Below are 144,179 nucleotides of genomic sequence, written 5' to 3'. Positions count from 1 at the left end.
TGGTCTCTCGCTGCCTACCTCTGTAATCTCCTCCAGCCTCACAACACTCCGAGATATCTACACTTCTCTAATTCCGACCTGCTCAGCATTCCTGATTTTAACTGCTCCACTTTTCGTGTCTCCCCCAACAGCTGCCAAGGCCACAACCTCTGGGACTTCCTCCCTAAACCTCTCCACCTCACTTTCCTCCTTTAAGATAATCCATAAAACCTTCCTCTTTCAGTAAACTTTTGTCCATCTGCCCTGATATCTCTTCATGTGGCTCAGTGTCAAATGTTGCTTTCTAACACTCCTGTGAAACACCTTGGTACATTCTATTACACAATAGAATTAATGATTTATCATTTCAGGGTGGGAAGAATTTGATGGTCAACACAGGCACTAAAGTGGAAGAGAAATGGACTGTAGCGCAGGAAAAACAATTCCTGAAAGATACTGTGGGAAGATAAAGCTGGTGAGCCAGCAGCACATAGTCAGGGGATGGGCAGCAGTGGAAACCTCATTAAGTCACAGTTGGCAGAAGGAACAGTAAATTCCGAAACATAGTTAAAATACACTCGTAATTAGTGACAGAGAAAGTTAGAAAATGGCAGAGAGGTGATCAGGGAGGGCAGACGATGAAAAAAAGCAATAAATGGACATGGATTCAGATCCACAGTAAAGGAACCACACCAGCCCTAGAGTCATGAAGCCACGAAACAGATAACAGAGCACAGCACTAAAAGCTCTCAACTGCAGATGAATAGTCAAAAATACTCAACTCTGAAACAATACAGTTTTTAAATTTAAAATTTCCTGCTGGATCCTGCAGCTGGAAAGATATCAGAAGCACTGGAATCAGAGAAAAATCTTCCAGCTGAGGAAATACCCAGGGAGCGGGATGACTTCACCGTGTAATTGTCAATGTGTGATGGTGTCACACACATGGGCACAGAACATCTGGGTCTGTGCAAACCAGTGATCACCTCACTTTATGAAGGATGTGAAGGTCCTTGAGAGGGTACAGAGGAGATTTACCAGAATGGTTCGAGGGATGAGGGATTTTAGTTGTAAGGTTAGTTTGGAGAAACTGGTGTTATTCTCCTTGGAGCAAAATAGGTTGAGGGGAGATTTTATGGAGGTGTGTAAGTTTATGATAGGTTGAGATAAGGTAGATAAAGATGTTCACATTAGTGGATCATAAAAGGATTACAGACACAGATTTAAGATTTGAGGCAAGATCTGCAGGGGGGTGGCGGGGGGGGGGTGGGGGGAGGTGGGGGGGTGGGGGTGAGGTGTGAGGGAAAAAAAAATTACACAGTGAGTGATTGAGTGAGCTGGAACTCAATGCTCACAGTCAGAGGCCGATAATATTCAGGTCCTGATGAATCGAGTGACTGTTAGATCTTGATGTGATGTTTGGTTTGAGTTTCCCATCTGTAAATCCTTCCCATTTTACATCCTCTAAAAAGATTATTAAAAAAATCCATCACTGTCAGTGCAGGATAGAAATTGCAAGAGACAAAAATTCCTCTTGGTTTGAGTTTGCTGTGTGCAAATTCTCCCCTTCTAACCCCCTGTAAAAGGAGTTTCCAAAATCCATCCCTGTGAGTTCAGGACAGAAATTCACAACATTCGCTCCTCCTGCTACCTGGACCAGGATAACCGCGCATGCGCCCTGTTGCACAGCCGCACCCACCACCCCCCCCACCCCGCCCCCCCCGGGCCGAGCAGAGGGAGAGACCCAGCCATCTCCAGACTGTTCACTACAAACATGGGGCCGGTAGTTTCTGATTAAGGCTCTGCGGCCTGCACCAAATTATTATGAGACCTCCCTGCCCACTCCACTGGCTCCATTCCTCCTGCCCACCCACTAACTCTGTTGCTCTGCTGCCGTCGCCATTTGCTTAACCGCTCTCTGCAGCTCTGGTCACAAGACAGAACCACGCATGCGCAGGTAGGAGACATCAATGCGCATGTGACAATCACACTACGTAATGCGCATGCGCCGCACGCCGAACTCTATATCAGGCATATTCTTTCCCGCTGTGAATGCTGGGTGACAGGTCCGCCATGAGAAGCCGATACTGTTTCATGATCCGATAATGACTGGAGATTTAGGGTCAAAATATAAAATTATTATATCAATTGAGGTAACAAAGTGCACATGCCTCTACCACACTTCTGTCCTGGGTGTAATTAACAACAGAACAAACCCTTACAGCTAGATGTCAATTCACTGGATTCTTAGCAGGTGAGGTGAAGAAGTTATTTTTCTTTCCACACACTGAACATTTAAACTCCGTCTTGCCAGTAAGAATGTGCCTATTGCGGCTTAAATCTTTTGAACTTTTAAAGTCTCTGGTGACTGGTGACCAAACTTTGCACACAAGAACTACCAGAATTTTCTCCATCAGATGTGACTGCTGCTGTGTCAACTCATCAGATGATCAAGTGAATCATTTCCACATTCAGCTGGTGAATAATGTTTTCAACGTGTGACTTTACCCAGGAGTGTGCAGCTCAGACTTGGATCTCAAATCCTTCTGGAAATATGTTCTACATTTTCATCCAAGGAAAAGAGAAAAGCGATGCTGTAAATCTGAAATAAACACAGGACATTTTGGAATTCGAAACAGGACTGGTAACGTCAGTGGAGAGAGACATATTTTTCCTCTCAGGTGTGTGAATTTTCAGCAGGGTTGTACTGAGTCAGTGCACAGACCTTAAAACATAACTCTGACTCTCAATCCACAGAAATTCCCAGATATTCCGAGTATTTTTATCATTTTCAGCCTTTATCTCTGGTCAACGACTTTGCTTCTGAAATGAACGTTGGATTTATTGGTGACTAAGTTATATTGATTCTTGTCTATCCGCAAGTGGAAACATCTTCCAAACACTTTTCTAATATTAACAGCTTCGATCAAGTCATCCCTCACCCTGCTTTCCAGAGAAAACCTGTTTAACCTGTTCAATCGTTCTTGAATGTTATAACTTTTCAGTTCTGGCATCACTCCAGTAAATCTTTCTTGCACCTTTTACAGGGCTTCTGGATAAACATGATGATATGGAGATGGAGCATCCCTTTCAAAATAGGCACTTTTATCATGAGCCTGTTGTGTACCTTCTTGCAGTACATCGACTGAACAACATAAACTCACCCCAGCTCCGCTTTCTTCACATTGAAATCCAGTGTGAAAATATTAACAGTTTCAAAGGTGCACAAGATTCGAAGGAGAGTCTGGCTGTGGAGAATTGACACTGTGCATATTCCTGTAATCAGTATCTCAGACAATCAGGAAAATGAGCTCCTGTCAACCCATCCCGACTCAAAGCCTCGTGTCTTACATTCCCTGTCCCTGCTTTCCAGGGAAAAATTGGGTTCGTGAACTGACTTTGCCTGCATCAAGCAATTAATTGACCTGGGAGTTTAACGGGCACAGGGAGCCGGAGGCGAGGCAGGGATAGAAGCAGAAACAGCTGCAGCATGGAAGCGTTTAGAATTTGACGTGTGTAAGTTACTTTCAGTGATGAATTTCTGCCGTGTGTTCCGTTGTCAGTTTCACAGGAGCCGCAGTGATGAGATTGGTGGGTTTTGGAAATTGCAAATTGTACATGAGCCGTTTGAACAGCAGGTCGAACATGTGCCAGCTCAAATTTTATTTAGGGGTATGTATGCGGTGTTTCATTTTTACAGGAAGGACGAGGAGGGACAGGATCGATATAAATTGCTGTGGGAAAAAGGTGGGATTATGACATTAGTTAAATTGCTCTTCCAGAGACCCGACACGGACACGATGGGCCGAATTTACTCCTTTTCTGCTGTAGGCATTTATGATTTTATACCAACAACATTAAACTGTGCAGAGGACCAGTCATCGTGGCCGAGTGGTTAAGGCGTTGGAGTCAAAATCCATTGGGGTTTTCCGCTTCCCATTTTCCCTGCTTTTAACTCGCTGTCTACAGAGTTAATTATCAGTTAAATTGAATCTAATCCAACCAAACATTCGAGAGTTTTCATATTTCCGTTCATTCACGAAAACAGTCATGAAACTAGCACTGGGAAATAGAACAAAAACAGAACCAGGTTGGTGTCATTCTTGCTTCCCTAAAGGACATTAGTGAACCAGATGGGTTCTTATGACAATTGTTCCATGGTCACCATTAGACTTTCAATTCCAGGTGGGATTCCAACCCTGGCCCCCAAAGAATTACCCTGTGTCTCTGGATTACTAGCCCAGTGACAATACAACTAAGCCACCACCTCCCTGATTCTTCACTCTTTCTCATAATAAAATTCAGCAAAATAATAACAGTTTTTAAAAAATGTTTCTTCTGGCAGCGGCTGATTGGGGAGTGTTGGGCTGGATAATTGCTGCATTTCCCTGTCTCACTCACTGTGGAGCTGAGGAAGAGAGAAAAATTGATGCGTTTGTTTGATCCAATAACTTCATAGATTTCTATTGGGCTAGATGGAGGTACATGATCGTTTATTTTCTGTAAAATGAATATTCAGAATATTCTTTGAAATGAAAGTTCAGAAATGAAGATTGATGTGGGAACTCAGAGGGTAAAAGTCGAGCTTGGAGCGTTGGGCGATATTTTCCTGTGGTTTCAGAGCCACAGAGCCAGCCAGACCTGTGTGGTAATGAATGTTGATGGGGAGAAAACGACAACGGATTCACCCCTGGGTGGCCTCAAATCACCGATTTTTTTCAGTTCTCAGCTGAATGCACTGATCAATTGTGCAACAGAGACTGATGAAAGTTGACTCTTCGAGATACCCTAAAGTGAGTTAAAGCTTCAGATTGCTGCTACCAGAATGACAATTGTTCTCTATCAGTTTCATTCTCCCAAAATTAAATTTGGGACACTCATCGTGGATACATGGAAACAATCCCACCCACTGCAGACACATCCATGTCACCGGGAACCAGCTCTCCTACAACAGTTGCCGTCTCCCTTTGAAACTTTCAGTGTTTTGTCTGTTACCAAATATTCTGATTGTCCCGAAGCCAATAATTCTAAAGGGGTTTCTCTGTGACACAGCGAGTGGTTAGGATCTGGAATGCACTACCTGAGAGTATGGGGGAGGCAGATTCAATCGTGGATTTCAAAAGAGGATTGGACAGAAAATCCAGGTCTCTGGGCAAAAGGCGAGGTAGTGGGACCAGGCGAGTTAGTTTCCAGAAGAGTAAGAGGTCTCCCTTTTCAGACGGAGATGAGAAGTTTTTTTTCTCTCTCGGGGGGTCGTTAGTCTGTGGAATTATTTTCCTCAGAAAGCATTGGAGGCTGAGTCGTTGAATTTATTCAAGGCAGACTTAGACAGATTTTTGATAGATAAGGGAGTCAAGGGTTATGGCGGGCTGACAGGAAATTGGAGTTGAGCCCACAACCAGATCAGCCATGACCTTATTGAACAGGGCTGAATGGCCTATTCCTGATCCTGTTCCTGAGCCCTTTGTTGCTATGACACGGGCTGAATGGCCTCTATCTGTGGGGTAACTTTGGACCTGATATTATGATACTATGAGGGGCTCGGGAGGTAAAATGGACTATCTTGGTTATGTTGGTTATGTTGTAATTCAGTGCAAACACCACTCAAGGCAATGGTTAGTGTGCATTGAGTGGAGATAGCATGGTCGAGCGGTCTCAGGGGGTTGGGCTTAGACTCCATTCTACTGTGTGTGTTGCCCTTTCAGTCACATCATCTCAGAATCGGCTCGAAGTCGGTGTCCTTTTAAGATCTTCATTTTGGTAGGAAGAACAAGGAGAGTCAGTGTAAATTGCAGGGTGACGGGAAGATGTGGAGCCGAATGCTCTCTGTCGCTGCTAGAACCGTTCTGGGATGTTATATGAACAACATTAAAATCACCATAAGGCCTGTAGTCGGGGCCAAGTGTTTCAAGTGATGGGCTTGAAATCCATTGGGGTCTCCTGAAGCAGGTTTGAGTCTGGCTGACTGCACATCTTCCTTTAGATGCCTCCAGGGTTAGTTATTGGTTAAATTGAATAAAAACCTTCCAAACACTCCCGTGTGCTTTACGTGCTTCCCTTCCGCGTTTCTTCATTTCCGTTCAGCTGCAAACATTTACTCAATTTGGAGTCTGGAAAGGAACAATAATTGGCCAAGTTGGTGTCGCCCTTGCTTTCTTGGTGTTTGCCTCTCCTTCGGCCTCTGTCACTCTCAGTGTAAATGTCTATTTGTGATCCTCTGTTTGTGTCAATGTGCTTCAGTTCCCTAAGGGGATGAACACATTTTTATCATCACAAGCTTTATTCACATGAGTTAAACTCAGAAGAAGCTGAGACACCAACTGGAAATCAGGATTTCTAATGATGTATTTTGGAATATGAACGGCTTTAAATGCTGGTCCGGTTAGCTCAATCGATAGAGCATGAAACTCTAAACTCCGGGGCCATCTATTTGAGCCCCACGCTAGGCGCCATTATTCCTGAAAACTTTGCAGCTTCCATGGGTGATCCCCAGCTCTCCATTGCTCCAGCAGTATCACCGCTCAAACTGAGTCTTTCTCCTTCCCACTTTGTGAAAAATCGATTTGGTTGTTTCTGCATTAAAATTGCCCTCTGCTTCACTGGAAGTTGTGACTGTTCAGTGCTGAGGATATGGTGCTTTCACTGGCAATTCCCGGTCAAGGAAAACCTTTTCCTTACCACTGTGTGAACTGTCACAATGAACAGAAATTCCTGATTAAATGAAACCAGGTTTGGCAGCGTCTGTGGAGTGAGAAAGAGAGTTAATCTTCCAGCTGGATGATCTTTCACCAGAGTTGGAAAAGTCACAGATGTAACAGATGGAAAACAAGTCCAGAGGCGAAGGGGAGTGAAAGGACAAAACGGAAGGACTGTGATAGGTTACAAGGCCTGAGACAGAAACTGACGAAAGGGATGATGGTGCAAAATGTGGGTGGGAATGGGACAGATTTATCTTCCTGCTGTTCAAACTGGCAAAAATATCACTCTTGATCAACCAATCACAACTACCCTTTCAAAGTAACTTTCTATAATTGTTTCATTTCCATCCCCACTCCTGCTGCCTTCACAGTCATTCTATCATCTTCAACCCATTCCAGCAAAATCCACCTTCTTCCCTTGTGTTCAGCTCTTCTGACGTCATGGGACTGAGTAAATTCAGTGAGATTTTTTTGTCATTTGGCACAAGATTCGGAACCAGACCTGGGAGAGGTTTGTGTCGGTGTAAACAGTGAAATCTCCCCTATTACCACTATATTTTGCCGTGAACCACCGTCTCTATAGTCAGTGATTTGCAGCCTGCCATGCCCTTCTCTCATTCCTTATCTTCACCTCTGAATTTGTTCGCGACCTGTTGAACGGGTGACATTTCAGGCGCTGATGCAATACTCCAGCTCTCAATCCACTGATTCAGGTGGAACTGGTATGCGTTTTCAGTTTTCAATCAAGAAGTAATGCATATTTATATTAATCATTCTCATGACATTTATAAGCGCCGAACCCTAACCACTAGACCCCCAGATTTGCAGCTTTACAGCCCGGCTTATCCATGCTTTCTGTGCCTTTTATTTTCATTTCAAACTTCTTTCAACAGAGACACTTTTCTCTGACAAAATGACACGTTTCTCTAGAACACAACCGACTTCTTCAGCCAATGACAACAGCGATTGCTGTTAGCTGGAGCAGTATTCATTGTCTCACAGTCCCAGATTGTCATTGGATCATTAAACAACAAAAAAAGACAGAAATCGCCAACTCTCCTGTTACCCGGCGAGTTCCAACAGATAAGGCGAAGAGCAAGTGCAATACGGCTGTGAGACACTGCATTCAGCTAATATTTAACAACAAGAAGGAGCAACGCAGCTTTTCCTGTTACTTAAATGTGTAAGTTGCGGTAAAGTTTCTGCCCGGTTTCGAACCGGGGACCTTTCGCGTGTAAAGCGAACGTGATAACCACTACACTACAGAAACTCCATTGGTAAGTGCATCTGACTACAATGCAGTTCCGCAACAGCATTTTTGAGTCTTTGTTTTGAAGAAATGGAATTCGGCTGTTCTCATTAGGAATGCTGGAGACAGACTGATCAACAATGTCAACATCAAATGGTACAGCAGGTTGGATGGTCATTAGATCATCTCTTCTGTGCCAGCTTCCTTTTTAAAGAGGAACCATTTCGTCTCAATATATTTCTCTCTCTCCATAAGCCTAATTTTTCTCTATTTCAAGTAACTGTCTAATTCACTTTTGAAGAAGGAGTTTCTGCAGAATCCATGCACTGTTTCCCTTAATTAACAAAGTTTTCCCGACCCAGTAACGTGAAGATTTGGACTTGGGTTTCTTCAAGTCCCTGGAGGAGTGGATCCGAATCCCAGCACTGCCACAGTTTAAGTCACATTCCCACTTTGGGGAACTTTAGGAATTCCCTTTCGGAGAACAAGAGGAGATTCTAGTTTAATATAGGGCGGGTTTTGGTCCTTTATTTTGTTTGGAAAAACACGGAGAGGCCATACAAATATAAATTGTTGTGGGGGAAAGGAGGGTGTGTGGTATTGGTTGAGTTGTTCTTCCAGAGAGCCAGCACAGACACGACGGGCCGAGTGACTTATTTTGCAGCCATCTCTGATTTGACAAGAACACATTTGAGCTCGGAAGCTGCTGTTAGTCGTGGCTGAATGTTTAAGGTGATGGATTTCAAATCCATTGGTCTCTCCCCCTGTAGGTTTGAATCCTGCTGACTACAGTTCTCATTATTCCTAATTTTAACCAGATGCCACCAGCCTCATCCCTGCGGCTCCTGTGAAACTGACAAGGCGGCACACGGCAGAAATTCACCACTGAAAGTAACTGACACACATCAAATTCTGCCGCTTTCATGTCGCATCTTTTAACTTCCTGTTCTCCCTCTCAGACATTTCCAGGTCTATCAAATGTCATCCACCTGGAACTTCAGCATCTGCCTCGTTTTACTGAACATGGTCGATTTTCCGTTAGCTTAGGTTATTAGGTGGCTCCATAGCTCAGTGGTTATAGCACTCATCTTGTACGTCAGGGGGTGCGAGTTCCATCCTTTCCTGAACCTATGCGTAACCTTCAGCAGAGATGGCAAAATTATGTGGAAAGCTGAGAGACTGCAGAACAATATAGAAGAAGCAATTTAATAAGTTAAAACATTGCGGATGTTGGAAATCTGTATTAAAAACAGAAAATGCTGTAAAAACTCACCATCTGACAGCATCTGTGAAGAGAGAAACAGAGTCAATGTCTCGAGTCCTTGTGACTCTTCAGATCGAAAGAGAAGCAGAAATGTGATGGAGTTTATATTGTTATACGAGGGGTTGGGTGGAGCAGGTGGGAAGGTCAGCGATAGGTGGGGGCTCAGGAAGGGTTGACAAAGGAGTCAGGGACACAAGACAAAGGCAGTGTTAATGATAGTGGTAAGGGCGAATAAAGATACTGATTGTGGCATAAAGGCAAGAAAGCAGAATGTGTGAATAGCAGAACAAGGTTCAGCACTCTGTGAAAGAACAACTGACAGTTGGCCCTTTAGGGGAATTCCTCCTCACTTTCCAAGGGCCAAAACACTCCTTTCAGGTGAAGCAGCGCTTCACTTACACCCCCTTCAATTTGGTCCACTGCATTCGCTGTTCCCAATGTGGTCTCCTCTCCATTGGAGAAACCAAATGCAGACTGGGTGACCACTTTGTGGAACACCTTCGGTCTGTCCGCAAGTATGACCCAGACCTTCCTGTCATTTACCATTTCAACACCCCACCCTGCTCTCAAGCTCACATGTCCTTCCTTGGGCTGCTGCAATGTTCCAGTGAAGCTCAACACAAACTGGAGGAACAACACTACATCTTCCGATTAGGCACTTTACAGCCTTCTGGACTGAATATTGAGTTCAATAGCTTCAGACCGTGAATTCTCTCCTCTAATTTCACCCTTTTTAAAATCTCGCCATAAAAATGTATTTTTTTTGTTTACTTATTTTCATTAATTTATTCATTATTTCATCCCCCCTTATATCCCCTTTTCTATCCTTTTTTCCCCCAACCACCGCACTTCCCCCCACCCCAGCCCAAAATAGAGCCATCTGTTACTTGTTCCATGTTGCTCTTTCACAAAGTGCTGACCCTTGTTCTGCTATTAACACATTCTGCTTTCTTACTTTTATGCCACTATCCGCACCTTCTTCAGCCCTGACCACTACCATTAACACTTCCCTTTGTCTTGTGTCCATGACACCTTTGTCAATCTCTCCTCCGCCCCCACCTATCACTGACCAATCTCGCCTGCTCTACCCTCCCTACACCGCCCCCCTCCGCGCCCCCTCCCCGCCCAGCTTGAATAGCATAAATTCCATCACTTTCTATTTATTTTCAGGTCTGAAGGAGAGTCATACGGACTCGAAACGTTAACTCGGTTTCCCTCTCCACAGATGATGTCAGACCTGCTGAGTTTTGCCAGCATTTTCTGTTTTTATACTATGTAAGAGGTGATTGGCTAACAAGATGACAGATGGAGAAAAATGTAGCAAAGTCTGAAGTTACTCACTTGGTCGTAAAAATAGTTTAAAAAAAACAACAAAGCAGAACATGTTTGAAGAGGTGAGAAACTTGTGCTGATGTTCAAAGAGACTTGGCTGTGCCTGTACAAAGAACACAGAAAGTTGCATCAGTCTCTGCAGAACAATTGGTCAGCGCGTTCGGCTGTTAACTGTAAAGTTTGGTGGTTCAGAGGCGAAGCCGTTAACATTTTTCCCCCATCAACATACAGTGTCTCACAGATCCAGATTGTCAATGGCGGTAAGAACATTTTCCACAAATGTTGCCAGTTCCACTGTTCTTCAATGAGTTTCGATTCAGGAAACTTTCGGCGTGTAAAGCAAATGTGATAACCACTCGACTACAAAAACAACACGCAGCTACTTGCAGAACGACCTAGAATGTCAAACTGTGCTGTCTTATAGCACTTCAGAACCTTGTTTTGTGGAAGTACAATTTGGCTGAAAACCTTAGCCATGCGGCAGAGAAATTGATGTAACATTAGAATCATGAGATGACACAGCACATCAGCAGCTCATTCAACATCTCACACAGGTGCGAACGGCCTGACAACAAATCCGTCCCAATCTTTCTCTCTTTCTTCCAAGCCATGCATTTTTCAGAATATCATTTGAAACCTGGAGAAGTATAAATGTCACATGGTTTTGAGATGATGCATCCAGTTACTATTTAACAACAAACGGGAATGATGCAACCTTTCCTCACACTTAATTCTGTTAATGCTTCTACCCCTTTTCGAGCGGGGAAACTTTCCGTGTGTGAGAGACCGTGATCCCTATTACCCTACACAAACCCTGCAATGTAGCGGGGAAACTTTCCGTGTGTGAGAGACTGTGATCCCTATTACCCTACACAAACCCTGCAATGTAGCGGGGAAACTTTCCGTGTGTGAGAGACCGTGATCCCTATTACCCTACACAAACCCTGCAATGTAGCGGGGAAACTTTCCGTGTGTGAGAGACCGTGATCCCTATTACCCTACACAAACCCTGCAATGTAGCGGGGAAACTTTCCGTGTGTGAGAGACCGTGATCCCTATTACCCTACACAAACCCTGCAATGTAGCGGGGAAACTTTCCGTGTGTGAGAGACCGTGATCCCTATTACCCTACACAAACCCCGCAATGTAAAGAGCCCAATTTAACACATAGAAGGCAGAGAGCCGGGAATTTTCAGATTAGAAAGCCGTAACTAGTGGAGTGCCACAAGGATCAGTCCCAGGGACTCAATTATTTACTATCTATATTAATGACATGGAGGAGGGGACAGAGTGTAATGTATCCAAATTTTCTGACGATACAAAATAGGTGGGGGTCAAGTTGTGATGAGGACTTGAGGAATCTTCAAAGGGTTATAGATAGGTTCAGTGAGTGGGCGAAAGTTGGCAGATGGAGTTTAATGTAGGGAAGTTTGAGATCATACACATTGATAGGAAGAATCAAAAGGCAGAATATTATTTTAATGGAGGAAGACTCCAAAAAAGTGCACCACAGAGGGATTTGGTTCTTCCTATGCATGAAACACAAAAATGGCAAGCAGGTGCAGCAAGTAATGAAGAAGGCAAATGGAATTTTGGCCTGTTTTGCTCGTGGTTGGAGTTTAAAAATCGGGAAGTCTTGTTACAGCTGTACAGGGTGTTGGTGAGGCCGCACCTGGAGTCCTGTGTACAGTTTTGGTCCCCAGGTTTAAGGAAGCATATATTGGCATTGCAGGCAGTTCAAAAGAGATTCACTAGGCTGATTCCTGGGATGAAGGGGTTGACTTATCAAGAACTGTGAAGCAGGTGAAGACTTTATTCATTAGAGTTTAGAACACTGAGGGGTGATCTTATTGAAACGTGCAAGATTCTGAGGAGGTTGACAGGGTAGATGTTGAGACGATGTTTCCACTAATGGGGGAACCTACAACTAGGGGACATAGTCACAGAATCAGGGGGCACTCATTTAAAACTGAGATGCGAAGGAATTTCTTCTCCCAGAGGGTAGTGAATGTTTGGAATTCTCTACCCAAGAGAGTTGTGGAGGGTAGCTCACTGAGAGTATTTAAAGAGGAGGTAAATAGATTTTTGAAATATCGGGGATTGAGGGCTATGAGGAGCTGGCACGAAAGAGGAGTTGAGGCCAAGGGCAGATTAGCCATGATCTTATTGAATAGCGGGGCAGGCTTGAGGGGCCGAATGACCGACTCCTGCTCCTATTTCTAATGTTCTTATGTTCTTATGAAACGTGTCTCTGCTGAAAGAAGTCTGAAGCAAAAATAAAGGCACAAGTAGCATAGATAAGCCAAGTGGTGAGGCTTATGAGCAGCTTTCTTGGTGGTCTAGTGGTCAGGATTCAGCGCGTTCACTGCTGTGGTTCGGGTTTGATTCCTGGTCAGGGAATGGAGATTTACTGACCTCGTGCAAACTGTTAAAATGTGTCTGAGTTGTTTCTTGATGAAAAACAGAAGACGCTCATCATTGCCAGAATCAGTGGAGTGAGAGCTGTAGTTCTACCTCAGAGCTGGAAATGTCACCCGTGCAACAGGTCGAGAACAAATATAGAGGTGAAGATAGGGAATGAGAGAAGGGCTGTGATAGGTGGCAAAGCCTTAACCAGAGAGATGTTTGTGCAAGGCAAAATATAGCGCAAATAAAGGAGGCTTTACTGTTTACACTGACACAAATACCTCCCAGATCTGGTTCCATATCTCGTGTTAAGTGAGAAGGAAGATTCTCCCTGAATCCTCCACTTTTTAGCTGCACCTCCTTCCAAACATTGCAAACTCCTCCCGCATCTTCCATCCTGATATTTTTCTCTGTGAAATTTGAAACGAATGTGAATAAAGTTTGTGATGGTAAAAATATGTTCATGCCCTTGGGGAACTGAACCACATTGACACGCACAGAGGAACACACACAGACATATACACCAAGAGTGACAGAGGGCATGGGATTGTCTTGAAGGAGAGACAAACACCCAGAAATCAAGCCTGACACCAACCTGGTTCCGTTTTTGTTTCATTTCTCGCTGCAACTTTTGTGAATGCTTACAGACGAATAGAAATTAGAGAACGCTGGAGGTTTTAGATGGTTTTTATGCAACTTATTCGGACAATTAATTGTGCAGGTACACTGTAAAATTCAGGAATGATAAGAAGCGTAATTAGTAGGATTCCAGCCTACCTGTGGAGATCCCAATGCATTCAAAACCCGTCAGTTTAACCACTCAGTCACAAATCCAAGCCCCAGATTTGCATTAATGATGTTTGTATAAAATCATAGACGGCTACATCAGACGGTCATTCAGCATGTCATTTACATGCCGACTCTCTGGAAGAGCAACTCAACTACTGTAATTCCACACCCCGCCTTTTCCCCACAGCAACTGATATTTATATTGTCTCTCCTCGTTCTTCCTATCAAAATAAAATACCGCACACTCCGCTAGTGTGAGCTGGTATCTGTCGATCTGTTGGTTTGAAAGGGGCTGCTGCAGATCCCAAAAGGGACATCACTGGAACGATTGGCAGTGAGTGGGATTCGAACCCACGCCTCTATAGAGACTGGAGCTTTAATCCAGCGGCTTAGACCGCTCAGCCACACTACCACCTTACCATTGGCTGCTCCTAATTCCCTTCACTGGTATTATCATCGAAATAGAACAGAAGCAAAGGAGCAGGAATAGGTCGCTGGGAAACTCGAACCAGCTCCGCCAGTTAATCAGATCATCCTGCACTTTGTAACATACAGAAATCATCTCCACTATTAGCTTCATTATTTCAATGTTTCACTATTTCAATGTTTCAAATGATTTGTTTTTTTCCTGTGGTGACTGTGCGTGTTTGCTCAAGGAAATGATGTAAAAGGTATCGACTGAGGAAAATGAGGAGATGATTGGTCAGATAGACATTTGTTTTCTGAAAATTCGATTTGAAATCAACTATTTTTAAAATTTGAATAATTGTAAAAGAATTCAGAGTCCAACCCTTCATCTCAATGAGTCAGGGAATCCTTGTTAATTGTCACACACTGAGCATGGACAAGGCAGAAGCTCCTGCGCCTCTTTCAATATTGCTTCTTTTAACTCAGAGTTTTCAAAAGGGAAATGGACAATGACTTGAAAGGGAGAAAAAAATCAGAGTTATGGAAAGACACGAAGAAATTGAGATTAAGTCGAAAGCTCTTTGTGGAAATCTGACATCGATACTATGGGCCTTTTGTAGAGCTGTGCCTTTTGATGATGACATTATTGGATCAGTCTGTCTCCAGCATCCCCAAACAGAGCAGCTGAATTCAATTTGTTCAAAATAAAGACTCAGTGCTGCTGCATGACGTCACCGCATAACATTTTAATGAGGCCCATTGAGCTTCTTTCCTGTCCCCTGTTTCTGCAGGGCAGTGGTTATCATGTTTACCTCATATATGAGGAGTTACTTCGTTCGAAACTGGCCAGAACCATCATCAAAACTTGCAGATTGAAGTTTGTAGAAGACAGCAGAATGTGGTCATGTGTCCTGGTCACTGTTTATCCTTCAACCAAGATGACAAGATCTGTGCATTGTCAAGTCCCTGGCTTTGTGTGTTTGTTGAGCAGTGATTGGCTGCCTTGCTCCCTGCATGAAAACAATGACTCTCCTTCAGAAAGTACTTCAATAAAAGCAAAATACTGGAAATCTGGAATAAAAACATTAAATGCAGGTAGAATTCAGCAGGTCTGAGAGTGTCTGTGGAAAGCAAAACCTGCTGAGTTTCTCCAGTATTTCCTGTTTTAATTTCAAAAAGTGCTTAATTGGCTTGAAAGTGGTTTCAGACATCCGCTGGTCAGGAAAAGCGCTGGATAAATGCAAATCTGTCTTTCCTTAACTTTCTTTAAATCCCAATCCTGTGGTTACTGACCCCCGTCAGTGGAAACAGTTTCTCCCTATCTGCACCATCAAGCCGCCCGTCCCCACTGCCCCCACCCGCATTATTTCGAACAGCTCCATGAAATCTCCACTTAAACTTCTTTGCTCTAAACAGAACAAACCCAGTCTCTATAATCTCTCCACAAAACTGAATTTCCTCATCCCTGGACATGATGCAAGATGGGGGATTGAGATGAGATTTTGGAAAATATTGTCAGTTGGCAGGAGGGAAAATGGAGAAGGAACCAAAACAGAAAACCCAGACTCCAGCTTTGTGAATCTTTAAAAACTCTTTGGGAACCGGAATCAGAGGAGAATGAAAGGTGAAATGATTGACCAGAGACAGTCAAGGCACCTTTCCCTTCTTTACGACGCTGGAACATTGTCTCTGATGTTATCAATGAAATTAACTGATCTGAGACATTGAAAGGATTCTCGTTACTGCACATCAGGAATTCAAACCTAATATCGGCTTCGGGACAATCAGAATACTTGGTAACAGACAAGACACGCAAAGGCTCGAAGGGAGACGGCACCGGTTGTAGGAGAGCTGGTTCCCGGTGACATGGATGTGTCAGCAGTGGATGGGATCAGACTGTTTCCATGTATCCACAATGAATGACCCACCCTTTATTTTGGAAGGGTAGAACTGATAGAGACAATTGTCATTCCGGTAGCAGCAATCTGAAGCTTTAACTCACTGATACCCTGGTTAGAGGCTGCCACAGTCTCTGTGGCGCAACTGGTCAGCGCGTTCGGCTGTTAACCGAAAGGTTGGTGGGTCGAGAACACTCAGGGTCGAAGCTTTCACTGTTTTCTCCCCATCAGCATTGATTATCACACAGTTCCGGGCTGTCATTGGGTACTAGCGCTGAAACGGAAGACCCCCAAAATGTTGTCAGTTCCACTGTTATCCAGTGAGCTCCCAGGTAAGTGGCTATTGTCGAATATTAATTTCAAATATAATGAGAAAGCAATTAGACCTACCATGTACCGATATCTAACCCATTGGAAATTTATCAAGTTATTGGATTGAAACAAACCCATCAATTATTCTCTCTTCCTCAGTTCCACCGTGAGTGAGACAGGGAAAAGCAGAAAAGCAGCAATATTCCGGCCCTGCACTCTCCAATCACCCGCTGCCAGCAGAAAGCGGCGACTGCAGCTTCAATCAGCGGGTTACTGCCCATCCCTGGGACACAAGATACTCCAACCCGGGCCAAACCTCCCAATACACCGAGCACAGGCTCAGGAAAACACAGGTAGATTATATCCCGGTCACTAAACCTCCGAGCAGCATTTACACAATACCCGAGTTAGTGAGTCACAAATAAAAGTCACATCAACTTTCTAAATCGTTTCATTGGAAAATTCCTTCATTTTATTGAAAAGTTAACTGTTGTGAATCTGAAAATGAAGACCATGGGATTTGTGTTACTGAGTGACATTTTTCCATTGTTTATCCGCCGGGTTTGCAATTCAAATTGTTTTGGATATTGAAGCGAATCTGATTTCAAAATGAGGTCACAAAGCAGCTAAACATTAAATCCAGAAACAAATCCTGAGGAAAATGGATCCCAATGTTTGGAAGGAGGTGCAGCTGAGAAGCGGAAGCTGTGAATGGTGTTATTGATGAATGAGTGAAAAGCATTGGATCCTTGGTCAATCATCGTAGCCGAGTGGTTAAATCGATGGTTCTAAAATCCAATGGAGTCTCCGCAGGTAAATTCAAACCTTACCGAATGTTCTTCTTATTATTGCTGATTTCAACCAGGTGTCCACATAACTGCCGGATCAATGGAAGTAACAACAACCAAAAATTCTCCTTATTTTTGGACTCTTAGGGAATGAAGGGCTTTCGGGATCGGGTGGGAAATTGGTGTTGAGGTTGGGGATCTGCCATGATCTTATTAAGTGACGGAGGAGGCTTGTGGGGCCTTATGACGTATTGTTGCTGCTTTGATTCTGTTCTGTTTCAGGAGCAATATCAGACAAAGCAATGGGCAGTAGCATCCTGAGCTCGGTAATTCAGCTGAGTTGTTGTAGGTGTTGGTTTAAGGTTTCACTATTTATTGAGGCGTGGTTCCTAATCCCACTGCTGCTAAATTGTCCTATTGGTCGAAAAGGTGCCAGCTCACAGTTAGAGCAGGTGTTTGCGGTGTATCACTTTAACAGGAAGAACGAGGAGACACAATAAAAATATAAATGGCTGTGGAGAAAATGTGGGGTTGTCGAATTAGCTAAATTCCTCTTCCATAAGCTGGCATGGACAGACTGGGCCGAATTTCCTCCTCCTCTGCTGTAGACATCTATAATTTTATACGAACAACACTAACCTATCCATAGGACCAGTCATCGTGGCCGAGTGGTTCAGGCAATGGAGTCCAGATCCAGTCAAAGTGAAGTGGAAGAGTATCGTGAGCTTGGTAGCGCAGCTGTAGTGATTGTCAATGGTTTAATATCTCATTCTTTATTGAGGCGTGGTTTCAAATCCCACTGCTGTTAAAATTGCCCTATCAGTCGAAAAAGTACCAGCTCACAGTTAAAGCAGGTGTGTGCGGTCTTTCACTTTAACAGTAACACTGAGGAGAGACAATAAAAATATAAATGGCTGCAGAGAAAAGGCGGGATTGTTGAATGAGCTGAATTCCTCTTCCATGAGCTGGCACGGACACGATGAGCCGAATGTACTCCTTCCCTGCTGTGGCCGCCTATAATTTTATACCAACAAAATTACCCTGTGGATAGGGGCAGCCATCGTAGCCGATTGGTTTAGGCGATGGAGTCCAAATCCATTTGGGTTTCCTGCTTCTCATTATTCCTGTTTTTAACTCTGTGTCTACAGAGTTAATTAACGGTTACATTGAATAAAATCCTACAAAACAAGTGGGCGTTTTCCTCTTTCTGTTCGTTAACGAAACCTGCAGAGGAAATGGAGCAAAACTTGGTGTCATGCTTGCTTTCTGGGCGTTTGTCTCTCCTGAGAGACAAACCCTTGCCCTTTGTAACTCTCGGTGTATATCCCTGTGTGTGTCCCTTTGTGTGTGTCAAAGTGAATCAGTTTCCCGAGGAGGTGAACACATTTCTACCATCACAAACTTTATTCACATTAGTTGTGCAACTTCAGATGAAAATGTTACAGGGAAAAATATCAGGATGAAAGATGCAAGAGGAGTTTGCAATGTTTGGAAGGAGGTACAGCTAAGAAGTGGAAGATGTGAATGATGTTATTGATGATTGAGAGGAATGTATTGCAACCTTGGGGCTTGTGTAGTTTGATTACCTTCTACACTTTGAAATTCAGAACAAGCTGAGGCTCCAGGTGGAAAGCAACAGTTGTCTCCATGTATGTGGGGATACATATGTTGTGTGTGCCCGGCTAGTTCAACAGGTAGATCAAAGGCTCTAAATCTCAGGGTCGTGGGCTCGCCGCACGTTGAGTGCAGTTTCTTTCAAACAAATAACCACCAACCTCTGTTCCTTTGAAACTGGCACACGACGGATATTCACCACTGATTCAAAGCACTTCCATGTCACATCTCTTTCTGTCTCACCTCCAGCTCTCTCCGCCCTTCCAGGAGCTGTTTGACCACACACAGTCAGTTAGTGCGAACGTAATACACAACGTGATCAGTTTCCAGATAACAGGCTAAAGAGACACCAGGATCTTCCTGATTCCCCCAGGTACTGATTACAGGAATGTGCACAGTGCCGATTATCCACAGTCACACACTCCTTCCAGTCTTGTCTACATTGTTCAGCTTTGAAATTTCTCGTATTTTCGCACTGGATTTCAATGTAAAGAAAACAGAGCTGTGATAAGCTTATACTGTTCAGCAGATATACTGCAAGAAGTTACATAACAGGCTGATGATAACAGTGCTCTTTGGTCGCGGTGAGCTCCAGTGAAGGATTGGCACCATTAATGTGTCGTTCAATTAGTCTTGTGATTGGTTGATCCATCAGGAGTGATATTTTTGTCAATGCAAACAGTAGGCACCAGAATTTGCCCTTCTCCCACCCATATTTTGCCTGGCACCACCATCCCTATGGCCAGTGCTTTGCAAACAGCCCTTCTCTTGTCCTTCTTTTACTCCGCTTCTGTCTTTGTTCCCGGCCTGTTCTAAGTGTGATATTTCCAACTCTGAGGCGAAACTTAAACTGATTCTGGTGGAGCTGCTAAATGTTTTCAATCAATAAGTAATTAATACTCATTTTGACAATTCCACAAGATCAATAAAACTGCATTCCCTGACCAGGAATCGAACCCGGGCCGCGGCGGTGAAAGCGCCGAATCCTGACCACTAGACCACCAGGGAAACTGGCAGACTTGTTTCAGGTTGGTTTATTGACGCTGCTTTTATCCCCGTTTCCACTTTAAATGGAATGAATTCTTCAGTCAATTACAACAACGGTTTCTGTGAGCTGGAACATGAAATTGACAGTGAGGTGAAATATCCCCATAAGCTGCTCATGTGTGACTGTCAATTTCCTAAACCCACCAACCTGATCACTGCGGTTGTTGTGAAATTGACAAGGGAACACATGGCAGACATTCATCACTGAAAGTAACTGACACACTTCTAAACACTTTCATGTCGCATCTGTTTCTGCTTCTGTCCCTGCCTCACCTCCGGCTCCCTCTGCCCGTCCAGCTCCCAGGTCAATTAGCTGCTTGATGCAGACACAGTCAGTTCATGAACCCAAGCTTTCCCTGGAAAGCAGGGACAGAGAATGCGGGACCCAAGGATTTTAGAAAGAAGAGGTTTGCAGATGACATGGTAAAGATAATCTGGGATCTCATCTTCCTGATTCTCCCAGACACTGATGACAGGAATGTGCACAGTGCCGATTATCCAGAGTTGCAGACACCTTCCAGTCTTGTGCAAGTAGTTGAGCTTTGAACCCACTCGCAAAAGTGGATTATAAAATGGCAGAATGAGTGTGAAAGAAGTGGTGTTGGGAAATATCAAATTATAGAAAGTTACAGCAAAAAAAGAGGCCATTCGGCCCTGTGTGCGACTTTCAAAGAACTCCAAAGAAGAGTCACACAGAATTGAAACATTAATTCTATTTCTCTACCAGAAATATTGCCAGACATGCTGAATTTTTCCAGCATTTTCTGTTTTCACTTCAGATTTCCCTCATCCACAGTATTTTGCTTTTATCTCTGGGTTTCTAGCCCAGTGACAATGCCAATACGCCATCTCCTGAATGCTCTGATTTGATTTGAACATGTTTTCCCGAAAGAAGTGCTGTTAGTAGCGGACGAGTATTGGGGGCGATTGTTTCTGACATCCATCTGGGTTTCCCCAATGTTGGTTTGCTGACTGCGGTTCTCATTATTCCCGATTTTGACCAACAGAATTAGTTATCTGGTAAATAGAATCAAACAAAAACTTCTGCGCTTTCTTATTTCCATTCATCTGCAAGGATTTGCGAAATCTGCAGACGGAAATGGAGTAAAACTGAGCGAATTTGGTGTTTTTATGGGTGTTTGTCTCTCCTTGGCCCTCTGTCACTGTCGATGTATATGTCTGTGAGTGTCCCGCTGTGTGTGTCAATGTGGTTCAGTTCCTCATTTTTAGCAGTCCCCACTTTATTCATCTTACTGTGGCTTCATATTAAAATCGTAAAGAGAAAATAAAAACCGGTTTAAAAGGTTCAGGAGGAATTTTCTTTCTGTCTTTCTGAGTGGAGACTGTTCAGTTACTAAGTGTCCGAATGTTACAAAGCGGAGGGCGATTGAAATTTTCACTGAGCAACATTTAAACAGACACCGAGTCCTTGTGGTCGAGTGGTTAAGGCAATGGACACATCGAGAGAATGAATTTGTAAATACAAACAGTCCAAACTGATACCCCTCGGACATGAGGAACTGTATTTCTTCTCGAAGTTGTTCCACGTGTGACATTTGCAGCTCTGATGTGAAACTTCAACTCTCACTCCACTGATTCGGGCGGAGCTGTTGTGCGTTTCGGTTTTCAATCAATAAGTAAATGAGGCTTGTTTTAACAGTTTGTACCAGATCAATAAACCTTCATTGCCTGGCCGGGAATCGAGTCCGGGCCACAGCGGTGAATGGGCCGAATCTTTACCTCTAAATCACGAGGAAAGCTGTCTATAACTCTTGCAACGTGCTTTATCTGGGCCACGTTTGCCATTTCTCAGACACTTTCACCAGAGGTGTTTTTAAGGGGTAGCTGCAGTGAAGGATTCGCACCAATATAGTGTCGTTCAATTGGTCTGGTTCCAAATCCTGCTCAGGAATTTAAGAAAAACTTTGAATTTGCTCAGTGTCTTGACTTCAAAAGCGAGAATGTAAGAAAGTACATTCCCCCAAGCGTGTAATAAAATGTCGGAATGACTGGGAAATTATGCTGGGAAACATAAAATTGTAGACAGTTACAGCAAAGAATGAGGCCATTCGGCCTGGCGCGCTGCTTTCAAAGAGCAGTTGTGATTGATTGGTCAGGAGTGATATTTGTGTCAGTGAAAACAGTCGGCAGTAAAATCTCTCACATTACCACGGCAGACTTTCATCACTGAAAGCAACTGACACACGTCAAATTCTGCCGCTTTCATGTCGCATCTTTAACTTCCTGTTCTCCCTTTCAGGCATTTCCAGGTCTATCAAATATTATCCATGCAGAACGTTGTCCTGTTCCTCGTTCCACTAGGAGACTTACTGTGAGCGGGGTTGAGTAACTGGCTTCATAGCTCAGTGGTTTAGAGCACTGGTCTTGCAAACCAGGGGTCGTGAGTTCAATTCTCACTGGGGCCTGCGATTAACGTTTATGAAATTTGGTAACAAGGTAACCTTTGAGCATAGCACTGTAAACAAATAAAAGCTAGAAATCCAAAACAAAATAAAAAAATACCTCGAAAAACTCAGCAGGTTCGACAGCATCTGCGGAGAGGAACACAGTTAACGTTTCGAGTCCGTATGGCAACAAGATGGCAGGTGGATTATAATGTAGGCAGGTGCGATTATGTTCACTTGGTTATTAAAAATGAGAATAACAAAATGCTTTTAAAATGAGGAATTTGTAAGTGCTGATGTTCAAAGAAACTTGCGTGTGCTTGTACAAGCAATGTGCAAAGTTTGCATGCAGGATCAGCATGTTGGCCTTTATTGCAAGGGGATTGGAGGGCAAGAATAAAGAAGTCATGCCACAGGGTTTTGGAGAGACGGCATCTGGAATCCCGTGTGCTGTTTTCATCTCCACATTTATAAAAGAATAGACTTGCATTGGGGACGGTGCAGGAGAGGTTCACTAAATTGATCTCTGGAATGTGCTGGTTGTCCTAAGATGAAAGGCTTTTATTCTCTGGAGTTTAGAAGAATGAAAACCAATCTAATTGAAACCTGTAAAATTCTGAGAGGGCTTGATAGGGTAGACACAGGGATTGTTTCCGCTGGTCAGGGAGTCTAAAACACTGGGGCACAGTCTCAGGGTAAAGGGTCGATAATTTCGGGCTGAGATGAGGAGAAATTACTTCATCCAAAGGGTTGTGAATCTTTGAATTCTCTACCCAGAGGGTTGTGGATGTTCCATCATTGAATACATTTAAGGCCGGGATGGATAGATGTTTGGTCTTTCGGGGGACTAAGGGAAATGGAGAACGGGCAGTATAATGGAGTTGAAGCCCAAGATCAGCCATGATCGAATTGAGTGATGGGACAAGCTCGATGGGCCGTGTGATCTACTCCTGCTCCTATTTCTTATGATCATATATATAATAAAGACAGTAATTCATGTTATAATAAAAACAGAAAGTATTGGAAGTTCTCAGCAGGTCTGACAACAAATGTGAAGGGAGAAACAGAGTGAAGGTTTCGAGTCTAATTTGACACTTTTTCAAACCATAAATTGGCTGCTAGTTATGACATTTTGCACAACATCAAGACAGAATTGAACCCAGGCGGTGAAAGCACCGAGGCTGGACCACTAGAGTGTTAGATTCCAACTGAAGGTTTAATGGTTTAAGAAAACCTAGGGTCAAATAGATTCCCTCTCTTCCTGCTTCTACTCATATTACCGACATAATTCTACTTTGCGTCCTTTGGCTACAAGGAAATATTGTCCAAACTTTGCCAGCCCTGCTGTTATTCAGTAAGTTCTCACACAAGTATTGCGTGTCTCCAAATATTGTGTGCAGTTCTGGAATCAGCATCATAGGAAGGGTGTGATTGCACTGGAGAGAGTGCAGAGGAGATTTACCAAGACGTTGCCTGGGCTGGAGAGTTTTAGTTATGAGGAGAGATTAGATAGGCTGGGGTTATTTTTCTTGGAGCAGAGGAGATTGAGTGGGGACATGATTGAGGTGTATAAAATTATGAGGGGCATAGATAGAGTAGACAGGAAGGAACATTTCCCCTTGGTGGAGGGATCAATAACCAGGGAGCATATATTTAAGATAAGGGGAAGGAGGTTTAGAGGGGATGTGAGGAAGAATTATTTCACCCAGAGGTTAGTGGAAATCTGGAACTCACTGCCTGAAAGGGTGGTAAAGGCAGAAACCCTCATAACATTCAAAAAGTATTTGAATGTGCACTTGCAATGCCATGGCATAGAAGGCTATGGGCCTAGTGCTGGAAAATGGGATTAGAACAGTTAGGTACTTGTTTGACGGCGCAGATTCGATGGGCTGAAGGGCCTCTTGCTGTGCTGTAGACCTCTATGGCTCTTTGACTAAATAGATTTATGAATATTCATTTCAAATAACGCGAGAAACTGAAACAAACATGTGCGTAACATTCAACCTATTAGAAAGATTGGGTTCAAAGCAACGAATAGAAATTGACTGTCAAATTGCATTTACCGAACTGGAACACACCATCACAATGAATGAATCCATTGTCTGTTAAAATGTTGCTCAGTGAAAATTTCAATCATCCTCTGCTGTTTCACATACAGGCACTGAGTCAATAAGCAGTCTCCACTCAAATAAATACAAAGGGTCAATCTCCTCTTGCAACTTTTCAACCTGTTGTTATTCTCTGTACCATTTACCATGAAGATATATAACGAAAGTGAATAAGGTTTGCGATGGTAAAAAATGTGTTCACCCCTCGGGGAACTGAACCACATTGAGACACACAGACACATGCGGCGTGAGTAATAGTGGGCAAGGTTTTATCTCTAAGGAGATAAAAACTCTCAGAACGCAAGTATGGCACAAATCAGCTCAGTGTTGTATCATTTCTGACTGCAAATTCCGTGAATTCTTTGGATCAACAGAAATGAAGCAACACGGAAGTGAAGCAGGAAAACTACACGGGAGTGTTTGGAAGGTGCTGATTCCATTTAACCAATAGTTAATTCTGGAGGCAGCAAAACGAAGGAACAGCGAGAAGTACAGTCAGCAGGACTCTAACCCACATGGGGAGGCCCCAGTGGATTTTAAATCCATCCCTGTAACCACTCAGCCACGGCTGCAAGCCTTATCCTAGCGTCATTGTTGTTCATGTAAAATCCTGGAATGGTTACAGCAGAGAATGAGAGCATTCAGCCCCACCTATTCCCAGTCACCCTGCAATTCCTACAGCCTCCCTTGTTCTACCTACCAAGACGAACTACATCATATGTCAAATACCCCGAGCCTATTCTAAAGGATTTGATGAAACGTCTGAAAGACAAACCAACTGAAACTTTGGCAATGGTGGGATTAAAATCTATGATTTAATAGGAACTGGTGCTTAAATCCAGCGCCTGAGACCACTCGCATACGCTACTGCTGGCAATATGAAAGTAACCATTGCCTTGATTAGTAACGGGACTGAATTGGAACATAACAAATAGCTACAGGAATAGACCATTTTGTCTTTCGAGCCCCTCACTGTACCATAAAATCAGAGCCAAAAACAACATATAGAGACCATTCAGCCGGGTCAGAGGAACAGAAGCCGTTCAGCCCTGTGACCCTGCTCAACCATTCAATAAGATCAAGGCTGATCTGTTTGTGGTCTCAACTCCACTTTCCTGTCTGTCTGTCCGTACCCAGCCCCACCCTCACCACCCCCCATAACCTTTGAGTCTCTTCTCTACCAAAAATCTGTCCAAATCAGCCTTGAATAAATTCAATGACCCAGCCTCCACTGCTTTCTGGAGAAAATTCCTCAGACTAACGACCCTCTGAAAAAACAAAAAAAAAAACTCTTCATCTGCGTCTGAAAAGGGAAGCCTCTTACTCTTCTGGAATTAACTCACCTGGCCCCTCTCCCCTACCTTTTCCCTGGACATGTTGCAGTATTTGGTCCAATTCCCTTTTGAATTCCGCTGCTGAATCTACCATCCCCACACTCTCTATCTAACCCAGCCGCCGGATCCATCCCTCCCAGGTCGCCATGTGGAAATGCATGGTGACCCTACACTGAAGAACAGGTCCCAGGCATACCCAGCTACTTGACAACAGAACAACATGAAGTGACTATTGTGGAAAATTGAATGAGACAACATTTTAAATCATCAAGATATTGACACACACTCCATAGAGAAACTGGCTTTCAAACAATCAGGATAGAATTAAACACACCAGTACCTATCAGAGGGAGTAAAATTAAAGTGAAGAGGGAAACAAACTCTAGGTTTAGAAAATATCCACAAGGTGGATGAAGATGAATAGTGAGCTAGAGAATCTTTAAAGTCCGTGCACGAACTTCTGTTTGAACCAGATGTATTTACCAATGTCAATAATTTAAAATTGTGTGAGATGATCTGCAGGTGAGGAGGATGAATCTCAGTCGATAGTTATCACATTTAGTGGATAAAGTTTTCACATTTACTCTTGGTGGCAGCTCAAGGGTTTGTGTTGCTGATTCTGATCATTCTAGTAGCTTTAGTGTGTTATCCACGGTTTGTCATAAAGAAATTAGGAAAACAAGCTCGTAGCTTAGAAATAGTGAGGTTAGTCAGAAATCAGTTGTGAGAAATCAATAAGGATATTCCCTTCTCAAGGTGGTTATATCTGTAAGAAATCACTGCCTAATAACCTTATAAAATCTTCAGAAGTGTATTGAATATTGTACGAATGGCTCCCCCTTTCCCTCTCTTTCTCGCTTAGGAACAAAGATTCCTGGCTTGACAAACATAGGACAACATATCCCAATGTTACCTCATAGGGATGGACTCAGGAGTTAGGGAATGGAATTTGTACTGGTGACTGAAGACAATGGCTCTGATCTTCCCAATTATTAAAAGGTGCAAATTTCTGCTCATTCTGTACGGAATGTTGGATAAGCAGTTTGATAATTTAGTAACAGTGAAGGGATGGAGAGGGATGGTGGTGAGGTAGAGCTGGGTGTTGTCAGTGTACATGTGAAAACTAACATGGTGCTTTTGGATGATGTCACCTCGTGGCAGCATGGAGATGAGAAATAGGAGGTATCAAGGTTAGATCCTTTTTTTAGGATGGATGATGACAGTGGATTTAAAGGTGAGAGGGACAGTACCAGAAGAGAGGGGAAAAAAAAAACATGAACAATATCAGCCAACATGGAGAAGTTGAATGGTCAGCAGTTCAGTGGGAATCGGGTCACTGGAGCAGAAGGCGAGTCTCATGGACAAGATGAACACTGAAAGGTTATGAAGGGAAATAGGAAACTGGAGAAAGATCTAAGTTCAGATCTCGGACATGGGGGATCTTTAGAGACAGTTGTCCCGGTGGGCTAGTGGAAGGGAGGGAAGCAGCAGAGGCAGCTGATCGGATTGACTCAATCTTAGTGACAAAGAAGCTGCATGAGCTCCTCACACTTGCTGTTGGAGGTGAGAACAGAACAGGCATGGGAGAGAGAGAGAGCACTTCAAAAGGAACTAACTTCTGTAGAGAAATGAAAAAGACTCGACACACTCTGTGTTTGACACAAAGCTAATTTATTTGACTTTTATCCAGAATTTTAACCCCTATAACTGGGTTGAAGTTTATTAACATCAGCAGAAACAGACCCCATAGAACATGGTTCAGTCCCAAATGTGATTAACAGCAAAATCCAATCACTGTAGTTACTTGTCAACTTGAGTTAATGTTTCGAGTCCATGTGACTCTTCTGAAGAAGAGTCTATGTGGACTCAAATCGTAAACTTTGTTTTTCTGTTCACAGATGCTGCCAGACCGGCTGAGTCTTTCTACACTTTGTTTTATTTCAGATTTCCAGCATCTGCAGTATTTTATCTTTATACTTGTGAACTGGTTGTTATCACTGAAGTGTGGATGAACAACCAAATGACTTGCCACACTCGGAGCGTGAGAACAGCCTCTCCCCAGTGTAAATTCACTGGTGTACAGTGAGGTCAGAGGATTGCCTGAAGCCAGGCCCATTATGAGAGCACCTCAACGGTCTTTCGTCAGTCTGAACATGTTAATAAGGCATCAGTTGCCTGGAACATTTCTAGCACTTCCCGCAGTCCGGGCATTTAAAATGCCTCATCAGTGTGAACTCACTAGTGTGTCTGCAGATGGGACAACTGAGTGAATCCCTTTCCACAGTTGGAGCAGTTGAATGGTCTCTCGTCAGTGTGAACATGTTGATGGGAACCAATGAACATTCTCCACTCTCACAATCCGCTGCTTCCGGCTTCTCTCCGGCACCAACCTCAAGCAAAGAGAGCAGGAGACTCCGAGCATGCGCCATCCACCCGGACAACCCGCGGCAGATAGAGCGGTTTCTGAGGCGCACGGGGTTGTGGGTAATCAGGCCGCCATTAGAGACCTCGTCTCAGTTAATCTTTGCCTGAAACTGGGAAAGCAAGGGGAAGGTTCAATTCGCATCGGGATAGAAAATAAGAAAGATCAAGTTCCAACTCCTGCCATTCGGACTAGAGATGATAAGGGACAAAAAGGAGGATTTACACATGGGGGCAAATGGCATAGCCGAGAGTCTAAATGAATACTTTGCAACTGCCTTTACAAAGGAAGAAAATGCTACCCAGAACATGGTGAAAGAGGAGGTGATTCAGATTCAGAAAGGTTTAAAATTGAATTCGAGGAGATATTAGATAGGTTACCAATACTTAAAGTTGTGAAACAAAAACAGAACATTCTGGAAAAACTCAGCCGGTCTTACAGCATCTGTGGAATGAAAAAATAAACAATTAATGTTTCGAGTCCTTATGACTTACTGTTTTGTTCTCCCTCCGCAGATGCTGTTAGACCTACTGAGTTTTTCCAGCATTTTCTGCTTTTGTTTCAGAATTCCAGCATCTGCAGTATTTTGCTTTTACTTTAAAGTTGTGAAATCACCTGAGCCAAAAGAGATGCACCCAAGGATCCTGGGAGAAATAAGAGTGAAATTTACAGAGGCGGTGGCCATAATATTTAATTGTGCCTTAGACTCAGGTGCCAAAGGGCTCGAAAATTGCAAAAGTTACACCCTTGTTCCAGAATAGGTGTAAGGATAAGCCCAGCAACTGCAGGCCAATTACTTTAACTTCAGTGGTGAGAAACTTCTAGAAACTATAATTTAGACGAAGCTAACAGTCACATGGACAAATGCACGTTAATAAAGGAAAGACAACATGGACTTCTTAAGAGAACATCATGTTTAACTTCCTGGAGTTGTTTGAAGAGGTAACAGAGAGGGTTGATTAGGGAAATGCTCTCGATGTGGTGTACATGGACTTTCAAAAGGCATTTGGTACAGGGCTGCACAACAGACTTATAAGCAAAATTGTAGCTCATGGAATAAATGGGACAGTAGCCACATGGATACAGAATTGGCTCAGTGGAAGGAAACAGAAAGTAGTTAATGGATGTTTTTCAGGCTGGTGGAAGGTTTGTAATGGTGTTCCCCAGGGGTCAGTTTTGGGACTCGGGCTTTCCCTGATATATATTAATGACCTAAACCTTGGTGTAAAAGGAAAAATTTCAACGTTTGCAGAAGATACAAAAGGGTTTGAAGGCGAAAAGGACCTGGGTGCATATGTCCATAAGTCATTGAATGTGGCAGGAGAGTGATTGAGAAAGTGATTCATAAAATATACAGTATCCTGGGTTTTATTCATAGGGGCATAGAGTAGAAGAGCAAGGAGGTCATGTATAAGTCACTCGCTTGGCCTCAGGTGGTTTATTGCATCCATTTCTGGGCGCCACACTTCAGGAAGAATGTGAAGGTATTGGAGAGGGTGCAGAAAAGATTCACAAGCTTGATTCCAGGGAGGAAGGACAGCTCTTAAGAAGATAAATTGGAAAAATTAGGACTGTTTTCATTAGAGAAAAGAAGGCTGAGAGGATATTTGGCAGAGTTATTCAAAATCAAGTGGGGGCTGCACAGAGTAGATAAGGAGAAACTGTTCCCACTCATCAAATGATTGAGAACAGGAGGGCATAGTTTTAAAGTGATCAGTAAAAGAATCAACAATGATATGAGAAAAATCCTTTCACGCAGTATCTGGTTAGGGTCTGGAATGCTTTATGTGGGAGTGTGGTGGAGGCAGGTCCAATTGAAGCATTCAGGCAGGAATTAGGCTGTTATCTGAAAAGGAAGAATGTACAGGTTTATGGGGAAAAGGCAGAAGAATAGGACTGGTTGAGTTGCTCATTCAGAGAGCCAGTGCAGACACGATGGGCCAAATGGCCTCCTTCAGCCCCAAACCAAATCTATAATGTGGTAGAAATTATTGGTTCATTCTGACAGTCAATCTCTATCACCATGTTTGTAACAGAGCAACATTCCATTGTTCTCCCAGCTTTACATTCTAACAGGAAGTTCCAGGTGTTTGTAGTGCTGTGATCTTGTGGTGTGGACAATGACATAGTCAATCTTGTGGAAAGGGTCTGATACATCGAGAGTGATATGGTCTGCAAGATACAATCTGTGTGAGTCATTGGAGTAGGATTGTGTCATAGTTCAATGAGATCTGACTACTTACTGAGTGAGTCTGTACAAGTGTAACTTAGATACACACAGCTTGTGTCATAGTTCAGTGAGATCTGATCACTTAATGAGTGAGTCTGAATAAGTGAGGGTGAGACTCTGCTAACATAGACATTGCAAATTAAGAATGACAAGGTCCATCTCCTACCATTTGCATCCTGCAATAATGGACCTGTTGGCAAATACTTGGTAATGAATCTGTTTCAATAAGTCTGTCACAAACTAACACCCTGTTGTTCTGCTGTGCTTTATATTTTAATGGGCATTAGCAGACATTTTTATTGCTATGAGCTTGGGTAGTGGCTATGGCTTCACTCTTCTCTGTTGATCTTATCAAGAAGGGCTGCTATTGAAAGAAGGGCTTGGTCTGTCAGACGCGGTCACTGTGAAGGTGATAATGAAACATCTGTGTGTCAAAGTTCAGTGACACCTGATCACTTACCAAGTGTGAGTCTATGAAAATGTAACTCAAATAATCTCAGCTCCTGCAGCTGATTCTCTGGCTTTAATGACATAGATAAGAAAGGAATCAGGAGCATGTAGTCCCACCCAGCTGGACACCAGTGGAGAGGCAATGGAGGAGGATGGTTTGGTCAATGGTGTCAAAGACCACAGACAGGCCAAGAAGGACAAGGAGGGAGAATTTACCTTTGTCACATTCACAGAGGATGTAATTTTTGACTTTGATGAGAGCTGTTTCAATATTGTGGCAGGGGCAATTTTCTTATCGGAGGGATTGAATCATGGAGTTTCATAAAAGATTGGCATGGATTTTGGAGGTGACCAGGACTTCGGAGAGAAAAGGGTGGAGAGAAATGGGGAGATAGTTTGCAAGGGCATTGGGGTCAAGGATTGGTTTTATTGAGGGAGTGATGATGGCAGATTTGAAGGAGAGGGAAAGTGCTTCAAAGGAACTAACTTGTGTTCGAGATATTAAAAAAACTCAATGCACTTTGTTTAAGACAAAACTGATTTATTTGATTTTTATACAGAATATTAACTAGAATGACAGGGCTGGGGTTTATTAACATCAGCAGAAACAGACCCCAATGAACATGTCCTGGATGTGATTCACAGCAAAATCCAATCACTACAGCTACTTACGAAATCACTGGTGTTTCACCCGGTTAGCTGACCGAGTGTTGGAAGGGATTCACTCAGAGCAGGTGAACAGTCTCTCCCCAGTGTGAGCTCGCTGGTGCGTCAGCAGGTGGGATGACTCAGTGAATCCTTTCCCACACTTGGAACATCTGAACAGCCACTCCCCAGAGTGAACTCGCTGGTGAACAGCGAGTTGAGAGTATCGCCTGAACTCAGTCCCACAGTGAAAGCACCTAAACACCTAAACGGTCTCTCATCAGTGTGAACAAGTTGATGGGACACCAGTTCCTCAGAACTTTTAAAGCACTTCTCGCAGTCTGGACATTTAAAAGGCCACTCGGCATTGTGAATTTGTTGATGTGTCTGTTGGTGGGATGACTGAGTAAATCTCTTCCCACACTCGAAGCAGCTGAACAACTTCTCCCCAGTGTGAACTCGCTGGTGTCTCACAAGGTTGTTTGAATGGGACAATCTTTTCCCACACTCATAGCAGCTGAATGACCTCCCCTCAGTGCGAGTTTGTTCATGTCTCAGCAGGGTGGATAACGAAGTGTATCCCTTCCTACACTCTGCACAGGTGAAAGGTCTCTCCCCAGTGTGAATTCGCTGGTGCCTCAGCAGGGTGGATAACTGAGTGAATCCCTTCCCACACTCCATACAGGTGAACGGTCTCTCCCCAGTGTGAATTTGCTCGTGCCTCAGCAGGGTGGATAACTGAGTGAAACACTTCCCACCTACAGGTGAATGGCCTCTCCCCAGTGTGGACTCGCTGGTGTATGGTGAGTTCAGATAAACGCCTGAACCCAGTCCCACAGTGAGAGCACCTGAACGGTCTCTCATCAGTGTGAACACGTTGGTGTGCCAGCAGGTTGGATGAATTAATGAATCCCTTCCCACACTCAGGGCAAGTGAACGGTCTCTCCCCAGTGTGACTAAGCCGATGTGTTTCCAGGTCAGATGGGTAATTGAATCCTTTTCCACAGTCTCCACATTTCCATGGTTTCTCCCCACTGTAACTGCATTTATGTTTTGACAGGCCAGATGATCGGCTGAAGTCTCATCCACACACAGAACACGTGTATGGTTTCTCCCCACTGTGAACGGTGTTTTTTCCTTCCATGTTCAAAATCCGATGATATTCAGGTTACGATAAATTGGGTGAGTCCATCAGATCCTGATGTGGTGTTTTGTTTCGCTGCCGCAAATTAAAATCCTCCCCTTCTCATACCCTGTGGAATTGATTTAGAACAGAAAAAAGGGAGTGAGAGAGAACCCACAAAAACAGGTTGTGAAATTGAGCTGAATGAATCTGGGAATTTGTGGGGCTGGCACTGGGAAAAAGTGACCATGAAAACTGCTGGATTGTCATAAAAACCCAACTGGTTCACTAATGTCCTTCAGGGAAGGGAAGCTGCCACCCAGTCTGGGCCTACACAAGACTTTGGACTCCATCAGAGTAAATAGAGAGAGAGGTGGGAGAGGCACTGGATAAAGCAGAGGGATAAACTCTAAATCTCCATCCCTAGAAGGACCAGCGTAGCAGGTGTATGTGAACACCATCACCTCCTAGTTCCCCTCCAAGTCACACACCGTCCTGACTTGTCTGACATCCAGAACTGGATTAACAGAAATTTCCTCCATTTAAATATTGGGGCGACTAAAGCCATTGTCTTCAGTCCCCGCTACAAACTCCACTCCATAGACACAGGCTCCATCCCTCTACCTTTCTGGGTGATGGAGTGGAGTGGAGCTCTGGGAGATAATCAGCAGATGAGAAGCGCCAATAAATACAGGCTGGGGATTCGAGTGAGGCCTCCCTTGCTAGAGGTCAGAGCAGAATGGACTTGCAGGAGACAATGGGGAACTGAGGAGCACCAATAAATACAGACCGGGGATTTGAGTGAGCAGCGCCAATAAACACAGACTGGGGATTTAAGTGAGGAACGTCTTTAAACACAGACCGGGGATTTGAGTGAGGATCGCCTATAAATACAGACCAGGGATTTGAGCGAGGAGCGTCTATGAATACAGTCTGGCGATCTGAGTGAGAAGCGCCAATAAATACAGACCCGGGGTTTGAGTGAGGAACGCCTACAAATACAGGCCAAGGTTTTGAGTGAGGAACGCCTATAAATACAGACGGGGATTTAAGTGAGGAGCGCCTATAAATACAGACAGGGAATTTGAGTGAGGAGCGCCTATAAATACAGACCAGGGATTTGAGTGGGGAACGCCTATAAATACAGATGGGGATTTGAGTGAGGAACACCTATAAATACAAACCGGGGATTTGAGAGAGGAATGTCTATAAATACAGACTGCGGATTTGAGTGAGGAACATCTAAAAATACAGGCCGGGGATTTGAGTGAGGAGCGCCTATAAATACAGACCGGGGATTTGAGTGAGGAGTTCTTATAAATACAGACTGGGGATTTGAGTGAGGAACGCCTATAAATACAGACCGGGGATTTGAGTGAGGAACATCAATAAATACAGGCCGGGGATTTGAGTGAGGAGCGTCTATAAATACAGGCCGGGGATTTGAGTGAGGAACGTCTAAAAATACAGATGGGGATTTGAGTGAGGAACGCCTATAAATACAGGCGGGGGATTTGAGTGAGGAGTGTCTATAAATACAGACTGCGGATTTGAGTGAGGAACGCCTATAAATACAGACGGGGATTTGAGTGAGGAGCGCCTATAAATACAGACCGGGGATTTGAGTGAGGAACGCCTATAAATACAGACAGGGGATTTGAGTGAGGAACGTCTATAAATACAGACCGGGGATTTGAGTGAGGAACATCAATAAATACAGGCCGGGGATTTGAGTGAGGAGCGTCTATAAATACAGACCGGGGATTTTGAGTGAGGAACGTCTAAAAATACAGATGGGGATTTGAGTGAGGAACGTCTATAAATACAGACTGGGGATTTTGAGTGAGGAATGTCTAAAAATACAGATGGGGATTTGAGTGAGGAACGCCTATAAATACAGGCGGGGTATTTGAGTGAGGAGTGTCTATAAATACAGACCGGGGATTTGAGTGAGGAACATCTATAAATGCAGACTGGGGATTTGAGTGAGGAGTGTCTATAAATACAGACCGGGGATTTGAGTGAGGAATGTTTATAAATACAGACCGGGGATTTGAGTGAGGAACGTCTATAAACACAGGCTGGGTATTTGACTGAGGAACGCCTATAAATACAGACCGGGGATTTGAGTGAGGAGCGTCTATAAATACAGGCTAGGGATTTGTGTGAGGAATGTCTATAAATACAGACCGGGGATTTGAGTGAGCAGTGTCTATAAATACAGATCGGGGATTTGAGTGAGGAACGTCTATAAACACAGACCGGGGATTTGAATGAGGAGCGTCCGCAAATACTGTCTGGGGATTTGTGTGAGGAACGTCTATAAATACAGACTGGGGATTTGAGTGAGGAATGTCTATAAATACAGACTGGGGATTTGAATGAGGAGCGCCTATAAATACAGATGGGGATTTGAGTGAGGAACGCCTATAAATACAGAGCGGGAATTTGAGTGAGGAGCACCTATAAATACAGGCGGGGGATTTGAGTGAGGAGTGTCTCTAAATACAGACCGGGGATTTGAGTGAGGAACGCCTATAAATACAGACCGGGGATTTGAGTGAGGAACATCTATAAATACTGACCGGGGATTTGAGTGAGGAACGTCTATAAATACAGGCCAGGGATTTGTGTGAGGAACATCTATAAATACAGAGTGAAGATTTGAGTGAGGAGTGCCTATAAATACAGACCGGGGATTTGAATGAGGAGCGTCCGCAAATACAGACGGGGGATTTTAGTGAGGAGCGTCTGTAAATACAGACCGGGGATTTGAGTGAGGAGCGCCTATAAATACAGACCAGGGATTTGAATGAGGGATGTCTATAAATACAGACCGGGGATTTGAGTGAGGAACGTCTATAAATACAGACTGGGGATTTGAGTGAGGAGCGTCTATAAATACAGACTGGGGATTTGAGTGAGGAATGTCTATAAATACAGACCGGGGATTTGAGTGAGGAGTGCCTATAAATACAGGCGGGGGTTTTGAGTGAGGATCACCTATAACACAGGCGGGGGATTTGAGTGAGGAACGTCTATAAATACAGACGGGGGATTTGAGTGAGGAACGTCTATAAATACAGACGGGAGATTTGTGTGAGGAACGTCTATAAATACAGACGGGGGATTTGAGTGAGGAACGTCTATAAATACAGACGGGGGATTTGAGTGAGGAACGTCTATAAATACAGACCTGGGATTTGAGTGAGGAACGTCTATATATACAGACTGGGGATTTGAGTGGGGAACGTCTATAAATACAGATGGGGTATTTGAGTGAGGAACGTCTATAAATACAGACCGGGGATTTGAGTGAGGAGCGTCTATAAATACAGACGGGGTATTTGAGTGAGGAACGTCTATAAATACAGATGGGGTATTTGAGTGAGGAATGGGCTGTTTCACTGTTGCAGCTGCTGTGAGGCAGCAGGAGAGGGGGGAAAGAGGCAACTGTGATGTCACAGGAAGCTGGTACATTGATTGGTCGGTAAGTGTTCAGTCTAGGGGACAGTATGTGAGAAACCAGCTTAGGACAGGCAAATTCAGGTAGATCTATAAATAAAAATAACTTTACAATAATAAACCAAAATTTGAAAACTTTAAAATTCAAATAAAACAACAAAGATTTTAAACAAGCAATAAAATAGAGTTACTTAAATAAACATCTAATACACATCCCTTGTAGTTAAGAAGCATATAATCTTTAGTTGTCAGTGGTACTAGCATTCAGTAAACACAGTAAATTGTAGCATACATAGGAAGAAAGTAATTAAAGTAAATTAACTAAATAACATATGTTAGAATGGTAGGACAGGGGTTATGTTGCAGCTGTAAGATGTGGGAGCTTTTGGATGCCAAGGCGATCCATGACAAACACGTCTGCAGGAAGTGTAAGCAGCTTGAGGAATTCCGGATCAGGATTATTGATCTGGAAACCGAAATGCAGACACTGTGCAACATAAGGGATGGGTTGAGTGCAATGCCTGACTTGGCGGCAGCGACGAAGGGCGGTGCGTCCCGCAAGGCATCGAAACAGTCGCTGATTAAAGTCACCAAGAAGCTGAAAAGAAGCAAAGAAAATCTCGCAAGCAGAGCTATTCCATCTACGTGTACAGGGTGCTGACCCAGGTCCACCCTTCCACCAGGATGTCGTCCAAGGCCATGAGCGTTATGAATTCCTTCGTTGTCGACATTTTCGAGTGCATCGCCTCCAAGGCGTCGCACCTCATTCACTACAACAAGCGCCGCACCATCTCGGCCCGGGAGATCCAGAGCACCGTCCGCCTCATGCTGCCGGGGGAATTGGCCAAAAACGCCGTCTCCGAAGGCACCAAAGCGGTCACCAAGTACACCAACTCCGTTTAGGAAGACAATTCTAAAGATTATAAGGGATGGTGAGAAATACCTGGATACTTTGTTCCAGAAGACAGTCACACCTCTTAGAAGAGGGTCATCTGTTTTGATCAGCAGTGAGGGACAGGAGGATGTGACTGTCAGTGAGGCGGGTAATGGGACTGAGCAGGCAGTTGTGGAGGAGTCTCAGACTTTGCAAGTGTCAAGCAGGTTTGAGGTGCTCACAACCTGTGTGGATGAAAGTGAAATGTGCAAGGTGGATGAGCTGGCTGGCCATGACACTGTGGTACAGGAAGCCATTCACGCAGGGGGAACAAAAATGAATGTAGTGGTAGCAGCGGGAAGTATAGTGAGGGCATTGACACTGTTTTCTGCAGCAAAAAGTGAGAGTCCAGATGACTATGTTGCTTGCCCAGTGCTAGGGTTCAGGACATCTGCTCAGTGCTGGAGAGGGACTTGCAATGGGAGGGGGAGAATCCAGTTGTCGTGGTCCATGTACGTACCAATGACATAGGTAGAACTAGGAAAGAGGTTCTGTAAAGTCAGTATAAGGAGCTAGGTACCAAATTATGTAGCAGAACCTCAAATAATCTCTGGATTATTACCTGAGCCACTTGCAAATTGGCATCGGGCAAATAAGATTAGAGAGACCAATGCGTGGCTCAAAGATTGGTGTGGGAGAACTGGGTTCCGGTTTGTGGGGCACTGGTATCAGTGCTGGGACAGTGGGGGCTGTACCGTTGGGACGGTTTACACCTGAACCGTGCTGCGATGAGTGTCCTCGCAAATCGCATAGCTAGGGAAGTAGAGAAGGCTTTAAACTAAACAAGAGCGGTGAGGGATCAAGTTTGGGTAGAGGTAGCAATTCAAGGTGTAGAGTCAAGACAGGAGAGCCAAATAGTAATATGAGAAATGAGGTCAGAGAATGACAGGAAAGGACTGAGAGAAAAAACCTAAGAATAAATCAACAATCAAGACTAGATGTTACAATGGTAACAAAAAGACAAGACTGAAGGCTCTCTATCTGAATGCACGTAGCATTCAAAACAAAGTAAATGAATTGATGACCCACACAGAAGTAAATAAATATGATCTGATTATAATTATGGAGACGTGGCTGCAGGACAACTAAGGTTGGGTCCTTAATGTTGAGGGGTACATGACATTCAAGGAGAATAGGAAGCTGGGTAAAGGTGGTGGGGTTGCATTGTTAATCAAAGAGGGCATTGGTGTAATAGTTAGAGATGACCTTGGATCAGGAGATCAGGATGTAGAATCGGTTTGGGTGCAGATGAGGATTAGTAGGGGAAAAATAGTCATTACCAGGAGTGGTTGACGGGCCCCTAACAGCAGCCATAGTGTAGGACAAAGTATTCAAGAGAAAATATTGTGTGCTTGTGATAAAGGGACGGCAATAATCATGGGTGATTTTAATCTACACAATAACTGGAAGTATCAGATTGGCAGTAATAGCCTGGATGAGGAGTTCTTAGAATGCTTTTGAGATAGTTTCTTAGAGCAGCATGTTCAGGAGCCAATCAGAGAGCAGGTTATATTTGACGTGGTATTGTGTAATGTAACAGGATTAATTAATGGCCTCAGAGTAAGGGCACTGCTAGGTAGCAACGAGCACAATATGGTTGAATTTTACATCCAGTTTGAAAGGGAGAAGAGTGGGTCAAAGACTAGTATCTTAAACTTAAATAAGGGCAACTATGTGGGGATGAAAGCTGAGCTAGCTGAAGTGAACTGGGAAACTAAGCTAGAGGATAGATCAATCGAGAAGCAGTGGCAGACATTTAAAGGGATATTTCAAAGTATTCAGAATGAGTACATCCCGACCATAAAGAAAAATTATAAAGGGAGGACCCATCATCTGTGGTTAACTAAAGAAGTTAAGGAAAGCATCAGCTGAAGGAAAAAGCATACAACTCTGCAAAGATGAGCAGCAGGACAGATGATTGGACAGAATTTAAAGAACAGTCGAAAATGGCTGAAAGGTTAATCAGGAGAAAGAAATTAGAGTGTGAGAGGAAGTTTGCTAGAAATGTAAAAATGGAGAGCAAGTGTTTCTACAGGTGCTTAAAAAGGAAAAGAGTGAGCAAAGTGAGTGTTGGTCCTCTAGAGGATGACAGTGGGGAGTTAATTGTAGTTAAGGAAATGGTGGAAGAAATGAATAATATTTTGCTTCTGTGTTCAATATAGAGGATACAAAAAACATTCCAGTAATAGCTGCAAATCAGGAGGTGACAGGAGAAAGGAACTTGGTGAAATTGAAATCACTGGGGAAATGGTACTGAGCAAATTGAAGGAGCTGCCGATGTCAAGTCTCTGGGACCCAATGAACTACATCCTAGGGTCTTAAAAGAGGCGGCTAATGCGGTAGTTGATGCACTGGTGTTAATTTTCCAAAATTCGCTCAATTCTGGAAAGGTTCTGTCAGATTGGAAAGCAGCAAATATAACCCCTCTATTCAAGAAGGGAGGGAGGCAGAAAACAGGAAACTATACGCCAGTTAGCTTGATGTCTGTCGGGGGGAAGTTATCAGAATCAATCATTAAGGAGATTATAGCTGGGCACTTAGAAAAGCTCAAGGCAATTGGGAAGAGTCAGCATAGTTTTGTGAAAGGAAAATCATGTTTAACCAATTGATTTGAGATTTTTTGAAGGAGTAACATGCGCTGTGGATAAAGTGGAGCCTGTAGACGTACTGGACTTGGATTTCCAGAAGGCATTTGAGAAGGTGCCACATCAAAGATTATTATGGAAAATAAAAGCGCATGGTGTAGGGGGTAACTTATTAGCCTGGATAGGAGATAGGCTGGCTGGCAGAAAGCAGAGAGTGTGTGTAAATGGGTCTTTTTCTGATTGGCAGGATGTGATGAATGGAGTCCCACAGGGGTCTGTGCTCGGGCCTCGAACTTTTTATGATTTACATCAATGACTTATTTGAGGGGAGTGAAGACGTGGTAGCGAAATTGGCAGATGGCACAAAGGTAGGTAGAAAAGTATGTTGTGAAGAGGACATGAGGAGGTTGCAGATGGATGTAGATATGTTGAATGAGTGGCCAAAGATCTGGCAAATGGAGTGAAATGTGGGAAAATGTGAAGTTAGTCACTTTGGCAGGAAGAACAAAAAAGCAGAGTATTGCTTAAATGGAGAATGGCTGCATAATTCTGAGGTGCAGAGGGACCTAGGTGTTCTAGTAAATGAGTCACAAAAAGTTTGTATGCAGGTACAGCAAGTAATTAATAAGGCTAATGGAATGCTATCCTTTGTTACAAGAGGGGTTGAACATAAAAGTAAGGATGTTATGCTTCAGTTATACAGGACTGCACCTGGAATACTGTGTGCAGTTTTGGTCTCCTTATTTAAGGAAGGATATAAATGCATTGGAGGCGGTTCAAAGGATGTTCACTAGATTGTTACCTGGAATGAATAGGCTGTCTTATGAGGAAAGGTTGGACAGACTGGGCTTGTTTCCACTGGAGTTTAGAAGAGGGAGGAGTGATTTGATTGAAGTATACAGGATCCTGAATGGCCTTGACAAGGTGGATGTGGAAAGGATGTTTCCTCTTGTGGGTGAGTCCAGAACTAGGGGGCACCGTTTCAAAATTAGGGGGTCGCCCTTTTAGGACAGAGATAAGGAGAAATTTTTCTCTCAGAGGGATGTGCGAATGGGAACTCTCTGCCTCAGAAGGCGGTGGAGGTGGGGTCATTGAATATTTTTAGGACAGAGGTAGATAGATTCTTGTTCGGCAAGGGAATCAAAAGTTATCGAGGTTAGATGGGAATGTGGAAATTCAAAGACAAGAAGATCAGCCATGATCTTATTGAATAGCACAGCAAACTTGAGAGGCCAAATGGTCTGCTCCCGTTCCTATTCCATATGTTCTTATGGTCTCTCTCCAATGTGAATTCGCTGGTGTATTCGCAAGTGGGATGACTGAGTGAATCCCTTCCCACACACGGAGCAGGTGAATGGTCTTTCCCCAGTATGAAACCATTGGTGTCTCAGCAGGCCGGATGGCTGAGTGAATCCCTTCCCACACTCAGAGCAGGTGAATGGTCTCTCTCTAGTGTGAAACCGCAGGTGTATTCCCAGGTGGAATGACTGAGTGAATTCCTTTCCACACTCGGAGCAGGTGAATGGTCTCTCCCCATTGTGAAACCGCTGGTGTGTTTGCAAGTGGGATGGCTGAGTGAAACCCTTCCCACACTCAGAGCAGGTGAACGGCCTCTCCCCATTGTGAAGCCGCTGGTGTATCAGCAGTTGGGATGACTGATTGAAACTCTTCCCACACTCGGAGCCGGTGAACAGCCTCTCTCCAGTGTGTAGCTGCTGGTGTCTCAGCAGCTCAGATGACTGAGTGAATCCCTTCCCACACTCAGAGCAGGTGAATGGTCTCTCCTCAGTGTGAATTCGCTGGTGTGTTCGCAGGTTGGCTGACAGAGTGAATCCCTTCCCACACTCGGAGCAGGTGAACGGCCTCTCCCCAGTGTGACTGCGTCGATGGATTTCCAGCTGGGATGGGTAACTGAATCCTTTCCCACAGTCCTCACATTTCCACGGTTTCTCCATGGTGCAGGTGTCCCTGTGTCTCTCCAGGTTTGATGATCAGTTGAATCCTTGTCCACACATAGAACACGTGTACAATGTACCCCTGCTGTGAATGGTGTGATGTTATTTCAGGCTGTGTAACTGGTTAAAGCTCTTTCCACTGTCAGTTCACTGGAACACTCTCATTCAGGGGTGTATGTGTCTTGGTGCTTTTCCAGACTCACTGATGTTTGAAATCTTTTCCCACAGACAGAACAGACAAATATTTCTCGTTCGACATTCAAAGACAATAATATTCAGGTCCTGATGAATCGAGTGACTCTGTCAGATCTTGATGTGATGTTTGGTTTGAGTTCCCCCTCTGTAAATCCTCCCCTTCCGATACCCTGTAAAAGGAGTTTACAAAAGTGATCACTATAAGAACAGGATAGAAATTCAGAGCAGACAATTCTCATTTCTATGGAACATTATTTCCTGTCTCCTTCTCCCAAAGCTGCAAATCCCCATCCCACACTCTCCCTCCTCCCTGTGCTGAAGCCAAACAGAATTTTGGATAATTCTTCCTGTATCTTTGTTACAAATTTGTCCAACTGAAGATAACAATATGTTTCATCATTCACTTCAGTCATTACTCGTGACAAAACATTAATCTGAAACCCCCTGACCGACCTTACAGAATAGCAGACATTAACCTTGTGTCCAAAACTTACTGTGTGGAGATTTAATGAGCGATTGTGAAGATGGTTTCTCCAAACCTCCCTGGGTTTCCTTCCTTCCTTCTCTCCCTCTCTAACTAAGTTAAACCTGGGATCAGTCTCATGGTCCATTCTGGTTACTGCTTCTCTTCCTGATGACTAATTAACTCCAATTAAACACTGAGAAGACTGAAGACACTGTTTTCAGTCCCTGCTCCAATCTCCATTCCCTAGATACCAACTCCTTCCTTCTCCCTGGGAACAGTCTGAGATTAAACCAGTCTGTTGATAACCTCGGTGTTACATTTGATCTCAAGATCAGGTTCTGACCTCATATCGGTGCCGTCACTAAGATCGCCTCTGTAACATCACCCGCCCTCACCCCGTCTCAGTGCATCTGCTGCTGAAACCCTCATCACTGCCGTTGTTACCTCCAGACTTGAACGACTATCCCAACACACTCCTGGCTGGTCTCCCACATTCTACTCTCCGTAAACGTGAAGCCATCCAAAAGTCTGCTGTCCACGTTTTCACTCATAGCAAGTCCTGTTCCTCTGTCACCCATTTGCTTCCTGACCTGTCTTGGATCCCGGTCAAGCAACAGCTTGATTTTAAAATTCTCATCCTTGTTTTCAAATCCCTCCATGGCCTCGCCCCTCGCTTTCTCTGTAATCTCCTCCAGCCCTACAACCCTCTGAGATATCTGCACTGTTCCAATTCTGATAGCTTGTACATTCTCCATTTTAATCGCTCCAGCATTAATGACCTTGCCTTAAGTTCCCTCGTTCCCAAATTCTGAAATTCTCTCCCTACACCTCTCCCTCTGTCAACCACATTTTCCCCCTTTAAGACACTTGAGTATTGCTAAAAAAAAGAGACATTCTGTTGAAACCTTTTCTCTTGTACTCATCAGGACAGACGCAAGAACATCAAATTTCAAAGATTATAAGTCGGGCTTAAAATGTGGCTTACTTTTGCTTGCTAGAAGCTGCATATATTCATACACAGGGAACTGTCCACTGCAGACAGAAGGTGCATGTCCAGGGATGGGGCTGTTTGTTGAATTAAACAAAAGCATGGAGGATGATAGCTCTTTGGTGAATTCTCCATGGTAATGCCTTGACCAATCAGAGCTGACTGGCCAACCAGTCAACACCCTTTCCTTGTGCGGCACAAATTGTTATTCGCTCAGAAATTTGTTTTTTTTGCATCTGTCCAGAGGAGTGCAACATGAAATATCAGCAATATGTCTCCTTTTCTCAGCAATACTTAAATTCTGTGCTGCTGAGTGACTGTGGGTTTATAATTCTATTGTTGCTGATCTAAAACTCCTGGTGAACACACATTTTATGAACGTCTCCCTCGGGCTGTTGCTCATTGTCCCCGTGAGGATGGCGGCTGCGCATGCGCCCTGTAGCACATTGACCCATCAAGATGGCGGCCGCGCAGGCGCCAATCTCCACATTGCCCCTATAAAGATGGCGGCCGTTAACTAGGGCATTTCTCTCGCAGCGCCGAGCAAACCCGGGGATGGTGGATTCTTATTGAGGGATTGGGGCCGGTACCGTGAGTTTATGAAGCTTCCAAATTCATCCGCCGGCCCTATCTCTGTTCACGCGTTTATTTTCGGTTCTGGATTTGCACTCGGGCTTTGTAAAACCCGCATTTTAAATCCGCTCACTGGAGCTCCCGTCTGTCTCCACGGACTGCGCATGTTTCCACACCGAATGATTGGCGGCAGCTCCGAACCAATAGGAAGAAGGGGCGGAATTGGAGGACCGAGCGGGAGCAACTGGTCCTCCAGCCAATCGGAGTGAGAGGGGCGGAGCCTGCTGGGAGTGGAGCATGCGCAGTGTGGGCGGGGGACCGGGATGAAGGCGGTGAATTTTTTCCAATAATTGATATAGATTTTTCTTTTCCCACCTATTTCCATTATTTTTAAATGTATTTCCATCCATTGTTTTATCTCTACCTTTTAGCCTATTTCAATCCCTTCCCCCCACCCCCACTAGGTCTATCTGTACCTTGCTCGTCCTGCTTTCTACCCTTAATTAGCACATTCCTTAGATAATATCACCACCTTCAACACCTCTTTGACCTTTTGTCTGTGACATCTTTTGGTTATCTCCACCTATCACTGGCCCTCTATCCAGCTCTACTTGTCCCACCCCCCTTAAACCAGCTTATATTTCACCTCTCTTCTATTTTTACTTAGTTCTGTTGAAGGGTCATATGGATTCGAAACGTTAACTGTGTTCCTCTCAGCAGATGCTGCCAGACCTGCTGAGTTTTTCCAGGTATTTTTCTTTTTGTTGCGGTGGAATTTAAAGTCCAGCGGGTGAGAAAGGGCCGAGTGCAGGAGAGGAATGGAGCCGGAGGGTGGACTGGGAGGATTCACAAACACCCGGTGTAGGACTCCAAACCCGGATTAGAAACTCCCGTAGCCCAGTTTATACCGAGTGTTTGGAAACTCCTTTTACAGGGGGTTAGAAGGGAAGGATTTACACACAGCAAACTCAAACTAAGGGAAATATTTGTCTCTTTGGATTGACCTGCTGAAACACATTGAATTCTCACTGGCGAGAGGCTGTTCAGTTGCTCACAGTGTGGTAAGCGGTTCAGGACATCATCCCACCTGCTGGGACACCATTCACACTGACAAGAGACCTTTTAATTTAAGTGTGAGAAGTGCTTTAAAAGGTGTGAGGAACCATGCGTGGAAATTTGCTAGTGCTGTCGGTGGGCTCTTAAACTAATTTGGTATGGGGGTGGGATACTGAGTGGAGGTATAGTAGGGGGTGATGTACAGACAAGTATATAAGAAAAAACAAGTCAGTCTGGAAGGCAGAGTGTACAAAGTCAAGTTAAGGCACAAGGCAACATGGCAAGGCTGGATGACATTTATTTTAATGTAAGGAGTGTTGTGAGTAAGGCAGATGAGTTGCAGATGCTGATTAACACATGGGGATATGATATCATTGCTATCACGGTGACATGGCTGAGGGAGGGGCAGGACTGGCAGCTCAATATTCCGAGGTATAGAATCTTCAGGTGAGACAGGAAGGGGGCAGAGGTTGTAAAAGAGATGGTGGTGTCACAATATTGATCAAGGAGTCAATTACTGCAGTAAGGAGGGATGGTATCTTAGAAGCTTCCTTAAATCAGGCCGTATAGGTAGAACTTAAAAACAGAAAGGGGGCAATCACATTGTTGTGAGCATACTATAGACCCCCAAACAGTCAGGGAGAGATAGAAGGGCAGATATGTAGGCAAATCTCAGAAGTGTTAAAATAATAGGGTAATAATAATCGGGGATTTCAACTTCCCCAATATTAACTGGGATAGACAAAGTGTGAAAGACTTTGAAGGGGCTGAATTCTTCAAATGTATCCAGGAGGGATTTTTAAGCCAGCACATAGAAAGTCCTACAAGAGAGGTGCTGGACCTATTAGAGAACAAAGCTGGGCAAGTTGTAGAAGTATCAGTGGGGGAGCAGTTCAGTGATAATGACCATAACTCAGTAAGATTTAAGTAGTTATGGAAAAGGACGAAGATGGTTAGAAAATAAGGGTTTTGAATTGGGGAAGGCCAATTTCAATATGATAAGACAGGACCTGGCCAATGTGGACTGGGAGCAGCTACTTGTAGGAAAATCAACATCAGAGCAGTGGGAGTCATTCAAAAAGGAAATAGTGAGAGTACAGGGCCAACATTTTCCCACAAAGGACCAACAAGTCCAGAGAAACTGGGATGTTGAGGAATTGACAGGATTAGATAAGGGGGGAAAAAAGGGAAGCTTATGGTACATACCGAGGGCTTAAAACAGCAGGAGCCCTTGATGGGTACAGAACGTGTAGGGGGTTAAAGAAGAAATTAGGAAAGCGAAGAGGGGGCATGAAAAACACAGCTGGGTGAAATAAGTTAAAATCCAAAGGCATTTTATAAGTATATTCAGGGCAAGAGGATAACCAGGGAGAGATTAGGGGCCATCAGGGACCAAAATGGCAATCTGTGTGAGGAGTTGGAAGATGTAGATGAAGTTTTAAATGAGTACTTTGCATCTGTATTAACTATACAGAAGGACGATGTAGGTATAGAAATCAGGGAGGGGGACTGTGATATACTTGAACAAATGAGTATTGAGAGGGAGGAGGTATTAGCGGTTTTATTGGGCCTTAAAAGTCTATTAATCCCCAGGCCCAGATGAGATGTATCCCAGGTGCTGTGGGGGGCAAGGGAGGAGCTTTCAGGGGCCCTGACATTAATTTTCAAATCCTCTCTGGCCACAGGAGAAGTACCAGAGGACTGGAGGACAGCTAATGTGGTATCATTATTAAAGAAGAATGGTGGGGATAAACCAGGGAGCTAATAGGCCAGTGAGTCCAACATCACTGGTAGGGAAACTTTTGGAAACGTTCTGAGGGACAGAATTAATCCCCATGAGGAGAGGCAAGAATTAATCAAGGATAGTCAGCATGGCTTTGTCGGTGAGAGATCATGTCTAACAAATTTGATTGAATTTTTCGAGGAGGTGACGAGGTGTGTAGATGAGGGTAGTTCAGTTGATGTAGTCCACATGGAATTCTCTAAGGCTTTTGACAAGGTCTGGCATGGGAGACAGGTCCAGAAGGTAAGAGCCCATGTGATCCAGGGCAATTTGGCAAATTGGATCCAGAATTAGCTCAGTGTCAGGAGGCAGAGGGTGATGGTCAAAGGTTGTTTTTGTGACTGAAAGCCTGTGTCCAGTGGCGTACTGCAGGGTTTGGTGCTGGGTCCCTTGTTGTTCTTCGTGGACATTAATGATGTAGACATGAATGTAGGAGGTATGATCAGTAAGTTCACAGGTAACACAAAAAAATCACTAGTGTGGTAAATAGCGAGGAGGAAACCCTTAGACATATAGACAGGCTGGTCAGATGGGCAGAACAGTGGAAAATGGAATTTAATCCCAAAAAGTGTGAGGTGATGCATTTTTGGAGGACTAACTGGACAAGGGAGTACATGATGAATGGTAGGACCCGAGGAAGTACAGAACCTTGGTGTGCATGTCCATAGATCCTTGAACATAAGAACATAAGAACTAGGAGCAGGAGTGGGCAATTCAGCCCCTCGAGCCTGCCCCACCATTCATTATGATCATGGCTGATCTCATTTTGGCCTCAACTCCAATTTCCCTCCCTCTCCCCATAACCTTTCAACCCATTACTAATTAAGTCCGTGTGGTGAAGGTGCTCGCACAATGCTGGTAGGTAAGGAGCTACAGGTTATTCACCCAGTGATGAGGAAGGGACATTGATATATGTCCAAATCAACAACAACAATTTGTGTTTATATCGCACATTTATTGTTATATAGTTTAGCAAGACATTTCACAGAAATGTTAGAAACCAAGGAGATACTCGGGCAGGTGGCCAATAATTTGGTCAAAGAGGTCGGTCTGAAGGAATATCTTAAAGGAAGCAAATGAGGTAGAGAGGCGGAGAGGTTTAGGGAGGGAATTCTAGAGTCTTGGAAACTGACAGAATGGCAACCAGTGATGGAATTATAAAAATCAGTTATTATCGAATTCAAGAAGAGCAGATATCTCGGGGGGATTGTGAGGCTGGAGGAGGTTACAGAGATAGGAATGATCACAACCATGGAGGAAAACAAGGATGAGAATGTGAAAATTTAGGTGCTGCTTAAATGAGTGCCTTCAAATCATTTGTATAGTTTGTGAATGGCTGTGGGCCAAGCACTGATCCTTGCAGTATCCCACAAAAACAGCCTGTCATCCTGAGAATGAGACATTTATTCCGACTTTCTGTTTTCTGTCTTTTCACCAATTCTCAAACTATAACAGGATATTACCCCAATCCCACGCACTTGAATTCTGTTTATCGACATCCTGTGCTTAGTTTAGTAACCTTCTCTCTGTCTCTCCCACTCCTCTCTCTTTCTCTCTCTGTCACATTGAATTCTCCAGCCCAGCGAGTTGTGGATGCTCCATCATTGAATATATTTCCGGCTGAGATGGACAGATTTTTGGTCTCTCAGGGAGTCGAGGGATATGGGGAGTGGGTGGGAAAGTGGAGTTGAAGCCCAAGATCAGTCACGATCGTATTGAATCGTGGAGCAGGCTCGACAGGGTGTTAGGACTTCTCTTGTTCCTATTTCGTATGTTCTTGTAGAGGCCAGAGTCTTGTGTAGGCCCAGACCGGGTGGCAGGTTCCCTCCCCTGAAGGACATTAGTGAACCAGTTGGGTTTTTATGACGATCCAGCAGTTTTCATGGTCACTTTTTCCCAGTGCCGGCCCCACAAATTCCCAGATTCATTCAGCTCAATTTCACAACCTGCCTTTGTGTTTTTGTGGGTTCTCTCTCACTCCCCTTTTCCTGTTTTAAATCAATTCCACAGGGGATTAGAGGGGGAGGATTTGCATTTGGGAAACTGAAACCAAACATCACATCAGGATCTGATGGAATCGCTTAATTTATCTTAAACTGAGTATCTTCAGATTTTGAACACGGAAGGAAAAAGCACCGTTCACAGTGGGGAGAAACCGTACACGTGTTCTGTGTGTGGACGAGGCTTCATCCAATCATCTGACCTGACGGAGCATAAATGCAGTCACAATGGAGAGAAACCATCGAAATGTGGGGACTGTGGGAAGAGATTCAAATCCCCATTGGAACTGGGATCTCATTGGTGCACTCACACTGGGGAGAGACCATTCACTTGCTCTGAGCATGGGAAGGGATTCACTCAATTAGCCAACCTCATGGGACACCAGCAAGTTAACACAAATGAGAGACCTTTTAAATGCCCACAGTGTGAGATGTGCTTCAAAAATTCTGTGGAACTAAAGTCTCATCAATGTTTTCACAATGATGAGAGACCGTTCAGGTGCTCTCACTGTGGGACTGGGTTCAGGCAATCATCTCATCTCATCGCACACCAGCGAGTCCACACTGGAGAGAGACCGTTCACCTGCTCCGAATGTGGGAAGGGATTCAGTCAGTCATCCGGCCTGCTGAGACACCAGAGAGTTCACACTGGAGAGAGGCCATTCACCTGCTCCGAATGTGGGAAGGGATTCAGTCAGTCATTCGACCTGCTGCTGCACCAGACAGTTCACACTGGAGAGAGGCCATTTACCTGCTCCGAATGTGGGAAGGGATTCAGTCAGTCATCTGACTGGCTAAGACACCAGAGAGTTCACACTGGAGAGAGGCCATTCACCTGCTCCGAATGTGTGAAGGGATTCAGTCAGTCATCTGACTGGCTAAGACACCAGAGAGTTCACACTGGAGAGAGGCCATTTACCTGCTACGAATGTGGGAAGGGATTCAGTCAGTCATCCCACCGGCTAAGACACCAGCAAGTTCACAAGTAACTGTCGTGATGGGATTTTGCTCTTAATAACATTCAGGACTGAACTATGTTCATTATAGTGTGTTTCTGTAGACATTAATAAACTCCAGCCCGCTTTGATAAAAGTCAAATAAATCAGCATTGTGTTAAACACAATACGTTGAACCTTTTTACTATTTTTAACAAGATATTTGCTTTTTGATGTTAATAAACTCCAGCTCAGTTACAGATTCTGTATAAAATTGGAATAAATCAGCTTTGCGATGAACAGTTGAGTCGTTTTGATATTTCTAGCACAAGTTAGTTCCTTTTTAAGGGCTCTCCCTCTCCCCTGTCTCCTCCATCCTCACCTCCAGCAACAAGTGTGAGGAGCTCATGGAGCTTCCTTGTCACTAAGATTGAGACAATCTGATCAGCTGCCTCTGCTGTTTCCCTCCCCTCCACTAGCCCACTGGGACAAACTATCTCTAAAGATCCCCCTTGTCCGAGCCTGAACTCGTGATTAAATGACAAAGGGGATGATGGTGCAAGGCAGCATTGGGTGATAATGAGACAAGGAAATAAACTAATGGGACAAGTGGAGAAACAACACAGGCCCAGAGGAGGGATAAATGGTAAAAGAAGAACCATTACCAGCACCTACTGTCAGAAAAAATGGGAGCAGTAGTTATGATCTGAAATTGTCAAAATGAATGTTGAGTCCAGAAGGATGTAAAGTGTCCAATGAAAGATGGGCTGCTGTTCCTCGAGCTTCCATTGAGCTTCATTGGAACAGTGCAGGAGGCCGAGGTCAGAGTGGGAGTGGGTGGAGATTAAACTGGTAAATGACCAGGACCTCAGGGTCACACTTGGAGACTGAAAGGTGATGTTCCACAAAGCAGTTACCCAATTGGGATTTAATCTCCTCAATGTAGAGAAAACCGTACTGTGGTCAGTGAATAGACAATACTGAATAGCAAGAAGTACCAGTAAATCACTGTGCCCCTTGGAAAGTGTTTTGGGCCCTGGAATGAGGGAAGGGAGGAGGTGGATGGGTGCTGCTGCATCTGCTGTGCTTGAATCGAAATGATTCACACTGATGTTCATAAGAACACAAGAAATAGGAGCAGGGTTGGACTAAAAGGCCCCTTGAGCCTGCTCCACCATTAAATGTTCTTCCAGCTCAACTCTATTTTCCCATCCTATCACCATATCCCTTAGTGCCCAAATATTTATGGATTTCCATCTTGAACATATCAAGATGGAGAACAATAGACTCAGTGCAACTATTAATCTGGGAAATGCACAAATAAGGTGCATGTGAATTACAAATTCACCTCTTCACTGCTTGGTAATCATGTTAAATGAGCTTTACACTGGCCCCATGCTGAAATCTAGTCATTCTCTGACGGGTATTCTTAATGGTATAATTAGCAAATTTAGAATGAAAAATACCCTCTGCTTCACTGTAAGGCTGAGAGACAATTTTGTAATTGATTCATAATGTCACAGGCTGGCTCATGAGATCTGCTCATTTCATCTAATCTTATTTTCAGCTAATGGGAGAATGGCTGAAACAGGGGATGGTGAATAACAGCTCGAAACCACAGTCCCCTCTCCCACTGCCATAATGATCCTTACAACATACAGGAATTTGGGACAATGTGACTTAGATGCTCAGATTAGCTCTGCCTCCATATTATAGGAAGGAGCGAAGCACTGGGGATGGTGCAATAAAGATTTACTGGAATGATGCCAGAATTGGAAAATATGTCAAATTCACAAAGATTTAACAGATTGAAAAGTTTTTTTCTCTGGAAAAGAAAGTGAGGGATGACTTGACTAAGGCCTTTAAGATAATGAAAGGGGTTGACAGGGTAGACAAGTGGAAGAGTTTTCCACTTGTAGATGGTTGAGAATAAATATACATTAGTCATCAATAAATCCAATGCACAATTCATATGCAACTTCTTCAATCAGAGATAAAAGCAGAAATTCATGGCAATACTCAGCACATCCAGGAGAATCTGTGAATTGAGAAATAGAGATAAGTTTTTAAGTCTGCTTACTGATGCAGTGCAGTTCTGATGGAAAGTCACAGCCCTGAAATTTACATACATCTTTCACTCTCCACAGACACTGCCAGATCTGCTGAAAATTCAAATATTTTGTTTTTTTATTTCAAATTTACAACACCACCTTTCTCTAACTGTGGTTGCCAATGTAGAGCACATTCTTAGAAGAGTTTGAGATCCCAGTGTGAGCTGAAACTCATGTTGCAAAATCACACCATGAAATCACACCAGCTGAATGTGGAAATGGATTCACCTCGTTATTCCATTTTCTGACACAGCAGCACATTCATACCTGTGGGAGACCATTCAGATACTTCATGTGTGCAACCCTTTGCTCACTGCCCACCTGCTAACACTCCAGTTTTAGAAGGTCAAAGGATTAGATCCACAATTGCTACATTCCAACTGACAAGACAGAGTTTCAGTAGTCAGAATATGGGAAGAAAAATCACTTGTCTGTGCCGCTGCTGAGAGTCCAGTGAGTTCAGATCTAACTGTCAGGTTTTGTTCTGTTGTTAATTACACCCAGGACAGAACTATGGTGGAGGGGCCGTGCACTATGGTTGCCATATCAATATTAATAATTTTATGTATTGGCCCTATGGCGCCAATCATCATCGGATCATAAAACATAATTATCTTATCAGAAAAGGCCTTTCAATGGCGGTACGTTTACCCAGCATTCAGTGGGGGGCAGAATGTGCTCTATCCTCACTACAGGAGCTCTTGGCGCAGTAGCTGGCAGTGACTGGTACATGCGCATTGCGATCTCTGACTGGAGCATGCGCAGTACCGTCTGTACCTGGAGCTGGTGGAAGACGTTGACAAATGGCGAAGACAGGCGAGTAAAAGGAGCCGGTGAGTTGGGGAGGGATGGAGGCGGCGGAGTGGGCGGGGAGGCTTCATGAAGACCCTGTGAAGGTCTTAAATCTTGAATAAGAAGGTACCGGTCCTGCGGTTACACCGAATGGAGAGGAGACAACTCTGACCCGCGTCTCCTCTCGGAGACAGGCCCGAGTTAACAACCGCCATCATCACAGGGGCTATGTGCAGCAGGGCGCATGCGCGGCCATCCTGGTCCAGGTAGCAGGAGGAGAGGATTTGCGCATTTCTATCCTGGACTGACAGGGATGGATTTTGGAAACTCCTTTTACAGGGGGTTAGAAGGGGAGGATTTACACACAGCAAACTCAAACCAAGAGTAATGTTTGTCTCATCTCAATTTCTATCTTGGAGTGACGGTTAGTGCTTTTGTAAATTTGTTTTACTGGATCTTAGAAGTGGAGGGTTGACAGATGGGAAACTCAAATCAAACATCAATTCAGATCTGGCAGAGTCACTCAATTCGTGAGGACTTGAATATCATCGGCCTTTAAATCTGGAAGGTAAACAGTTGGCCTGTCTGTCTGTGGGCAAAGGTTACTTGTAGGAGAAAGAATAATTAACTGGGGAAAGCCAACTTCAATAAGGTGAGAATGAATCTGACCCAGTAAAGTGGAATCAAAGGTTGGGAGGAGAAACTGTAATTGAGGAATGGGCTGCCTTAAAGAGGAAATAGATCAGACACAGTAAAGACATATTTTCACAAATGAGGAAGGTGTGGCTAACATATCCACAGCTCACTAAATAAGAGAAGAGATTAAGATGAAGATGAATAAGTCTGCTAACGGAGATATCAGGTGGCTAATACAACCGAGAGACAGGATAAAGAAAGAATATTCAGGGAGAAATTGGAAAAAGAAAGTAAGAGAAGCAAAGAGAGAGTATGAGAAGAGACTGGCAGCTAACATGGAAGGAAATCAAAACGCTTTCTCTGGCTTATACCTAGTAACAGGCCGGTAAAAGGAGAAAGGGGCTGGTTAGGGATTTAAAAAAAAGGTGATTTACCCATTGGCACAGGGGGCATGGATGAGGTATAAATGAATATTTGCCATCTGTCTTTACCAAAGAAGATGATGCTGCACAGGTCATGGTTAAAGAGGAGATAGTTCAAACACTTGTGGTGTTTAATATTGATAAGGAGAAGGTATTATATAGGCTGTCTGATAAAGTTGACAAGGCACCAGGATTGGATGAGATGTATCCAAGGATACTGAGGGAATTCAGAGTGGAAATTGTGGAGGCACTGACTATATTATTCCAATCTTCTTCAGACCCAGGACAGGAGAATTGCAAATCATACGCCTTTGTTCAAAAAGGGTGTAATGATCAGCCCAGCAACTACCAGACCAGTCAGTTTAGCCTTGGGAGTGATACTTCTGGACAAAATTAATAGTCACTTAAGAATATGTGGGCTAATTCAGGAAAGCCAGCACACGTTTATTAATGGAAAATCATGTTAAACTAACTTGCTTAAGGTTTTTCAAGAGTTAACAGTGTGGTTGATGAGGGTAATGCTGTTAATGTGGTGTACATGGTCTTCCAAATGGCATTAGGTAAAATGCCACATAACATACTTGTGAGCAAAGTTATAGCTCACAGAACAAAATGGGCAGCAGCAACATGGGTACAAAATTAACTGATAGACAGGAAACAGAGAGTAATGATTTTTCAGAATGGAGGAAGGTTGAAAATTGATTTCCCCAGGAGTCAGTGTTAGGACTCCTGCTCCTATGACCTAGACCTTAGTGTTCAGGCACAGTTTTAAAATTTATGGGCACAGACTGTGTAGAAGGTCCTTTCTCTGGTGGACCTTAGTGAACCAGTTGAGTTTTTGTGACAATCCAGCATCTTTCGTGATCACTTTTTCCTCGTGCCGGCCCCACAAATTCCCAGATTCATTCAGCTCAGTTTCACAACCTTTGTGTTTTTGTGGGTTCTTCCTCACTCCCTTTTTCCGTTTTAAATCAATTCCACAGGGTATTAGAAGGAGAGGATTTGCAGTCAGGAAACTGAAACCAAACATCACATCAGGATCTGGTGGAGTTGCACAGTTTATCGTAGCCTGCAGAGAGACCGTTCATCTGCTCCGAGTGTGGGAAGGGATTCACTCGTTCATCCTACCTACTGAAACACCAGCAAGTTCACACTGACGAGAGACCTTTTAAATGCCCAGACTGCGGGAAGTACTTCAAAAGCTCCTGGGAACTGATGTCCCATCAATGTGTTCACACTGATGAGAGACTGTTCAGCTGCTCTTACTGTGGGGCAGAGTTCAGGCGATCATCTCATCTGACTGTGCACCAACGAATTCATACTGGGGAGAAGCCATTTATCTGTTCCAAGTGTGGGAAGGGATTCACTCAGTCATCCAACCTGCTGAGACACCAGCATGGTCACACAGCAGAGAGGCATTTCACCTGTTCAGAATGTGGGAAGGGGTTCACTGATTCATCCCATCTGTTGACGCACCAGCGAGTGCACAGTGATGAGAGACCTTTTCAATGTCCAGACTGCGGGAAGTGCTATAAAAGTTCCGGGGACCTGGTGTCCCATCAACGTGTTCACACTGACGAGAGACCGTTCAGGTGCTCTCACTGTGGCACTGGGTTCAGGCGATCAGCTAATCTTATTTCACACCAGTGAGTTCACACTGGAGAGAGGCCTTTCACCTGCTCTGTGTGTGGGAAGGGATTTACTCATTCATCCAACCTCCTGAAACACCAGCGAGTTCACACTGGGGAGCGACCGTTCACCTGCTTTGAGTGTGGGAAAGGATTCACTCAGTCATCCAACCTGCTGAGACACCAGCAGGTTCACGAGTAACTACAGTGATTGAGTTTTGCAACTGAACCATGTTTCACTGGGGTTGTTTCTGCTGATGTTAGTAAACTCCAGCCCAATTATAGGTGTTAATGTTCTGGATAAAAATAAAATCATTAGGCTTTCAATTAAATAGATGATGTTGAATCTTTTTACTATCCCTAAGACATTAGTTCCTTTCGAAGGGCTCTCCTTCTCCCCTGTCTCCTCCATCCTCACCTCCAGCAACAAGTGTGAGGAGCTCATGGAGTTTCTTTGTCACTAAGATTGAGACAATCCGATCAGCTGCCTCTGCTGCTTTCTTCCCTTCCACTAGCCCATCGGGACAAACTTTCTCTAAAGACCCCCCATGTCAGAGCTCTGAACCCACATCTTTCTCCAGTTTCTCTCCTATCTCCCCTTCCTGCCCTCTCAGAGCTCACTTTGTCCATGAGACCCACCTCCTGCTCCAGCGACCCTATTCCCGCTAAACTGCTGATCACCCAATTTCCCCATGTTCACTGATATTAACGGTTCTCTCTCTCCTGGTACTGCCCATCTCTCCTTCAAATCTGCCATCATCACCTGTCCTCAATAAAACCAACACTTGACCCCACTATCCTATTAAACCCCCGCTCCAGCTCCCATCTCCTTTCGCTCTCCAAAGTCCTGATCACCTCCCAAACCCATGCTCACATTTCCCAGAACTCCATGTTTAAATCCCTCCAATAAGATCTCTGTCCCTGTCACGGTATCGAAACAGCTCTTCCCAAAGTCACCAATGACACCCGATGTGAATGTGACAAAGGAAAACTCCCTCATTGTCCTTCTCGGCCTGTCCGCAGCCTCTAACAACGTGGACCAAACCGTCCTCCTCCAATGCCTCTGCACTGGTGGCCAGCTGGGTGGGACATGATGAAACAATGTACAAACAATTCAAGGGCTGACTGACTTCAAGAAATAACTGGACAAACTGGGAATGTCACCGTTACAACAAGGAGAGTCCGTGGTTTCAGTGAATGAACTGACAGAAGGGTGTTGTGGAGAATCTAAAACACTCGACATGAGTCAGCTGTGTGATGGAAAAGCAACATTAACGACAAATATGGGGATACAGGAGAGCCCCAAAGACATCTCATCGATACAAGTTTCTCCCGTACGTTTGGAGTATTTTGTAGACATTACAGCATTGATCATGATTACAGAATGAACCATGTGCCCTTGTTTATATTTTCGATCCTGTATGTTCATGCCTATGTAGAAATGGTCTGCACCATTTCTGGTTCCTCTGTTAATCCCCTCCCACCCCACACCACAAGTGCACTTCCTCTGACCTCCTCGACTTTCTAGCTCCTTCTCACTGTCTCCCTTTCCATCAAAAATCAGCAAATTCTTTAAAAAGATCAATGTAAAAATAATGTCTAACCTTGTAATCCAGCATTAGCAAGAAGTCCCCTTATGTCTCCGTTAGACATCTGTCCATTCGACACTACCCTAATCCTTCTGTAAATTAATCATGTCAGTCAGACTAAGCAGAATTATTAGCTTGAAGCATCTGTGTGTTAATGACGCATTCCCCCCTTTCAAGGTTTAGGACAGGTTAGGAAGAAGGTTCATATTGTCATCATTCAGAACAACCCAGATTACAAAGGAACATCTGATCTCAAAGACGTGTGGTACATGTAGTACATGTGGAGGGGGTGTGCTGACTCAGGTTTAACATCACATTAAAATCTGGAACTCAGATGGGGATATGGATTTGTGTTTGGTGGGAAGATCTGGATCAGTTTATTACTCCAGGAAGCCTGAAGATCAGAGGGACAGTATTTCAGAACTGATTCCTGTGATCGCAGCAATCCCACTGCTGTCTATGAAAAAGACCGATGGAAATATTTAAAGTGGAAACCATAGGCGTGTTGGAGGATGTTGTACACAAGGAATTTGTGAACTATCTGAGGATAATAGTGAGGAGAAAGGAATGGATCTGGAAAGCAGCAGACACTTCATGTTGCTCCAGGAGAAGTGGGGCCTGGTTGTATAGGTGTCAGGTTTTACACAGCAAACAGTCAGCCTGTGGTTTCACCCTGGATGAAGGATCTCCGAATCGTACCATTCACATCACTGGATGGGATTCTCAGGAGCCATGTTGTCTGCTTGGAGAGGAAGGTTTGTGTTATAGCTAATGAGAAGCAGCACAGACAACCACACACAGAGACCCACACACACATTCTCTGTCTGTCTCACAGACTCAGACATCCTCTCCACACCCACACACATTTACACACACTTCCACACTCAGGGACACACCCGCACTCATACAAACAGATACATGAGGACACATCCTGTCCTATCAGGTGGACAACACCGACCAAAGTGACTAATACTGGGGATAAAGTATTGGTGCCTGTGAAGAACACTGTTTTTGGCACATTCAAGTCAACATCATCCTCCATATCCTGTGAGCGGTTTTGACCATCCAATCTCACCCCTTTCTTTGAACATTAAATCTATATTGAACAACATCTGGGACAGAGGCTACAACACAATTAGAACAATGAGCTGTCTATTGCCAGCTTTGGTGACAGTGGGAGGTAGTGTAAATTTCAGAACAACATCCTGGATAATTACAGCCTCTAATTTCCTCTTGGAATGACTTAAAATGTCAATTCCTCTCATGTTGATGGTCTGTTTGATGAGAGAATTCTGAGACAGGTCACATAGGGAAAGAATATAATGTTGTTTGACTCAGTATCCAATATTCCCCTGAGTTTGTTCATTGCTGTCCCAATGTCTTGAGACATGTTCCTATGTTCAAAAGGAACTATTTTGTGTCAGCAATATTAAAAAAGACTCAATACACCATGTGTTTAACACAAATCTGATTGTTATCCAGAATATAAACCCTATAACTGGGCTGGAGTTAATTAACATCAGCAGAAACAGACCCCAGTGAACATGGTTCAGACCTGGATGAGATTGACAGCAAAATCCAATCACTTGTTAATTGTGAACTCGCTGGTGTCTCAGCAGGTTAGTGACTGACTGAATCCCTTCCCACACGGAGCAGCTGAACGGCCTCTCTCCAGTGTGAATTCGCTGGTGTACAGTGAGTTGAGATGACCACCTGAACCCAGTCCCACGGTGAGAGCACCTGAACACGTCAGTGTGAACACGTTGATGGGACATCAGTTCACTGGAATTTTAAAGCACTTCCCAAAGTCTGGGCATTTAAGAGGTCTTTCATCAGTGTGAATTTGTTGATGTGTCTGTAGGTGGGATGACTGAGTAAATCTCTTCCCACACTCGGAGCAGCTGAACAACTTCTCTCCAGTGTGAACCTGCTGGTGTCTCACAAGGTTGTTTGAATGGGTGAATCCCTTCCCACACTCCGTACAGGTGAATGGCCTCTCCCCAGTGTGAATGTGCTGGTGTATGGTGAGTTCTGATAAATATATGCTTTCTTTACCACCTGATCCACCTGTCCTGCCACCTTCAGGGACCTGTGGACATGGACTCCGAGGTCTCTCACTTCCTCTACCCCTCCCAATATTCTCCTGTTTATTGTGTATTCTCCAGCTTTGTTTGCCCTCCCCAAATGCATTAGCATGAATTTTCTTTCTTTTTTACAGCTGATTTAAAGTTGCAGATTTTGCTCCGAAGGTTAAATTGGGATTGATATTCAAAGTTAACTATTTAACTGCAGAAACAACTTCAGCTGGAAGTCAGTGAATTAAGAGGAAAGATCCCAGACAGCGGTTCTTCAAGGTACACTGCAGGCCCCACAGCTCAATCAGCTCCACTCTCAGCTCAGGAGAGCTCAACAACTCCACATCCTGTCCACAGGGGAGTTCTGCTGGTGCAGTGGGACCAACATTCGTGCTTTAACTGACACTACCAAAAAAAACTGGATTAATCAGTTAGTCTGATTGCTGTTTGTGAAATGTTACTGTGCACAAACAGGCTGTCATGAAACAGGAACAACTTGTATAAAACATCCCAAGGTGCTTCAGAGGAGTTTCATAAAGAAAAAACTGACAAGTCACATAGGGAGATATTAGGGCCAATGGACAAAGCCGTGATTGAAGAGGTAGATTTTAACCAACATCTTTAATCAGGAGAGGTGGAGGGGTGGAGAAGTTGAGGGAGAGAATTTCAAATTTTCACACCTTGGCACAGCCATCAATGGTGGAGTAATTAAAGTCAGGGATGCCAAAAAGGCCAGGAGGATGAGTGCTGAAATCTAGGAGGGTTGTAGGACTGGAGATTAGAGAGATAGAGAGGGATGAGGCCATGGAGGGATTTGAAACAAGTATGCAATTTTAAAATGGAGACATTGCTTGACCAGGAGCCAATGTGGGTCAATGAGCACAGGGGTGATGGGTGAACGGGATTTGAGGCAAGAACACACAGGCACAGAGTTTTTGGTGATCTCATGATTCCGTGTGGGACGGGGTGAATGTGAGAGCCCGGCCAGGAATGTATTGGAATCATCAAGTCTAAAGGTAACACGGACATGGATGAGGGTTTGAGCAGCAGATGAGCTGGGGTGAGGTGGAGACAGGTGACATTTTGGAGATTGAAATATCTGGTGTTAGTGATGGTGTGGATATGTGGTCAGAAACTCATCTTGGAGTCAAATATGAGACTAAGATTGTGAACAGTGTGGTTCAGCCTCAGACAGTTCCCAGGGAGAGGGATGGACTCGTTAGGGAATGGGATTTGTAGTGGTGACCGAAGACAATAGCTTTGGTCTTCCCAATTTTTAATTGGAGGAAATTTCTGCTCATCCAGTACTGGATGTGGGATAAGCAGTTTGATCATTTAGTAACAGTAGAGGGATGTTGGTGAGGTACAGCTGGGTGTTGTCAGCGTACATGTGAAAACTAACACGGTGCTTTTGGATGATGTCACCGAGTGGTAGCATGTAGATGAGAAATAGGAGGGGCCAAGGATAGATCCTTGGGGGACACCAAGTACAAGGACTTTGGAGAGGAAAGGGAAGTTGGAGCTGGGGCAGTAGTTTGTGAAGACAATGGGAGATCAGAGATTGTTTTTTTCGGATGGGTGATGACGATGCATTGAAAGGTGAAGAGGGACAGTCCCAGGAGAGAGAGAGAACCATTAATAATATCAGCTACATGGAGAAATTAGATGATCAGCAGTTTAGTGGGAATAGGGTCGATGGGGCAGATCGTGGGTCTCATGGACAAGATGAGCGCTGAGAGGGCATGAGGGGAGATGGGAGAGAAACTAGAGGAAGATGCGAGTTCAGGGTTAAGACAAGGGGGATCTTTACTGAGTTTGTCCTGGTGGGCTAGTGAAAGGGAGGGAAGCAGCAGAGGCAGCTGATCGGATTGTCTCAATCTTAGTGACAAAGAAGCTCCATGAGCTCCTCACACTTGTTGGAGGTTAGGGTGGAGGAGGCAGGGGAGAGGGAGGGTCCTTCAACATGAACTAACTTGTGTTAGAGCCACTAAAAAGATACAACTCACTGTATTTCATACAAAGCTGATTTATTTGACTTTATCATATGATATACTTTTTTAATATTAACACCTATAACTGGGCTGATGTTTACTAACATCAACAGAAACAGACCCCAATGTACATGGTTCAGTCCTGGATGTGACTAACAGCAAAATCTAATCAATGTTCTGAGTTACTTGTGAACTTGCTGATGTCTCAGCAGGCTGGATCACCGAGTGAATCGCTTCCCACACTTGGAGCAGGTGAACGGTCTCTCCCCAGTGTGAGTTCGCTGGTGTGCAGTGAGTTGAGATGATTCCCTGAACCCAGTCCCACAGTGAGAGCAGCTGAACGGCCTCCCGTCAGTGTGAACACATTGATGGTATGTCAGGTTCTCGGAGCTTTTGTAGCATTTCCCACAGTCTGGGCATTTAAAAGGTCTCTCGTCAGTGTGAACTCGCTGGTGTTTCAGCAGATGCGATAATTGCATGAATCCCTTCCCACACTGGGAGCAGGTGAACGGTCTCTCCCCTGTGTGAAGTTGCTGGTGTTGATGCAGCCCTGATGATCGGGTGAACTCCTGCCCACACTCGGGACAGGTGAACGGCTTCTCCCCAGTGTGAACTCGCTGGTGTGTCAGCAGGCTGGACGATCGAGTAAATCCCTTCCCACATAAGGAGCAGGTGAACGGTCTCTCCCCAGTGTGACTGCGTCGATGAGTTTCCAGCTCAGACGGGAATCTGAATCCCATTCCACAATCCCCACATTTCCACGGTGTCTCCCCACTGTGAACGGTGCTTTGTCCGTCCATGTTCAATAGGGCGACTCCGTCAGATCCTGATGTGATGTTTGGTTTCAGTTTCCCGACTGCAAATCCTCCCCTTCTAATACTCTGTGAAATTGATTTAAAACAGAAAAAAGGGAGTGAGAGAGAATCCACAAAAACACAAAGGCAGGTTGTGAAATTGAGCTGAATGAATCTGGGAATTTGTGGGGCCGGCACGAGGAAAAAGTGACCATGAAAACTGCTGGATTGTCATAAAAACCCAACTGGTTCAGTGATGTCCTTCAGGGAAGGGAACCTGCCACCCGGTCTGGGCCTACACAAGACTCTGGTCTCTTTAGGAGCATAGTAGGATCAAGAGAAGTCCTGACACCCCATCGAGCCTGCTCCACCATCCAATACGATCGTGGCTGATCTTGGGCTTCAATTCCACTTTCCCACCCACTCCCCATATCCCTCGACTCCCTGAGAGACCAAAAATCTCCCCATCTCAGCCTGAAATATATTCAATAATGGAGCATCCATAACCTGCTGGGCTGGAGAATTCTATGCGACAGAGAGAGAAGGGGAGTAGGAGAGGCAGAGAGAGAAGGGAAGGAGAGGCAGGGAGAGAAGGGGAGTTGGAGAGGCAGAGAGAGAAGGGAAGTGGGAGAGACAGAGAGAGAAGGGGAGTGGGAGAGGCAGAGGGAGAAGGGGAGTGGGAGAGGCAGAGAAGGGGAGTGGGAGAGGCAGAGAGAGAAGGGGAGTGGGAGAGGCAGAGAGAGAAGGGGAGTGGGAGAGGCAGGGAGAGAAGGGGACTGGGAGAGGCAGAGAGAGAAGGGGGGTGGGAGAGGCAGAAAGAGAAGGGGAGTGGGAGAGGCAGAGAGAGAAGGGGAGTGGGAAAGACAGGGAGAGAAGGGGAGTGGGAGAGGCAGAGAGAGAAGGGGAGTGGGAGAGGCAGAGAGAGAAGGGGGTTGGGAGAGGCAGAAAGAGAAGGGGAGTGGGAGAGGCAGAGAGAGAAGGGGAGTGGGAGAGGCAGAGAGAGAAGGGGAGTGGGAGAGACAGGGAGAGAAGGGGAGTGGTTGAGACAGAGAGAGAAGGGGAGTGGGAGTGAAGGGGAGTGGGAGAGGCAGAGAGAGAAGGGGAGTGGGAGTGAAGGGGAGTGGGAGAGGCAGAGAGAGAAAGGGAGTGGGAGAGGCAGAGAGAGAAGGGGAGTGGGAGAGGTAGAGAGAAAAGGGCAGTGGGAGAGGCAGGGAGAGAAGGGGAGTGGCAGAGGCAGAGAGAGAAGGGGAGAGGGAGAGGCAGAAAGAGAAGGGGAGTGGGAGAGGCAGAGAGAGAAGGGGAGTGGGAGAGGCAGAGAGAGAAGGGAAGTTGGAGAGGCAGAGAGAGAAGTGAAGTTGGAGAGGCAGAGAGAGAAGGGGAGTGGGAGAGGCAGAGAGAGAAGGGGAGTGTGAGAGGCAGGGAGAGAAGGGGAGTGGGAGAGGCAGGGAGAGAAGGGGAGTGGGAGAGGCAGAGAGAGAAGGGGAGTGGGAGAGGCAGAGAGTGAAGGGGAGTGGGAGAGGCAGAGAGAGAAGGGGAGTGAGTGAGGCAGGGAGAGAAGGGGAGTGGGAGAGGCAGAAAGAGAAGGGGAGTGGGAGAGGTAGGGGATGAGGAGAGGGTTGTTATAGATCTACAACTAAACCAGAACTTTGAAAAAACTTCCCAAACCCTCAACCTCCACCACCTAGAAGGACCAGGGTAACAGGTGTATGTGAACACTATCACCTCCAAGTTCTTCTCCAAGTCGCACACCATCCTGGCTTGTCTGACATCCAGTACTGGATGTACAGAAATTTCCTCAATTTAAATATTGAGAAGAATGAAGCCATTGTCTTCAGTCCCTGCTACAAACTCCACTCCCTAGGCACCGACTCCATCCCTCTCCTGACAACTGTCTGAGACTGAACCAGACTGTTCACAACCATGGTGAAATATTTCACCCCAAGATGAGCTTCCAACCACATATCCACATCATCACCAAAACCGCCTATTTCCATCTCAGTAACATTGCCCGACTCCACCCCAGTCTCAGCTCATCTGCTGCTGAAACTCTCATCCATTCCTTTGTTCCCTCTAGACTTAACTATCCTAACACACTCCCGGCCGGCCTCCCACATTCAACCTCTCTGTAATCTTGAGGCCATCCAAAACTCTGCTGCCCGTGTGCTTACTCACACCAAGTCTTGTTCACCCATCGCCCCTGTGCTCACCGACCTACAAAGGCTCCAGGATAAGAAGCAACATTTTTAATTTCTCATCCGTATTTTCAAATCTCTCCAGGGTCTCACCCTCCCTATCTCTGTAATCCAGCCTCACAACCCTCTGAGGTATCTCAGCTCCTCTAATTCCGGCCTCCTGAGAATTCCTGATTTTAATCGCTCCATCATTGGTGACCATTCTTTCATTTGCCTTGGCCACAAGCTCTGGAATTCCCTCCCTAAACTTCTCCACCTCACTTTCTCCCCTTTAAGATGCTCCTTAAAACCGACCCATTTGAGCAAGCTTTTGGTCACCTGCCCTAATATCTCCTTATGTGGCTCAGTGTCAATCCTTGCTTTGCAACATTTCTATGAAATGCCTTGGAATATTGTCTTACATTGAAAGTGCGATATAAATACAATAATTTGTCATATATCACTGTTCCTTCATCATCGCTGGGTGAATAACCTGAAACTCCTTACCTAACAGCATTTGTGGGAGCATCATCACCACATGGACTGCAGCGGTTCAAGAAGGTCAAACATCATCTTCCCCACAGGCGACTGGGGATTGGCAATATTTGCTGGTATCTGTGGAGAAAGAAACAGAACTAACATTTCAGGCCATGCAGAATGAATTGCAGAGAATAAAAATTATACAGAATTTGATGGTCAGTATAAGCTCAGAAGTGGAAGGGAAATGGACTATAGCGCGAGAAAAACAATTCCTGACTGTGAAAGATGGGAATGTAAAGCTGGGAAGCCATCAGCACATGGTCAGGGTTGGGGAGCGATGGAAACTTCATTTAGACACTGTCGGCAGAAGTAACAGTAAAATCCTATATGGAGCTAAAATACACCCATTATTAGAGACAGAGGAAGTTAGACAATGGCAGAGAGGTGATCAGGGAGGGCTGAGGTGAAACAGAGGAATGGATAAACATGGATTTAGATCCACAGTAAAGAAGTCACACCAGCCCCTGAGGCATGAAACCTCTTACAGATGACAGAGCACAGTACTAAAGGTCTCGACTGTAGATGAATGGTAAAAAACATGCAGCTCTGAAATAAGTTCAGAGTTTGCAATGTTAAACTCTCCTGCTGGATCCTGCAGCTAGAATGATTTCAGAAGCACTGGAATCAGAGAAAAATCTCCCAGTTGAGGAAATACATGGGGAGCGGGGTGATGTCACCGTGTAATTGTCGATGTGTGATGATGTCACAGTGTAATTGTCGATGTGTGATGATGTCACAGACAAGCACAGAACATCTGGATCTGTGCAAACCAGTGATCACCACACATTATGAAGGATGTGGAGGGTCCTTGAGAGGGGGCAGAGGAGATTTACCAGAATGGGTCAAGGGATGAGGGACGTTGTAAGGTTAGTTTGGAGAAACTGGGGTTGTTCTCCTTGGAACAAAGTAGATTGAGGGAAGATTTGATAGAGGTGTACCAGTTTACAATTGGCTTACATAACGTAGTTAAAGCAAAGATAAAAACAAAAAGCAAACTGTTCACAGTATCTGATTGTGAAAGGATTACAGGACTGCAGATTTAAGGGATTACAGATTTAAGATTTGGGCAAGATCTACAGGGAGCATGTGAGGAAAAAATTTTACACAGTGAGTGGCAATGACCTGGAACTCAATGCTTATCCTGAGAGGCCGATAACATCAAGTTCCAATGAATCAAGTCATTCTGTCAGATTTTAATGTGATGTTTGGTTTCTGTTTCCAATCTGCAAATCCTTCCCATTTTATATACCAGGATGTTGCCTGGGATGAAACATTTAAATTGTGAAGAGAGGTTGGATAGACTTGGGTTGTTTTTGTTGGAGCAGAGAAGACTGAGGGGCGACCTAATCGAGGTGAACAAGATTATGAAGGGCATGGACAGGGTGGATAGGGAGCAGCTGTTCCCCTTAGTTGAAGGGTCAGTCACCAGAGGACATAAGTTCAAAGTGAGGGGCAGGAGGTTTAGGGGGGATGTGAGGAAAAGCTTTTTTACCCAGAGAGCGGTGATGGTCTGGAATGAGCTGCCTGGGAGGGTGGTGGAGGCGGGTTGCCTCACATCCTTTAAGAAGTATCTGGATGAGCAGTTGGCATGTCATAACATTCAAGGCTATGGGCCAAGTGCTGGTAAATGCGATTAGGTAGGTCGGTCAGGTGCTTCTCACCTATCGGTGCAGACTCGATGGGCCAAATGGCCTCTTCAGCACTGTGTGATTCAGTAATTCTGTGGAAAAGTAGTTTACAAACAATCCATCACTGTCAATCCAGGACATAAATTGAGAAGAGACAAACATTTCTCTTGGCTTGAGTTTGCTGTGTGTAAATCATCCCCTTCTAACCTCCTGGAAAAGGAGTTTCCAAAATCCATCCCTGTCAGTCCAGGATAGAAATGCACAACATTTTCTCCTCCTGCTACCTGGACCAGGATGACCGCGCATGCGCCCTGCTGCACATTGCCCCCCAAAAGATGGCGGCCGTTACCCCGGGCCTGGCGAAGAGAGAAAATCAGCTTTTCGGTCCGTTCTCTTCAACCGCAAACCCGTACCTTGTTATGTGGGGTCTGCGGCCTGCACTGTGTCTATATGAAGCCTCCCTGCCCACTCCGCTGGCTCCATTCCTTCTCACACACCCACTAACTCTGTTAGTTTGCTCCACTCGACATTCTCTCACCCGCTCTGAGCAGCTTCAGTCACAGACCAGCACTGCGCATGCTCATGAAACTGACCGCATTGCGCACGCTCCAAGCATATACAACAATGCGCATGTGCGAGGAACTGTTGTCGGGAGAATAGGGCACATTCTGTCCCGCAACGAATGCTGGGTGGCCGCTCCGCCATTGAAGGGCGAAAATGTAGCATAAAAACTCTGCCCTGTAATCAGATCCGATGGGTGCCATTGGGGCAAGGCATAAAATTGTTGAATCAATTGATACAGCGACCAAATTGCTCTGGGCTCCACCATAATTCTCTCCTGGGTGTAATGAACAGCAGAACAAGCCCCTAAAGTTAGATCTGAACTCAGCGGAATCTTAACAGATGGGATGAGTTGGTGGCTTTTAAACCCTCTGTTGCCAGTAGCAATCCTCTGATTGTGGATCAAATCCTTTGAACCTTTAAAGATGGAGTGTTAACATGTGGGCAAACTGAATAAAGCCCTTTGCACACGTGAAGTATCTGAATGGCCTCCCAACGGTGTAATGGAGCTATTAATGTACATAATATTTTGGAAAATACTTTTCTTTTAAAATAGAGGTTTAGTCTGTGGATGTGTCTTATTTGGATTAAGGCCAGCTAGCCTGGGTGCTTTGATGTGTGCTAGTTTTGAGATGTAAGAGGAATAATGTGCATTTGCATTTTTTAATAGAGCATTCAAGAAGTAGAGTGAAAACGGACACCTACCTAGCAGCTACCAAGTAATATATTTATATTTTTAATAAAATTGGTATTATGAAAGGGCTTTCATTGTTAAAAGGTGGTGTTCAAAGAGGCTGGTGGGAAAATGAGAATTTGCATTCAATCAGTGATAGTAGGTATAACAAGACAACCATTTTGAGTGTGCTTAACAGAGGCAACTGAGATCAAAAGGCAGCTGCAAGGCTCCAATTGACTCCGCAAGGAACAAATGAAAAGAACCTCATTTTGAATTTGTATGGTGAAAATGCTTTGCCTGCTGTCTGGTTAAACCTACGGGTTGCTGTTGCCTTAATGGAGATTAGTTTGGGAATTTTTTTAAAGTTCTGAGAGTAATAATTTGTAGCCATGTGTATATATATTTTAATCTGTGTAAATTAATAAAATGTTTCATTTTGTTTAATGTAAAACTTCGAGAGCTGGTGGTCTGATTCCTGAATTTAGGATCGCATCTCAAACATAGCACTTAAAATTATAGGTTGTGACAGTTGTTTAAGGTTTCCCTCTGGGAATAAATAACTCCGCTTTACCAACTGCATCATTTATAACACTGGCGAGACTGTTTTGCTGTGTCAGTAATTGGGATGATAGGGCGAATCCCTTTCCATTTCTACCTGGTGAACAATCTGTTTACAGTGTGAGCTTACCTGCACGTTTTCAGCTCAGACATGGATCTCAAAATCTACTGGTAATGGGTTCCACACCCTTAACACTACATAATAACAAGGAGCAGGAGTAGGCCATTCGGCCCCTCAAGCCTGCTCCGTCGTTTAATAAGATTATGGCTGACCTGACAGTAACCTGAAACCTGTGCCCCGTCTACCTCCGATAACCTATCAACCCCTTGCTTACCAAGAATATATCCATCTCTGCCTTTAAAATATTCAAAGACTCTGCTTCCATAGTCTTTTCAGGAAGAGAGTTCCAAAGACTCATGACTCTCTGAGAGGAAAAAAACTTTGCCTCTGTTTTAAATGGGTGACCGCTTATTTTTAAACAGCGACCCCTAGTTCTAGAATCTCCCACAAGAGGTAACATCCTCTCAACATCCGCACTGCCAGGTACCCTCAGAATCTTATATGTTTCACTAATCAGGTAAAGAAAAGCAACATATTGCAGATGTTGGTCATCTGAAATAAAAACAGAAAATACTGGAATTCTCAGCAGACCTGATAGCCTCTGTGGAGAGATAAACATAGTTATTATTTCAGGTCTGTAACCTTTCATCGGAACTGCATTACATCTGAACAATAAATTATGCCTCTCGAATCAAAGATGCTGCCAGATATGGTCAGGGAACTCAAGGAGAAAATGAAAACCTTCTTTGCGGAATGGAATCAGTGAATGAAGGGTGAACAGTCCGACTGACCAGAGAGAGTCAAGGTACCTTTCCCTTCTTTAAGGCGATGGAACATTGACTCTGATGGTATCAGTGAAATTAACTGATCTGAGACATTGAAAGGATTGTCGTTACTGCACATCAGGAATTCAAACCTAATATCGGCTTAGACAATCAGAATACTTGGTAACAGACAAGACACCGAGAGGCTTGAAGGGAGACGGCACCAGTTGTAGGAGAGCTGGTTCCCGGTGACATGGATGTGCCTGCAGTGGGCGGGATCAAACCATTTCCATGTATTCACAATGAATGACCCAACTTTTATTTTGGAAGTGCAAAACTGATAGAGAGCGATAGTCAACTGGGTAGTGGCGATTTGAAGATTTGACTCACTGACAGCCTGGTTAGGATACCTTGTAGACTGAACTTGTATAAGTATCTGAGGCACAATTGGTCAGTGTGTTTTCTTGTTAACTGAAAGGTTGGTGATTCAAGACGATCCCGGAGCAAAACTTTTACTGTTTTCCCCCATCAACATTCATTGTCATGCAGTTCCGGGTTGTCATTGGGTACTTGGGCTACAAGATAATATCCCCAAAACGGTGACAGATCTACTGTTGTCCAGTGAGCTCCCACACAAACAGCTTTTTAAAAAATATTATTTTTTCTGTCAAATATAGTAAGGAAAGTTTTGTACGAACTATGTACCTTCATCTAACCCAGTAGAAATCTAAGAAATTATTGGATTCAGACAAACCCATCAATGATTCGCTCATCCTCAGCTGGTGAGTGAGACAGGGAAAAGCAGCAATATTCTGGCCCCGCACTCTCCAATCACCCGCTGCCAGCAGAAAGTGGCGACTGCCGCTTCAATCAGCGGGTTACTGCCAATCGCTGGAACGCAAGATACTCCAACCCGCGCCAAACCTCCCAATACACCGAGCACAGGCTCAGGAAAACGCAGGTAAATAATATCCCGGTCACTAAACCTCCGAGCAGCATTTACAGAATACTCGAGTGAGTGAGTCACAAATAAAAATCGCACCACCTTTCCAAGTCTTTTCACTGTAAAATTCCTTCATTTTATTGAAAATCTGACTGTTGAGAATATGAAAATGAGCACCATGGGATTTGTGTTACTGAGTCACTTGTTTTCCATTGTTTGTCCGTCAGGTTTGCCATTCAATTTGTGTGGATGTTGAAAAGAATCTGATTTCAAAATGAGTTCATAAAGCAGATAAATATTAAATCCAGGAACAAATCCTGAGGAAAATATATCACAATGTTTGGAAGGAGGTGCAGCTAAGAAGTGAAAGATGTGAATGATGTTATTGATGATTGAGAGGAATGCATTGCATCTTTGGGGGTTTTGTAGAGTGATTACCTTTTACACTTTGACATTCGGAACAAGCTGAGGTATCAGGTTGAAAGCAACAAGTGTCTCCATGTATGTTGGGATATGGAATGATCCTCGGTCACTTTCCCAGTTAGCTCAGTCGGCAAAACACTCTTAATAGCAAGGTTGTGTATTCGATCCCCATGCTGGGCGCTGTGGTACTTTTAAAATCTTGCTGCTTTCAAAAAAGTAAAAAAAAAATCAACTAATCGCTGCAAGGCAGACATTCACCATTGAAAGCAACTGGCAGACATCAAATACAAAGCACTTTCTTGTCGCATCTCTTTCTGCTTCTGTCCCTGTCTCGTGTCCAGCTCCCAGGTCAATTAGCTGCTGGATGCAGACAGAGTCAGTTCGTAAGACACAAGGCGATAATTTGCAGACAACAGGGTAAAAAGACACCAGGATCTTCCTGATTCTCCCAGATTCTGATTACAGGAATGTGCACAGTGCCTATTATCCACAGTCACACTCTCCTTCTAGTCCGTTTGTACGTTGTACGAGCATGTTCTAGTACGTTGTTCAGCTTTGAAATTGTTCATATTTTCACACTGGGTTTCAGTGTGAAGGAAGTAGAGCTGCAATAAGCTTATATTGTTCAGCAGATGCACTGCAAGAAGGTACATAACAGGCTGATGGTAACAGTGCTCTTTGAACGCGGTGAGCTCCAGTGTAGGATTGGCACCATTGATGTGTCGCTCAATTACTATTTGTATTGCCTCTCCTCCTTCTCCCAATTAAAATAAATAATGTGTCGCTCAATTAGTCTCGTGACAAACCTGGTGTTTTGGTTTGTTAAGAGCTGAATACAAGGTAAGAAAGTACACCTCTTCCGAGTGGGTTATAAAATGGCAGAATGACCCGTGCTTTTGGGAAACATAAAATTATAAAAAGTTAGAGCAAAGAAAGAAGCTTTCAAAGAGCAGTTGTGATTGGTTAGGAGTGATAGTTGTGCCAGTACAATCAGTAGGGAGCAACATTTCTCCTTCTCCCACCCATATTTTGCCTCGCACCAACATCTCTGGTTAGTGCTTTGCAACCAGCCCTACTCTTCAGCCATTCCCTCACTCCGCCTCTGTGTTGTCCACTTGATTTTTTTCCAGCTCTGAGGCGATACTCTCACTCTTCTGCTTCCGGAAGAGCTGCTAAATGTTTTCAATCAATAACTAATTAACACTTGTTTAAACAATTTCTCGAAATCCACAAACCTTCATTCCCTGACTGGTACTCGAACCCCGAGCCAAAAGCGCCGAATCCTGACCGCCAGACCATCAGGAAATCTGCCAAATTGTTTCTGGAGTTGGCTTAGCTCCTCTACGCTGCTTTTGCCTCTTTTTGCTCCAAGGGGTCGGAAATAAAAATAAAAGGCACAGGTAACATAGCTAAGTCAGATTGTACGGCTCGTGCGCAGCTTCCCTAGTGGTCTAGTTGTTCAGGTTTGGTGCTTTTACCAGGCCATGGGCCGGGTTCGATTCCTGGTCAGGGAATGGTAACTTATTCACCTTGTGCAAACTATTAAAGTGAGTCTGCATAATTTCCTGATTAAATCGAGAAATGCAGACCACCTTTGCCAGTGGTGTAAGAGCGTGAGTTTTGCATCAGAGTTGGAAATGTCATCTGGTCGCAACGGCCCGAGAACAAACACAGAGGTGAAGATAGGAAATGAGAGAAGGGCTGTGATAGGTTGCAAAGCACTGACTATAGAGATGGTGTTGCAAGGTAAAATCGGTAAGAGGAGAGATTTTACTGTTTACATCGACACAAGTATCTCCCAGATCTGGTTCCAAGTCTCGTGTTAAATGAGAAGAAAACTTCTCGCTGAATCTTCCACTTCTTAGCTGCACCTCCTTCCAAACATTGCAAACTCCCCCTGCATCTTCCATCCTGATATTTTTCTCTGTAACATTTTGATACGAAACTGCACAACTAATTTGACTAAAGTTTGTGACGGTAAAAATGTGTTCACCCCTTCGGGAAATGGAAACACATTGACACACACAGAGGGATACACACAGACAAAGACACCGAGAGTAACAGAGGGCAAAGGTTTGTATCTAAGGAGCGACAAACGCCCATAAAGCAAGCGTGACACCAAACTGGCTCTGTTTTTGTCCCACTATGACTACAAGTTTCGTGAATGTTTTCGTGAATGAACGGAAATAGGAAAATCCCCTTGGATGCTTTAGTGCTTGGATGGATTTGATTGAATCTAACCGAGAATTAACTCTGTAGACACAGAGTTAAAACCAGGAATAATAAGCAGCGGGAAAACCCAACTGATTTGAACTCCATCGCTTTAACCACACGACCACCGCAACTGGCCCTATGGACATGTTAATGTTGCTGGTACATAAGATGGCTGCAGCAGAGAAGGCGGGCTTTCGGCCCATCTTCTCCATGCTCTGTCTGGAAGAACAACTCAACTATTTCCACTCCTGTACATTCTCACACAAGCAATTACTATTTGTATTGCCTCTCCTCCTTCTCCCAATTAAAATAAAACCCTATACACGCCCGCATTCTCTTTGAGCTGGCACTTTGATTTCAGAAGAGAGCATTCAAAATGGCCCACAAGTGAACCACCAATAAACTTGGCAGCGGTTCCACAAATAATGGAACCTGGACCCAGCACCTGAGGCCGTTCGGCCAGGCTACCTCTCTCAACCTGCGGTTTCCTGTCGCCTTGATGGTGTTTCCACTGAAACAGAACATTAAAAATTGGCCATAAGCCCCCTCGAGCCTCCGCTACCACTTAATAAGATCATGTCAGATCCCCAAACTCTACACCAATTTCCCACCTAATTCCAATAGCCCTTCATTCCCTTAAAGCCCAAGAATGTATCGACCTCAGCCTTCAATATTCTCATTGGCTGGGGATCCACAGACATCCGGGCTACAAAATTCCATAGATTCACAAGCCTTTGCGTGAAGAAATGTCTCCTCACCTCAGTCCTAAGTGGCTGACACATTATCCAGAGAATGTGAGCCCAGTTCCAGCCAGGGGGAAACAGCCTCTCAGCATGTTCACTGTCAAGCTGGCTCAGAATGTCAGCCTTTTCAATGAGATCACCTCTCATTATTCTAAACTCCAGAGAGAACAGAATCATCCCATTTAATCTCTCCTCCTAGGACAACCGTCTCATCTCAGGAATCAATCCAGTGAATTTTGGTTGCACACAGGCAGCGAGTGAATGGGGTGAACAAAGAGCACAAGAGTCAACAGAGATAGAGACACAGACAGAGAGACTGAGAGAGTGAAAGAGAGCGAGGCAGATATACAGAGGCAAAGGCAGACAGATAGAGTCCGAGAGTGGAGTAGACACTGGGAACAGATACACTTCACCATTTCATATGATTGTTAACTTAGATTGACAGACAGAAAGAAAGAAGAGAAATAAGGGCTTACATTTAAACAGAGCCTTTCATCAACTCTGGACAACGGGAGGCGCTTTAGAGCCAATGAAATCTTTCTGAAGTGTAGTCACTGTTGTAATCCAATGACAGAGAGAGTTTGATAAAAATGCTGATTCAGCAGATGACAAAATCTGATTTTAAGAACTCCATCTCAACGTAGAATCTTTCTTTCTATATATCTAAACATTTCATTGTTTGTTTGATGCAGATTCAAATGATGTAAATCTGTAGCTGAAGAAATAAATTGCACCTCGAATCCCTGAAGAAACAACAACAAAGCATCCCATTTCTATCAGGTCATCTCTCAGCCTTCTCTTTTCTGGAGATAAGAGCTTCAGGCTGCTCAGCCTTTCTTGGTGATTATATCCTATCCGTTCCTAGAACATTTATTGTTGAACTTTTACGTTCCTGGTCCTTGCGACACCTGACAGCAGTAGAAATAGTTCCTAATGTCCGAGGGATTTCAGTTTGGACTATTTATATTTACAAATTCATTCTCCCGATGTGTTCGTTGCCTTAACCACTCAACTACAAGGACTCGGTGTCTGTCTGTTTAAATGTTGATCAGTGACAATTTCAATCAACCTCCACTTTGTACCAAACCGACCCTCAGAAGCTGAAAAGTCTCCATTCAAATAAGAGAAAGAAAATTCCTCTTGTATATTTTAAAACTGCTCTTTTTGTTCTCTATACCGTCCTAACATGAAGCCACACAACTAACGTGAATAATGCTTGAATGGTAAAAGTGAGGAACTGAAACACAGTGACGCACACAGGAACACACACAGACATATACACCGAGAGTGACAGAGGGCAAGGGGTTCTCTCTATGGAGAGACAAACACCCAGAAAGCAAGCCTGACACCAACCTGGCTCCGTTTTTGTTTCATTTCTAGCTGCAACTTTTGTGAATGCTTGCAGACGAATGGAAATCAGAGCACGCTGGAGATTTTGGGTGGTTTTTATTCAACTTAATCGGTAATTAATTGCGCAGGTACATTGAAAATTTCAGGAATGATAAGAGTAGTTGGCAGGATTCCAGCCTACCTGTGGAGATCCCAAAGCATTCAAAACCCGTCACCTTAACAACTCAGTGACGAATACAAACCCCAGATTTGCATTAATGACATTTGTATAAAGCCATAAGCGGCTACATCAGGAGGTCATTCACCATGTCATTCACATGCTGACTCTCTGGAAGAGCAAATCAACTACTGTAATTCCACACTTCGCCTTTTCTCCCACAGCAATTCATATTTATATTGTCTCTCCTCGATCTTCCTATCAAAGTAAAACACCACACTGGGTTTAATGCGGGCTGGTTCTAATGGGGTAGCTGCAGACACCAAAAAGAAAACTTAACATTTGGCCGCGGTGGGATGCGAACCCACGCCTCCATAGTGACTAGAAACTAATTCCAGGGCTTTAGACTGTTCGGCCACACTATTATACGCAAAAGCGTTAGCTATCGTTTCCTTCACTGGTATTGCCACCAACATAGAGCAGAAGCAAAGGAGCAGGAATCGGTCATTGGGAAACTCGAACCAGCTCTGTCAGTTAATCAGATCATCCTGCACTTCTATAACATACAGAAATCATCTCCAGTAGTAACTTTTTTATTTCAATGTTTCATTATTTCGATGTTTCAAATTATGTTCCTTTTTTCCTATTTGACTGTGCGTGTTTTCTCAATGAAATGTTGGTATAAGGTAATTAGATTGTGTTTTTCGACTGAGAAAAATGAGGAGATGATTGGTCGGAATAAACTTTTTTTCGAATGTTCGATTTGAAATCAACTATTTTTAAAATTTCCATAAGTGTAAAAAAATTCGGAAACCAACTCTTCATGTCATTGAGTCTGGGAAACTTTGTTAATTTTCGCATTAATTTTCACAGACTGCAGAAGCTCCTGCACCTCTTTCAATATTGCTTTTCTCAACTCAGAGTTTTGAAAGGGAATTGGGCAAAGATTTGAAAGGGGGAGAAACAAATTAGGGTTATGGATAGAGACAAAGAAATTCAGATTAATTAGAAAGCTCTTTGTACAAAACTGATGTCGATCCGTTGGGCCAAAAGACCTCTTACTGCGCTGTGCCATTTGATGATGACATTGCTGATCAGTCTGTCTCCAGCATTCCTAATGAGAACAGCCGAATTCCATTTCTTCAAAACAAAGACCCAAAGTACTGCTGCATGACGTCACCACTTAAAATTTCACTGAAGCCCATTGAGCTTTTAGGTTATCTCCTGTTTCTGCAGTTCAGTGATTGTCACATTTGCCTGACACAAGATAAAATCCCTGGTTCAAGACTGCACAGAACCATTATCTAAATCTGCAGATTCACGTATGTTGAAGACAGTATCTTACAGCCATGTGGCCTGGTTACTGTTTATCCTTCAACCAAACACACATGATCTGCTCATTGTGATTGGTTAATCAGGAGTGACTTTTGTCACTCCTGAACAACAGGCAGAAAAAAATCTCTCTCATTCCCACCCACATTTTGTACCCTCATCCCTTTAGTCAGTTTCTCTCTGCAGCCTATCACACTCCTTCCCTTTTGTCCTTTCAGCCCCCTCCCTCCGCCTCTGGACTTGTTTTCCACCTGACTTTTCCAGCTCTGATAAAAGATCAACAAACTGGAAGATTAACACTGTTTCTCACTCCACAGACGCTGCCAGGCCTACTTTCACTTGATAAGGAATCCCTGTTCATTGTGACAGTTCACACAACGGGAGGGGAAAGGATTTCCCTGCCCGGAAATTGAACCTGGGCTGCGGCAGTGAAAGCACCAAATTCAAAGCACTAAATTCTCCGCTTCCGTTGAAGTGGGGGCAGTTTCCATTTATAAACCCAGAAACTTTGATATTAACAAAGTGGGATGGAGAAAGACTCAGTTTGACCGTTGACACTGTCGGAGGAATGGAGAGCTGGGGATCACCCATGAAAGCAGCAAAGTTTAAAATCAATGGCGCCCATCAAGCAGCTCCAACTCACAACCGACAGGTCCAGTGTCATTCACTCTGCCAACTGATGATGTGTGCATCCACTTGCTCTGGTCTCCAACGCGCAGAAAGACAAATATGTTCCATTTGGAGCCTCAGTTTGTTCTGAAATTCAAAGTGTAGAAGGTAATCGACCTAAAAAAGCCCCAAGGTTGCAATGCATTCCTTTCAATCATCAATAACATCATTCAACATAGAACCAAAGAATTATAGGTATGTTACAATGAAGAAGGAGACCATTCAGCCCATCATGTCTTCGCCAGCCAAAAAAGAGGAAAAAGAAACCAGCCGCTCATTATATTCTCACTTTCTGGCACCTGGTCCGTAGCCTTGCAGGTTACAGCACTTCAGGTGTTGATCCAGGTACTTTTAAATAATTTCAGCGTTTCAGCCTCAACCACAAACTTAGGCAGTGAATTCCAGACGCCCTCCACTCTCTGGATGAAATGTTTTTTCCATTTTAATTTTGCATTCACGGGATGTGGGCTTCACTAGCTGGGCCAGTATTTATTGCCCGTCCCTAGTTGCACTTGAGAAGGTGGTGGTGAGCGGCCTTCTTGAACCACTGCAGTCCATGTGGTATGGATACACTAACAGTGCTGTTAGGGAGGTAATTCCAGGATTCTGACCCAGCGATAGTGAAGGAACAGCTATATATTTCCAAGTCAGGATGGTGAGTAACTTGGAGGAGAACTTCCAGGTGGTGGTGTTTCCATCTATCTGCTGCCCTTGTCCTTCTAGGTGGTAATGGTCGTGGGTTTGGAAATTGCTGTCTAAGGATCTTTGGTGAATTGCCGCAGTGCATCTTGTAGATGGTACACACTGCTGCTACAGTGCATCGGTGCTGGAGGGAAAGAATGTTTGTGGATGTTGTGCCAATCAAGGGGGCTGTTTTGTCCTGGACAGTGTCAAGCTTCGTGAGTGTTCTTGGAGATGCACTCATTCAGGTAAATGGGAAGCAGTCTATCATACCACTGACTTGTGACCTGTCGATGGTGTACAGGTTTTAGGGAGTCAGGAGATGAGCTACTCGTCGCAGGATTCATAGCCTCTGACCTGGTCCTGTAGCCACAGTATTTATATGGTTATTCCAGTCAGTTTCTAGTCAATGATAACCCCCAGGATATTGATAGGTGTGGATTCAGTGATGGTAACGTCAATGGACGATGGTCAGATTCTCTCTTGTTGGAGATGGTCATTGCCTGGCACTTGTGTGACACAAATGTTAATTGCCACTTGTCAGCCCAAGCCTGGATATTGTCCAGATCTTGCTGCATTTGAACATGGATTGCTTCAGTTTCTGAGGAATAGTGAATGGTGCTGAGCATTGTGCAATCATCAGCGAACATCCCCACTTCTGACCTTATGATGGAAGGAATATCATTGATGAAGCAACTGAAAATGGTTGGGCCGAGGACTCTACCATGAGGAACCCCTGCAGTAATGTCCTGGAGCTGAGGTGACTGATACCCAACAGCCACAACCATCTTCCTTTCTGCTAGTGTGACTCCAACCAGTGGAGAATTTCCCCCCTGATTCCCATTGGCTCCATTTTTGCTAGGGTTCCTTGATGCCGCACTCGGTTAAATATGCCCTTGATGTCAAGAGCAATCACTCTCACCTCAACCCATGAGTTCAGCTCTTTTGTCCATGTTTGAACCATGGCTGTAATGAGTTCAGGAGCTGAGTGGCCCTGGCAGAATCCAAATTGGGTGCCAGGGTGCAGGTTATTGCTAAGCAAGTGCTGCTTGATCTCACTGTTGATGACCCTTTCAGTTTCTTTACTGATGATGGAGAGTAGACTGATGGGGTGGTAATTGGCCGGGTTGGATTTCTCCTGCTTTCTGCATGCAGGACATAACTGGGCAATTTTCCACATTGCTGGGTGGATGCCAGTGTTGTAGTTGTACTGGAACAGCTTGGCTAGGGGCATAGCAAGTTCTGGAGCACAAGTCTTCAGTGCTATTGCCTGAATTTTGTCAGGGCCCACAGACGTTGCATCATCCAGTGCCCTCAGCATTTCTTGATATCACGTGGAGTGAATCGATTTGGCTGAAGACTGGCATCTGTGATGCTGGAGTCCTCTGGAGGAAGCCGAGATGGATCATCCACTCCCCTCTGCTGGCTGGAGATTGTAGCAAATTCCTCAGTATGACCTTTTGCAATGATGTGCTGGGCTCCCCCATCATTTAGGATGGGGATATTTGTGGAACCTCCTCCTCAGTGAGTTGTTCAGTTGCCCACCACCATTCACGACTGGATGTGGCAGGACTGCAGAGCTTAGATCTGCTCCGTTGGCTGTGGGACCGCTTATCTCTGCCTCTCACATGCTGCTTATACTGTTTGTCACGCAAGCAGTTCTGTGTTATAGTTCTGGCAAACCTGTTGTTATTCAGTTTACCATTTACCATGATGATAGATAACGAAAGTGAATAAAGTTTGCAATCGTAGACATGTGTCCACTCCCCTGGGAACTGAACCACATTGAAACACATTGACAAAAACACCGAGAGTGACAGAGGCCTGAGGAGAGCGAAACGCACAGAAAACAATGATACCACCAACTTGGTTCAGTTTTGTTCTGTTCCCGACTACAGATTTGGTGAATGCTTGTCGATAAATGGAAATGAAGGAACGTGGAAGCGAAGCAGGACAAAACTTACGAGAGCGATTTTATTCCATTTAACCAACTGTAGAGGAATTTGAAGGGAGAAACAGTGAACAATGCAGTTGGCAGGATTCCAACCTGCGTTGGGCGACCCCAATGGGGTTTCAAATCCATCTCATTAATAACTCGTCCACGACTACAGCCATTGTGTAAACAAATCATGTTGTTCAACCAAAATCATAGAAGTGTTGCAGCAAAGAAAACTGGACTCGGCCTCACCTATTTCTGGTCAAACCACAATTTATATCGCTCCTCCTCATTCTTCCCAACAAAATGAAGCACTGCAGACATCGGCATTCCCCAGAGCATCCTGAGGGATTTACTGAAGAGACCGAAAGAAAGCGAATTAGCTGGAATTTTGACAGCGGTGCGATTTGAATATAATTTAAATCCAGTTTCTCAAACCACTCAACCACACTTACCACAACGAATGAGCCTTCAACCATTGCTTCGAGTGTGACCAGCCCTGAATTAAAACAGAACAACTGGAGCAGGAATGGAACCATTTTGCCCCTCGAGCCTCCCATAGTATTGAAGAATCAGAGACAAGGTTATATTTGGCCCTCGTCTGAGGAACATAGGAGTAATGAACAGGAGGAGGCCATTCAACACTTCCAGCCTGCTCCAGCATTCAATAAGATCATGGCTGATCTGGTTCTGATCTCAACTCCACTTTCATGCTCCCCCACCAGAGACCCCTTCGCCCCCACCACCGTGCTCTCCCCACCCCCGCCCCCGGCATAAGCCTTGATTCCCTTGTCTATCAAAAATCTGTCTAATTCTGCCTTGAATAAATTCAGTGACCCAGCCTCCAATGCTTTCTGGGGAGCATAATTCCACAGACCAACGACCCTTTGAGAGAGAAAAAAAATCCCCTCATCTCCGTCTGAAAAGGGAGAACTTTTACTCTTCTGGAAACTAACTGACCTGGTCCCACTCCCCCGCCTTTTCCCCGGAGACCTGCATTTTCTGTCCAATTCTCTTTTGAAATCCGCGATTGAATCTGCCTCCCCCACACTCTCAGGTCGTGCATTCTAGATCCTAACCACTCGCTGTGTAACAGAGAAACCCCTTTAGAATTGTACAATTTATTTGTTGTTGCCTCTCCTCATTCTCCTGACCAACATGAATCACTTCACAATTCCCTCAATCAAATTTCAGGATTGTTTTTACAGTTTGCACGAGGAATCCCTGCCATTGTATTAGTTAGCAGAGCGGTTAAAACGGGAAGTGAATCTAGGCTGGGGTGGATGAAAGCACTAAAGCTTTCTGACTTCCAGTGAAGCCGAAGGCAGTTTACACTCGCACAGTAGCAACTGTGATACTAACAAAGAGGATGGAGAAGGACTCAGTTTGAGTGGTGACACTGCTGGAGGATTGGGGAGCTGGGATTCACCCATCACAGCAGCAAAGTTTAAAAAACGGCGCTGTCCAGCCTGGGGCTTGAGCCCACGACCCTAAAATTAAGAACCGTCTGCTCTACTGACTAAGCCATGCATGATGCGATTGTTTCACGTGCTTCCAACCCAACTGGAAATCAAAGAGTGAGAATGAAAAAGGAAGAGAAGTGAGGGGTTTTGTAGATCCCACAGGAAAGAGACTCCAGGATCAGTTCATTGTGACAGTTCACACAGCAACAAGAAAACAACATTCCTTGAGGAGGGCCAAACCCGGGTGGCAGGAGTGGGAGCGCCGAATAATAGCACGTTTAGCTCAAACACAGAAGACTTGTTCAACCAATAACAGTATCGAATGTGTTAGACATGAACACGAAGTGAACAGTGAGGTGAAATAGTGCCACAAACTGCGGATGTACAGCTTCCAATTTCCAAAACCCACCAAGGAATCAATGCGGCTCCTCTGAAACTTTCAAGGCAAATATTTATCCTTTATAAGGTTCCGTTCCCAGAACTATACACAGTCCTCCAGGTGTGACCTAACCAGGGCCTTGTATAGCTGTAGCAAACCTTTCCCTCTTTTCTATAACAGCCTCTGTAACAGGTTGAACAGCAAGAGGAATTAGATTGTCCATATCGACAGGGGAAAATAAGGAGATGCTTGGTCAGAATAAAATTCCTTTGCAAATTCCATTTGAAATGAACTTCATTTTTTTTTTGAAAGCTGTTTAAGAAGCCCCAGCCTAAGCCTTCATGTCATTGGGTCAGGGGAACTTTGTTAATGTTCACACACTGAGCATGGACACGGCAGAAGCTCCTGCACCTCTTTCAATATTGTTTTTCTTCACTCAGAGTTTTCAAAAAGGAATTCGAAAATGAATAGAAAGTGTCAAACATCATGGTTATGTAGAAAGAAAACGAAATTGAGACTAATTGGAAAGAACATTGTAAAAAGTTGTTATTGATTAGAAGGGCTGAATGGTCTCCTCACGTGCTATGTCATTTTATGATAACATTATCAGATTAATTTGACGACAGCATTTCTAAATCTGCCACCTGAATTCCATTTCCGTAAATCAAAGACCCAAAGTGCTGCTGCAGGACCTCACAGTTTAACATGATGTGTAGGTGCCTCTGGCTCTGTCAGGTATTGTTCTGTATTGGAGTGGTTATCACATGTGAAAGGTCCCCGCTTTGAAACTGGGCAGAAATATGATCAAAATATGTTAATTTAATGGGAAGCAAATATCCAAAACTACACGTTTGATGCTAAATATTAAGGGAATACAGTGTCTCACAGCCACGTGTCCTGTTCATCCGTCAGTCAACGTCACAAAAACACATCATCCGCTCATTATGACGTTGCTGGTTGTGAGAGTTTGCTGAGCGCTAATTGGCTGCCGCGTTTTCTATATCACAACAATGGCGACACTTCAAAATGTCCTTCATTGTCTGGAAAGCGCTTTGAGACGCCCGCTGGTCGGGAAAAGCGCTATAAGCATTGACCAGAAGGCAGGGCTGGAAGGTACTATATTCAACAAACGTGATTGAACAGATTGTGGTAATTTTTCTGCCCGATTTCGAAGCACTTGTTAGGCAAACGTAATAACCACTACACTAAATGCAAGTCTGTCTTTCTTTAATGATCTTAAATTCCAGTCCTCTGGCTAGTGACCCCCGTCAGTGGAAACAGTCTCTCCCTATCTGCTCCATCAAACCGCCCCATCCCCGTTGCCCCCCACCCCCATCATTTTGAGCCGCTCCATGAATTCTCCATTTAACCGACATTGCTCTAAAGAGAACAAGCCCGGTCTCTATAATCTCTCCACAAAACTGAATTTCCTCATCCCTGGACAAGATGCAAGGCGGAGGATTGAGACGAGATTTTGGAAAATATTGTCAGTTGGCAGGTAGGAAAATGGAGAAGGAACCAAACCAGAAAACCCAGTCTCCAGCTTTGTGAATCTTTAGAAACTCTTTGTGAACCGGAATCAGAGGAGAATGAAGGGTGAACTGTCCGACTGACCAGAGACAGTCAAGGCACCTTTCCCTTCTTTAAGACGCTGGAACATTGACTCTGATGTTCTCAGTGAAATTAACTGATCTGAGACTTTGACAGGATTCTCGTTACTGCACATCAGGAATGCAAACCTAATATCGGCTTCAGGACAATCAGAATACTTGGTAACAGACAAGACAGCGAAAGACTCAAAGGGAGACGGCACCGGTTGTACGAGAGCTGGTTCCCGGTGACATGGATGTGTCTGCAGTGGGTGGGATCAGACTGTTTTCATGTATCCACAATGAATGTCCCACTCTTTTATTTGGGAAGAGTAAAACTGAGAAAGAATAATTGTCACTCCAGTCGCGGCAATCTGAAGCTTTCACTCGCTGAGCCATTGGTTTAGGATATTTTATAGAGGATATGTTACCTCGTCACGTCTCTGTGGCGCAATTGGTCAGCGCGTTCGGCTGTTAACTGAAAGGTTGGTGGTTCGAGACCACTCAGGGACGAAGCTGTCACTGTTTTCTCCCCGTCATTACTCATTAACGCTCTGGTTTGTTTCGGGCCTCTGAAACCACAAGAAAATCCTCCCACCCCCACCCACAAGTTGCAAACTCGGCTCCCACATCAAGCTTTGTTTATGGACATTCAGTTCTGATATGACAAAGAAAATGAACGATCATGTACCCCCATCTAATTTAATACAGATCTATGAGGCTATTGGATTGAAACAAACCCATCAATTAGTCGCTCCACGGTAACTGAGACAGGAAAAAGTAGCAATATTCCAGCCCCATACTCTCCAATCACCCGCTGCCAGCAGAAACATATTCTTATTTTGCTGAATGTTATCTTCAGAAATGCTGAAGAGCGAATCTAATGTGGCTGCAAGATGTAGCATTCAGATCACATTCAACAACAAACAGGAATGGGATCGATGCAACTTTTCCACACAGTTGGGTGACAATGTTTTTCACGAGCATCGAATGGAGTAATTTGCACACGCGAAATGAGCGGGGTAACCACAAGGTTACAGAACCATTTCCCTGCCTGGATCCCAATGGAGCTGTCTGGAATGTTAAACGGTGACGTCATGCAGCAGCACTTTGGGTCTTTGTTTTGAAGAAATTGAATTCGGCTGTTCTCATTGGAAATGCTGGAGACAGACTGATCAACAATGTCATCATCAAATGGCACAGCGCGGCAAGAGGACCTTCCGCACATTTTATTTATACCAGCTTTTTACAAAAATCTTGCCAATTAATCCCAAATTCCTTCTCTCTTTCCATGGATCAGAATTTTCTCCCTTTCAACCATTGCCAAATTCCCCTTTGTAGAAGGAGTTTCTGCAGAATCCATGCACTTTGCCTTAATGAATAGTTCCCTTACCCAATGAAATTAAGAGTTGGACTAGGGTTCCTTCTCCAGTTTTCGATACAAGCATAAGCTATTTATGCAATTCCTTTCATGGTGAACTTTCAAAAGATGTTTATTCTGATCAGACATGTCCTCAGTATTTCCTCAGTCATGATGACTATGAAACTATCATTGATTGCCATACAAACCCATGTGGTTCACCAGTCCTTTCGGGAATTCAATCGGCCGTCCTTACCTGGTCTGACCTGCATGTGACTCCAGACGCACAATGGATGTGGTTGATTCTCAACTGCCCTCTGAAATGCTTTAACAAGTTACACAGTTGAAGGGCAATTCAGGATGGGCAACAAATGCTGGCCAGCGATGCTCATGAAAGAATAAAGATCCATGATGAAGCGCGATACAAAGTGATTTTCTACCATCTCTCCCACTCCCTCATGTTCAATCATTGTATCAGTTGCATCTATCTTTAGGATGACGCTAGTCTTTGGATCACACTGGTCGTCATCTTTCAGTCAGTAATTAACTGTGAATTTGCATTTGTAAACTCATTAATTTCTGTTGTCAACTAAAGAAACTGCTAGTTTTTGTGCCTAGTCAGTTTCATCCCTCTTGATTTTGGAGCGGGGAGGTGGGGGGGTGGGGTGGGGGCGGGGGGTGGCTTTTTGCGGCTTGGCGAAGGGCAGATTTAATGTGGCGGTGAGATACTATATTCAATTAATATTCAACAACAAATGTGAATTATGAAACTTTCCCTCACACTTAGATGTGTAAATCTCGATAATGTTTCTACCCATTTCCAGACAGGGGACCTTTTGCGTGTACGTAGTAACCACTGCACTACAGAAACAATGGGCAGAACCACATGGACTGACTTAGAATATCAAACCATGCAGTCTTACTGCACTTCCGAACCCTGTTTTGTGGAAGTACAATTCGGCTGAAAAACATAACCATGCGGCAGGTAAATTGACTTGACATTAGAATCATAAAATGACACAGCACATCAACAGGTTATTCAACACTTCACACACGTGTGAACTATCTTATTGCAATTCGTCTGACTTATTGTCTCTTTCTTACAACCATGCCTTTTGGAGAAAATCAGTCAAAGCCTGGGGAAGTGCCAATGTCACATGGCTGTGAGATAATGTATTCAGCTATTATTTGGCAACAAACGGGAATTGTGCAACTTCTCACAATTAAATGGCTCAATTTTAATAATGTTTCCGTCAGTTTTCGAACCAGCGACCTAGCACATGTGAAGTGAACGTGAAACCACTACTTGTTTCTCTAATCATTTATAGGATATGGACATCGCTGGCCAGGTCACTACACCACAGAAACAAGTTGTGAGAAAAAGCCAAAGGGACTTCTATGGAATGTCAAACTGTGTAGACATGCTGCACTGCAAGATCCTGTTTTACAGGTATTGAATTGGAGTGGGACATTTTGGAATGCTGCAGAGAAATTGATCTAATTGTAAATTTACACAGCTCATTAGGAGGCCTTTCGACCCATCGGGTGTGTGCTTTCTTCCACTTAGTTCCAATATCATTCTCTTCCTTCATAACCCTGCAGTTTTATTTTCCATTTCAAATAATTGCCCAATTCCCTTTTGAAAACTCTGATTGAAGAAAACCAATATTGAAAGAGGTGCAGGAGCTTCTGCAGTGTCCATGCTCAGTGTGTGAAAATTAACAAAGTTTCCCTGACCCAATTATATGGAGAGTTGTGCTGGGGATTCATATATGGTCTTCGAAATAAAAAGAAATAATTACAATAAAGAGTACTCCTTATTCGATATCTACAATCTAATTCCTCTTGCTGTACAACCTGTTACAGAGGCTGTTATGCAAAAGAGGCTTACTGCAGATACACGAAGCCCTGCTTAGATCGAACCTGGAGGACTGTGTGTAGTTCTGGGAACGGCACCTTTTCAAGGATCAATATTGTTTTGCTGCATTGTCCAACCAATCGCCCATTTTCCCATGGAACATGGTCTCATCAGCTAAACCACAGGCTCCAGCAAGAGTTGAACTCGCGACCCCTGGTCTACTAGACCAGTGCTCTAACCACTGAGCTATGGAGCCAACTGCTCAATCAAATGCCCGGAAAGTCAACCATATTCAGTGGACGAGGACCAGGATGACATTTCAGGTAGATGACATTTGATAGACCTGGAAATGTCTGAGAGGGAGAACAGGAAGTTAAAAGATGCGACATGAAAGTGGCAGAATTTGATGTGTGTCAGTTACTTTCAGTGATGAATTTCTGCCATGTCTCGCCTTGTCAGTTTCACAGGAGCCGCAGGGATGAAGTTGGTGACATGTGGTTGAAATGAGGAATAATGGGAACTGTAGTCAGCAGGATTCAAACCGACAGGGGGAGACACCAGTGGATTTCAAATCCATCACCTTAAACATTGAGTTATGACCAACAGCTCCTCCGAGTTCAAAGGTGTTCTTATCAAATCAGAGATGGCGAAAAAGTAAGTCACTCGGCCCATCGCGCCTGTGCTGGCTCTTTGGAAGAACAACTCACCCGATTCCACACACTCGAATTTCCCCCGCAGCCATTTATATTTGTATTGCCTCTCCCCGTTCTTCCTGTCAAAATAAAGGAGCATTAAACCAGAATCTCCTCTTGCTCACCTAAAGGAACTTCCTAAAGTGCCTGAAAGGGGGAATGTGACTGAAACTGTGGCAGCGCTGGGATTCGGACTAACTCCTCTTTTCACAAAAAAACAAGTATCAGTTGGAACTCGCTGGGTGACAGCAGAGGTGGCAGTTTTTGTTATTTATTTTATTCTGTTTGCTACTGAAGGACCCAGTGACAGCCCGAAACTGCGTGACAATGAATGATGTTCCAGTTAACAGCAATCGCTGTTGTCATTGGCTGAGGAAGTCGTTTGTGTTCGATATAAACATGTAATTTTGTGGGGGAAACGTGTCTCTGGTGAGCGAGGACTGGAATGAGAATAAAAGGCACAGGTAGCACAGATCAGCCGGTTGTGAGGTTTGCAAACAGTTTCTCTGGTGCAGAGGTGATTAGGAATTGGCGCTTTCGCTGCTGCAGTTCTATATATACTTTTTGACATAAACATAATTGATTTATGCAATTGATTTCATAGCGAATTTAAAACAACACATTTTTTCTTATCAAGATACCCTTGCTATTTCTGTGCTGATATCTACAATCTGATTCAATGTGCTCTACAAACGGCAGAGCTGGATTCAGGTTCCAGTCTCTGGCGGAGTGGGTCCGAATCCCGCGGCTGCCAAACTTTCAGATGCTTCCCCCTTTCTGGCACTTTAGGAATTCTGTTTGGGTGGACAAGAGGCAACTCCAGTTTAATGCCGGGCGGGTGGCGGGGGGTGGGGAGAGCGTGCGGATTGCGGTCCTTGATTTTGTTTGGAAGAACGGGGAGAGGCAATACAAATATAAATTGCTGTGGGGGAAAGGAGGGTGCGTGGAATTGGTTGAGTTGCTCTTCCAGAGAGCCAGCAGGGACACAATGGGCCGAGTGACTTATTTTGTCACCATCTCTGATTTGATATGAGTGTGCATGGACTATGGATATGCTGTTAGTCGTGTACGAGTGTTTGAAGCGATGGTTTCAAGATCTATCGGGCTTCCCAATGTAGGTTGCAATCCTGCTGACTGCGGCTCTTATTATTCCCGATTTTAACCAGGTACCAACAGGATTAATTATCGGGTAAATAGAATAAAACAAAAACACCCGCGCTTTCTTATTTAAATTAATCTGTATGGATTCACGAAATCTGCAGTCACAAATGGAACAAACTGAGCCAGTTGGTGACATCCTTTCTTTCTGGGTGTTTGTCTCTCCTCAGGCCTCTGTCACTCTCGGTGTATATGTCTGTGTGTGTTCCTCTGTCTGTGTCAATGTAGTTCCGTTCCCCATTTTTCACAATCCATACTTCATTCACCTTAGTTGTGTGGCTTCATATTAAAATCGTAGAGAGAAAATAAAAATAAATTTAAAAGATTGAAGAGGAATTTTTTTCTGTATTTTTTTTGAGTGGAAACTGTTCAGTTACTAAGTGTCTATGTTACAAAGTGGAAGGTGATTGAAATTTTCACCGAGCAACATTTAAACAGACATTCACCGGGTCCTTATGATCGAGTGTTTAAGGAAATGGACGCTGGAGAGAGATAATTTGTAAATACAAATAGCCCAAACTCATATCCCTCGGACATTAGGAACTGGATTTCTTCTCGAAGTTTTTCCACGTGTGACATTTGCAGCTCTGATGTGAAACTTCAACTCTTACTCCTCTGATTCGGGCGGAGCTGTTGTGCGTTTTGGTTTTCAATCAATAAGTAAATCAGGCCTGTTTTAACAGTTTGTACCAGATCAATAAATCTTCATTCTCTGACCAGGAAACGATCCTGGACCGCGGCAGCACAAGGGCCGAATCCTCACCTCTAAATCACGAGGACAGCTGTCTATAAGTCTTGTAACGTGCTTTATCTGAGCCACATTTGTCATTTCTTCAGACAATTTCACCAGAGTCAATTTTTTGCTACAGAATTTTGTGTTTAACTAGAACTCAAACGACATCTTCAGCGAATGGCACCCATTCTTTTTAAGGGGTGAGCTCAGTGGAGGATTGGCACCAATAAACTGTCGTTCAACTGATCTGATTCCAAATCCCGTGCCAGAAATAACAAGAAAACCCCCTGAAATTGCTCAGTGTCTTGACTTCAAAAGCGTTGGATAGAATGTAAGAAAGTACATTCCCCAATGGTGTGCAATAAAATGTCGGAATGATAGTGAAAGAAGCAACCGTGATGCTGGAAAAGATAAAATTATAGACAGTTCCAGCAAAGAAAGAGGCCATTCGGCCTGGCGCGCTGCTTTCAAAGGGCAGTTGTGATTGATTAGCCAGGAATGATATTTGTGTCAGTGTAAACAGTCGGCAGTGAAATCTCCCACATTACCGCGGCAGACATTCATCACAGAAAGCAACTGACACACATCAAGTTCTGGCGCTTTCATGTCACATCTTTTAACTCCCTGTCCTCCCTCTCAGACATCTCCAGCCGATCAAATATAATCCACGTGGAACGTTATCCTGTTCCCCTTTCCATTTATTATGGGGACTTACTGTACCAGGTGGTAGTGTTCCCATCCATCTGCTGCCATTGACCTTCTAAATGGTAGTGGTCGTGGGTTTGGAAAGTGCAGTCGAAGGAGCCTTGATGAGTTCCTACAGTGCATCTTCTAGATGGTACACACTACTGCTACTGTGCGTCGGTGGTGGAGGGAGTGAATGGCGAAGGTGATAGGTGAGGTGTCAACAAGTGGGCTACTTTGTGCTGGATGGTGTCGAGCTGGAGCCAACAGTGTGTTGCTGGAGCCGCGCTCACCCAAGCAAGTGGAGACGTCTGAATTGAGCCTTGTAGGTGCTGGGCGAGTTTGGGGATTCAATAGGTGAATTACTCTCCGCAGCATTCTCCGTGCCCGTCTTACCAAAGAAATAGTTGGTAGGACATGAATTTCTTAACAAGAGCACACAACAGAATATACCACTGACGAATATTTACGGTATTAGGCGATCTGTAGTTACAGTTTGAATAAGAGAGAATAAAAACAAACGGAAACATTCTGGTGAAGATAATTCGTTTATCCTTGTGGAATGATGCAGCATGATTTGTTTTCACACACACATACAGAACAGGCGATGTCTCAAATGTAATTCTGTGGCTGTGATGAAAATGATTATCAGGAGCTGCGCAGAACAAAGAGTCAATGGGAAACCTCTAGTTTTAGGCCAAAGTCAGAGGCCCATTTCGAGCTCGACGTCCACCTTATAGAGACATAGGCTAGTGCAGTAACAACAGAGACAGAGCCTGGTGTGGTAATTACTGAGACAGGACCTAGAGCAATTTAAGCAGAGACATTACTAGCGCAGTAATAATAGAAACAGCATCTAATGTTACTTAAGCAAAGACGGGGACGAGTGCTATATTAACATAGACAAGGACTACTGCTGTAATATCGGAGACGGGTCTAGTGCAGTAGTTACTGATACAGGGCCTGGAATGAATATCAAGAGAAATAGGGTAGTCATTACAGGCACAGGACACAGAATAATTGCTTCCTAGAGAGAGTCTAAGGCCGTAATAACCGAGACTGCCTCCAGTGTAAGAGAGACAGACATTATTTCGTGGAGTAAAAACAGAGACAGGGAGAGTGGAATAGAAGCAGAGACAGAGACAGAGACAAAGACAAAGTCTCTTCAAAGGCAGGATCCATTTTAATTAAAAAGGCAGAACAGCTCGAGTGTGATACAGGCTGATACAGAGTCTAATGTAACTTGTTCTGAAATATGGTCTAGCGGAATATAAGTGCAGATATGATTCAGTGTATTATAAGCAGGGCCGCGATCTAGTGGAATATAAGTGAGACAGTGCAGAGTGCAGTAATAATTGAGACAGGATCTTGTGCAATACGAACCAGTCTAGTGTAGTGATAAGACAGACCGGATCCAGTGTAAGAAAACTGATACAGGGTCTAGTGGAGCTTCACATAATTCAGGGCTCTTTATAATATAAATTGACGCAGTGTCTGGTGAATTAAATACCGGCAAAGGTACGAGATTAATAAAAACAGAGACATGGACAAGTACAGCAATAAGAGAGTAATGGTTTAGGGCAATAACAACAGGAACAGGGAAGTATGATATGAATGGAAGCATGTATTGGTGCAGCATTAACAGACAGGGTCAAGTTTGATAGACACGTGGCAGGTTCTACTGGAGTAATAGCTGAGGCAGGGTCTTGTGAAATGCAACGAAAAACATGTTCTAGTTTTCTATAACCAGAGACAAGCTCTAGTGCAGTGCCATCTGGGGCATGGCTTATTGTAACTTTAGCCAAGACCTGCTTCAGTGCAGTCGTGACTGAGATAGTGCCAACGGTATGGTGCCCTAGTCCAGTATAGAAACAACTGAGAGATGACCTTCGCTAATATGATAAGAGACATGTCCTAGTGTAATAGAAATATAAACGGCGTCTAATTTAATCTGAACAGAGACAGTGCCAAGTGCACTAATAATTGAGACAGCGCCTGCTTGATGTGATGTGAACAATCACGGTTTCACTGCCACCTACTGGTCAAACTTTGCTACTGCAGGTGTTGTGAAAATGTCGAATCAATTTACTGTTTCTGATATCAATGGTTAAAATCAGAAATAATGGAAAACGTAGTCGGCAGGATTTGAACCTGCGCGGGGTAACCCCAATGGATTTCAAATCCATCGCCTTAACCACTCGGCCACGACTACAGACCTGGACAGTGAAATATATATATTTCATATATGAAATCATAGAATAGTTACAGCAGAGAAAGAGGGCCTTCTTCCTGCCCTGTCACTGCCACAACCCAACCTTTTCCCCATAACCCTGCAATTTATACTGTCCCTTCTCGTTCTCCCTCCCAAACTGGGAATGAAAGAGTGAGAATGAGAGAGGAAGAGAAGTGATGGGTTTTGTCGATCCCAGGGAAAAAGACTCCGGGGACAGTTCATTGTGACAGTTCACACAGCAACAAGAAAACAACATTCCCTGAGGAGGGCCAGCAGTGGGAGCGTGTTTAGTTCAAACACAGAAGACTTGTTCAGCCAATAACAGCATCGAGTGTCTTAGACATGAACATGAAGTGAGGTGAAACAGTGTAATAGCTTCTTTACCCAGAGAGTGGTGGGAATGTGGAACCCGTTGCCACAGGGAGTGGTTGAAATGAATAGTACAGATACATTTAAGAGGAAACTAGGCAAGTATTTAAGGGAGAAGGGAATAAATAGTTACAATTGTAGATTTAAATGAAGGGAAATTGGAGGAGGCTGAGGTGGATCATAAACCCCGGAGCGCACTGGTTGGACCAAATTCCCATTTCTGTTTCCTCCATCCTGTGAGAATAATACCAGATTCTGCCGCCTCTCCACATGATTGAAATAGCTTATCCCTGACACAGTTCATGTGAATACTGCCCGTAACCTCTCCAAAGACTTGACATCTTTCCCAAAGTGTGAACATAATATTTCAGCTGAGGTTCAATAAATGATTTACAAAGATTCAGCATCATCAGTTTTCTTTTGAACTCCAAGCCTCCATTAATGAAGCCAAGGAGCACATGAGCTATTTTTAAAGAAAGCAGAGAGATCAGCTTGCCCTGCTACTTTCGAAGATTTGTGTACACGTCACTCTATCCCTCTACTCAGTTCTCCACCAAACAACCTTTCACAGCCCGTGTGTGTTTTTTTCCTTCACCTCCTCGTTCCGAACACTGTCCATAAGCCTTGCAGAATGTTTCGTCCACTCCAATTTTGCCATTTCCTCGCTTCAGACCCGCTTCACCAGGGATAAGTTTGTCCTACAAAATGGCGCGTTTACTTGGAACAGGAAGGGCTTGTTCAATGGCAATTGTTCAGCCAATGAGGACAACCGTTTCTGGGAGCTGGAACACGAAATCGACAGTGAGGTGAAATAGTCTCACAAGCTGCTCCTGTGTAAATTTCAATTTCCAAAACCCACCAACCTCTTCACTGCGGGTCCTGTAAACCTTACAAGGGAGCACACGGCAGACATTCATCACTGAAAGTAACTGGCACACATCAAATAATAAACAATTTCATGTCGCATCTGTTTCTGCTTCTGTCCCTGCTTCGCCTTCAGCTCCCTCTGCCCATCCAGCTCCCAGGTCAATTAGCTGCTTGATGCAGACACAGTCAGTTCATGAACCCAAGCTTTCCCTGGAAAGCAGGGACAGAGAATGGAAGTCCCAAAGCTTCCGGAAGGGATGGGTTTGCAGATGACAGTGTAAAGATAAAACATGATCTATCTTCCTGGTTCTCTCACATATTGATTACATGAAAAGGACACAAGGGCAATCCACTGTCTGTTTAAATGTTGCTCAGTGAAAATTTCAATCATCCTCCGCTATGTAACATTCGGGCACTGAGTCAACAAGCAGTCTGCACTCAAAAATAAACACAGGAAGTGGCAATCATATCTTGCAACATTAAAACCTGTTCATTTCCCTGTACCATTTACCACGAAGGTACATAACAAAAGTGAACAAATTTTGCGCTGGGAAAAATGTGTTCATCCCTCGGTGAACTAAACCACACTGACACACTCAGAGGAGCACAAACAGACATATACACCGAGAGGGACAGAGGCCTAAAGAGAGACAAACACCCATGTCACCAACTTGGCTCAGTTTTCTTCCATTTCTGGCGATTTGGTGAATACTTTCAGATGAACGGAAATGAAAGAGCGCGCAAGTGAAGCGGAAAAAAAACACGGGAGTATTTGGAAGCTTCTGATTTCATTTCACCAGCAATTAGCTGTCGAGACAACGGATAGGACCAACAGGGAAGCAGCGCAGTCGGCAGGAGTCGAACCTGCGTGGGGAAACCACAATGGATTTCAAATCCATCGCCTTAACCACTCGGCCATGACTACTAAAGGAGCATGAATGTTTTTGAGCTAAAATTGCAGAATGGTTACAGTGGGAAAAGCTGGCACTTGGCCCCACCCACTTCCGGTCACCCTGCAATTTTTATCGTCTCTCCTCGTTCTTCCTACCAAAATAAAGCACCGCAGGCGTCAGCTGCCCCGAGCGCATCCCAATGGATTTTCGAAAAAGAAAAACTAATTGAAATTTCGATCGCATTGGGATTTGAACCCACGCTTCATAAGAGACTAAAACCCACGTTTCATGAAACGCTACAACCGAATTTCGAGGGTTTGGGCCTCTCGGACACAAACCTACAGAGCAAACAGAAGCACCGTAACCATCGCCTTGAGTGGTATCAGCGCTGAATTAGACCATAACAAATAGGAGTAGGAATGGAACCATTTTGCCCCTGGAGCCCCTCATAATATCACAGAATGACAGCTAATATTACACCATTGATAGAGGCCATTCGGCCCGGGTCATTGGAATATAGGATTTAGCAGCAGGAGGAGGCCATTCGGCCCATTGCGACTGCTCCACCATTCAATAAGCTCATGGCTGATCAGGTTGTGGTCTCAACTCCACCTTTTTGTTTGCCCCCAACCCCCATAACCTCTTCTCGATCAAAAATCTGTCTAATTCTGCCCTGAATAAATTCAGTGACCCAGCCTCCACTGCTTTCTGGGGAAAATAATTCCACAGACTAACGACCTTCGGCGGGAGAAAAAACCTCCTCGTCTCCGTCTGAAAAGGGAGACCTCTTACTCTTCTGGAAACTAACCCACCTGGTGCCGCTCCCCAGCCTTTTCCCCGGAGGCCTGCATTTTCTGTCCAATTCTCCTTTGAAATCCGCGATTGTATCTGCCTCCCCCACACTCTCAGGTAGTGCATTCCACATCCTAACCACTCGCTCTGTAATAGAGTATTGTAGATTTGTACACTTTGTTTGATGTTGCTTCTCTTCATTTTTTTCAACCAACATGAATCACTTCATGCTTCCTGACATTAAATTCCAGGTTCGTTTGAACAGTTTGCTAGAGGAATTCCTGTGCATTGTGACAGTTCACTCAGCGGTAAGAAATAAGGTTTATCCTGACTGGGAATTGAACCTGGGCTGCGGTGGTGAAAGCATCAAACCCTCTGCACAAAACTCTACGACTTCTAATGAAGCCGAGGGCAGTGTTCGCTCAGAAACCAGCGGCTGTGACATTAACAAAGCGGGATGGAGAGAGACTCAGTTTGAGCGGTGACACTGCCGGAGGAATGGGGAGCTGGGGATCACCCATGAAAACAGCAGAGCTTTAAAAACAGTCAGCGCCCAAACCCACGACCCTGAGATGTAGATTCTCATACGCTACGGACAGAGCTAGCCGGGCATGCGAACTACTTACTTCCTTTGCAAACATCCAGGGAGATCAATGTTGCTTTCCACATGGAGCCTCAGCTTGTTCTGAATTTCAAAGTGTAGAAGGTGATCGACCTACAAAAGCCCCAAGGTTACAATACATTCCTCTCAATCATCAATAACATCATTCACATCTTCCACTTCTTAGCTGCACCTCCTTCGAAATTTGCATCGTTCATACTGCTATTTTTCTCTTTGACATTTTAATATGAAGCTGCACATCTAATGTGAGTTAAGTTTCTGATGGTGAATATGTGTTGGCCCGTCGGGGAACAGAACCACATTGACACACACAGAGGAACACACACAGTCATATACACCGAGAGTGACAGAGGCCGAAGGAGAGACAAAGACCCAGAAAGCAAGGATGTTACCAACTTGGCCAACTGTTGTTCCATTTCAGGGACCAAATGTAGTGAATGTTTGCAGATGAACAGGAGTAAGAAACACGGGGGTATTTGGGTGGTTTTCTTTTTCATTTGACTGATAATTTATTCTGCAAATAGTTTGTGTCAATCAGGAATGAGAAGAAGGGGAGTTGGGACGATTCGAACCACGTGGAAAAACGCCTCAACCACTCGGCCAGGACAACTGGGTAAAGGCTGATTGTTGTTTGTTTAAAATAATAGAATGAATACAGGGAGTTCCAGTGAAAGAAGATCTTCCAGTCCGTGCCATTGCCCCACCTTTTCCCAGTCCCCCTGGGATTTACACTGTCTCTCCTCATTCTTCCAACTGAAATACAACACGGCACAGCTCAGCTTCCCCTTCGCCGCACGGAGAATTTTTTGGAAGCGTCTCAAATAACAAAGCAGCAGAAAGTTTGGCAGCGGTGGGAGTGAAGCGCAAATCACCAGAGAGATCGGAACCTGAACCAGCGGCTGAGCCCGCTCGGCCTCACTACCACATTCAGGTTAGACACAAACATTGTCTTCACCAACATTGACACTGAATTAGAATATGAAAAATAATTTTCAGGAATTCAGGAATTGGCCATTCGGCCCCTCCAGCATTCTCAGCTACTTAATAAGATCATGTGAAAACTTCAATCATCCTCCACTTTGTAACATCCAGAAGTTAAGTTGCTGAACAGTCTCCACTCAAAATAAAGAGAGAAATGTCCTGTTAACAGCTTTTCTTTTGCTGATATGAAGTCAGAGAACTAACATGGATAATGATTGGGTGGTAAAAATGGGAAACTGAACAACATTGACTCACACAGAAAAGCACAAATACGCATTGTTAAGATTTGAAATTGTGCTTATTTTCACACTGTCTTTCAATGTGCAGAAAGTGGAGCTGTGATCAGCTTATAGCTCAGAAGATGCACAGCAAGAATGTACATAACAGGCTGATGCTCACGGTGCCTGTTGGGACTCGGTGAGCTGCATCTAACGATTGAGACCATTTAATTGTCGTTTAACGAGCCCGGTTCCAAATTCTGTGCTAGAAATGAAAAGAAAACTCGCTGAATTTGCTTATTGTCTTGAATTCAAAGCATCCCATGGAAGATAAGAAAGTTCATCCGAACCGTGGTGTTAGGAAACAGAAAATGACAGAAAGTTACAGCAAGGAAAGAGGCCATTCGGCCCTGTGTGCTGCTTCCAAAGAACAGTGTGATTGGTTGATCTGAATATTCAAAGGTATTCGCCATTTAGGAAGAATGGGCAAAAAGGAAAACGAGGCGGGGTCGCGCAGTTAATAAGGAACGAGATCGGTACATTCGTGAGAGAGGATCTTAGATTGAAGAATCAAGATTTAGAATCAGTTTGGGTGGAGCTAAGGAATAATAAGAGGCAACAAACATTGGCAGGAGTTGTTTATAGGCCACCAAACTGCAGTGGTAATGTTCGGCATGAGGTAATTCAGGAAATTAGATCTGCTTGTGACATGGGTAAATCAGGAATAATATTCTGCCTTGCACCACCAGCTCTATAGTCATTGCTTTGTAACCTATCACAGCCCTTCTCTTTTATTTTCACCCCCTCACTCCGACTCTGGATTTATTCCCGAGTTTTGCCCTTGTGACATTTCCATCTCTGATGTGAAACTCCCACTCTCACTCCACCAGTTCTAGCAGAGCTAAACCGTGTTATTTTCAACGAGAAAATCAATCACATTGATTTGAACAGCTCATCCAGGAGTAATATTTTTCAACTCCCTAACCATGAATCGAACGCAAGCGGTGCTGATAAAATTGCCGCATTCTAACCACTCACCCAGCAGTTGGACACATGTAGGCTGCGTATGGCATTTTTTCATTCCAGATCTCTTTCACCACACCAAGTTTCTTTGACCAAATAGTCTGTGTCGGTTGAACACAAGTGACGTCTTCAGCCAATGAGATGAACCACAGCTGTTCACTGGAACATGAAATCGATACTTCCTGTCACAGCCATGACCTGATCTTTTCCCCTGTACCCTGCAATTTATCCTGTCTCCCCTCGTTCTTCCTACCAAACTGGGAGTGAAAGAATGAGAATGATCCAACCTGGCCAATTACCGCCCCATCAGTCTACTCTCCACCATCAGTAAAGTAATGGAAGGGGTCATCAACAGTGCTATCAAGCGGCACTGACTTGGCAATAACTTGCTCACTGATGCCAAGTTTGGGTTCCACATGGGCCACTCAGCTCCTGACCTCATTACAGCCTTGGTTCAAACATAAACATAAGAGATGAACTCCAGAGATGAGGAGAGATATCAAGACAGCATTTGACCGAATGTGACATCAAGGAGCCTGAGCACAGATGGAGTCAATGGGAATCAGGGGAAAACTCTCTGCTTGTTGGAGTAATGCCTCGCACAAAGAAAGATGATTGTGGTTGTTGGAGGTCAGTCATCTTAGCTCCAGGACATCACTGCAGGACTTCCTCAGGGTAGTTTCCACAACCCATCTTCAGCTGCTTCACCAATGAACTTCCTTCCATCATAAGGTCAGAAGTGGAGATGTTCGCAGATGATTACACAAAGTTCAGCACCACACCGATTCCTCAGATACTGAAGCAGTCCATGTCCAAATGCAGGAAGACCTGGACAATATCCAGGCTTGGGCTGATAAGTGGCAAGTAACATTCGCACCACACAAGTGTCAGGCATTGACCATCTCCAACAAGAGAGAATCCGACCATCGCCTCTTGATGTTCAATGGCATTAGCAGCCCTGAATCCCTCACTATCAACATCCTGGGGGTTACCATTGACTAGGAACTGGACTAGCCATATAAACACTGTGACTACAAGAGCAGGTCAGACGCTAGGAATCGTGCAACGAGTAACTCACCTCCTGACTCCCCAAAGCCTGTCCACATCTACAAGCACATATTAGGAGTGTGGTGGAATACTCCCCACTTGACTGGATGAGTGCAGCCCCCACAACACTGAAGAAGCTGGACACATTCCAAGGCAAAGCAGTCCACTTAACTGGCACCACATCCACATTAACGCCTTTCACCACCGACGCACAGTGGCAGCAGTGTGCACCATCTACAAGATGCACTGCAGGAATTCACTAAGGCTCCTTAGACAGCAGCGTCCAAACCCGCAATCGTTGCCAGCTAGGAGGGCAAGGGCAGCAGGTAGATAGGCACGCCACCACCTGGAATCTGCCCTTCAAGTCACTCACCATACTGACTTGGAAATATATCGCCGTTCCTTCACTGTCACTAGGTCAAAATCCTGGAACTCCCTCCCTAACAGCACTGTGGGTGTACCCACACCACATGGACTGCAGCGGTTCAAGAAGGCAGCTCACCGCCACCTTCTCAATGGAAACTAGGAATGGGCAATAAATGCTGGCCCAGCCAGCAAAGGCCACATCCCATGAATGAATAAAACAAAGATCCATGTTAGCCTGTAAAAAATATTGCCTTGTTCTTCTGACCAAAGTAAAGCACTGCCAACGTCAGTGCCTGGAGCAAATCTGACGTATTTTCTCAGGTGAGGAACCAGCTGAAGCTTTCAATATTGGCTTTATTAACTTTGAGTTTCCAAATGGAAATTTTACAGTGGCTTGAAAGCGAATAAAAACAGGGTTAAGGAGAAAGAGAAGGAAATTGGCAATAATTATAAAGGCCTTTGTACAAAACTGACATAGATACCATGGGTGGAAGGTCCTCTTACTGCGCTGTGCCATTTGATGATGACATTGTTGATCAGTCTGTCTCCAGCATTCCTAATGAGAACAGCCGAATTCCATTTCTTCAAAACAAAGACCCAATGTGCTGCTGCATGACGTCACCGCTTAACATTCCAGACAGCTCCATTGGGATCTTTACAGCGCAGGGTTTATAGAGGCGAGTGGGGTCATATTCGCTTCACATGTGATGGAGCTGCGGTTTGAAACCTGGCAAGATCATTATCCAGGCTTGTTTATTTGAGTGAGTGAAAGTTCGATAATTTACGTTTGATGTAAATATGAACACGACGGTTGGAATTCTGCTGACTGAAGTTTTAACCAAATTAGTTAATTAGAAGGAAACCTATCCAAATACGTCCGTATTTTCTGATTTCCATTCATTTGTCAGCATTCAGGGAATTTGCTTTCGGAAATGGAACAAACACTGAGCCAAGTTCGTGACATCCTTGCTTTCTGGGCCTGTGTCTCGCCTTAGACCTCTGTCACTCTCGGTGTATATATCCCTGTGTCTGTTCCTCTGTGATTGTCAATGTGGTTCAGTTCCCTGAGGGGGTTAAAACGTTTTTAACGTCGCAAACTTGATTCACATTAGTTGTGCGAATTCATGTTAAAATGTCACAGAGAAAAGTATCAGCGTGAAAGATAAAACAAGAGACTGGCCCTTTCTATATATATCCTACAACAACAACAACATATATTTATAAAGCGCCTTTAACCTAAGGAAACGTCACAGGAGTTCCCCAGGACCATTATATAACAAGGTGTGACACCGAGCCTCATGTTCGGTCAGATGACTAAAAACTCGGTCACAGTGGGAGGTTTTAAGAACTGTCTTAAAGGAGGAAAGTATCGATTTCATGTTGCAAATAACAGCAATGGTTCTTCTCATTTGTTAAGAAGTCGCTTGTGTTCAATCTAAACAGAACATTTGGTGGGAGAAAGTTTCCTCTGGTGAAAGATTTCGGGAATGAAAAGAAAATGTCAAAAGTTGCTTCCATCATCCAAATCTCAAGCCTTCTTGGTAGTTTCCCTGATTTCAAGTGACTTGGGATCGGTGCTTCCATTGAACCAACAGGGAATAGGGTGGAGGGTTTTGGAAATTGAAAGTTGCGCATGTGCAGCTTGTGGGACTATTTCACCTCACTGTCGATTTTATGTTCCAGCTCACAGCAACCATTGTTTTCATTGACTGACAAAGTCGTTTACCTTGAACATAAACAGGCAGTTTTGTGATGAAAGAGATCTGAACTGAAAAACAATAGGCAAAAGCAGCGAAGATAAGCCAAATCAAAAACTGCTGGTCTAGCTTCCCTGGTGGTCTAGTGGTCAGGATTCGGCGCTCGATTCCCGGTCAGGGAATGTCGAGTTATTGAATCTGTTGGAACGAGTGTTGATTATTCATTGATTGGAAACGTTTAAAAGCTCCACCAGAATCAGAGAAGTGTGGGTGTAAGTTTTACCTCAGAGCTGGAAAACATCACACTTGGTTCAAGTTGAGGGAATGAAGGGAGAGGAGTGAGGGCTGGTTCCAAAGCACTGACGAAAGAAATGTTGGTGTGAGGCAAAATATGGGTGGGAGAAGGGCAAATTTTGCTGCCTACTGTTTGCACTGGCACAAATATCACTCCTGATAGATCAACCAATCACTACTGCTCTTTGAAAGCAGCACGTCAAGCCGAATGGCCTCTTTCTGTGCTGTGAATTTCTTTAATTTTATGTTTCGCAACAGCACAGGTCATTCTGCCATTTTATAACCCACTCGAGCGAGATGTACTTTCTTTCCTTGTATTCAGCGCTTTTGAAACCAAAACACGGAGCAAATTCAGTGAGTTTTCTTGTCATTTCCAGCACGAGATTTGTCACGAGACTAATTGAGCGACACATTAATGGTGTCAATCCTTCACTGGAGCTCACCGCGTCCAAAGAGCACTGTTATCATCAGCCTGTTATATAACTTCTTGCAGTACATCTGCTGAAGAATGTCAGCTTATCACAGCTCTGCTTTCTGCACATTCTGCACAGTGTGAAAATCAATTTCAAAGCTGAACAACTGGGAGCAGAGTGGCTTTGGATAATCGGCACTGGGCACATTCCTGTAATCAGTATCTGGGAGAATCAGGAAGATGAGATACTGGTGTCTCTTTACTCACGAGTTTTACCCATTCCCACGAACTTACTGTGTCTGCATCGAGCAGCTAATTAACGTGGGAGCTCGACGGTCAGAGGAAGCTGGAGGCGAGGCAGGGACAGAAGCAGAAAGAGATGCAACATGAAAGTACTTTGAATTTGACGTGTGTCAGTTGCTTTCAGTGGTGAATTTCTGCCTTGTAAGTTTCACAGGAGCCGCAGTGATTAGTTGGTGTTTGCTTTTTAAGCAGCAAGATTTAAAATTAAAAAAGATAAAAGCAAATTACTGCGCATGATGGAAATCTGAAACAAACACAGAAACTGCTGGAAAAACTCAGCAGCTGGAGGGAGAAACAGGGTCAAAGCTTCCAGTCCGTACGGCTCTTAGTCAGATTTTTAACCTATTACAGCGCCCATGACCCTGACATTAAGAGTCTAATGCTCGACCGACTAACCTAGCCGGGCATGTGAAAAAGCTGTTTCGTATCCCAACATACATGGATAAACCTGCTGATTTCCGCCTGATATCTCAGCTTGGTCGGAATTTTAAAGTGTGGAACGTAATCGGCCGACAAATGCCCCAAAGTTGCAATGCATTCCCCTCAATCATCAATCACATCATTCACATCTTCCCCTTCTTAGCTGCAGCTCCTTCCAAATACTGTGATCCATTTTCCTCAGTATTTTCTCCTGGATTTAATATTTACCTGCTTTGTGACCTCATTTTGAAATCAGATTCGCTTCAATATCCAACACAAATTTAATTACAAACCTGACGGACAAACAATGGAAAACAAGTCACTCGGTAACACAAATCCCATGGTGCTCATTTTCAGATTCACAACAGTCAGCTTTTCAATAAAATGAAGGAATTTTACAGTGATAAGTTTAGAAAGTTGGTGTGACTTTTATTTGTGACTCACTCACTCGGGAATTCTGTAAATGCTCCCTGGAGGTTTAGTGACCGGGATATAATGTACCTGCATCTTCCTGAGCCTGTGCTCGGAGTATTGGGAGGTTTGGCCCGGGTTGGAGAATCTTGTGTTCCAAGGATGGGCAGTAACTCGCTGATTGAAGCTGCAGTCGCCGCTTTCTGCTGGCAGCGGGTGATTGGAAAGTGTAGGGCCGGAATATTGCGGCTTTTCTGCTTTTCCCTGTCTCACTCACTGCAGAGCTGAAGAAGAGAGTATAACTGATGGGTTCGTTTGATTCCAACAATTTCATGGATTTCTGATGGGTTAGATGAAGGTACGGAGTGGGTCCAAATCTTTTCTCATTGTTTTGACAGAAAACGTAGTTTTAAAAAGAAGCTGTTTTTGTGGGATCTCACTGGACAACAAAAGACCTGCCACCGTTTGGGGATATCTTGCAGCCCAAGTACCCAATAACAATCCAGATCTGTGTGGCAATGATTGGTGATGAGGGGGAAAAACAATAAACACCTTCACCCTCTGGGTGGTTTTGAATCACCAACCTTTCAGTTATCAGGCAAACACGCTGAACAATTGCGTCACAGACACTTACACAAACCTAACTGACAAGGTATGCCAACCAGGCTGTCAGTGAGTCTAATCTTCAGATTGCCACTACCCAGATTGCTGTTGCGCTCTATCAGTTTTACTCTTCTAAAATAAAGGGTGAGACATTCATTGTGGACACATGGAAACAGTTTTATCCCACCCACTGCAGACACATCCATGTCACTGGGAACTAGCTTTCCCACAACCAGTGCCATTTCCCTTCGAGCCTTTCATTGTCTTGTCTATTACCAAGTATTCTGATTGTCCCGAAGCCGATATTAGGTTTGAATTCCTGATGTGCAGTAACGAGAATCCTTTCACTGTCTCAGATCAGTTAATTTCACTGATAACATCAGAGTCAATGTTCCAGCGTCTTCAAGAAGGGAAAGGTGCCTTGACTGCCTCTGGTTCACCCTTCATTCGCATTGGATTCCATTTCTCAAAGGGGATTTTCATTTCCTTCTTGAGTTCCCTGACCACATCTGGCAGCATCTTTGGATTGAGAGGCTTAATTAACATTTCAGATGCAGTGCAGTTCTAATGAAAGGCTAAAGACCTGAAAGGAAAGCTATGTCTCTCTCTCCACAGACGCTACAAGGTCTGCTGAGAATTCCAGCATTTTCTGTTTTTATTTCAGATAATCAGCATCTGCAGCACTTTACTTTTTTTCCCCCTGATTAGTCAAACATATAAGACCATGAGTAGTACTTGACAGAGCGGATTTGGAGAGGATATTACCTCTTCTGGGAAAATCTAGATCTCGGGATCGCTGTTAAAAATAAGGGGTCACCCATTTAAAACGGAGATGAGGCGATTTTTTTCTCTCTCAGTGGGTCGTGAAACTTATGAACTCTCTTCCTGAAAAGGCTCTGGAAGCAGAGTCTTTAAATATTTTTAAGGCAGAGGTGGATATATTCTTGGCAAGCAAGGGGGTGACAGGTTATCGGAGATAGGTGAGGTACAGATATCAGGTGACTATCAGATCAGCCATGATCTTATTAAATAGCGGAGCAGGATTGAGGGGCCGAATCCTGCTCCTTTTTCTTATGTAGTGATAAGAATGTGCAACCCATTACCAGTAGATTTCGAGATCATGTCTGAGCTGAAAATGTGTAGGTAAATTCACACTGTAAACAGATTGTTCACCAACTGGAATTGGAAAGTAATTCACTCTCATCCCATTTACTGACACAGCAACACAGTCTTGCTGGTGCGAGACCATTCAGATACTTCACGTGTGCAAAGGGCTTTATTCAGTTTTCCCACAACTTAACACTCCAACTTTAAAAGATCAAAGGATTTGATCCACAATCAGAGAATTGTTACTAGCATGACACAGTTTAAATGTTCCACGTATAGGGGGAAAAGTCACGAGCTCACCCCATCTGCTGAGATTGCACTGAGTTCAGATTTAACTATAGGATCATTATATCCAGGAGAGAATTGTGGTAGAGCCCTGAGCAATTTGACCGCTGCGTCAATTGATTCAACAATTTTATGCCTTGCGCCTATGTCACACATCGTATTCTGATTACAGGACATAGGTTTCTGTTCTATAATATGATTTTTCAATGGCGGAGCGGAGACCCAGGTTTCACTGCGAGACAGAATATGCCCGATCCTCACTCCAGCAGCTCCCTGCGCGTGCGCAGTGCTGAGTGTGTGGTGGGGCATGCGCATTTCGTCTGTTTCATGAGCATGCGCAGTGCTGGTTTGTGACTGAAGCTGCTCAGAGCGGGTGAGAGAATGTCGAGTGGAGCAAACTAACAGATTTAGTGGGTGTGTGAGGAGGAATGGAGCCAGCGGAGTGGGCAGGGAGGCTTCATAAAGACACAGTGCAGGCTGCAGACCCAAATAACAAGGTACCGGTCTTGGGTTTGCAGAGAACGGACCGAAAAAGTCTGGAATTCTCCCTTCGCCAGGCCCGGGGTAACGGCCGCCATCTTTATAGGGGGCAATGTGCAGAAGGGCGCATGCGCGGTCATCCTGGTCCAGGTAGCAGGAGGAGAGAATGTTGTGAATTTCTATCCTGGACTCACAGGGATGGATTTTGGAAGCTCCTTTTACAGGGGGTTAGAAGGGGAGGATTTACACACAGCAAACTCAAACCAAGAGAAACGTTTGGCCTTTCTGAATTTATGTTCGGGATTGACAGTGATGGATTTTGTGAACTCTATTTACAGGATGATAGAAGAGGAGGGCAAACTCGAGGGAGCGGAGAAACCAAAACCAAACATCACGCCAAAATCTGAAAGTCACTTGATTCATCAGGACCTGAATATTATCAGCCTTTGAATGTAAGCATTGTGTTCCAGGTCATTACCAGTCACTGGGTAAAAAAAATCTCTTCCTGGCATCCAATTCCCATTCCCAAAATCTTAAAACTCTGTCGCTTAATCCTTTCATAATCAGCTAATGGGAACAGCTTTTATTTAACTACCTTTCATAATCCTGTACACCTCTATCAAATCTTCCCTCAATCTCCTTTACTCCAAGGAGAACAACCCCAGTTTCTCCAACCTCATCTTACAGTTAAATCCCCTCATCTCTTGAACCATTCTGGTTAATCTCCTGTGTACCCTCACATCCTTCACAATGTCTGGTGATCATTGGTTTGCACAGATCCAGATGTTCTGTTTTCGTGCCTGTGACATCATCGCACATCGACAATTACACGGTGACATCACCCGGCTCCCTGGGTATTTCCTCATTGGAAGATTTTTCTCTGACTCCAGTGTTTCTGATATCTTTCCAGCTGCAGAATCCAACAGGAGAGTTTAAAGTTGAAAACTGAAACTGTTTCAGAGTTGACTATTTTTCACCATCCACCTACAATGTAGAGCTTTTAGTTCTATGCTCTGTTATCTGTGAGAGGCTCCATGGCTCTGGGGCTGGTATGACTCCTTTACTGTGGATCTGAATCCATGTTCATCCATTGATCTGTTTCACCTCTGCCCTCCCTGATCACTTCTCTGCCAGCTTTTAACTTCCCCTTTCTCTAATAATGGATGTATTTGAGTTATGTTTAGTATTTTACTGTTACTTCTGTCGATTGTGTCTAAATGATGTTTCCACCACTGTCCATGTTCAAAACCCAATGATATTCTGTTTCTGATAAATTGGGCGGCGCAGTCAGATCCTGATGTGATGTTTGGTTTTCAACATCCGACCATGTGCTGCTGGCTTCCCAGCTTTATCTTCTCACAGTATCTTTCACAGTCAGGAATTGCTTTTCCTGACCTTTAGTCCATTTCTATTCCACTTCTGAGCTTATAGTGACCATCAAATTCGGCACCATTTTTACTCCCTGAGAGGAGGCGATGGTGTAGTGATATTGTCACTGGACGAGTAATCCAGAGACCCAGGGCAATATCCTGGGGACCCGGATTCAAATCCCGTCATGGCAGATGGTGGAATTCCAATTCCATAAAAAAAATCTAGAATTAAAAGTCTAATGATGACCAATGATGATTGTCGTAAAAAACCCACCTGGTTCCCTAATGCCCTTTAGGGAAGGAAATCTGCCGTCCTTAGTCTTGGCCTACACATGCCTCCAGACCACAGCAGTGGTTGACTTTTAACTGCCCTCTGAATGCTGGCCTAGCCAGTGATGCCCACATGAATTTAGAAAAATCATTCTGCAAACCTTGAAACGTTAACTCTGTCTCTCTCCACAGATTCCAGCATCTATTGTGATCCCCAGTTACCTGTGGGGAAGATGATGTTTGACCTTCTTAAACCGCTGCAGTCCGTGTGGTGAATGTGCTCCCACAATGCTGTTAGGTAAGGAGTTACAGGTTATTCACCCAGTGATGATGAAGGAACAGTGATATTTGTCCAAATCAACAACAACAATTTGGATTTATATGGCACTTTCAATGTAAGACAATGTTCCAAGCATTTCACAGAAAGGTTAAAAGCAAGGTTTGACACTGAGCCAAATAAGGAGATATTAGGGCAGGTGACCAAACGTTTGGTCAAAGAGGTAGGTTTTAAGCAGTGTCTTAAAGGAGAAAAATCAAGTAGAGAGGAAGAGAGGTTTGGGGAGAAAATTCCAGAGCTTGGGGCCATGGAAACTGACAAAATGCTCAGCAGGTCAGAACGAAAGGAGCACAAACATCTCAGAGCGTTGTGAGGCTGGATTACAGTGATAGGGAGGGGTGAGAGCAACATGGAATTTCAAAAAGTGGATGAGAATTTTAAAATGAAGGTGCTTCTTAACCCGGTGCTTTTGTAGGTCAGTGAGCGCAGGGGTGATGGGTGAACAAGACTTGGTGTGAGTAAGCACACAGGCAGCAGAGTTTTGGATGACCTCAAGGTTACAGGGAGGTTGAAAGTGGGAGGCCGGCTAGGAGTGCGTCAGACAGGTCAGGACGGTGTGTGACTTGGAGGGGAACTTGGAGGCGATGATGCTCACATACACCTGCTACCCTGGTCCTTCTGGGGGTGGAGGTTGAGGGATTAGAAGATTCTGTCGAAGTTCTGCTTACGTTATAGATATAAACAATCCATCTCCTTCGCCTCCTGCGCTACCTACCTCTTTCTCTCTCTCTCTCTCTCTCACTCTCTCTTTCCATAGAGGCCAGTGTAGACCCAGACTGGGTGGCAGCTTCCAATTCCTGAAGGCCATGAGTGAACCAGTTGGGTTTTTACAACAATCCACCAGCTTTCATGGTCACTTATCCCTAGTGCCGGCCCCACAAATGACCAGATTCATTCAGCTCAATTTCACAACCTGCCTTTGTGTTTTTGTGGGTTCTCTCTCACTCCCTTTTTTCTGTTTAAAATCAATTTCACAGGGTACTAGAAGGGGAGGATTTGAAGTTAGGAAACTGAAACCCAAACATCACATCAGGATCTGACTGCGCCGCCCAATTTATCGTAAACTGAATATCTTCAGATTTTGAACATGGAAGGAAAAAGCACCGTTCACAGTGGGGAGATACCGTACACGTGTTCTGTGTGTGAACGAGGCTTCAGCCGATCATCTGGCCTGTCAAAACATAAATGCAGTCATAGCGATGAGAAACCATGGAAATGTTGGGACTGTGGGAAGGGATTCACTTACCCATCTGACCTGGAAACTCATCGACGCAGTCACACTGGGGAGAGACCGTTCACCTGCTCCGAGTGTGGGAAGGGATTCACTCAGTTACACCACCTCCTGGCACATCAGCGAATTCACACGTGGGAGAGGCCATTCAACTGGTCTGAGTGTGGGAAGGGATTCATTAGTGTATCTAACCTGCTGAGACACCAACACACTCACACTGGGGAAAGACCATTCACCTGCTCAGAGTGTGGGAAGAGATTCACTCAGTTATCCAGCCTGCTGAGACACCAGCGAATTCACCCTGGGGAGAGGCCGTTCACCTGCTCCGAGTGTGGTAAGGGATTCATTGATCCATCCAACCTGCTGAAACACCAGCGGGTTCACACTGGAGAGAAAACTTTTAGATGCCCAGACTGCGGGAAGTGTTTTAAAAGTTCCGGGAACCTGATGTCCCATCAACGTGTTCACACTGACGAGAGACCATTTGGGTGCTCTCACTGTGGGACTGGGTTCAGATGGTCATCTGACCTCACGGTACACCAGAGAATTCACACTGGGGAGAGACCGTTCACCTGTATGGAGTGTGGGAAGGGATTCACTCGATCATCCAACCTGCTGAGGCACCAACACGTTCACAAGTAACTACAGTGATTGGGATTTGCTGATAATCACATCCAGGACTGAACTATGTTCATTGGGGTCGGTTTCTGTTGATCTTCATAAACCCCAGCCCAGTTATAGGGGGCCATTTGTATTATTGAAGTGCTGTGTGTTAAAGACAGCGTATTGAGTCTTTTTAGTACCTTTAGCACAAGTTAGTTCCTTTTGAAAGACTCTGACTCTCCCCTGTCACCTCCATCCTCACCACCAACAACAAGTGTGAGAAGCTCATGGAGCTTCTTTGTCACTAAGATTGAGACAATCCGATCAGCTGCCTCTGCTGCTTCCCTCCCTTCCACTCGGCACTGGGCCAAAGACCCATCCTCTCGGGACAGGGGTGAATTGCATAGAATTTGCATCAGGAAGTGAATAAAATAGGTGCATTTCAGGGGAAAATGGATAGCTCTATGAGAAAGAAGGGAATAGATGATTACATTGGTAGATTTAGATGAGAGAAAATGGGAGGAGGCTTGAGTGGAGCCTAAACACCAGCATGGACTGATTGGGCTGAATGGCCTGGTTCTCTGCTGTATATCCCGTGAACTCTTCTGCAATCTAGTCTAAATCCATGGTATTATCTGTCTGGAAGCAGCATAGCATTAAACTGAAAACTAAAATCAAATTTTACCAGGCCATTGTCCTGACCACCCTGCTGTATGGAGCAGAATCCTGGGTCTGCTCTTGGAGCCACATTAAAGCTCTGGAACACTTCCAGCAAAGACACCCGAGGTCCATCCTGAGAATTAGATGGCAGGACAAAAATCACAAATAACGAGGATCTCCAACACGCTGGGTTCAACAGCTTGGAGACCATCCTCCAGAAAATTCAGCTTCGATAGCCAGGCCATGTTTCCCACATGGACAATCACAGAATTCTCAAAATGATCTTCCATGGGGAACTGTCTCCGGACAAACAACATCAAGATGGTCAGTACAACCGATACAAGGACAAAATAAAAAAGAGCCTCACAAACTCCTGCATTGCAGACCGTCTCTCCTCGGAAAACACAGCAGTTGACCGGCCGAGTTCTGGTCTCCACATTATAGGAAGGATGTGATAGCACTGGAGAGGGTGCAGAGGAGATTTACCAGGATACTGGCCGGGCTGGAGGGTCTGAGCTATGAGGAAAGATTGGATAGGCTGAGGTTGTTTTCCCAAGAGCTGCGAAGGGGACCTGATAGAGGTTTATAAGATTATGAGGGGCATAGTTGGGTGGATAGGAAGGCACTTTTTCCATTAGTAGAGGGGTCAATAACCGGGGGGCACAGATTTAAGGTAAGAGGTAGAAGGCTAAGAGGGGAGTTCAGGAGAATTGTTTTTTCACCCAGAGGGTAGTGGGAGTCTAGAACTCACTGCCTGAAAGGGTGTAAATGATTTAGGTGGTTGAGTCAGAAACTCTTGTAATATTTAAGACGTATTTAAATATTCACTTGCGTTGCCTTAACCTCCAGGGCCATGGGCCAAGCGCTGGATAATGGGATTAGTTAGTCAGAACTTTGTGAGCAGCGTGGACACAATGGGCCGAATGGCCTTCTTCTGTGTTCTAAACGTCTATGAGTGTATATGTGGAGGCAAGCACTGAAATTTGGTTCAGCGTGTTTCGAGGACAATCTACACCAAACTCAACATCCGACGTGCCCAGAGGAAGGTCAGAGGTGGCACAGCTGCAGAAGTTAACCCAAGCACCACCAACAATATGAACGGTCAGTTATGTGGATGTCATTGTTGATCCCACACCGTACTCTTCAGTCAGGAGAGGACCCACAGGAAATGATTAAATCATTTACAGTTTGGGCACTCGAACAATGAGGAGTCTAACCCAACATTATCCCTGTTCTCTGGATCGGGGAACTATATCCTGTCTGTATTACGGTGGTGCTGTTAATAAAGTCAGCGTGAGACAATCTGTTGTTGTGAGCTTGATTATTTGATGTCTGAATCCACAAGATTCACCATTTAGAGTCAACAGGATGAACAAGGAAACACATCACGGTCCAAAACACCACCTCGATATTCCCAGGAGCAAGTCTGTTATCTGACACCTCGAATGGACAGAACAGAGAAAGATCCCAACTGTAAGAAACCCTCGAATCATTTGTAAATATCTTTCAAATGCTGACAGATTCCAGCCGCTTAGATTTCCATCACATTAAAGTTAATGGAAGGTGAGAGCGCAGTTATTCTAGAACTATGAAAAAACATTAGTTAGAGCACAGCTAGAGTACTGAGTCCAGTTGTAGTCAGCACATTACAGGAAAGATGTGATCACACTAGAGCAGGCGCAGAGGAGATTTACCTAGATGTTGGCAGGATTGCAGAATTTTAACTCTGAGGAAAGATTGGACAGGCTGGGGTTGTTTTCTTTGGGACAGAGGAGGAAGAGGGGAGATTTAATTGAGGTGTAAAAATTATGAGGGTCCTAGATAGGAAGGACCTATTTCATTTACAGAGGTCAGAACCAAGAGGATAGAGATTTAAAGTAATTAGTGGAACGATTAGAGGGGAGTTCAATAATGCTTTTACCCAGAGGGTGGTGGGACTTGGAACTCACTGACTGAAAGGGTGGTAGAGGCAGAAATACACAGATTTAAAAAGTACTGGGATATACACTGGATGTTCTGTAACCTAAAGGATTATGGACCAAGAGCTGGGAAGCGGGATTAGACTGGATGCCTCATTTTCAGCCAGTACAGACATGATGGGCTGAATGGCCTCCTCTGTGCTATAATTTCTTTGATTCTGTGGTGACAAGTGGTCCTCGTGTTTTTATCTGAGACAGGCCTCAGCCCAGTCATTTGCCCTGAGTGTTGATGTGATGGTTCAAGCGAAGAGATGCCGGGTACCGGGAGCAGCAGGAACAATAAATAAAACCGAGGTGTAAGTAAATACTGATATAGTTTATTTGTATCTAGTTCCATTTTTATAAATTCTGCTGAATGTGGCCCTCACCCAGTGTCAGGATATTGGATCAGAGCCACAATGGAAAATGATTTTGACACCAGTGGGATAGACAATGTCAACCGGATCCTCAGTATCTCTGTAACCTCCTCCAGCCCCACAACCCTTCCTGTAAATACAAGGTGTTGTTCTTGGATTACACCCTGAGATAGACAATGTAATTATATTTTAACCTTTATTCTTCAAGTAAAGTATCTTCATTCAGGCTGTTCTCAAGGTTGTGCAAGATGAAACCAAACAGTGATTTATTTGTACTTCTTGCAGTTTAGTTCCTGTATTCACTGCTCACGATGTGATCTGCTCTACATTGGGAAGACCAAACACAGATTGGGTGATCACTTTGTGGAACAACCTCCGTTCAGTCTGTCAGCTTGACCCTGAGCTTCCGGTCACTTCTCATTTTAATTCTCCACCCCTCTCCCACTCTGACCTCTCTGTCCTTGGCCTCCTGCAGTGTTTCAATGAAGCTCAATGGGAGGTCGAGGAACAGCAGTTCATCTTTCAATTCGGCACTTTACAACCTTCCGGACTCAACATCGAGTTCAGCAATTTCTGCATCAACAGAGAGTTGTCAGGATCGGGAACATTCTACCTGGAAAGGTGCTGGAACCTGATTCTATCAGGAATTTTAAAAGGGAGTTGACAGGGATTTGGGATTGAGGAACTTACAGGGTTACAAACAGAAAGTGGGTGTGTGGGACTAAACACAACTGCTCTTTCAAAGAGGCAGCACAAGCACAAAGGGTTGAATGGCCTCCTTCTGTGCTCTCAGTTTCAATGATTCTAGGAGTTGGCCATTTAGCCCCTCGAGTCTGTCCCACTATGCAATCAGATCACGGCTGATCTGTGACCCTTTTTCTCCTGTCCCTTGATTTATACCTTGTGTTAGGAAGGATCTATCAACGCCAGATTGAAACTGAACATTGATCAAGCATGAACTGCTAATTCAGGAAGAGAATTCCAAACTTCTCCCAACTTTACCTGGAGAAGATTTTCCTAATCTCACTCCTGAAAGGTCTGGCTCTAAGTTTTAGACTATGTTCCTCAGTCCTGGATTCCCCAACCAATGGAAATTGTTCCCCTCTATCTACCACACCATTTCCAATTTATATCATGAAAACTTCGAGAAAGTCCTCCTCAATCGTCTAAATTCCAGGGAATACAAACCTCACAGTGAGATGATGAATATTGGCAGAATGAATAGGGTACTCAATGGTACAGTCCTAAAGAGTGTGTAGGGACTGGGGGAACTGGGGGTTGATGTGGATACACATTTGAAGGCGAAAGGACATATTGATAGAACAGTTCGCAAAATAAATGAGATCGTGGGCTTCATAAGCAGATTTCATGTGTATAAACGCAGGGAAAATAAGCTGACCCGTTATAAAGCTCCGGTTAGGTCACAACAGGAGTATTGCATCCAGTTCGGGTCTCCACACTTTAGGAAAGGTGTGAGGGTCCTTGAGAGGTTGCGGAGGAGATTTACCAGAATGGTTCCAGGAAAAAGGGAATTCGGTTACAAAGTGAGATTGGAGAAGCTGAAGTTGTTCTTCTTGGAGTTACAGAGTTGAGGGGAGATTGGATAGAGGTGGACAAGATAGTGACAGGTTCAGATAAGGTGGACAAATAAAATGTTGTTTCCATCTGGTGATGGTACAAAGATTAGGGGGACACATATTGAAGGTTATGGGCAATAGATACAGGGCAAATGCAGGGAGGAATATTTTACACAACAAGTGGTAATAACCCAGAACTCACTGCCTACGAGCAGGCTGGAAGCAGACATGATCAATGCTTTAAAATGAAATTGGACCAGCATTTAAGAGAAATAAACATGCAGGGGGTTGAAGACACAGCGGGGCAATGAGACAGACTGGACAGCTCTACAGAGAGCTGGCATGGACTCAATGGGCTGAATGGCCTCTTTCTGTGCTGTAATTACTCTGATGCATTTGTTTGACCACTCCTCATAATTTAACGCTTGGTGTCCAGTTGTTATTCAGGTACATCTGCACTGCTCTCCCACTAAGGCCAATATAGTCTATCCTTCCTAAAGTGTGATGCCCAGAACTGAACACAGTATTCCTGTCCTGATGAAATGTCATGTTGACTCGAAACATTAACTCTGTTTCTCTCCACAGATGCTGCCAGGCCTGCTGAGCACTTCCAGCATTTTTTATTTTTATTACAGTGGTTCAGGTGCAGTCTAACCAGGATTTTGAAAATGTTGGTGCTTTTCCCACACAATTATTTCTCTGGGTTTGAGTTTGCTGTGTGTAAATCGTCCCCTTCTAACCCCCTGTAAAAGCAGTTTCCAAACAGTCGGTGTAAACTGGGCTCCGGGAGTTTGTAATCCGGGTTTGGAGTCCTACACCGGGTGTTTGTGAACCCTCCCAGTCCACCCTCCGGCTCCATTTTTCTCCTGCAATCGGCCCATTCTCAGCCGCTGAACTTTCAATCCGACCGCCTTCATCCCGATTCCCACCCGCGTTGCGCATGCTCCAATTCAAACCCGGCCACGCCCCTCATTCACTCCGATTGGCCGGAAGAACAGCCGGTCCCGCTGGTCCTCCAGTCCCGCCCCCTGTCCCTATTGGTCCGGAGCTGCCGTCAATCATTATAAGCTGGAGCATGTGTAGACGTGAAATCAGGCGTGAGGAGAGCTGTAGCGAGCGGATTTAAAATGCGGGATTTACAAAGACCAAGTGCGGACTGAGAGCTGGAAAAAAATACCCGTGAGAATAGATAGGGCTGGCGGGTGAGTTGGGAGGCTTTATGAATTCACGGTCTCTGTCCTAAACCCTCAATAAGGAACCATCCTTCCAACCACAGATTAGGCCATTTCTCCGGAAGTAGGCCCGAGTTAACGGCCGCCAACTTTATAGGGGGCAAGGAGCAGCAGAGCGCATGTGCGGTCACCATCTTTATAGGGGCAAGGAGCAGCAGGGTGCTTGTGCGGTCACTATCTTTATAGGGGGCAAGGAACAGCAGAGCGCATGTGTGGTTACCATCTTTATAGGGGGCAAGAAGCAGCAGAGCGCATGTGCGGTCACCATCTTTGTAAGTGGCAATGTCCAACAGGGTGCATGCGTGGGCGCCATTTTTACAGAGGTTGCAGACCCGGATGAATGACCCGCAGGAGTGACAATAAATCAGAGATTTGGTGTGAAATCAATGGGTTGTTGTAAAACAGGAGATCAGGGTAACAGTCAGAAACAACAACAACTTCTATTAACATCATTCATCATCCCAGTGAGCTTCACAGGAATCATAAAATAAAGTATAACATTCAGACACAGGAGGTGACCAAAATACTTAATTAGTCGCTTGTTTGTACAGAATTTGATTATTAACGAAAAAAGAGACAAGCTGTCAAAGCTTTTCCTGTTGCACTCACCAGGACAGACGCAAGAATCCCAAATTTCAAAGGGAACCACAATTTATACTGCACGAGAAAAGGGTGCTGATTGGTTGGCCTGTCGGCTCTGATTGGTTGTTGCCATGGACAATACAGCCAGGAGCTGAAATCCCCTCTGCTTTTGTTTAATTCCACAAAACACCCCTTGCCTGGACTTGTTCCTTCTGCCTGCAGAGGACAGGTCCCTGTGGATGAACATACGTAGCTTCTAGCAAGTGTACGTGAGACACATTACTAGCCTGACTGATAACTTTTGAAATTTGGTTTTCTTCCCTCTATCCTGATGAGTACAAGATAAAATGTTTTGACAGAATGTCTTTTTTTATTAATACTCAATTGTCTTAAAGGGGGAAAGTGTGGTAGACAAAGGGAGAGAATTTCAGAGCTTGGGGTCGAGGGAACTGAAGGCACGGACACTAATGGTGGAGCAATTAAAACAGGGACTGCTAGAATTAGAGCAGTGCAGATATTATAGAGGGTTGTGGGTCTGCAGGAGACACACAGAGAAGAGAGGAGGCCATTGGGGGATTTGAAAACAAGGATGAGATTTTTAAAATCGAGTTGCTCCTTAAACAGGAGCCAAGGAAGGTCAGGGAACGGGCCTAGCTGTGAGTGAAGACACAGACAGCAAAAATATGGATGTCTTCAAGGTTACAGAGGGTAGAATGTGGGAGACCAGCCAGGTGTGTGTTGGATTGGTCCGGTCTGGAGGTAAACATGGCCGTGATAAGGGTTTCAGCAGCAGATGAGACACTCCTGAGACAGGGGTGAGGTCAGGTGATATTACGGAGGTGGAAACAGGCGATCTTAGTGATGGCACAGACATGAGGTCAGCAGCTCATTTCGAGATGAAATGTAACACCGAGGTTGTGAACAGACTGGTTTAATCTCAGACTGTTCCCAGGGAGAGGGATGGAGTTGGTATCTGGGAAATGGAGATTGGAGCAGGGACTGAAAACAGTGTCTTCAGTCTTCTCAGTATTTAATTGGAGTTAATTAGTCATCAGGAAGAGAAGCAGGAACCAGAATGGGCCATGAGACTGATCCCAGGTTTAACTTAGTTAGAGAGGGAGAGAAGGAAGGAAGGAAACTCTGGGACATTGGGAGAAACCACCTTCATAATCACTCATTAAATGTCCACACAATAAGTTTTGGACACAAGGTTAACATCTGCTATTCTGTATGATCAGTCAGGGGGTATCAGATTAATGTTTTGTTTCGAGTAATCACTGAAGTGAATGATCAGACATATTGTCAACTCCAGTTGGAGAAATTTGTTAAAAAGATACAGAAAGAATTGTCCAAAACTCTGTCTGGATTTCAGCACAGGGAGGAGGGAGAGTGTGTGGGACGGGGATTTGCAGCTTTGGAGGAACAAGAGAGGAAAAAATGTTCCATAGAAACTAGAATTGTCTGCTCTGAATTTATATCCTGTTCTTACAGTGATGACTTTTATAAATTCCTTTTACAGATAATTAGAAGGGGAGGATTTTTAGGCAGGAAACTCAAACCAAACATCACATCAAGATCTGACACAGTCACTCGATTCATCAGGACTTGAATATCATCACCTTTGAATGTGGACGGAGAAACGTTTGTCTGTTCTGTCTGTAGGGAAAGATTTCAAACATCAGTATGACTGGAAAAGCACCGAGACACACACACACACCCGAGTGAGAGTGTCCCACTGCACTGACTGGAAAGAGCTTTAACCAGTTACACAGCCTGAAATAACATCACACCATTCACAGTGGGGAGAAACTGTACACATGTTCTCTGTGTGGACGAGGCTTCAACTGATTATCAAACTTGGAGAGACACAGGGACACCTGGACCATGGAGAAACCATGGAAATGTAAGGACTGTGAGAAAGGATTCAATTGTCCATCCAAACTGGAAATCCATTGACGCAGTCACACTGGGGAGCGGCCGTTCATCTGCAGGGTATGTGGGAAAGGATTCACTGGGTCCTCTGACCTGCTGAAGCACCAGCGAATTCACACTGAGGAGAGGCCATTCAGTTGTACTTCCTGTGAAAAGAGATTCAGCATTTCATCGAACCTCAAACGACACCAGCGAATTCACACTGGAGAGAGGCCTTTCACCTGCTCCAAGTGTGGGAAGGGATTCACTCAGTCATCAAGCCTGCTGAGACACCAGCGAATTCACACTGGAGAGAGACCATTCACCTGCTCTGTGTGTGGGAAGAAATTCACTCACTCATCCAACCTGCTGAGACACCAGCGAGTTCACACTGGGGAGAGACCATTCACCTGCTCCCAATGTGGGAGGGGATCCACTCAGTTATCCACCCTGCTGAAACACCAGCGAATTCACACAAGGAGAGGCCGTTCAGCTGCACTTCCTGTGTAAAGAGATTCAGCCTTCATTCCACCTCAGTGTACATTAGTGAATTCACATTGGAGACAGGCCGTTCAACTGCTCCGAGTGTGGAAAGGGATTCACTCATTTATCCAACCTGTTGAGACACTGGCGAGTTCACACTGGGGAGATGCTGTTCACCTTCTCCGAATGTAGGAAGGGATTCACTTGGTCATCCCACCTGCTCAGACAGCAGTGAGTTCACAAGTGACTGCAGAGGTTGGATTCTGCTGTTAATCACATCCAGAACTGAACCATGTTCATTCTGACAGTTGTGGTTTGTTTCTATTGATGTTAATAATCCCTGTAACTGGGCTGAAGTTTAATATCTTGATGTCTGTTAAATAAATCAGTTTTGTTTCAAACTCTCAGAAAGTCGAGTCCTTGATTTCTCCAGGATAAGAGGAGACTGATTGATGTCCTGTTGCCAACTGCTCCAATTTTGGATCTGGTCTCCTCTCTAACTCGAGATTCTTTCAATTCTCAGACCTTTGGTTACTCTCATGGAAACATCCCAGCTACCCACACCTCCCAGAGAGCCTTGGGATCCAGGGAAGTATCAGTGTTAAAAACAGAAAATGCTGGAAATAACCAATACTTTTCCAAATGCCAATTGATTTTGTCCTGGATTATTGTCTCCAGCCTTTCCCCTCCATTAATGTGAAGCTGATTGTCCTGGAATTGCTGTGTTTTTGAACAGGGGTGTAACATTTACAATCTGTCAGTCCTTTGACACCACTACTGTATAAGGAGGATTGGAAGATTGTGACCAGAGACTCCACAAGTTCCATGTGAAGGATGCTGTCTCTGACAGTGCAGCAGTCCCTCAGTGTCACCCTGGAGTGTCAGCCTAGATAATGTACTCAGGTTTATTAATATTTCCTCTTGTTATTGATGTGGATCATTAAGAAACAATGGACTCTTATGATGTCATCCAGTCCCAGTGCGATGATGTCATCCAGTCCCAGTGCGATGATGTCATGAAGACTATTCAATACCAGCGGAGCCTTAGTGGTGAGAACAGTTTTGTTCGAGATGGCAGCAAGTCCATTACTGATAGATCAGCAAATGGAGTGAATGGGAAAGAAAGTGAGGTAGCTGATGAACATCAGGAATAGTGTTGTAAGTTATGAGGATGAGAAACATGTACAGTATATGTCCCCATCTCCCGACATTCTGCCCCCATCTCCCGACACTCTGCCCCATCTCCTGACACTCTGCCCCCATCTCCCGACACTCTGCCCCATCTCCCGACAGTCTGCCCCATCTCCCGACACTCTGCTCCTATCTCCTGACATGCTGCCCCATCTCCCGACACTCTGCCCCCATCTCCCGACACTCTGACCCCATCTCCCGACACTCTGCCCCCATCTCCCGACCCTCTGCCCCATCTCCCGACACTCTGCCCCCATCTCCCGACACTCTGCCCCATCTCCCGACACTCTGCCCCATCTCCCGACACTCTGCCCCCATCTCCCGACACACTGCCCCCATCTCCCGACACTCTGCTCCTATCTCCCGACACTCTGCCCCCATCTCCCGACACTCTGCCCCCATCTCCCGACACTCTGCCCCATCTCCCAACACTCTGTTCCTATCTCCCAACACTCTGCCCCCATCTCCCGACACTCTGCCCCCATCTCCCGACCCTCTGCCCCCATCTCCTGACACGCTGCCCCCATCTCCCGACACTCTGCCCCATCTCCCGACACTCTGCCCCCATCTCCCGACACGCTGCCCCCATCTCCCGACACGCTGCCCCATCTCCCGACACTCTGCCCCCATCTCCCGACACTCTGCCCCATCTCCCAACACTCTGTTCCTATCTCCCAACACTCTGCCCCCATCTCCCAACACACTGCCCCCATCTCCCGACACTCTGCCCCCATCTCCCGACCCTCTGCCCCCATCTCCTGACACGCTGCCCCCATCTCCCGACACGCTGCCCCATCTCCCGACACTCTGCCCCCATCTCCCGACACACTGCCCCCATCTCCCGAGCAGCCTGTCTCTACCTCTGCTGAACCCACACAGGATGCACCAAGTTGAAACCAGAGGAAAGGACTGGGTGAGAAATTGTAATTCACAAAGGGTGTGCACATGGGGATTTAACAAAATATTAAGTTTCCTGTATTTAGCAATGAAACTTAAAACGCATTGATTGGAACCACTTCCAGCTCTTGTCCATTCTGACATCCCGTGAGCCAGCTCACCCTCTCACTGGGTTCATGCTGAATGTTAATCCAGGCTGGGAGCCATTGGGTGGATGGGCAATGGGTGGATGAGTGGCTGAAGTAATGTTCAGTTCACAGGGAGGGGGATGGGGGAGTGGGGTTGGTGCTGGTGGTGGGAAGTGTTCACTCTGAAGGAGTCCCACCTGAAACAGTGACCACTAACTTATCACTTTCCAATGATGATTGACCTGTGTATTTCTCCAGGTTTGTTCTGTTCAGTTTTTCAGTATTTATATATTTTTGTTTTTGCTAAAACATGTTCTTGTTTTGACACTGAAACACAAAGGATTTTAACTCTGTTAAAATCAATCTCTATCGAGTACACAGGAGGACTCAACTAGTCCAAAATTCTTATGGTATCAATAAACCAAGATCCTACAAGATGTTTATTTGGGGAATTGTTTTTCTCTGAGACCCGGGACAGTCAAACTATGACCCAAAGTTCAGATTTCGGCTTTGAGCCTGGGCTATGGGGCCCACATACATGGAGCACCATTACCGGATGTCCTTCATCCCCAGTTTTAATCACTCCACCACTGGTGGCCGGGCCTTCAGCTGCCTGGACCCTAAGCTGTGGAATTTCCACCCTAAACCTCTCCACCTTTCTAATTCACTTTCCCCCTTTCAGACACTCCTTATAACCGACCTCTTTGACCAAGCATTTGGTCATCTGACCTAATATGTCCTTATGCCTCTGTGAAGCTTCTTGGGACAATGTATTACGTTAGAAACTCGATATAAATGTAAGTTGTTGCATTTGTTATTGTAATTCAGTCAGACCTGATCACTTATTGAGTCTGTATGAATGTAACTCAGATAGACACAGCTTGTGTTATAGTTCAGTGAGATCTGATCACTCACTGAGTGAGAGAGTCTGTATGAATGTAACTCAGATAGACACAGCTTGTGTTATAGTTCAGTGAGATCTGATCACTTACTGAGTGAGAGAGTCTGTATCAATGTAACTCAGATAGACACAGCTTGTTGGAACAGACCTGGGGAGAAAGAGGCTCTGAATTAATCACTGGATTTTCTGTTCTCCACAGTTGGGAAAAAAGATGATTCTTTCCAAACATCCAAATGACGAATCAAGTCATTAAAGATGATTTGTTGTTTTCAGCTGAATTATTTGGTAGAATTAGAGTGAAGGAGTGGGATTGACCCACAGGCTGATTCACCACTTTAAGGACAGGAAGAGAGAGAATCTGGAGAGGGGAAAAGAATTAGTAGGAGACTGGGCACTGAATCTGGAACAATGAGCAGAGAGGGGGAGGAGTGTGTGGGACAGGGATTTATAGATTTGGGGGAATGAAAGGAGAAAGAATAATCCATAGAAACTAGAATAGTCTGTTCCGAATTTCTATCCTGTACTGACATTGATGGCTTTTGTAAACTGTGTTTACATGGGATTAGAGGGAGAGGATTTTCAGATGGGAAACTCAAACCAAAAATCTTGCAAGATCTTACAGAATCACTGAATTCATAAATGATCAGCCTCTGATTATGGAAGGAAAAATGTTTGTCTGTTCTGTCTGTGGGGAAATATTTAAATCATCAGTGTGACTGGAAAATCACTGGGACACACACACGAGTTGGAATCGCATCTCGGGGTCAAACCTGACATCACGTGTGCAAAAAGTCAGGTTTACATTCAGACAGTTGTGAGGAAGAGGAATGGAGTTGGAAGCTCGGGAATGAAAACAATGGCTTTAGTCTTCCCAATACTTAACTGGAGGAAATTTCTGCACATTCACCACTGGACATCAGACAAACAGTCTGATAATTTAACAAAAGTGGAGAAGTGGAGAGAAGCGGTGGTGAGGTAGAGCTGGGCACTGTCAGTGTCCATGTGATAACTGACACTGTGTTTTCAGATGATGTCGTTGTGGGGAACATGTTGATGAGAAATAAGAGGAGGCTAAGGCTGGATCCTCTGGGGGACACCAGAGGTAACTGTGGGAGTGGGAAGGAAAGACATTCCAAGTAATTCTCTGGCTATGATTAGGAAGAGAAGAATGAAACCAGGAGAGAACAGCCCCACCAAGCTGGACGACAGTGGAGAGGTGTTGGAGCAGAATGGTGTGATCAACATTGTTAAAGACTGCAGATAGGTTGAAGCTTGTGTAAATCAGTCTAAATTTGAGAGATCTACATATACAGTTTTTAAAAAAGCATATTTTCAGGATTATTAAAAGTTTTATGAGCCATAAAATGTTTGTAGAGGAGAAAACACCTTTCTGGCTGTATATCACATCAATAGATTCTGTTGTCGATAACTGAAACCCTATTGTAGTGACTATTAAAATCTGCTTGTGTGTGTAATTGGCAGTCATTTATATGAAATATCCTGTACAAGCAGAAATGGAATTTCAAGATTTTATTTAGTGAAGAATTATAGAGAGTTATAAAGAGAATTATTACGAGTTAATTATACATGAGTCTAATTTACAATGTAGGCTTTACATTATATTAAGTTTCCATTGAGCTTAGAGCAAGTATTTAGCTGCTTGAAGTGCTGTCTGCACAATAATGATTGTCCAAACTGTCTGTCTGAAGCCTCCTTCCCCCTGCCCCACTCAACATCTCCTGTAACCCCCAGATTTTCACTCTAAGGTCACACCAAGTCTGAGTCATTAAAATGAGGCCTCACTGGGAAAGGTTTGGGAAATGCTGTATTAATAGACTCAGCACTTTGTGTTTAACACAAAGCTGTTTTATTTGCATTTTATCCACAACATTAACCCTTATATCTATCTGGAGTTTATTAACATCAGCAGAAACATACAGCAACGAACATGGTTCAGTCCTGGATGTGATTAACAGCAAAATCCACTTACTGTCGTTACTCATGAATTCGCTGGTGCATCAGCAGGTTGGGTGCCTGAGTGAATTTCTTTCCACATTCGAAGCAGGTGAACGGTCTCCCCCAGCAGTGTGAACTCGCTGGTGTCTGTGCAGTGTGGCTGACAGACTGAATTTGTTCCCACAGATGGAGTAGGTGAATGGTCTCTCCCCAGTGTGAACTCGTAGGTGTCTCTGTAGTGTGGATAACTGAGTGAATCTCTTCCCACACTTAGAGCAGGTGAATGGCCTCACACCAGTGTGAACTCGCTGGTGTGTTAGCAGTGTGGATGACTGAGTGAATCCCTTTCCACATTTGGAACAGGTGAACGGCCTCACCCTAGTGTGAATTCGCTGGTGTCCCAGCAGTGTGGATGACTGAGTGAATCCCTTCCCACACTCGGAGCAGGTGAATGGTCTCTCTCCAGTGTGAGTGTGCTTGTGTATAGTGAGTTGATAAGATTGCCTGAACCCAGCCCCACAGTGAGAGCACCTGAACGGTCTCTCATCAGTGTGAACACGTTGATGCGACATCAGTTCCTGGGAACTTTTATAGCACTTCCCACAGTCTGGGCATTTAAAAGATCTCTCGTCAGTGTGAACTCACTGATGTGTCATTAGGTTCGCTGAATTAATGAATCCCTTCCCACACTTTGAGCAGGTGAATGGTCTCTCCCCAGTGTGAACTCGCTTGTGTGTCAACAGGGTGGATAACTGAGTGAATCCCTTCCTGCACATGGGGCAAGTGAATGGTCTCTCCCCAGTGTGAGTGCGTCGATGTGTTTCCAGCTCTGATGGGGATTTGAATTGTTTCCCACAGTCCTCACATTTCCAAGGTTTCTCCCGGTTGTGACTGCGCTTGTGTCTCGACAGGCCAGATGATTCGCCGAAGCCTCGTCCACACACAGAACACGTGTACGGTTTCTCCCCACTGTGAATGGTGCTTTTTCCTTCCATGTTCAAAATCCAATGATATTCAGGTTACGATAAATTGGGCGACTCCGTCAGATCCTGATGTGATGTTTGGTTTGAGTTTCCTGACTGCAAGTCCTCCCCTTCTAATACTCTGTGAAATTGATTTAAAACAGAAAAAAGGGAGTGAGAGGGAACCCACAAAAACACAAAGGCAGGTTGTGAAATTGAGCTGAATGAATCTGGGAATTTGTGGGTTTGGCACTAGGAAAAAGTGACCATGAAAACTGCTGGATTGTCATAAAAATCCAACTGGTTTACTAATGTCCCTCAGGGAAGGGAACCTGCCACCCAGTCTGGGCCTATAGATGACTGTGCCCTCCACAGGAGGAGAGAGAGACAGACAGGGGTTGGCGTTGGGGGTGGGAGGGAGAGGAGAGAGAGACAGAGATGAGTGAGACAGCATGAAAAGGAGAGGGATAAAAACAAAAAGTGTTGGAAAATCTCTGCAGGTCTGGCAGCATCTGTTGAGAGAAAAACAGAGTTAACGTTTCGAATCCGTATGACACTGTTTTGGATTTGGTGAAGTAGAGGGGATTTACATTTCTACAACTCGACCAGACCTTCCATAGAATCTCCCAAACCCTCAACCTCCACCACCTACATGGACCAGGGTAGCAGATGTATGTGAACATCATCACCTCCAAGTTGACTTGTCTGACATTCAGTACTGGATGAACAACATTTCCTGCATTTAAACACTGGGAAGAGTGAAGCCATTATCTTCCGTCTCCGCTACAAACTCCACTCTAGATCCACTGGCTCCCTGCAACTGTCTGAGGCCGAGCCAGTCTGTTGAAAAATCTGTGTCACATTTGACCCTGACATGAGCTTCCAACCACATATCCACATCATCACCAAGACCGCCTATTTCCACCTCAGTAACATCGCCCGACTCCAGCCCAGTCTCAGCTCATCTGCTGCTGAAACTCTCATCCATTCCTTTGTTCCCTCTAGACTTAACTATCCTATTGCACTCCTGGCCGGTCTCCCACATTCAGCCTCCCTGTAATCTTGAGGTCATCCAAAACTCTGCTACCCGTGTGCTTACTCACACCATGTCTTGTTCACTCATCACCCTTGTGCTCACTGACCACCAAAGACTCAGGGTTAAGAAACACCAAAATGTTAAATTCCTCTTCCATATTTTCAAATCCCTATCTATGGAATCTCCTCCAGTCTCACACCCCTTCAATATATCTGCGCTCCTCAAATTCCAGGCTCCTGGGCATTCCTGATTTTAATTGTCCCACATTCAGTGCCCCCACCTTCAGCTGCCAAGCCCATAAGCTCTGGAATTTCCCCCTAAACCTCTCAATACCTTTTTCCTCCTTTAGGATACTCCTTAAAACCTTTTGATTAAACATTCGCTCACCTGCGCTCATGTCTTGTTATGTGGCTCAGTGTCGAATGTTTCTTTATAACATTCCTATCAATCACTTTGGAGCTTCCTATTACACAAAATGTGCAATGTAAATACAGAGTGTTGTTGTTGATTTGGACATATATCACTGCCCCTTCATCATCACTGGGTGAATAACCTGTAACTCCTTACCGAGCAGCATTGTGGGAGCAGCTTCAACACACGGACTGCAGCGGTTCAAGAAGGTCAAACATCATCTTCTCCACGGGCAACTGGGGATTGGCAATATTTGCTGGTCTTGCTAGTGAAAGGACAGGGGAGGGACTAACTGATTTGCTCTTGCAGAGAGCCAGCATGGGCACAATGGACTGAATGGCCTCCGTCTGTATTGTAATCATTCAGTAACTCAGTGACTTGATGAGAAAGGACCTACACTGGAGGCCAGGGACCAACTTCTGTAACCAACACCCACCCTGATTCAAACCAGCTCTTAATTGGTCCGTCTGTGTTTCTAGACTCGGTTCTGTCAGCAACGCCTGCAATAAAATAATAGCAAAATACTGCAGCTGCTGGAAATCTGAAATCAATAGAGCAAATGCTGGAAATACTCAGCACATCAGGCAGTATCTGTGGAGTTAACGTTTCAGGGTGTGCAGAATGAATTAGGGGGAATAAAAATGGTGCAGAATTTGTTGGTCAAAATAAGCTCAGAAGTGGAATAGAAATGGACTGTAGCACAGGAAAAACAATTCCTGACTATGAGAGATACTGTGCGAAGGTAAAGCTGGGAAGACAGCAGCACATGGTCAGGGGATGGGCAGCAGTGGAAACTTCATTTAGACACAGTCAGCAGGAGTAACAGTAAAATCCTAAACATAATTAAAATACACCCAGTATTAGAGACAGAGGGAATTAGACAATGGCAGAGAGGTGATCAGGGAGGGCAGAGGTGAAACAGAGCAATAGATGGACATGGATTCAGATCCACAGGAAAGGAGCCACAGAGATGAGAATAAAACTAAAAGCTCTAAATTGTAGATGAATGGTGAAAAATACTCAACTCTGAAACTATCTCACTGTTTTCAATCGGAAAATCTCCCAAAATCACAGGGTGTCCAGGGGGGACTGAGGGGGTCCAGGGTGAGACCCAGTTGGTCCAGGGGGAGAAGAAAGGGGTGCGGGGGGAGACTGAGGGGGTACAGGGGAAGATGTAGGGGGTCCGGGAGGAGTCGGATGGGGTCCAGGGAGAGACCGAGGGAGTCCAGGGGAGACTAAGGGGGTCCAGGGGGAGACTGAGGGTGTCCAGGGGGGAGACAGAGGGGGTCCAGGGGGAGACTGAGGGTGTTCGAGGGGGAGAATGAGGGTGTCCAGGGGGAGACTGAGGGGGTCCGGGGGGAGAATGAGATGGTCCAGGGGGAGACTAAGGGTGTCCAGGGGGAGACTAAGGGTGTCCAGGGGGAGACTAAGGGTGTCCACGGGGAGGCTAAGGGTGTCCAGGGGGAGACTGAGGGGGTCCAGGGAGAGACTGAGGGTGACCAGGGGGAGACTAAGAGTGTCCAGGGGGAGACTAAGGGTGTCCAGGGTAAGACTGAGGTGTCCGAGGGGGAGACCAAGGGTCTCCAGGGCGAGAGCAAGGGTGTCCAAGGGAGAAACCGAGGGGGTCCAGGGGGAGACCGAGGGTGTCTGAGGGGGAGACTAAGGGGGTCCGAGGTGGAGACCGAGGGTGTCCAGGGGGAGACTGAGGGGGTCCGAGGAGAGACTGAGGGTGTCCATGGGGAGACCAAGGGTGTCCAGGGGAGACTGAGGGTGTCCAGGGGGAGACTGAGGGTGTCCGGGGGAGACCGAGGGGGTCCAGGGGGAGACTGAGGGGGTCCAGGGGGAGACTGAAGAGGTCCAGGGGGAGACTGAGGGGGTCCCAGGGGATATTGAGGGTGTCCGGGGGGAGACCAAGGGTGTCTTGGGGGAGACCAAGGGTGTCCGGGAGGAGACCGAGGGGGTCTGGGGGGAGACCGAGGGGGACCAAGGGGAGACTGAGGTGTTCGAGGGGGAGACGGAGGGTGTCCAGGGGGAGACTGTGGGGTTCCAGGGGGAGACTGAGTGGGACCAGGTGGAGAATGAGGTTGTCTGTGGGGAGACCGAGGGGGTCCGAGGGGAGACCAAGGGAGTCCAGGGGGAGACGGAGGGTGTCCAGGGGGAGACTGAGGGGATCCGTGGGGAGACCGAGGGGGTCCGAGGGGAGACCAAGGGAGTCCAGGGGGAGACGGAGGGTGTCCAGGGGGAGACGGAAGGGGTCCGGGAGGAGACTCAGGGGGTCCGAGGGAGAATGAGGGTGTCCGGGTGGATGCTGAGGGTGTCCAGGGGAAGACAGAGGGGATCCGGGGGGAGATGGAGGGGGTTCGGGGGGAGACTGAGGAGGTCCGGGGGGAGACTGAGGGAGTCTGTGGGGAGACCGTGGGTGTCCGTGGGGAGACCGAGGGGGTCAGTGGGGACACTGAGGGGGTCCGGGGGGAGACCGAAGGGGTCCGGGGGGAGACTCATGGGATCCGAGGGGAGACTGAGGTGGTCCGGGGGGAGACTGAGGGTGTCCGAGGGGAGACTGAGGGGGTCCAGGGGGAGACTTAGGGTGTCCGAGGGGAGACTGAGGGGGTCCAGTGTGATACTGAGGGGGTCCGAGCGTAGTCTGAGGAGGTCTGAGGGGAGATTGAGGGTGTCCGAGGGGGAGACAGAGGGTGTCCAGTGGGATACTGAGGGTGTCCAGGGGGAGACTGAGGGTGTCCAGGGGGAGACTGAGGGTGTCCAGGGGGAGACTGAGGGGGACTAGTGGGAGACGGAGGGGGGTCCAGGTGGAGACTGAGGGTGTCCAGGAGGAGACCGAGGGGATCCGCGGGGAGACTGAGGGTGTCCAGGGGGAGACTGATGGGGTCCAGGTGGAGACTGAGGGGGTCAGAGGGGAGACTGAGGGTGTCCAAGGGGGACTGAGGGGGTCCGGGGGGAGACTGAGGGGGTCTATGGGGAGTCTGAGGGCGTCCAGGGGGAGAATGAGGGTGTCCAGGGTGAGACCGAGGGTGTCCAGGGAGAGACCGAGGGTGTCCAGGGGGATACAGAGGGGGTCCAGGGGGAGACTGAATGGGTCCGTGGGGAGACTGAGGGTGTCCGAGGGGAGACTGAGGGGGTCCAGTGTGATACTGAGGGGGTTCGGGGGGAGACTGAGTGTGTCCGAGGGCAGACGGAGGGGTCCGCGGGGTGACTCAGGGGATCCGAAAGGGGACTGAGGGGGTCCAGGGGAAGACTGAGTGGGTCCGAGGGGAGACTGAGAGTGTCCGAGGGGAGACTGAGGGGGTCCAGGTGGAGACTGAGGGGGTCCAGGGGGAGACTGAGGGTGCCCAGAAGGAGAAAGAGGGAGTCCAGGGGGAGACTGTGGGGGGTCCAGGAGGAGACTGAGGGGGTCCGAAGAGAAACTGAGCGGGTGCAGGGGGAGACTGAGGGGGGTCCAGGCAGAGACTAAATGCGTCCAGGGGGTCACTGAGGGGTTCCGGGGGAACACTGAGCGGGTCCGGGGGAAGACTGATGGGGTCCAGGTGGAGACTGAGGGGGTCCAGTGGGAGACCGAGGGGGTCCATGGGGAGAACCAGGGGATCCGGGGGGAGACCAAGGGTGTCCAGCGGGAGACTGAGGGGGTGCAGGTGGAGAATGAGGGTGTCCGGGGGAGACCGAGGGGGTCCGAGGTGAGACTGAGGCTGTCCGTGGGGTGACCGAGGGGGTCCAGTGGGAGACGGAGGGGGTCCGGCGGGAGACTGAGGGGGTCCTGGGGAAGATTGAGGGGGTCCAGGTTGAGACCGAGCGGGTCTGGGGGGAGAGTGAGGGGGTCTGGGAGGAGACTGATGGGATTCCAGGTGTCAACAGAGGGGGTCCGAAGGGAGACTGAGGCTGTTCGAGGGGGAGACGGAGGGTGTCCATGGGGAGAATGAGGTTGTCCAGGGGGAGACCGAGGGTGTCCAAGGGGAGACTGAGGGTGTCCAGGGGGAGACTAAGGGTGTCCGGGGGGAGACTGAGGGTGTCCAGGAGGAGACCGAGGGGATCCGCGGGGAGACTGAGGATGTTCAGGGGGAGACTGATGGGGTCCAGGTGGAGACTGAGGGGGTCAGAGGGGAGACTGAGGGTGTCCAAGGGGGACTGAGGGGGTCCGGGGGGAGACTGAGGGGGTCTATGGGGAGTCTGAGGGCGTCCAGGGGGAGAATGAGGGTGTCCAGGGTGAGACCGAGGGTGTCCAGGGAGAGACCGAGGGTGTCCAGGGGGATGCAGAGGGGTTCCAGGGGGAGACTGAGTGGGTCCGTGGGGAGACTGAGGGTGTCCGAGGGGAGACTGAGGGGGTCCAGTGTGATACTGAGGGGGTTCGGGGGGAGACTGAGTGTGTCCGAGGGCAGACGGAGGGGGTCCTGGGGGAGACCGAAGGGGTCCGCGGGGTGACTCAGGGGATCCGAAGGGGGACTGAGGGGGTCCGGGGTGAGACTGAGGGTGTCTAGGGGGAGACTGAAGGTGTCCAGTGGAAGACTGAGGGGGGTCCAGCGGGAGACCGAGGGGGGTCCAGGCGGAGACTGTGGATGTCCAGGGGGATACAGAGGGGGTCCAGGGGGAGACTGAGTGGGTCCGAGGGGAGACTGAGAGTGTCCGAGGGGAGACTGAGGGGGTCCAGGTGGAGACTGAGGGGGTCCAGGGGGAGACTGAGGGTGCCCAGGGGGAGAAAGAGGGAGTCCAGGGGGAGACTGTGGGGGGTCCAGGAGGAGACTGAGGGGGTCCGAAGGGAAACTGAGCGGGTGCAGGGGGAGACTGAGTGGTGTCCAGGCGGAGACTAAATGCGTCCAGGGGGCCACTGAGGGGTTCCGGCGGGACACTGAGCGGGTCCGGGGGAAGACTGATGGGGTCCAGGTGGAGACTGAGGGGGTCCACGGGGAGAACCAGGGGATCCCTGGGGAGACCGAGGGTGTCCAGGGGGAGACTGAGGGGGTCCAGGTGGAGAGTGAGGGGGTCTAGGGGGAGAATGAGGGTGTCCAGGGGGAGACCGAGGGGGTCCAGGGGGAGACTGAGGGGGTCCGAGGTGAGTCTGAGGGTGTCCGAGGGGAGACTGAGGGGGTCCGTGGGGAGAACGAGGGGGTGCAGGGGGCGACTGAGTGGGGGGTCCAGGGGGAGACCGAGGGCGTCCAGGGGGAGACTGAGGGGGTTCGAGGAGAGACTGAGGGTTTCCAGGGGGAGACCGAGGGTGTTCGAGGTGGAGAATGAGGGGGTCCAGGGGGAGACCGAGGATGTTCGAGGGGGAGAATGGGATTGCCCGGGGGAGACTGAGGGTGTTCGAGGCGGAGAATGAGGGTGTCCAGGGGAGACTGAAGGGGTCCAGGAGGGGACCGAGGTAGGCCAGGTGGAGAAGGGAGGGGTCCGGGGGGGAGACTGAAGGGGTCCAGGGGGAGATGGAGGGGCTCCGAGGGGAGACTGATGGGGTCCTCGGAGAGACCGAGGGGGTCCGGGGGAGACTGAGGGAGTCCGAGGGGGCACTAAGGGGGACCAGGGGGAGACTGAGGGGTTCCAGGGTGAGACTGAGGGGTTCCAGGGGGAAACTGAGGTGGTCCAGGGGAGACTGAGTGTGTCCATGGGGTGACCGAGGTGTTCCAGTGGGAGACTGAGGTTGTCCAGTGGGGTGACAGAGGGGATCCAGGGGGAGACTGAGGTTGTCCATGGGGAGATGAGGGCTTCCAGGGATAGACTGAGGGTGACCAGGGGGAGACTAACGGTGTCCAGAGGGAGACTGATGGGGGTCCAGGGTGAGACTGAGGGTGTCCAGGGGGAGACTGAGAGGGTCCGAGCGGAGTCTGAGGAGGTCTGAAGGGAGATTGAGGGTGTCCGAGGGGGAGACCGAGGGTGTCCAGTGGGATACTGAGGGTGTCCAGGGGGAGACTGAGGGTGTCCAGGGGGAGACTGAGGGTGTCCAGGGTGAGACTGAGGGTGTCCAGGGGAAGACTGAGCGTGTCCGGGGGCAGACTGATGGGGTCCAGGGAGAGACCGAGCTGGTCCGGGGGGAGACTGAAGGGGTCGAGGGGGAGAATAAGGGGGAACAGGGGGAGACTGAGGGGTTCCAGGGGGAGGCTGAGGGGGTCCAGGGTGAGACTGAGGGTGTCCGAGGGGAGACTGAGAGGGTCCAGGAGGAGACTGAGGGGGTCCAGGGGGAGACCGAGGGTGTCCAGGGGGAGACTGAGGGTGTCCAGGGGAGACTGAGAGGGTCCAGGGGGAGACTGAGGGGATCCAGTGGGTGACTGAGGGTACCCAGGGGGAGACTGAGGGTGTCCAGGGGGAGACTAAATATGTCCAGGGTGAGACGGAGGGTGTCCAGGGGGAGACTGAGGGTGTCCAGGGGGAGACTGAGGTGGTCCAGGGGGAGATTGAGTGTGTCCGGGGGGAGACTGAGGGGGTCCCAGTGGATACTGAGGGCGTCCAGGGGGGAGACTGAGGGTGTCAAGAGGGAGACTGAGGGTGTCCGGGGGGAAGACCGAGGGAGACCAAGGGGAGACTGAGTGTGTCTGGGGGGAGACTGAGGGTGTCCAGGGGGAGACTGAGGTGTTCCGGGGAGAGACTGAGGGTGTCCAGGGGGAGACTGAGGGGGTCCGAGGGGGAGAGCGAGGGTGTCCGAGGGGAGACTGAGGGTGTCCAGTGGGAGACTGAGCGTGTCCAGGGGGAGACTGAGGGGGTCCGAGGAGAGACTGAGGGTGTCCAGGGGGAGACTAAGGGTGTCCAGGGGGAGACTGAGGGGGTCCCACGAGAGACTGAGGGTGTCCAGGGGGAGACCGAAGCGGTCCAGGGGGAGAATGAGGGGGTCCAGGGGGAGACTGAGAGGGTCCAGTGGGAGACTGAGGGGGTCCAGGCGGAGACTGAGGGTATTCGAGGGGGAGAATTAGGGTGTCCAGGGGGATACTGATGGTGTTCGAGGGTTAGAATGAGGGGGTCCATAGGGAGACTGAAGGGGCCCGCGGGAAGACTGAGGGTGTCCAGGGGGAGACAGAGGGTGTCCAGGGGTGAGACTGAGGGGATCTGAGGGGAGAACGAGGTGGTCCGGGGGGAGACTGATAGTTTCCAGGGGAAGACAGAGGGGGTCTGGGGGGAGACGGAGGGGGTCCAGGGGGAGACCGAGGGGGTCCAGGGGGAGACTGAGGGTCACCAGGGGGAGACAAATGGTGTCCAGGGGGAGACTGAGGGGGACCAGGGTGAGACTGAGGGTATTCGAGGGGGAGAACGAGGGGGTCCATGGGGAGACTAAGGGGTCTGGGGGGAGACTGAGGGGGTGCCGGGGCAGCTGGATGGTGTCCGGGGGGATACAGAGGGGGTCCAGGGGGAGACTGAAGTTGTCCAGCGGGAGACAGAGGGTGTCCAGAAGGAGACCGATTGTCTCCAGGGAGTGACAGAGGGTGTCCAGGGGGAGACCGAGAGGGTCCGTGGGGAGACCGAGGGGGTCCGAGGGGAGACCGAGGGGGTCTGAGGGGAGACCGAGGGGTTCCAGGAGGATACCGATGGTGTTCAGGGGGAGCCCGAGGTGGTCCAGGGGGAGACCAAGGGTGTCCGAGGGGAGACCGTGGGGTCCAGGGGGAAACTGAGGGTGTCCAGGGGAGACTGAGGGGGTCCAGTGGGAGACTGAGGGTGTTCGAGGGGGAGAATGAGGGTGTCCAGGTGGAGACCGAGGGGGTCCAGGGGGAGACTGAGGGTGTCCAGGTGGAGACTGAGGGTGTTCGAGGGGGAGAATGAGGGGGTCAATAGGGAGACTGAAGGGTCCCGCGGGGAGACTGAGGGTGTCCAGGGGAGAGACCGAGGTGATCCGAGGGGAGACCGAGGTGGTCCGGGGGGAGACTGATAGTTTCCAGGGGAAGACAGAGGGGGTCCTGGGGGAGACGGAGGGGGTCCGGGGGGAGACTGAGGGAGTCCAGGGGGAGACCGAGGAAGTCCAGGGGGAGACTGAGGGTCACCTGGGGGAATCTGAGGGTCACCAGGGGGTGACTAATGGTGTCCAGGGGGAGACTGAGGGGGACCAGGGTGAGACTGAGGGTATTCGAGGGGGAGACTGAGGGTGTCCAGGGGAAGACTGAGAGTGTTCGAGGAGGAGAACGAGGGGGTCCATGGGGAGACTAAGGGGTCCGGGGGGAGACTGAGGGGGTCCAGGGGCAGATGGAGGGTGTCCGGGGGGAGACTAATGGGGTCCAGGGAGAGACCGAGGGGCTCCGGGGGGAGACTAAAGGGGTCCGAGGGGAGACTAAGGGGAACCAGGGGGAGACTGAGGGTGTCCATGGGGAGAATGAGGCTGTCCAGCGGGAGACAGAGGGTGTCCAGAAGGAGACCAATGGACTCCAGGGGGTGACAGAGGGTGTCCAGGGGGAGACCGAGAGGGTCCAAGGGGAGACCGAGGGGGTCCAGGGGGAGAGTAAGGCTGTACGAGGGGGAGACGGAGGCTGTCCATGGGGAGACTGAGCATGTCCAGGGGGAGACTGCGGGGGTCCGGGGGGAGACTGAGGGGTGTTCAGTGGCAGACCAAGGGTGTCCAGGGGGAGACAGAGGGGGTCTAGGGGGAGATCGAGGGTGTTCAGGGTGAGACCGAGGGTTTCCAGTGGGAGACCGTGGGCGTTCGGGGGGAGACCGAGGGTGTCCCAGTGGAGACCGAGTGGGTCCAAGGGGAGACCGAGTGTGTCCAGGGGAGACCGAGGGTGTCCGGGGGGATACTCAGGGGGTCTGGGGGAAGTCCGAGGGGGTCCCTGGGGAGACCGAGGGGATCCGAGGGGAGACCGATGGTGTACGTGGGGAGACTCTGGGGGTCCGAGGGGAGACTGAGGGTGTCCGGCGGGAGACTGATAGTTTCCAGGGGAAGACAGAGTGGGTCCGGGGGGAGACAGAGGGGGTCCAGGGGGAGACCAAGGGCGTCCGGTGGGAGACCGAGTGGGTCCGGGGGGATACCGAGGGGGTCCGAGGGGAGACCGAGGGTGTCCAGGGGGAGACTAAGGGTGTTCGAGGGGGAGAATGAGGGTGTCCATGGGGAGACTGAGGGTGACCACGGGGAGACTGAGTGTGTTCAATGGGGAGAATGAGGGTGTCCTGGGGGAGACTTAGGGTGACCAGGGGGAGACTGAGGGTGTCCAGTGTGAGACTGAAGGTGTCCAAGGGGAGACCGAGGGGTTCCAGGGGGAGACGGAGGAGGTCCGGGGAGAGACCGTGGGGGTCCGGGGGGAGACCGAGTGTGTCCTGGGGGAGACCGAGGGTGTCCGGGGGAGACCGCGGGTGTCTGGGGGGAGACCGAGGGGATCCGAGGTTGTCCGAGGGGAGACGGAGGGGGTTCCGGGGGGAGACTGAGGGGTTCCAGGGGGAGACTGAGGGGGTCCAGAGGGTGACTGAGGGTGTCCAGGGGGAGACTGAGGGTCACCAGGGGGAGACTAATGGTGTCCAGGGGGAGACTGAGGGTGTCCAGGGGAAGACTGAGCGTGTCCTGGGGGAGACTGATGGGGTCCAGGGAGAGACAGAGGGGCTCTGGGGGGAGACTGAAGGGGTCCGAGGGGAGACTAAGGGGGACCAGGGGGAGACTGAGGGTTTTTGAGGGGGAGACTGTGGGTGACCATGGGGAGACTAAGGGAGTCCGAGGGGAGACTGAGGGTTTCCGAGGGGAGACCGAGGGTCTCCAGAGGGAGACCAAGGGTGTCTGAGGGTGAGACCGAGGGGGTCCAGGGGGAGACCGAGGGTGTCTGACGGGGTGACTGAGGTGTCCGGGGGGAGACCGAGGGTGACCAGGGGGAGACTGAGGGGGTCCGAGGAGAGACTGAGGGGGTCCAGGTGGAGACCGAGGGGGTCCAGCGGGTGACTGAGGGTGTCCAGGGGGAGACCGAGGGGGTCCAGGGGGCGTCCTAGGGGGTCCAGGGGGAGACTGAAGGGGTCCAGGGGGAGACTGAGGGTGTCCAGGGGTAGACTGAGGGGGTCCGGTGGGAGACCGAGTGGGTCCGTGGGGAGATTGAGGGGGTCCAGGGGGAGACTGAGGGTGTCCAGGAGGGAGACAGAGGGGGTCCAGTCGGAGACTGAGGGTGTCAAGGGGTAGACTGAGGGGGTCGGGCGGGGAGAATGAGGTGGTCCAGGGGGAGACTGACGGTGTCCAGGGGGAGACTGAGGGTGTCCAGGGGGCGTCCTAGGGGGTCCAGGGGGAGACTGAGGGGGTCCAGGGGAGACCGAGGGGGTCCAGGGGGAGATCATGGATGTCCGAGGGGGAGACCGAGGGAGTCCAGGGTGAGACCGAGGGTGTCTGAGTGGGAGACTGAGGGCGTCCGAGGGAGAGACTGAGGGGGTCCAGTGGGAGACTGAGGAAGTCCAGGGGGAGACTGCGGGTGTCCAGGGGGAGACCGAGGGTGTCCAGGGGGCATCCTAGGGGGTCCAGGGGGAGACCGTGGAGGTCCAGGGGGAGACTGAGGGTGTCCAGGGGGAACCTGAGGGTGTCCAGGGTGAGACTGAGGGTGTCCAGGGGGAGACTGTGGGGGGTCCAGGCGGAGACTGAGGGTGTCCAGGGGGAGACTGAGTGTGTCCAGGGGGAGACTGACGGTGTCCAGGGGGAGACTGAGGGGGTCCTATCGGAGTCTGAGGAGGTCCGAGGGGAGACTGAGGGTGTCCAGGGGGGGACTGAGGGTGTCCGAGGGGGAGACCGAGGGTGCCCTGTGCGAGACTAAGTGTGTCCACTGGGGGACTGAGGAGTTCCGGGGAGAGACTAAGGGTGTCCAGTGGGAGACTGAGGGGGTCCGAGGAGAGACTGAGGGTGTCCAGCGGGAGATCGAGGGTGTTCGAGGGGGAGAATGAGGTTGTCCAGGGGAAGACTGAGCGTGTTCGAGGAGGAGAATGAGGGTTGCAGGGGTAGACTGAAGTGGTCCAGGGGGAGACCGAGGGCCTCCGGGGGGAGACTGAAGGGGTCCGAGGGGAGACTAAGGGGGACCAGGGGGAGACTGAGGGTGTTCGAGGGAGAGACTGAGGGTGTCCAGGGAGAGACTGAGGGTGTCCAGGGGTAGAATAAGGGTGTCCAGGGGGGAGTCAGAGGTGGTCCATTGAGAGACTGAGGGTGTCCAGGGGGAGACTGAGGGTGACCAGGGGGAGACTAATGGAGTCCGAGGGGAGACTAAGGGGGACCAGGGGGAGACTGTGGGTGTTCGAGGGGGTGACAGAGGGTGTCCAGGGGAAGACTGAGGGTGTTCGAGGGGGAGAATAAGGGTGTCTATAGGGAGGCTGAGGGTGTCCAGGGTGAGACGGAGGGTCTCAGCAGGTCTGGCAGCATCGGTGGAGAAGAAAAGAGTTGACGTTTCAAGTCCACACGACCCTTCAACAGAACTGAGTGTAGTAAGGAGAGGGGTGAAATATAAGCTGGTTTAAGGTGGGGGGCGGGGGAAGAGAAGTTGAGGGTGGGGTGGTTGTAGGGACAAGCAAGCAGTGATAGGAGCAGATAATCAAAAGATGTCACAGACAAAAGGATCAAAGAGATGTTGAAGGTGGTGATATTATCTAAGAAAAGTGCTAATTAAGAATGGATGGCAGGACACTCAAGGTACAGCGCTAGTGGGGGTGGGGTGGAAAGACTGACAAGGTATTAGTTGTAGATTTAAAAATAATGGAAATAGGTGGGAAAAGAAAAATGTATATAAATTATTGAAAAAAACAAAAGGAAGGGCGAAGAAACGGGGTTGGGATTCGGGAAGGGAGTTTAAGATCTAGAGTTGTTGAATTCAATATTCAGCCCGGAAGGCTGTAAAGTGCCTACGCGGAAGATGAGGTACTGTTCCTCCAGTTTGCGTTGGGCTTCACTGGAACAATGCAGCAAGCCAAGGACAGACATGTGGGCAAGAGAGCGACAGGGAGGTTTGGGTCTTTCTTATGGAAAGACCGCAGGTGTTCTGCAAAGCGGTCGCCCAGTTTGCGTTTGGTCTCTCCAATGTAGAGGAGACCACATTGGGAGCAACGACTGCAGTAGACTAAGTTAGGGGAAATGCAAGTGAAATGCTGCTTCACTTGAAAGGAGTGTTTGGGCCCTTGGACGGTGAGGAGAGAGGAAGTGAAGGGGCAGGTGTTGCATCTTCTGCGTGGGCATGGGGAGGTGCCATAGGTGGGGGTTGAGGAGTAGGGGGTGATGGAGGAGTGTACCAGGGTGCCCCGGAGGGAACGATCCCTACGGAATGCCACCAGGGGGGGTGAAGGGAAGATGTGTTTGGTGGTGGCATCATGCTGGAGTTGGGGGAAATGGCGGAGGATCATCCTTTGAATGCGGAGGCTGGTGGGGTGATAAGTGAGGACAAGGGGGACCCTATCATGTTTCTGGGAGGGAGGAGAAGGCGTGAGGGCGGATGCGCGGGAGATGGGCCGGACACGGTTGAGGGCCCTGTCAATGACCGTGGGTGGTAAACCTCGGTTAAGGAAGAAGGAGGACATGTCAGAGGAACCGTTTTTGAAGGTAGCATCATCAGAACAGATGCGACGGAGGAGAAAGAACTGAGAGAATGGGATGGAGTCCTTACAGGAAGCGGGGTGTGAGGAGCTGTAGTCGAGGTAGCTGTGGGAGTCGGTAGGCTTGTAATGGATATTGATGGACAGTCTATCATCAGAAATTGAGACAGAGAGGTCAAGGAAGGGAAGGGAAGTGTCAGAGATGAACCATGTGAAAATGATGGAGGGGTGGAGATTGGAAGCAAAATTAATAAATTTTTCCAAGTCCAGACGAGAGCATGAAGCCGCACCGAAGTAATCATCGATGTACTGGAGAAAGAGTTGTGGGAGGGGGCCGGAGTAGGACTGGAACAAGGAATGTTCCACATACCCCATAAAGAGACAGGCATAGCTGGGGCCCATGCGGGTACCCATAGCCACACCTTTTATTTGGAGGAAGTGAGAGGAGTTAAAGGAGAAATTATTCAGTGTGAGAACAAGTTCAGCCAGACGGAGGAGAGTAGTGGTGGATGGGGATTGTTCGGGCCTCTGTTCAAGGAAGAAGCTAAGGGCCCTCAAACCATCTTGGTGGGGGATGGAGGTGTAGAGGGATTGGTCGTCCATGGTGAAGAGGAAGCGGTTGGGGCCAGGGAACTGGAAATTGTTGATGTGACGTAAGGAGTCAGAGGAATCACGGATGTAGGTGGGAAGGGACTGGACAAGGGGAGAGAGAAGGGAGTCAAAATAACGAGAACTGAGTTCCGTGGGCAGGAACAGGCTGACACGATTGGTCTGCCGGGACAGTTCTGTTTATGGATTTTGGGTAGGAGGTAGAAGCGGGCTGTCTGAGGTTGGGCGACTATCAGGTTGGAAGCTGTGGGAGGAAGATCTCCAGAGGAGATGAGGTCAGTGACAGTCCTGGAAACAATGGCTTGATGTTCAGTGGTGGGGTCATGGTCCAGGGAGAGGTAGGAGGAAGTGTCTGCGAGTTGACACTCAGCCTCCGCGAGATAGAGGTCAGTGCGCCAGACAACAACAGCACCACCCTTGTCAGCGGGTTTGATGACAATGTTGGGGATGGACCTGAGAGAATGGAGTGCAGTAAGTTCAGAGAGACAGATTAGAATGGGTGAGAATAAATAAAAGTTGGTCACCAGGAAATCCAATGCCTAATTCAGAAGCAACGTCTTTAACCAGAGATAAAAGCAGAAAATGATGGAAATACTCAGAAAATCTGGGAATTTCTGTAAATTGAGAACCAGAATTATATTTTCAGGTCTTTCCACTGATCCTGTACAGTTCCGCTGACAAGTCACAGACCTGAAATGAAAACTATGGCTGTCCACAGACGCTACCAGACCTGTTTAGAATTCGAAAATGTTCCGTTTTTATTTCAGATTTACAGCATCGCTTTCCTTTTTTCTTCAGAAGAGAATGTAGAGCCCATTGCCAGAAGCATTAGAGGTCCAAGTCTGTGCTGGACACGCCTAGGTAAAGTCACACTGTGAAAACATCATTCAGCAGCTAATTATGGAAAAAGGTTTACTCGATCATCTGATTAGTTGACACAGCAGCAGTCACATCTGATGGAGAAAATTGACTGATTTCATGCATGGGAAGGCATTTACTCAGTTTTGCCACCAGTGAACAATCCAGCTATAAAAGTTCAAAGGATTTGCTCCGCAATAGGCGCATTCTTACTGACAAGACGGAGTTTAAATGTTTGGTGTATGGAAGGAGAAATCACTTCTTCACCTCACCTGCGAAGAATCCATATCTAACTGTAGGGGTTTGTTCTGTTGTTAATTACACCCAGGACAAAAGTATGGTAGAGGCCGATGCAATTTATTGTATCAATTAATTGTATAATTTAAATCATAACCATAAATCTGCAATTACCATCGGATCATAAAAATATATTGGATAATTAACTATATCCTCCCACCCAGCATTCAATGCGGGACAGAATGTGCCCTATCAGGAGCGCCATGGTCTTACGCATGCGCATTGAGGAGTCTGATTCGCACCTGCGCATTGCGGGCTCTTGGCTGAGCATGCGCAGTGCTGTCCCGTGACTGGAGCCGCAGAAAGTGGGTGAGAAAATGGCGACTGGAGCAGAATAACAGAGTTAGTGGGAGGGCGGGAGGAATGGAGCCAGCGGAGTGGGCAGGGAGATTTTATAAACACTTGGTGCAGGCCGCAGACCCTTAATAAGAAACTACAGGCCCCGCGTTTGCAGCGAACAGACCGGAAATGACTGTGCCTCTCCCTCTGCTTGGCCCGGGGGCGCGGCTGTGCAGCAGGGCGCATGCGCGGTCATCCTGGTCCAGGTAGCAGGAGGAAACAATGTTGTGAATATCCTGGACTGACAGGGATGGATTTTGGAAACTCCTTTTACAGGGGGTTAGAAGGGGAGAATTTACACACAGCAGACTCAAACCAAGAGAAATATTTCTCAATTTCTGCCCTGGACTGACAGTGATTGATTGTTTTGTAATCTTTTCATAGGATATAACTTGGGAATGATTTGCAGACGGGAAACCAAACATAAGATCAAGATCTGACAGACACACTGGATTCATCAACCTTTGAGAGTAAGTAATGAGTTTCAGGTCATTATCACTCATTGTGTAAAATTTTTGCTCACACCCCTCCTGTAAATCTTGCTTCATAACTTAAATCTGTGTCCCCTAACCCTTTTATGATCAGATAATGTGAACAGCTTTTCTTTAACTACCTCATGTAAACCAATCATTAACTTGTATACCTCTATCAAATTTCCCCTCAGTCTACTTTGCTCCAAGGAGAACAACACCAGTTTTTCCAAACTAATCTAAAATCCTTCACCCGTTGAACCACTCTGATAAGTCTCCTCCGCACCCTCTTAAGGTCCCTCACATCCTTCATAATGTGTGGTGATCAGTGGTTTACACAAACCCAGATGTTCTGTGTCCATGTCTGTGATGTCATCACACATCGACAATTACACTGTGACATCAGCACACATCGATAATTACACTGTGACATCAGCACACACCGACAATTGTGCGGTGACATCACCGCACTCCAGGGTATTTCCTCAACTGGTAGATTTTTCTCTGACTTCAGTGCTTCTGATATCTTTCCAGCTACAGTCTCCGACAGGAGTTTCCAAAGCTGAAAAGAGTTAAATTGTTTCACAGGTGAGTAGTTTTGACAACTCATCTACAATTTGGAGCTTTTAGTTCTTTGTTATCTGTGTGAGGTCTGACAGCTCTGCAGCTGGTGTGACTCCTTTAGTGTGGATCTGATTCTGTGTCCATCCATTGCTCTGTTTCACCTCTGCCCTCCCTGATCACCTCTCTGCTGTTTTCTAACTTTTTCTGTCTCAAATAGTGGGTGTATTTTAGCTCTGTTTAGGATTTTATGGTTACTTCTGCTAACTGCTGCCCTGACCATGTGCTGCTGACTTACCAGTTATAGCTTCCCACCATGTCTTTCATAGTCAGGAGTTGTTTTTCCTGTGCTATAGTCCATCTCACTTCTACCCCTGAGCTTATATTGATGATCAGATTCTGCATCATTTTTATTCCCTTTAGTTCATTCTGCACCCCTGAAATGTTAACTCTGTTTCTCTCTCCACAGATACTTCCTGACCTGCTGAATATTTCCAGCATTTTCTCTTTTTATTTCAGATTTCCAGCAGCTGCAGTATTTTGCTATTATTTTATTGGCAGGCAAAGTTACTGAGGTGGAAATTGGCGATCTCAGTGATATGTAGTCAGAAGCTCAGCTTAGGGTGAAATATGACACTAAGACTGTGAACAGCCTGGCTCAGCCTCAAAGTTGTCAGAGAGATGGATGGCATTGATGGTCAGGGAGTGGAGTTTGTAGCAGGGACTGAAGACAATGGCTTCAATCTTCCCAATATTTAAATGGAGGAAATTTCTGTTCATCCAACACTGGATGTTAAACAAGTTAGGATGGTATGTGACTTGGAGGGGAACTTGGAGGTGATGGTGTTCACATACATCTACCCTGGTCCTTCTAGGGGGTGGAGGATGAGGGTTTGGGAGATGTTGGTAGAATTGCAGATGCATAAAGTCCCTTTCCTTCACCCCCTGCCTCTCCCATCTCCCTCTCTATTTCCCCCAGTAGATGCTGGTGTTTTGTATAGTCCCTGACCAGTTGGCAAGTTCCCTTCCCTGAAGGACATTAGTGAACCAGTTGGGTTTATATTACCATCCAGCAGTTTTCATGGTCACTTTTTCCTAGTGCCGGCCCCAAAAATTCCCAGATTCATTCACCTCAATTTCACAGCCTGTTTTTGTGATATTGTGGTTTCTCTCTCATTCACTTTTGTCTATTTAAACTATTTCCCTAGAATTTTCAATTGGGAAACCCAATGTTTCATCAGAATCTAACGGTGTCGCACAATTAGTCGTAACCTGAATTTCATCGGATTTTGAACATGGAAGGAAAAAGCACCGTTCACCGTGGGGAGAAACCGTACATGTGTTCTCTGTGTGGACGAGGCTTCAGCCGATTATCTGGCCTGTCAAAACATAAATGCAGTTACAGTGGGGAGAAACCATGGAAATGTGGAGACTGTGGGAAAGGATTCAATTATCCATCCAGGCTGGATACTCACCGGCGCACACACACTGGGGAGAGGCCTTTCACTTGTTCTGTATGTATGAAGGGATTTGTTGATTCATCCACCCTCCTGAGCCACCAGCTCATTCACACTGAAGAGAGGCCATTCACCTGCTCCGAGTGTGGAAAGGGATTCGATCGGGCATTCAACCTGCTGAGGCACCAGCGAATTCACTCTGGGAGGTTGCCATTTACCTGCTCCGTTTGTGGGAAGGGATTCATTCAGTTATCCTACCTGCTGACACACCAGAGAGTTCACACTGGGGAGAGGCCATTTACCTGCTCCGAGTGTGGGAAGGGATTCACTCAGTTATCCAACCTGCTGACACACCAGCGAGTTCACACTGGTGAGAGGACATTTACCTGCTTCGAGTGTGGGAAGGGATTCAGTCAGTCATCCCACCTGCTGACACACCAGAGAGTTCACTCTGGGGAGAGACCATTCACCTGCTCCGAGTGTGGGAAGAGATTCACTCGGTCATCAAACCTGCTGATACACCAGAGAGTTCACTCTGGAGAGAGGCCGTTCACCTGCTCCGAGTGTGGGAAGCGATTCACTCAGTTATCCAACCTGCTGACACACCTGCGAGTTCACACTGGGGAGAGACCATTTATCTGCTCCGAGTGTGAGAAGGGATTCGTTAATTTATCCGATCTGTTGAGACACCAGCGAATTCACACTGGGGAGAGACAGTTCTCCTGCTCCCACTGTGGGAAGGGCTTCACACAGTCATCCCACTTGCTGAGACATCAGCGAATTCACACTGGAGAGAGGCCGTTCATCTGCCCTGTATGTGGGAAGGGATTCACTGTGTCCTCTGACCTGCTGAAGCACCAGCGAATTCACACTGAGGAGAGGCCGTTCAACTGCTCCGAGTGTGGGAAGGGATTCACCTGGTCATCCCAACTGATGAGACACCAGCGAGTTCACAAATAACGAACAGGACATTGCTGTTAATCACATCCAGGACTGAACATTGTTCATTGTAGTCTGTTTCTGCTGATGTTAATAAACTCTAGCCCAGTTATTGCGGCTAATATTCTGGATAAGGACAAATAAAATATATTTGTGTTAAATATAGCATATTGAGTCTTGTTAATATCTCTAACACAAGTTAGTCTCTCTGGAAGGGCTCTCCCTCTCCCCTCTCTCCTCCATCCTCACCTCGAACAACAAGTGTAAGGAGCTCATGGAGCTTCTTTGTCACTAAGATTGAGACAATCCGATCAGCTGCCTCTGCTGCTTCTCTCCCTTCCACTAGCCCACCGGGATGAACTGTCTCTTTAATGTTCCACCTTGTCCAAGCCGTGAACCCACATCTTTCATTAGTTTCTCTCCCATCCCCCTTCCTGCCCTCTCAGTGGTCATCTTGTCTATGAGACACACCTCCTGCTCCATCGACCCTATTCCTACTAAGCTGCTGATCCCCCAACTTGCCCGTGTTCACTGATATTGTTCACAGTTCTCTCTCTTCTGGTACTATCCCTCTCTCCTTCAAATCATCTCACTTTCCTCAAAAAGAAATTACTTAACTCTACTTTCCTTGCAAAGTATTGACCCATCTTCAACCCCCAGTTTCTCTCTGAACTCCTGAAAAGTGTTCACACTTCCCAAATCCGTCTCCATCCTTCCCAGAACTTCCTGTCTGAATCCCTCCAGTCAGGTTTCTGCCCTGCCACTGTCCTGAAACAACTCAGATCAAAGCCACCAACTACATCCTATGTGACTGTGACAAAGGTAAACTATCCCTTCTCGACCTGCCTGCCGCCTTTGACCTGGTTGACCACACCATTCTGCTCCAACACCTCTCCACTGTCGTCCAGCTGGGTGGGGCTGCTCTCTCCTGGTTCCATTCTTCTCTATCTAATCATTGTCAGAGAATCACTTGGAATGTCTTCCCTTCCCACTCCCACAGTTACCTCTGGTGTCCCCAGGGGATCCAGCCTTGGCCTCTTATTTCTCATCAACATTCTCCCCACAACGACATCATCTGAAAACACAGTGTCAGTTATCACATGTACACTGACAGTGCCCAGCTCTACCTCACCACCACCTCTCTCAACTTCTCCACTTTTGTTAAATTATCAGACTGTTTGTGGATGTGCAGAAATTTTCTCCAACTAAATTTTGGCAAGATTGAAGCCATTGTTTTCATTCCTGAGCTACCAACTCCATTCTTTATCCTATTTCTCTCATGTCATCTCTCAGCCTTCTCTTTTCTAGAGAAAAGAGCTTCAGGCTGTTTGGCCTTTCCTGGTGATTATAACCTATCTGTTTCTGGAACATTTGTGATTGAACTTTTATGTCGCTGGCCTTTGCGACGCCTGACAGCAGTTTCGAGTCTGTATGACCCTTCTTCAGAGGGCATCTCATTTGGACAGAGCGGTTTTTGGGCCGCAGAGAATTGTGGGATTCTGAAAATGGGAGAAGAAAGCACCATTCACAGTGTTCTGCATGTGGATGGGGTTTCAGCCAATCATCTGGCCTGGTCAAAACATAAATGCAGTCACAACTGAAAGCAGTTGTGCAAATGTTGACACTGGGAAGGGATTCATTTACCCATCGAAATTGGAAACTCATCGGAGCGTTCACACTGGGGAATGGCTATTGACCTGTTTAAAGTGTCAGAAGGGATTCACTCCATTATCCCACCTGCAGACACGCCAGCGACTTCACACCGGGGAGAGGCCATTCATCTGCACTGTGTGGAAAGAGATTCATTAATTTATCCAACCTGATTGCACATCAAAGAGAGATTTTAAATTTCAAGAGTGTGGGAAGTGCTTTACGAGTTCTCAGGAACTGATCCACCAGCAATGTATTCATA

The 144,179-nt window shown here is 46.1% G+C and overlaps 8 non-coding genes and 2 pseudogenes across 8 annotated transcripts; 4 read left to right on the top strand and 6 right to left on the bottom strand.

Moving 5' to 3' along the window:
- Nucleotides 1-7,874: 7,874 nt before the first annotated feature.
- Nucleotides 7,875-7,947, bottom strand: trnav-uac (transfer RNA valine (anticodon UAC)). Its single transcript has one exon. It is a non-coding gene; the product is annotated as a tRNA-Val (tRNA).
- Nucleotides 7,948-14,046: 6,099 nt separating this feature from the next.
- trnaf-aaa (transfer RNA phenylalanine (anticodon AAA)) lies at nt 14,047-14,129 on the bottom strand. Its single transcript has one exon. It is a non-coding gene; the product is annotated as a tRNA-Phe (tRNA).
- Nucleotides 14,130-19,673: 5,544 nt separating this feature from the next.
- Nucleotides 19,674-19,745, bottom strand: trnae-uuc (transfer RNA glutamic acid (anticodon UUC)). Its single transcript has one exon. It is a non-coding gene; the product is annotated as a tRNA-Glu (tRNA).
- A 2,391-nt stretch (nt 19,746-22,136) lies between these two features.
- Nucleotides 22,137-22,210, top strand: trnaa-ugc (transfer RNA alanine (anticodon UGC)). Its single transcript has one exon. It is a non-coding gene; the product is annotated as a tRNA-Ala (tRNA).
- A 26,722-nt stretch (nt 22,211-48,932) lies between these two features.
- Nucleotides 48,933-117,019, top strand: LOC144698057 (uncharacterized; annotated as a pseudogene).
- LOC144698563 (uncharacterized) lies at nt 52,221-56,889 on the top strand (annotated as a pseudogene).
- On the top strand, nt 82,752-82,825 carry trnan-guu (transfer RNA asparagine (anticodon GUU)). The gene has a single exon. It is a non-coding gene; the product is annotated as a tRNA-Asn (tRNA).
- On the bottom strand, nt 85,714-85,786 carry trnat-agu (transfer RNA threonine (anticodon AGU)). The gene has a single exon. It is a non-coding gene; the product is annotated as a tRNA-Thr (tRNA).
- trnas-uga (transfer RNA serine (anticodon UGA)) lies at nt 90,928-91,009 on the bottom strand. The gene has a single exon. It is a non-coding gene; the product is annotated as a tRNA-Ser (tRNA).
- Nucleotides 93,110-93,191, bottom strand: trnas-uga (transfer RNA serine (anticodon UGA)). The gene has a single exon. It is a non-coding gene; the product is annotated as a tRNA-Ser (tRNA).
- Nucleotides 117,020-144,179: the final 27,160 nt, after the last annotated feature.

Source organism: Cetorhinus maximus, chromosome 23 (genome assembly GCF_964194155.1).
Source record: "Cetorhinus maximus chromosome 23, sCetMax3.hap1.1, whole genome shotgun sequence".
NCBI classification, from domain to species: domain Eukaryota; kingdom Metazoa; phylum Chordata; class Chondrichthyes; order Lamniformes; family Cetorhinidae; genus Cetorhinus; species Cetorhinus maximus.
This window is presented reverse-complemented; position numbering and strand designations above follow the sequence as displayed.